The sequence below is a fragment of the Gigantopelta aegis genome, chromosome 12 (assembly GCF_016097555.1).
Source record: "Gigantopelta aegis isolate Gae_Host chromosome 12, Gae_host_genome, whole genome shotgun sequence".
NCBI lineage: Eukaryota > Metazoa > Mollusca > Gastropoda > Neomphalida > Peltospiridae > Gigantopelta > Gigantopelta aegis.
The window spans coordinates 21,647,949-21,792,127 of NC_054710.1; the positions used below are offsets into that span (position 1 = coordinate 21,647,949).

The 144,179-nt window shown below is 37.2% G+C and overlaps 3 protein-coding genes and 1 long non-coding RNA gene across 5 annotated transcripts in view; 3 read left to right on the top strand and 1 right to left on the bottom strand.

Annotated features, from left to right (window-relative positions):
- The first annotated feature begins 13,005 nt into the window (after window positions 1-13,005).
- Window positions 13,006-29,512, top strand: LOC121386550 (demethylmenaquinone methyltransferase-like). Its single transcript, XM_041517489.1, has 6 exons — window positions 13,006-13,360; window positions 19,831-19,995; window positions 20,315-20,533; window positions 27,379-27,510; window positions 28,289-28,503; window positions 29,133-29,512. The coding sequence occupies exons 2-6, from the start codon at window positions 19,876-19,878 to the stop codon at window positions 29,281-29,283; spliced, it is 837 nt and encodes a 278-aa protein (XP_041373423.1). The 5' UTR covers window positions 13,006-13,360; window positions 19,831-19,875; the 3' UTR covers window positions 29,284-29,512.
- An 8,215-nt stretch (window positions 29,513-37,727) lies between these two features.
- LOC121386955 lies at window positions 37,728-67,155 on the top strand. Its single transcript, XM_041518011.1, has 3 exons — window positions 37,728-38,500; window positions 63,174-63,317; window positions 64,055-67,155. Exons 1-3 carry the CDS (start codon window positions 38,248-38,250, stop codon window positions 64,255-64,257), a joined length of 600 nt encoding a protein of 199 aa, XP_041373945.1. The 5' UTR covers window positions 37,728-38,247; the 3' UTR covers window positions 64,258-67,155.
- Window positions 67,156-78,678: 11,523 nt separating this feature from the next.
- Window positions 78,679-118,423, bottom strand: LOC121386569 (omega-amidase NIT2-like). Its single transcript, XM_041517517.1, has 9 exons — window positions 118,353-118,423; window positions 112,992-113,110; window positions 109,060-109,180; window positions 105,657-105,745; window positions 100,148-100,241; window positions 97,581-97,655; window positions 90,331-90,508; window positions 87,286-87,341; window positions 78,679-80,441 (listed from the first exon to the last, which is right to left on the bottom strand). The coding sequence occupies exons 1-9, from the start codon at window positions 118,357-118,359 to the stop codon at window positions 80,359-80,361; spliced, it is 822 nt and encodes a 273-aa protein (XP_041373451.1). The 5' UTR covers window positions 118,360-118,423; the 3' UTR covers window positions 78,679-80,358.
- Window positions 118,424-143,482: 25,059 nt separating this feature from the next.
- The window catches only part of LOC121385757, a 34,327-nt gene continuing 33,630 nt past the window's right edge, over window positions 143,483-144,179 (top strand). The window contains exon 1 of one of the 2 annotated variants that reach the window (XR_005959579.1): window positions 143,483-143,538. This is a non-coding gene — a long non-coding RNA (uncharacterized LOC121385757). The remainder of the gene's footprint in view (window positions 143,539-144,179) is intronic. The other variant, XR_005959580.1, reaches the window with a different exon arrangement.

The following is a 144,179-nucleotide window of genomic DNA, read 5'->3' on the forward strand; positions in this document are numbered from 1 at the left end:
ACATTGATTTATTAATCAGCGACTATTGGATGTCAAACATTTGTTAATTTTGACATATAATCTTAGATATAATCTTACATTTTTCTACTAGTAGCAAGGGATATTTTATATGCACCATCCCACAGACAGGATAGCACATACCACGGCTTTTGATATACCAGTCGTGGTGCACTAGATAGAGCGAGAAATAGCCCAAGGGGCCCACCGACGGGGATCGATCCCAGACCAACCACGCATCAAGCGAGCGCTTTACCACTGGTTACGTCCCGCCCCTTTATTTATGAACGTACCATTGGTATGCTGTGTACTATATCTGCTTAATTAAAGGGACAAAGCCTAGTTTCAACCCATGAAAAGTAATACTAAATTTAGTTAATTTACAAACATTTGGATAAAGTTACAACTGAGTGAAACCTGAGTCTGTGACTTTGAAATGGTGTACCCTCTAAAAATAGACTAAAACTCGACTGTTACTTCTCAGACGCACCAGTGGCGTAGGCAGGATTTTATATTGGGGGGGGGGGGGGGTGCCACCTGTGTAGTGGGATATAACACAGAACCTTTTTAATGTTATTAATAAGCGAAAAGGTAAAAATTTCCCGGGATTGGGGGCGGGCGGGGGGGCATGCCCCCTGCCCCCCCCCCCCCCCCTCCGGCTACGCCACTGAGACGCACGTGCTTTTTTAAAAGTATGAGAAATGCATTTTGTGATATTAAAAACACTAGGATGACCAAAAGCAATTCGAATGTACGGAAATGGATTATCAAAAATATAAAATCTAAGTACAGTATGATTTCAGTTATGAAAAACGGGTCTAATTGTTTAAAAACTAGGGTATGTTCCTTTAATAGTTCATTAATACTAACTCATGCACAGTTAATAAATGGACTATCCCGAGTTTGTTGCCTAACAGAGCCTTTGGATGACTAAAATTACACATTAACGACATCTTCTTGTTCACAATATCAGTGTCTGTATAAGCAGGGTGTTCCAATAATTAACGTTGGCAGTTAACGTACGAAAACAATTTAGACGGCAACTGAACGTTGTCCATCTATTTCAGCCATTCGCAGACTTTTATTTTGTCTGTCTTAATCATGAAGAACAACCAACCGAAAAGACGTCTTAATTCGAAGTGCTGCATGCTCCGCCCATTTGAGAGAGTGAACCAATGAAATGCCGTCTAAATAGGTTAGAAGGCATTAAGGCGTCAGACATATGGCTAAGGATCACACAGATATTGAAAGACGAAACCCGCTGTTGCCACTTCATGGGCTACTCTTTTCGATTAGCAGCAAGGGATCTTTTATATGCACTATCCCACAGACAGGGTAGTACATACCACGGACTTTGATATACCAGTCGTGGTGCACTAGCTGGACTATTCTAAACAAGAAAATATATTCGATATGTAATTTTAGTTGTCAAAAAGACTGTTAGTCGGACACACCTTGCAATGACTGCAAATCCTGGATAGTGCCTTTAAACGTGCTGTATCAGACATGCATAATGGCGGATTCCCTCCAAAAATATTTATTAACTTTTGCTTTGAGTTTTGTTTTTGTTTTTGTTTAACGACACCACTAGAGCACATTGATGTATTAATCATCGGCTATTGGATGTCAAACATTTGGTAATTCTGACTCGTAGTCAATAAAGGAAACCCGCTACATTTACTTAATGCAGCAAGGGATCTTTTTTTGCTTTGAGATGACAATATTTATACCTCAAACTAGATGACCATAAAAAATTAAAAGGAAATAATTTAATTTACAAACAGAAACAATTATGTGATAATAAATGAATCTCGTGAAAATTAACGCGAATCTTTTCACACGGCGTGCAAGTAGATTAATACAACTTCGATATTCCTGAGTGTAGCATGCGACATTTCTGGCATCTTCGCAAGCGGGTATCATTCCATGTTACCATTCCCGTATTGCCTACTGCATAATGGTAGCTTGACTTGCGAAGATGATTTTCTAGCTGCAGTGAGGATCGTGTTATTCTCCCCGGGAAAATATATTCTAAGACAAAATCCCTTTGAGCTGGGTCATGCCCCCCCCCCCCCCCCCACCACCACCACCACCACCACTCCAATATAAAATCCTGTCTACCCCACTGCTGGTTATTCAAAGATTATGCGTGAGATCGTCAATAAAAGTAAAAATAGTCAAATGTGACACTTGTAATAAAAATAAGTATATTTAAATTATCTTTCTCCTAACAGGAATCACCTCGACAAGGATACTCACACAATCGTGGCTGTTCGATTTGGCAGATATCCGGATCCTAAAAAAAAGGGGGCGTGGTCATCATCGACATTTGAACATGTATTTTATACAAGTTCAAATGTTTGCTTTACTTTTTTCAACTTCAGTGTTTTTACTTGAACTGTATTATTGAAGTCACAACTCATTACTAAAGTGCGTGTGTGTTGAGTTACGAGAAACTAGGTTAAGTTTAACAATACCACTAGGTGGGGCTGGGGGTTGGTGGGGGCTACCTTGGTAGCTGTAACATAAAATAAACATAAATTGTTTCCTCTCTGGGACTACATGTCAGTTTGACATAGTATACCATGCATATAAACCAAACGATAACAGAATGACAATATTTCAGAATAAATAAGAATTTGGTACATTTCGCTATATATAGAACTTTGGTTGTTGAAAGTTGTCTGTGAAGCGTTATTAAAATACAAAGTTAAAGCAATATCCAGAACACATTGTCCCTGATCCGCGAAGTGTAAAGTGGTTTACATCGGTACATCTCACTGTGGGTGTTGCGACGGATTTCCTATATACATGGAGCCGATGTATATAGAAAATAAAAAAGATTTTTTTTTAAATAATGTAGCTGGGGTAATAAATAGAATAACAAACTCGGTACCAATTATTATAAAATGTATGTCCATCGTGAATTAATTTTGACTCGGGACATAAATTTGATAAATAACTGGTAACTCGTTTATTATTCTCTATATATTCCTTCTCTTACTTTGGCAGTTTTTCTGAAGCAAGCCCAGAAGAGATCGCTGAGTTCTGCAAGAAGATCACCACGATGAAAAACGAGAACACCTTAAAGGAGTACTTTGAGCAGTGTGAGAAGACGCGACTCAAAGTGGGCCAGGCGACCACCATCTTCGCTCGCAAGTAGACGTCAGTAATGTGACATCATCATCGCATAAGCAGACGTCAGCAGTGTTACGTCATCATCGCGCAAAACCACAACACCAGTTTCCTTATTACACACGCATTTAGAGAGAAAAGTTAAACTTTGTTTTTGTTTAACGACACCACTAGAGCACATTAATTTATTGATCATCGGCTATTGGATGTCAAACATTTGGTATTTTTTTTACATATAGTCATAAAGAGAAAACCCACTACATTTTTTTTCGATTTGTGGCAAGGCAGAACAGCACATACTACAGCCTTTGGTATACCAGTCGTGGTGCACTGACAACAGAAATGGCCCAATAGGTCCACCGACGGGGATCGATCCTAAACATTTATAGAGAAACTCAACGCTTTCATTATAATGATGATTACCATGCTTGTACAAATATTACATGTTTTGCATCCAGTTCCAAATGTGGAATGTTTATATGTCATAAAGTGTATTTTATCTTATCTTAACATCATACCTGTCAACTCTCACGCATTTAGCGTTAGTCTCCCGCATTTATAGCAAACATCACGCTCTCACGCAACGTTACTATAATCTCACATTTGAGCCTTGCGGAGCACTCACTCAGGGTTTGGAGTCGGTATCTGGATTAAAAACCCCATGCCTCGACTGGGATCCGAACCCAGTACCTACCAGCCTGTAGACCGATGGCCTGCCACGACGCCACCGAGGCCGGTGATCAGGGTATATTTACAATTTGTTATTTGTAATTTTCATTTTCTATTTTTGTAAAAGGGGGGCGGGATATAGCCCAGTGGATTAAGCATTCGCTTGATGTGAGGTAAGTCTGGGATCAATCCCTGTCGGTGGACCCATTGGGTTATTTCTCGTTCCAGCCAGTGCTCCACAACTGGTGTAACAAAAGCCATGGTATGTACTATCCTGTCTGTGGGATGGTGCATATAAAAGATCCCTTCCTGTCTGACGCCATATAGCCAGAAATAAAAATGTGTTGAGTGCATCGTTAAATAAAACATTTCCTTCCTTCCTTTATTTTTGTGAAAATATACCGGGTATGTGAATAACCTTACTGTATGTTTCCTATCCGTGCTAGGAATAGTTGTAGGAAAATGAGACACTTAAGAATTTAATAGGCTGTATTTTAGAGTACCTTAACCACCAACAGTACAAGATCAACCACTGAGGGTACTTTTTCCTTAGACCGGCCTCGGTGGCGTCGTGGTAGGCCATCGGTCTACAGGCTGGTAGGTACTGGGTTCGGATCCCAGTCGAGGCATGGGATTTTTAATCCAGATACCGACTCCAAACCCTGAGTGAGTGCTCCGCAAGGCTCAATGGGTAAGTGTAAACCACTTGCACCGACCAGTGATCCATAACTGGTTCAACAAAGGCCATGGTTTGTGCTATCCTGCCTGTGGGAAGCGCAAGTAAAAAATCCCTTGATGCTAATCGAAAAGAGTAGCCCATGTAGTGGCGACAGCGGGTTTCCTCTCAAAATCTGTGTGGTCCTTAAGAATATGTCTGACGCCATATAACCGTAAATAAAATGTGTTGAGTGCGTCGTTAAATAAAACATTTCTTTCTTTCATATAACAATTGAAGAATACGTCATTTTAATTTTAAAAAAGACATTTACCACAAAGACCGAATTGTGTTATTCTTTACGTAATCAAAACTAGCTTCATTGTGCTCCTGAGAATAGTATCAACATAAATCATGATATACAGAGAATAATACATGAGTGGCCTTTGGATACCATTTATCTCACAACGAGTTGTTTTAAAATGTATCTACGAGCGAAAGCGAGTTTGATACGTTTCTAAACAACGAATTGTGAGATATATGCTATCTAACGGACACGAATGTATTATTCTATTTCTTACATATCCTCAAAAAACATGTTTCAAGCAGATTTTAACATATTTTTCGACTAAAAGTTATTTACAGCCGTTGCACTTGTAGCTGACTTACGCGTCACAGACACATGATTGTCAGGTTAACTAAACGTCACAGTCCATCGTTTAGGTTTTGATTGGATGTATGGCAATGGTGACCTGGTCATCACCTAGGAGCAGCCAGCCAGTTAATACGCGTGCGTGTGTTAACCCTGAGCAACCAACAATAACACGTGGTGTTCTCACCAACAGGTGTGCAAGAAAATTGTATCTACTACTAGGCAATATTACCAGTGATTGACAATGAAATGGCTAAGGGGCCGTCCATAATTTTCAACATTTTCACGAGCGTACAAACCGTACGCGGGGGGGGGGGGGGGGGGGGGGGGGGGATTAAGGGGTCAGCGTACACTTTTTTTGAAAATGAATAATGTCGATCAACATTTTTCATTTGGGGATATACACTTTTGGGGGGGGGGGAGGGAGGGTGTCAAAAGTGTACGGTTTGTACGCTCGTGAAAATGTTGAAAATAAATTAAAATGTCAGCAAAAACCCACAAAAAAGAAAAAAAGAACACACCCCCCCCCCCCTCCCCCCCAAACCCCCCCCCCCCCACCACCAAAAACTCCCAGGAACAACAAATACTACAATACCTCCCGCTAGGAAGGTGGAAAACAACATTCAGGGTTCATACACTTAAAGGAAGTCAACATTCCAGGCTTTTTCAAGCACTTTCCAGGTCAACTTTACCAAAATTCCAGGACCTTACCGAGTTTCCACAGGTCGTTAAACACGCAAGTGCCAACCATCTTTGTGGGTTTACAATAGATTCATTAACTTAACACGCTCCCTGAACTTGCTAAATACCCAGCGGCAAAAAGTGACAAACTTTCTTTTCCAATATGGCGATGCTGTCGCTTGGATCTCGTGGCCGCGTGATCCTCGCATCGCAAGATAAAAAACAACAACAAACATTCACACGTCAACTGAGCCGGTAAACATCGATTAGCCGGACGATTGGCATTTGATTGTGCCGCGGAAATGAAACAAATAATTTAATTACATGTTAAATAAAGTAAATAAAGCCTCCGTTTTAGGCGTTTATATTTTATTTGACATCAAATTATCATTTTCAAGGGTTTTCCAGACCGCAAGATGATTTTCAAGGGTATTCAAGCACTGGAATACATTAGTTTATTTTTAAGGATTTTCAAGGGTTTTCCAGGCGCGTACAAACCCTGAACATTAGTTTGATACACTATTGAGTGATGCTTTTGTTATGCAAATAGCCGTAGTTATTCATAGGAGAAAGAACCTGCATTTAAAACATAGAGAGATTTTTGTAAAATGGAAATAGGTCGACTTCGTTCATTTTAGATGATGAATTGTATAAGAAGTATGTCTGGTTTTGGGTTTATTTTTATGCGTATGTAACCTAAACAAGTACTGAATGGGAATTAAACGTAACATTTGCAAAAAACAACTTAGGGTCTAAACAATTGAACAGGACTATATAGAGGTAAAATAATACAATTCCGTGACCAATTTACAGGGACATAGGTTTGAAAGTGTTTTTTTATATCTTCAAAGCCTTCTGATTAAAAGTAGCGGGGGTGACCCTCTGAAAAGTGTGGGCTAACTCCGCCAGGTGGAAAAACACAAGATGGCCGCCAAAATTATCAAAACGTTTTTTTCAGCTTCTGCTTGTATGTTTGGCGATCAAACGGGAATATGCACCTGGTTCCCTAAGTGCCTACCTTTATCACTAGTAATCATTAGCTTTATTTATAACATCCTCACACTCACCCTCACTTTAATATATTGTAGACTATTTTGGGGACAGTTTGAAAATAACTTTTGACATTGTCATCCCATGTATTATACAAACGTTTCGATAAGACAATACCTTCTCAGTGTTTATGACGAATTCTTTCACTGGGATTGTTTAGAATGTTTTTAACTGTATGTTAACAGAAATCTCACATTATAATTCCCTGCTCCCCAGGTCCACCTCAAGATTTTATTTAGTAGGCTAGACTTATAGTATAGGTCATAAATGTATTACAGAGCATGTTCTAATATATGTCCCCGTCAACACAATAAAGATCTGTATCTATTAAGTTGGGCGCGAGACGTAGCCCAGTGGTAAAGCGTTTGCTTGATGTGCGGTCGGTCTAGGATCGTTCCCCCTCGGTTGACACATAAACCTATTTCTCGTTCCAGCCAGTGCTCCGTAACTGGTGTTACAAAGGCCGTGGTGTGTACTCTATCCTGTTTGTGGGATGGTGCATATAAACGATCCCTTGCTGCTAATAGAAACGATTAGCCATAAAGTGGCGACAGCGGGTTTCCTCTCTCAATATCTGTGTGGTCCTTAACCATATGTCTGATGTCATATAATTGTAAATAAAATGTGTTGGATGCGTCGTTAAATAAAATATTTCCTTCATTCCTCTTAAATTGGAGGGGGGGGGGGGGATTTAGCTCAGTCGGTTGAGTGCTTGCTTGAGGTACTTGCATCACAGGATTGAAGCACCTCGATGGATCCATTTAGCTAACTAGGTTTTTTCTCGTTCCAACCAATGCATCACAACTGGTCAAAGGCCGTGGTATGTGCTTTTCTGTCTGTGACCTGACCTAATAAAAATAGGTGTCATATTTATCGACCACCTTAAATAATTGTCGTAATCCCCAGGTCCTATCCCATCGTGATGGTCCTTTCCATTATGCACGGGTTCTATTTAAGAACCACTTCCATGCAAACCCTGTGATTGTCGGTTTGTTTAAATTTCGGAAAAATTGCTGCTTTGATACATCCAAACTAAACACTGGTTCACCATATTTTACATTTGAAAACTATCTCCAAAACAATATTCCATCCATACAATTCAATTCCATAGAATAAAATTTTCGCTTTTTAAAAATGCACGTGTTCCACCTTCCCAGTAAAATATCTGAAAGGCTTTGAATCACGATTTCGTGTTATGCCGGTTAGCGCGTCACGGGGTTACGTGACTTAGGTCTTGGAGTCGACAGGCGTTTTGGCAAGCGATGGGGAAAACGCGACTTTTTATTGCGAATATATTAAAAACGGGTAAAAAAAAAAAAAGATACCATACAATAGTGAATTACGTTTTTGATAAACGTGGACCTTTAAACCAATATTCATAAATTGAGAAGGTTGACCTTTACATGGAATTGCCCATTACACGATCTACGCACAAAATTAATTCCCAACGAAGGTATGACAGAGTCGTAAAGGTTTACAGCCATCCCTCGCTGCCACGTGCCTTGTATACAGAGGAATTATGCTTTTATTAATGGTGAGTTATCTATAACACAGAAACTTGGAATAATTACCTTCATACCCACAGGCAATAAACCCAAACGTTTTCTAATTAACTGGCGTCTCATTTCACTCTTAAATATTGTTTATAAATTAGCACCAGCCTGCATATGAGAAAGACTAAAAGGGGTACTCCATATTCTCATAATGAAGATCAAACTGGGTTTATGTCAAATAGATACATCGGTGACAATCTAAGAATCCTGTATGATATTTTGTATTATACTAAATCCCAAAATATTCCAGGAATGTTTCTAAGAGTAGATTTTGAAAAGGCATTTGATACGATTTCTTGGTAATTTATACATAAAACTCTTGATTTCTTTGGATTTGGAGAAGATATTAAACGATGGATTTTTGTGTTCTATAAAAATATTAAATCCAGTGTTATAGTCAACGGAAATGTATCATCGTCCTTTAACATTTACAGAGGATGCAGGCAAGGAGACCCATTATCTCCGTATATATTCCTCCTCTGTGTAGAAATTCTTGCAGAGCTTATTCGTAAATATAAGAATATTAAAAGCATTTCAATAAACAGAAAAGAATATCTTATTTCACAATACGCTGATGATACAGATTTTATACTTAATGGTAGCAGAACATCTTTTGAAGAAACTATAGCAACTTTAAATAGATTTGCGAATTTATGAGGACTAAAAATAAATTATGATAAATCTGAAGTTATTTAGATTGGTTCCCAAAAGAATAGTTCAGTAAGATATTTACAACATTTAAATCTAAAATGGAATCCTCCAACTTTTAAAGCACTTGGAATTATCTTTAGTACTGATATTTCTGAAAGAACTAAACTTAAATATAACTCGATAAACTGTTTAAAATTAAACAAAACACTCCCACGACCACACACACACATATACAAACACGCACGCACACAAACACATACACACATACATACATATACACATACACATAAACACACACACACATACACACACAAACACACACACACATACACACACACATACACACACACGCACACACACACACAAGCACACACGCACACGCACACACACAAGCTCAAGCACTCACACACACACACACACTCGCCCCGCACACACATATTCAACACACTCATAAACACACCCAGGTACGGAAATGTACGTTTATTGTCCTTCCATTATATATAAACAAGAGTGCAGTCCTCCCCCCCCCCCCACACACACACACACACTCCCACCCCACCTCCCCGTTATAGATATCTATATACATGTACATGCATTACTATATGCCCAGTTGAAAGCAGGAGAGAAAAACTGTCACTTCTATCTTCCTGGAGATAATTGTATTACATACACTGTGGTTTTACATAAGTATATATAAATATTTTCATATACTTATCATTTGTGACATCCAATAGCCGATGTGTATTTTTGTGCTGTAGTGTTGTTAAACATTCATTCATTCATTCATTGTATTACAAAGCCCCAATTCTATTAATCACTGTCCCCAAATCCCCTAGAAATGTTTGGTCAGTTAAAAAGTTTGTTTTGTTTAACGACACCACTAGAGCACATTGATTTATCAATCATCGGCTATTGGATGTCAACTATTTGGTAATTTTGACATATTATCTTTGAAAGGAAACCCGCTAAAAAAAATTCCGTTAGTAGCAAGGGATCTTTTATATGCACCATCCCACAGACAGGTGAGCACATACCACGGCGTTTGACATACCAGTCATGGTGCACTGGCTGGAACGAGAAATAGCCCATTGGGCATACTGACCGCGCATCAAGCCGTCTGCGCATCAAGCGAGCGCTTTACCACTGGTCTACGTCCGCCCCTTAAAACCAGTAGGAAAAAAAAAGTCACTTTATCTTCCTGGAGAAAACTGTATTACAATGTACTAAGTCCCAATTCTGTTATTCACTGTCTCCCGAGTTCCTCTAGATATGTTTGGTCAGGTGACTTCCCCGCACTGTGCGAGTCGCAACACGTTCAGGTGCTGACACCAAAATGACCCCTGGCCGCCTGCAGATACCGGCCGTGTTTGTCTGCAACCGTACAATGCAACACAATGCTACACAATGCTACACTACACTACAGTCAGCGGGACCTAGTCCTTATTGTAACCTTTTGATGCATTGGTCAAGCGGAAATTTCCTCTCAGTCGAGACAAACGGACAATTAGGCAGTGGCGTAGCGAGGGTGGGGATACGGGGTCCATACCATACGGGGTCCATACCCCACCCCTCCCCATCAAACCATTTTGTTTGTTTTTACTGCATTAAATTTTATAAAATCATATATATAATACATACGTACACACACACACACACACACACACACACACACACACACACACACACACACACACACACACACACACACATATATATATATATATATATATATATATATATATATATACGTATACATACATGTGTGTATATATACACATACATATACATAGTGTGGGTAGACCCCCCCCCCCCTCCCATATGCAAAATCCTAGCTACGCCCACGCACATAAGCTTTTTTCATGTGTATGATGTGCGCGCATAATTTTTCAGGTTTCACACCACCATTAATTACTCCATGCAGTTCAATACAATTTCTATGTCAGAATATATTCTGTGAAAAATACACTATCGAGAGGGTCATGTGACTATTAATTTTAGGGAGTGCTCTCAACTGACAACTCCCGTGTAAAACAATCTGATTGAATTCAGTGCAGCTGAATTTAATCAGATTACGTGTAAAAAAAAAAAAAAAAAAAAAAAAAAAAAAAAAAAAAAAAATTCTAAAACGGACTATATTTAGTGGTGATGTGGTGCATTCAGGGTTGTTGATCAGTGCCCCGACGGGCGAGACGTAGACCAGTGGTAAAGCTCTCGCTTGATGCGCGGTCGGTGTAGGATCGATCCCCGTCTCTGGGCTCATTTGGGTTATTTCTCGTTCTAGCCAATGCTCAACAACTGAAAAGGCCATGGTATGTACTATCCCGTTTATGGGATGTGCTGATAATCGGAAAGTTAAAATTTAAGTTTATTTAACAACATCACTAGAGCACTTTCATTTATTAATCATCAGCTAAATATGTCAAACATTTGGTAATTTTGACATACAGTCTTAGAGAGGAAACCCGCTACTTTTTTCCATTAGTAGCAAGGGATCTTTTATATGCACCATCCCACAGACAGCCTAGCACATATCACGGTCTTGGTGCACTGGCTGGGACATGAAATAGCCGAAATGGACCACCGACGGGGATCGATATCAGACCGACCGCGCATCATGAGAGCGCTTTACCACTGGGCTACGTCTCGCCCTTTGCTAATGGGAAAGAGTAGGCCTAGGCCATTGTGTGATGGCAGCAGGTTTTCTTTCATCTGGGTGGACCGACGCTATATAAGCGTAATAATAAAACAAAAGTATTGCACACCGCTAAACACACACACACACACACACACACACACACACACACACAGACACGCGTACGCACACGCAGACAGACATACTCCCCCCAAAAAACAAAACAAAAACAAAACCCACAAGAAAAAACAACAACCCCCCCCCCAAAAAAAAAACCCTCAACGACAACAACAAAAATAAACAAATAAACAAACAAAAAACAAAACCCTATGATATGTATGAGCATCCATTAACAGTGATAATGATCCCTTTTTGCATTTCAAAAAAACGTAGCGGGTTTTCTCTAATGGCTATGTTATGTGGATAGCCAGCCCCCCCCCCCCCCCCTCCCCCATTAGCCGAAGGTATGTATATATACACGGCCGTTTACAGCCACATCTGTGTTAAGTGACAAATTGCGTCTGTTGAGGTTGTATTCATGGAATTCATCTTTGTACGCAATATTTTGCGCGATGTGTGTACGGTAATCGAGTGGACATGAGCGCAAAAAAGATCTTTGATAAGTGCAGGTTGAAAATGAAAATTATTCTACGCGTCAGGCGTGCGCTTTACTATTGGCTACGTCCCGCCCCATGCGAAAAAGGTTTTGTGTATATATTTGTTGGAATATGTAATAGGAAATGTTTTATTTAACGATGCACGATATTGAGAGAGGAAACCCGCTGTCGCCACTTCATGGGCTACTCTTTTCGATTAGCATAAACAGGATAGCACATACCACGGCCTTTGGTGTAACAGTCGTGGTGCACTGGCTGGAGCGAGATATAGCCCAATGGGCCCACTGATGGGGATCGATCCCAAACCGACCGCGCATCAAGCGAGCGCTTTACCACTGGGCTACATATCGCCCGGCCATGTAATAGGTCAATTATTTTATGATCTGCCTTAAAATTTGGTATGGTGGCAATAACACTTGGTTGTTGTTTGTTGTTGTTAATCGATGATTAATAAATCAATATACTCTAATGATGTCGTTAAACAAAACTAAAATTTCTCGAAACAATCGATAATACAGGGGAAATGCTGTTCATTATGTTGTGTGTGGTGTGTTTATGTCTCGTATATGTCGTGTGTGTGTGTGATATGATCGACTTTTCCCATTACAATACATTAACTATACCCCCACCCGTGGAAAAATCCTACAGGTTATCCTGACACCTTCACCTATCGACATTAAGCACGCTCGTCGGGTGTGAACTGTCATGCTTTCATGTACAAGCGGCCGCCAGAGATAACAGAAGGCACTCGTTCAGCATAACAATGACTAAGCATGTTGCTTCATGTTTTACGATCTTTGGCCTTGAAGTGTGAGAGGAAAAAAAGGAAGAAGAAACGAACAAAACCTCCAACCACACATCAGCTACCACCCGGATCGACTGGCCTTGAACATAAAAGCCATCTCTGGTCTACGTTCAGTCAGCCGCTTCTGCTAAACTGTGTTTTGACTGGTTCCCGAAGGAGTCATTTGGTTTAATGTGTAGCGTGAAAAACCAATGAGCAGGTATTAATCGAGAAACTGGTTGGACTAGCATTTAGTTATCAGTCGCGACACGTCCGTGCAGCAGGTAAGTCTCTATTTCTCTCTGTGTATCTCTGCCTCTGTTTCTCTCTGTCTCTCTGTCTGTGTATGTGTCTCTCTCTCTCTCTGTCTGTCTCTGTCTGTCTGTCTCTCTCTGTCTGTCTCTGTCTGTCTGTCTCTCTCTCTCTCTCTAAGAGAGAGAGAGAGAGAGAGAGAGAGAGAGAGAGAGAGAGAGAGAGAGAGAGAGAGAGAGAGAGACGATTAATTGAATTGTTTTAAATGATTTGTCAAACATTGTTTAAATTTATTTTATTTATTTATTTACTATTGTTATTTATTGTGCTTGAAACATGATTGGGGTACCTGTAAAAAGAACTACTAAAATTGTGTGCGGAACTAGGGTAGTCATAGACGGCACCCGCTATCTCTGAAATGAGCAGCTTGACCAAATTACCTCCAAGAAATTACGCAACAGTTTCTATTTGGCTATAATCCCACGGGACAGTGGCTCTTGCCAGCGCGGGCGATCACCCCACCCCATTCCACCCCACCCCACCTCACTCCTCCTCACCCCTCCTCACCCATTCCGTCCTGTCCTGGACAAAGGAGCGGGCAAGAGCCGACACCTGCGCCCAAGACAGGCGTGCGCTACAACACCTGTTCTGAATGTGCAAATTAAACCCTATGTCCTGACATGTCCTATGGTTTCTCTCTTTTGTTTGACAGATGGAACCAACCTACAATAACCCTGTGAATAGAATCTATCTAATTAGCTAGCATATTTATAAATACATCTGTCAGAATGTATTTGACATTGACAGCCACAATCAACGGGTGTTTTTATTTAAATTGTTTTTATTCATAACCAGACAATAATACACCCCACGCACGTGTACGGGGCAACTGCGTGATGCATGTGCAAACTTTGAAATGTGTTTCGGTGTGTTAATAAACAGACCTGAACGTTTTTTACTAGGATGTGTGTGGTCAAAACGTATGTTCGGTCTAATAGTTGATATTAACATTAATATTTCAGGTTCCCCTACTTTTTTGAAAGAAAAAGAAAGAAGTGTTTTATTTAACGACGCACTCAACACGTTTTATTTACGGTTATATGGCGTCAGACATATGGTTAAGGACCGCACAGATTTTGAGAGGAAACCTGCTGTCGCCACTACATGAGCTACTCTTCCGATTGGCAGCAAGGGATCTTTTATTTGCGCTTCCCATAGGCAGGATAGCACAAACCATGGCCTTTGTTGAACCAGTTATGGATCACTGGTCGGTGCAAGTGGTTTACACCTACCCATTGAGCCTTGCGGAGCACTCACTCAGGGTTTGGAGTCGGTATCTGGATTAAAAATCCCATGCCTCGACTGGGATCCGAACCCAGTACCTACCAGCCTGTAGACCGATGGCCTGCCACGACGCCACTGAGGCCGGTCCCTACTTTTTTAAAGAGTATATATAAAGACGACGTATGCATATACTAATCACCAATACTAGGCCTGACAATAAAATAAAAATAAATAAACGACAAGGTTTGAAATTAATAAATAAAGAACGCACAGCAATAGTTACAGTTACAGTTTGTTTTGTTTAACGACACCACTGGAGCACAATGATTTATTAACCATCGGCTATTGGATGTCAAACATTTGTTAATTCTGACATTTAGTCTTAGAGAGAAAACTCGCTGCATTTACCCATTAGTAGCAAGGACTTTTTTTATATGCACCGTCCCACAGACAGGATAACACATACGTCGGCTTTTCATATACCATTCGTGGTGCACTGGCTAGAACGAGAAATAGTCCAATGGGTCACCAACGGGGATCGATCCTAGACCGACCGCGCATCAAGCGAATGCTTTACCACTACAACTCAGCAACTGATACTTAATTACACATCTCAAAGAACCATTCAGAGTGAAAATTTACCACCAACTTAGGACATAAAATGAAATTTAACCTTGTGCAAATATTAGAACGATCAGAAAAACGTTTAATATACAGCCACTAATATTTTATGCAGAAAAATATATATGTAATTACAGTCGTTAAAACGTCTCTGTCGATAACATCTTAAATATTGCAGCAAACTCAGGAATGTCCCTTTAAAAACTATAATTATTAAAATATATATATTATTATTAATTATGATTCAAATTAACATATTAATTTTTATATGAACGAAATTTTATTTTTGAAGGATTCGTGGCACTCATATGAGTCTAAACATATTTAGACATATTATTGTACAGTAATTCTTCCTTCGTCCGACTGTCAAAGAGAACAGGATTCTGTAGCATCACTGGCCAATGCAGTCGTAGAAATCACTATATTAAAACGCAATGACCTATGAAAACCTCGGCATGAAAACAAAATTTAAGGGCGTGATCATTTAGTTCATCTAACTTAGATTATGGAGAGCGAGTTAAATGGTTGTTAATTAAAGATGGCGACTCGACTGGGACAGTGGTCCAAATCGGAGGTCTGTGCAATAATTTGTTTTATGAATGGCCGTTGTCACTAGAGATGAGACATGGGTTCACCATTACACCCCAGAGATTTGAAAAAATAATGGTGGGGACTGCATTGAAACATAACGTGATGAGCGTATTTGTTATAATTTGACAGATATGTGCAGAAGATATATCTTATAAACTTACTTTTGGACTGACCCTCGTATTTCTCAAAATGGGTATTGCGATGTTCCCTGAAAAGTGGACAATGACATAAGCAATGTCCTGCATCTTCAGTAGGATCATTAGGATGTCCACAGACATCTAGGATCATCTTTAATATATGTTGTAAGACTGCAAGTCTGCCAGCTTCATAAGTATTAATTAGACGCTGTATAATGACTGTATCCATCTTCATATGTGCGTCTTTCTGTTTATTCTTGTAATAGCTTTAAGATTTGATACTTCTTTTGACATTCTTTAATACATTGTGGCATAATTGTTTTTGGAAACGATCATTTGCCACATGTTCCAGTAGATTGTAAATATCACTAAAGAGCAAAGGTTACATATTCGTATAATAATGCAGAAAGTACTCTGAGCAAGTACTATTCATCATTAAACACCCGGGCGGGGCGTAGCCCAGTGGTAAAGCGTTCGCGCGATGCGCGGTCGGTCTAGAATCAATCCCCGTCGGTGGACCCATTGGGCTATTTCTCGTTCCAGCCAGTGCTCCACAACTGGTGTAACAAAGGCCGTGGTATGTACTATCCTGTCTGTGGGATGGTGCATATAAAAGATCCCCAGCTGCTAATCAAAAAGGAGTAGCCCATGAAGTGGCAACAGTGGGTTTCCTCCCTCAATATGTGTGTGGTCCTTAACCATATGTCCGATGCCATATAACCGTAAATAAAATGTACTTAGTGCGTCGTTAAATAAAATATTTCCTTCCTTCCTTCATTAAACACCACAAAGCCTGAAGTGACAATTTGTGTATGCATATTTTTAGCATAGGTTTTTGCCGTTCAACAGTTTGATGACAGTGACCCAAAAAGTCCACTCTCAGTCTATGCATCTATTGTTCCAGCAAGTTCTCAATGAACTGCTATTGTTTTGCATTCGTGTTCATTTTAAGGTCAATATGATTTGCAGTAACATTGCAGTAATGTCATATATCAATTTATTCGTATACAAAACATAGGAAGGAAGGAAGGAAAATGTTTTATTTAACGACGCACTCAACACATTTTTATTTACGGTTTTATGGCGTCAAACATATGGTTAAGGACCACACAGATATTGGGAGAGGGAACCCTCTATCGCCACTTCATGGGCTTTTATTTTCCATTGGCAGCAAGGATCTTTTATATGCACCATCACACAGACAGGATAGTACATACCACGGCCTTTGATACGCCAGTCTTGGTGCAATGTCTTTAAAACATAGGAATAGCCACCAATATTATTAATATATCCCAATTAAAAGCCAATATTTTGCGTTTCCTCTTTCAGTAGGTTAATGGCGGCCATCTTGAATATTTTGTAATATTCCATAGGTCAGGTCAGGTCATAGAGCTTTACGTGCACATACAGAACAAGCTGTTGTAGTGTACGCCTATCCTGGGCGCAAGAGTTGGCCTCGGCCGGCTCCTCCGTCCAGGACAGGAAAGGTGGGGGGGGGGGGACCGCCTGTACTGGCAGGTGCAAGGGAGCACCAGCAGCCCGACCAAGGTCGGTAGCAGGCGGGGGTGGGGGTGATGGTGCTATGGAATTTTGAATGGCGCAAAGTATTATGCCAAAGAGAAAAAGTGCGCAAATTTAGTTGAGGAAGTAGACCTCTTTCACATTCCACTGCGCATGTGCCCATTGTGGGGTAACTTGAGGACGCAAACCGCGAACTCACGCGAGATCTCGCAAAAATAGACATGTGAACAAGTTGGGGGGCATAGACAATGGGAGGCCACGCAATAGGAATGTGAATATCTCCATGATTAATTATTCTATCAGTAGGGAACCCGAAAATTCTGTCGACATCCACAACAAGACTTATTGGAGACATTATTGCTTATCACGAAATACAAAATATTTGGTTATTAACGCCCGACAAACCATCGGTTCGGATTCGTACGCAATAAATATCAGATATAGGCTGAAATAATATTAATGTGTGCGCGCGTGTATGTATGCAGATATTTATTGTATTTAACATGCTTTAAATATTTATAAAGCATTATACAGATAAATACATTCAATGATACATATAAAATTTATACATATGAAAATTAAATGATACATATGAAATTTGAGCTATGGTATATAAAACATTAGAATCAGGCCCGTAGGAACGATATCTGGAGTTGGGGGAGGGGAGGTGGCACAATCTGTAGTGGAGGGACACGGTCTAGTTGGTGGGGGGGGGGGGGGGGGGGGGGGGGGGGGGGCAAAAGCCATATTTTAAACCGGGTTTATAAAAGTTGGGCTATAGTCCTCCCTCGGACGTCTCGGTTGCTACCGACACGAGAATGGTCAGAAATGTAACTGTATTGCATATACAGCTATTTATATTCGAAGCAAGATTATTTAACCTAAGAAAGATGTAAGTTTTATTTATAACAGATTAGACTAGCCGACAGCTTGATAATACAACTACAAACTCAGGATGGTCTCTTTATTATAAACTCACGAGGGTTTATTATGCGCAGTCATAAGATAACAGTCATAAGGTATTTCGTTTGAATGTTTGAAACAAACATATTAAGTACCATATCAGGCCCGTAGCCGGGGTGGGGGGGGGGGGGGGGGGGGGGTCGGTGTATCGGACAATCCCCCCACGCAGGATTGAGAGTTCCGCTCAAACGCAAAAAAAAAATCTAAAATCTAAAATCTAAAAGTTCTTGTCCCCAAATGACCGGGATAACGTAGCGAGAACGTCTGTCCGAGGTTCCATTTGCTAAAAGTACGATCCTCGTCAGTGGGTCCGTTTGATTATTTCCCGCCCCAACCAATGATCCATCAAAGGACGTCGTGTATGCTATCCTGTTTGTGGGATGTGAGAAGTATGCTATGTATCATTTATTATACATACATTGGTACGACTGAAAACAAACGGTTTCTTGTCGTGGCTCTGTGACCAGGCTATTTTTACATACATACCACAACTTAATGCAACTTGTTAACGTATATTTCGCAACAAAAGTTCGTGTATTATTCTCGAGTGTAACCGGCGTCGTCTCATTGTTTGGCAAGGGGTTCTATAGATATAAAAAATCTGGGACACGCACACACACACACACACACACACACACACACACACACCCGCCCAGTCTACGGCTCCGACTTTGATGAGTTCCGTTTACATGAAATTTCCGATGTAAACTTTAGTAGACCGTTTTTCGCAGCCATTTTAACATCTTATACGAAATATGTAGGTTAGTCGCTAGAGATTCACTCACGACGCTCATGACAACTGTCGATCATGCCCCCCAATTTGTATATAGCCTTGATACCGTCCAATTCGGCAAGGGACGGTACTCTTCGCGCACATGCGCAATGGGAATGTGAAAGAGGTCTATTGGGCGCAATTTTGAACGGTCGGTCAAAAAGAAAGTTCCAGAGCTAGTATAGGTTTTGACATTAGTGAATCAACAGTAGCTCGAATATTCCATAGAATCAGAGTAAAATTTATATTCATCACATGAAACGTAGGATTGAGCATAAGTAAAAAAAAATTAAAAGCTTAGGTAGAAGCAAAACAGTTATTTTTTTGAATTTCGTAAGCGTTTGACAACCATATTAGCAGTCATCTTGAATTTAATTTAATTTTTGCTAATAAAACTTTTAAAAATTAGTATGTATCAATTCTCAAATGCATGAAACATATGGACAGCTATTAATATTATGAATGCAACTCAGTTAGCAGCCTACCATATCGTTGTGTAATGGTTGAACAGCCATTGTCACCATTGTCACGTATTGTTGTTTCAGTTGGCAGTACTTCACCCAGAGGACAGAGAGAAAACACATGTAACCATGGTAACGTATTGTTGTTTCAGTTGGCAGTACTTCACCCAGAGCCCAGAGAGAAAACACCCATAACCATGAGTACGTACACGGACTATGACGAAGCGTCAAAGACATACGACGTTTGCAGACGAGCCACCAACATGGACCTCCTTGTTGCCATGACGACGCATCTCACGGGAAAACCTTTGAAGAAGGTAAGGTGGATGTAAACTGTACTCGAAAACGGGATGGACAGGAGACGAAAGGGATATATATATACACACACATACAGAGAGAGAGAGAGAGAGAGAGAGAGAGAGAGAGAGAGAGAGAGAGAGAGAGAGAGAGAGAGAGAGAGAGAGAGAGAGATTGTGAAAGACAGTCACATGAACATAGAGAGAGAGAGAGAGAGAGAGAGAGAGAGGGGGGGTCAGACTGAGAGAGAGAAGGGTGGGTGGGGACAAAGAAAAGGGGTGGGGAACAGACAGACAGAGAAATAGGGGAAGAGATGACTGACTATCTCTCTTGTTGTAGCTGTCTGTGCTAGACGCTGGGTGTGGCACGGGGAACTACGCCCTGGGGCTGCTCGATGCTGGTGCCGGTCACGTGACGATGATGGACGGCTCGGATGGCATGCTTCAAACCGCTCGCAAGAAGACGGTCAACTACCAAAACAACACCGATTATCGGCTGGGGAAACTGCCGCAGATTCCGTTTCCAGACGACAGCTTTGACGTCGTCATGTTCAACCAGGTACACCACAATATATTATGTTTTACTAACAATGTGCTTGTAAATGTTTTACAGTTTTAAATGTTTGGAGTGTTCATAAGCATACGGGCTCCCATTTTGGTAAGGGGGCAGGCTGGCTTTTGCCCGAATTAAATAAAAATGCCCGAATCTTCATAACAACATTTAGTCATATTAGCATTACTACCAAACAGCTATATAGGGTTGCAAACGAAGCTCTACGCATTTGTACATGGATTACAACTACTTTTCAGGATAGAATGAGGGAAATACATGGTAAAAAGGTCTCAGGTTAGCAATTCTTCTTCTTCAACAATACAGCCCCGTCGGTAGGCCTATCGGGCTATTTCTTGTTCCAGTTAGTGTCCCACGACTGGTATATCAAAGGCTGTATTATGTGCTATCCTGTCTGTGAGATGGTGCATATGAAAGATCCCTTGCTACTAATGGAAAAATGTAGCGGGTTTCCTCTCTAAAACTGTCAGAATTACCAAATGGTTGACATCCAAATGCCGATGATTAATAAATCAATGTGATCTAGTGGCGTCGTTAAACAAAAACAAAACAAAACAAAATCATCAACAATACAAGGATCGAGGTGTGAGGACGGGGGAGGACACAGACGATTTTGTCTTCAGTTGCGTTAAAAAGGCAGTATCGAAGCAGCATAATGACCAAATATATCATCTATTCATGTTTTTGTTTTTGTGATATGTAAAGATTATGCCTTGAATTGCATGCTCACCGAACAAATACATCGAAATAATTTCAGTTTACTACAAATGTATACATTTATATTATTGCAAAATGCATTAAGGGTGCGGGGCAATCTAACACATGACGTCACACTTGAGAAACTGACTTGCCTTTCCATATTTACAAAGAAATGTCTGTTACGTGTAACAACAGCTATTTGACTGTACAGATACGATATTGGATTATGGTAACAGTGTTTGTCGTTAAGAAATACAGTCACATAGGAAGGTGTCAAAAACTGTGTGTGTGGGAGGGGAGGGGGGGGGGGGGTCACACACGCATAATAATAAACCATCTCTGCTGCTACTGGATCAAGAAAAGTGTGGGAGACACCCCTTGCCACACCACGGCCTTTGGTGTACCAGTCGTGGTGCACTGGCTGGAGCGAGAAATAGCCCAAGGGGCCCACCGACGGGGATCGATCCCAGACCATCCACGCATCAAGCGAGCGCTTTACCACTGGTTACATCCCGCCCCTTTATTTATGAACGTACCATTGGTATGCTGTGTACTATATCTGCTTAATTAAAGGGACAAACCCTAGTTTCAAACCCATGAAAAGTAATACTAAATTTAGTTAATTTACAAACATTTGGATAAAGTTACAACTGAGTGAAACCTGAGTCTGTGACTTTGAAATGGTGTACCCTCTAAAAATAGACTAAAGCTCGACTCAATAACTGTTACTTCTCAGACGCACATGCTTTTTTTAAAATATGAGAAGTGCATTTTGTGATATTAAAAATACCAGGATGACTAAAAGCACTTCGAATGTACGGAAATGGATTATCTAAAAAACTGAAATCTAAATAAAATATGATTTCAGGTATCAAAAACGGCTCTAATAGTCAAACATATGCCTTAGATTTTAAAAAGTGTATGTTCCTTTAATAATTCATTAATACTAACTCATGTACTGTTATTAAATGGACTATCCCGAGTTTGTTGCCTAACAGAGCCTTTTGGATGACTAGAATTACACATTAAAGACATTTTCTTGTTCACAATATCAGTGTCTGTATAACCAGTGTGTTTGTTGACGTCCTAATGTTTGGAGCGGCCCAAACCGGATTTTACCTTCCAATAACAATTTAGACGGCAACTAAACGTTGTCCAACCATTTCAGCCGTTCTGAACTGAACTGAACTGAACTTTATTTACACGCAGGCCGTAGTCTACGGCATATGAGGATATATATATACATACAGCAGTTAATATAATTGTAACAAGATGGTGGGTGTACATAAATGTACATAAATACAAAAAATACACAGAATATCAGCCAGAGGATTTGAAAGTATTCATAATTAGATTACAAAATATAGAAAGTTTTCTAAGGACACCAGCTTTCTTAGAGTTGAATAATTTATAAAATGTATATATATTTGGTTTAAACTGACAGAAAGATGGTAAGTAGCGCTTTCTTTCATTCTTAAAAAACAAACACGTAAATATATAATAAAACTCATCTCCGATATCGTAATTATTACACAATGGACATATTCTATTTTGTAGTGGTACATTTTTCCATCTGCCCGTTTCAATTGGAAGATTATGGTTTGATAATCTGAAGCGTAATAATGGACACCAATGTTTTCTCTCTATAATTGTGATGTATGTCTCAAATTCAACATTATTTTAAAATAATTTATAATTTGAAGCTTTGGATGAGTTATCAATATAAGTATACCATGATTGTAAGTATTAATCCGTAAGCTTTGTATTAATATACGTTTTCAACATGGAAGCACTAGTAATAGCATTGCATTGTGATAACCATATATATGTACAGCCAATATCATCTAAAGCAGATTTAACATACATAATCCATTTGTGATTATAAAAGTTATTATTAACATCATTCAGTAATAATGTGTACACCAATAATGACAACGTGGACTGTTTTCCAGTAATTAGTCGATACCAGAAAATGATCATTCTTATTTTTACGGTAATATATACCGGGTAACGTCCAAGTTCTCCATATAATATATACAGTGGTGTAGGTTTTCTTACAGGTAATAACAATTTTATAAACTGTTTACATAATTTTTCAGTTAATGACAAATTTTCAAAACCCCATATTTCGCTGCCATATAATAGGACTGGTAAAACCATGCAGTCAAATAATTTTAGTTGGCACTGGATAGAAATATTATGACATCTGCCTTGTCGTAAAATAAAAAAACATAGCCTTGTGTGCTTGTGTATATAACATGTTTCTTGCCTTAGTAAATCTATTCGATTTGTGAAATATAATACCAAGATATTTATACCTTTCTACGTTATCAAACTTTGATTTTCCAAGGTAAAACACCTTTTTGTAATCTTTCTTGTTCCCACTAAAGATTAAGACCTTTGTCTTGTTACAATTATTTACTGATAGTTTCCATTTCGTGCAATACGAATCAAATATATTCAGAGAGTTTTGCATATCTTGGTAATTATCTGCAAGGAGTACAGTATCATCAGCATAGAGTAAAACAAAAAGAACAATTGACGTATGGATTAAAGAATCACTGAATAATTCGCCTATGCCTATACCATGGCAGTCATTCATTTTAAATGTATCTTCAATATCATTAAGAAACAAAGAAAATAACAAAGGGGATACATTGTCACCTTGTTTTACACCAACACAGCAGGGAAAATAATCTGTCATAGAATTATGTGCACTGACACAAGATTTGATATTCTGGTACATATTATAAATTACTTGAAAACATTTACCATTTATACCATTTTTAAGTAATTTATCCCAAAGTCCAATTTTCCAAACTTAATCAAAAGCTTTGTTAAAATCTATAAAAGTACAAAAAAAGTGTTTTCTTTCGTGCTTTCATCAGTTCTATTAATCCATATAGTGTAAAAACATGATCATTTGTTGAATAATCTTTCCTGAATCCTGCTTGAACTTCAGATAATATAGCATTCGTTTCTAGATACACTTTTAGTCTATTATTTAACACGGCAGTAAACAGTTTTCCAAGACAACTGAGTAGTGTAATAGGTCTATAATTTTCAGGATTATCTTTATCTCCACTTTATAAATTGGCTTGATTATACCAACTAACCATGAGTCAGGGAAGATACCGTTTTCAAATACTAAATTAAAAAGTTTGACATATACAGGAATCATACAGTCAATAGTTTGCTTAATATATTCATTATGTTGTCGAGACCCGAAGCTTTGTTATTCTTAAGTTTTTTAACAACTGTCATTATTTCTTCTTGTAATATAGGGCTATCTAAGATACAGTTACTTTCTAGATCTTTAATAAAGTCTGGTTCGAGAGTTGTGTCAACATTGCTGTTTACTTCTTTAAAGTATTGATAAAGTGTTTTTGATGGTGGCAAATTACACTTTGTTTTTCTTTTAAAAGTTTTCAAAAAGCTCGCGTGTCGTGACGGTTGAGATCTATGAGTTTCTGTTCTGTTTTCCAGTTGTGTCTTCTTAAATGTTTTAATATTACATTCTTCTATCGTTTACTGGCATTTAAAAGACGTTGTTTGTTCGCAGACTTTTATTTTGTCTGTCTTAAAGGAAGGGACAATTAGGGCATTTGGCCTGGTATGCATATTCAACGATATATAATGCACATTATTGCTTAACAAGTATAATCGTATAGTTAATTAATAAAACGGTTAAATGTGACGGCTATTATATATAGCGGGCGCAGCCATTTTGTACCATCTCAGTGAGTACGCCCTCTGGCGAGCTGGTAGTTACGTAATACTTAACGCGTAACGTCAGGAATGAGCCTTAGAACTAGAGAAACACAATCTACCTGGTTTTTGCGAGATGATAAATAGTCATACATTGCAATGTTCTGTAATAATACACATCCCAGTAAGCCAGCAATAAGTATATCCAGCACTATATATATATTATTTTTCAATACAAAATAAAATATCATTGTCAAAGTGGCTACACAACAAGTCGAAAGAATTAACAATGTTTTGTCCATGCATTAACCTACGTACTTAAATGATACACGGAGAGTTTTCTTTGTTAATTGGTCTATGCTGTTAGTTGCTTCTACCTGTGATTCCTGATTGGCAGATGTGTATTTGATTGGTAACCAGACGAGCCAATTAATTGACGCTGTCTAGACACACAAATACATACCGGTATTGTGGAATATTATCTGTCGCCCCTGAAATGGTAATGGACATAGTTTATTACTGTAAATAGTTCTGTAAGACTATTGATTAAGTAGACTTTTCCATCTAAAACCACAGAACTGACCAATTACGTAGTCCCAAAGAAAAGAAAATCAATAGGCCTAATAGTGTACATTTTTCCTTTGGATTATTTAACAGAGAAAAATACTATAACCCCAGTTTGTTCCGTTAATGCAACTTGAAATATATTTAGTTAAATAGTTTATTATATTATTACGTCATTTATGCTGTTTAACAAGTCAGGTTGATCAAAGAGAAGCGCCTTGTCGAAAATTACATACAGGAGATGGTCAGGAGCTGACGTCACTTCGCCCCAAGCTATCCCACCGGACGTCACAAAAACGAAACAAAATGGCTGTCCCCAAGTTAGCAGGAATAATCTCTTTTGTTTTATTAACTCTAAAATTATGCATTTTTCATTTGCTAAAGTATCAGTATGTGTTGGTGGTCCGGGAATGCATCTTTCCAAAATATAAGGCTCTTGTTTGAGTTGACCCTACCTTTAATCATGAAGAACAACCAACCGAAAAGCCGTCTTAATTCGAAGTGCTGCATGCTTCGCCCATTTGAGAGAGTGAACCAATGAAATGCCGTCTAAATAGGTTAGAAGGCTTTAAGACGTTTCTTCAGAAATGAGAATTTCCGAAGAAACGTCTTAATGCCTTCTAACCTATACTATGAAATAAAATGGAAAATGACTGCTACAAACATAAGCACACGACCGCAAACACATTGGACTTACAGCCACCGGTATTCTAAAGAAAGAAATGTTGTACTTAACGACGCACTCAAAACATTTTATATACGGTTATATGGCGTAAGACATATGGCTAAGGATCACACAGATATTGAAAGACGAAACCCTCTGTCGCCACTTCATGGGCTACTCTTTTCGATTAGCAGCAAGGGATCTTTTATATGCACTATCCCACAGACAAGGTCGTGGTGCACTAGCTGGACTATTCTAAACAAGAAAATATATTCGATATGTAATTTTAGTTGTCAAAAAGACTGTTAGTCGGACACACCTTGCAATGACTGCAAATCCTGGATAGTGCCTTTAAACGTGCTGTATCAGACATGCATAATGGCGGATTCCCTCCAAAAATATTTATTAACTTTTGCTTTGAGTTTTGTTTTTGTTTTTGTTTAACGACACCACTAGAGCACATTGATGTATTAATCATCGGCTATTGGATGTCAAACATTTGGTAATTCTGACTCGTAGTCAATAAAGGAAACCCGCTACATTTACTTAATGCAGCAAGGGATCTTTTTTTGCTTTGAGATGACAATATTTATACCTCAAACTAGATGACCATAAAAAATTAAAAGGAAATAATTTAATTTACAAACAGAAACAATTATGTGATAATAAATGAATCTAGTGAAAATTAACGCGAATCTTTTCACATGGCGTGCAAGTAGATTAATACAACTTCGATATTCCTGAGTGTAGCATGCGACGTTTCTGGCATCTTCGCAAGCGGGTATCATTCCATGTTACCATTCCCGTATTGCCTACTGCATAATGGTAGCTTGACTTGCGAAGATGATTTTCTAGCTGCAGTGAGGGTCGAGTTATTCTCCCCGGGAAAATATATTCTAAGACAAAATCCCTTTGAGCTGGGTCATGCCTCCCAATCAAACCTTTTTTAAAAACTGTATTAAATTTTATAAAATCATACATACATACATACATACATACATACAAAAAAAAGTGTGCCCCCCCCCCCCCCCCCCCACCACCACCACCACCACTCCAATATAAAATCCTGTCTACCCCACTGCTGGTTATTCAAAGATTATGCGAAAGATCTGTTAATAAATGTAATAAATAGTCAAATGTGACACTTGTAATAAAAATAATGTAGGGCCTATATTTAAAGTATTCTTTCTCCTCACAGGTTCTACATCACCTTGACGACAAGGATAAACACAACAATCGTTTCCCGGCTGTTCGAGAAGCTTTGGCAGAAGCCATCCGGGTCCTTAAAAAAGGGGGCGTGGTCATCATCGACATAAGCACTTATGAGCAGGTGTGTATAGACATGATTTTATACAAGTTCAAATGCTTCATTGCTTTACTTTTTTCAACTTCAGTTGTTTTTACTTGAACTTGAACCATTATTATTGAAGTCGCAACTCATTACTGAAGAAATATGCTTACAACTACAATTTGAAAATTATAAATTGAGTTATGAGAAACTATTTAAAGTTAAAGTTTGTTAAGTTTAACAATACCACTAGAGCACCTTGGTGTATTAATCATCGGCTATTGGATGTCAAACATTTGGTAATTTTGACATAGTCTTAGAGCGGAAAACCGCTACATTTTGCCTTTGGTAGCAAGGAGTCTTTTATATGCACCTGTCTGTGGGATGGTGCATATAAAACATCCATTGCTACTAATGTAAAAATTTAGCGGGTTTCCTCTCTGGGACTACATGTCAAAATTACCAAATGTTTGACATCCAATAACCGATGGTTAAAAAATCAATGTGCTATAGTGATGTTGTTAAACAAAACGAACTTTAACTTTCGCTATACAATATTTGAGAATAAATACGGATTTTGGTACATCTCGCTATACAATATTTCAGAATAAATAAGAATTTGGTACATTTCGCTATACAATATTTCAGCATAAATACGGATTTTGGTACATTTCGCTATACAATATCTCAGAATAAATACGGATTTTGGTACATATCGCCATTCAATATTTCAGAATAAATACGGATTTTGGTACATATCTCTATACAATATTTCAGAATAAATACGGATTTTGGTACATCTCACTGTACAATATTTCAGAATAAATACGGATTTTGGTACATCTCACTGTTGGGTATTGCTGACGGATTTCTGAAGCGCACACCGCCATTGTCCCTGATCCGCGAAGTACTCCAAGATGGCGGGTGCAGTGACGTACAGCTGTACGTGCAGTTGGAACGCGTCATGATGGATTACGCCATGTACTCCAACATTGTGGGGGCGCTCGATCCTTCCTGGCAAAGGACAGACTCAAGGTGACGAGCTTATAGGTCAAACAAGAAAGAAAAGAAACATCAAGAAAAAAACACGTCTTTCTCTCCGTCTTCCTTCCTTCCTTTGTTTGTTAGTCTGCGCCCCCCCCCCCCTCTCTCTCTCTCTCTCTCTCTCTCTCTATTTGCATATATGAAAAAATCATTTGAACATGTATGCATGTTTTGTTTGTGCTGTGGTGTGTGTGTGGTGTAGGAGGTGGGGTGGGGGTTGGTGGGGGACCTTGCTGCAACATAAATCATATAATGTGTGATAGCTAGTATAACCATGATATAACCAAACGATACCGAAGAATGACAGAATATATAGAACTTTGGTTGTTGAAAGTTGTCTGTGAAGCGTTATTAAAATACAAAGTTAAATAATATCCAGAACAGTGTAATGTGGTTTACATCGTTTCTATATACATGGACGTGTAGCCGATGTATATAGAAAATAAAGCAGTTTTTTTTTTAAATAATGTAGCTGGGGTAATAAATAGAAAAATAAACTCGGTACCAGTTATTATAAAATGTATGTCCATGGGGAATTAATTTTGACTCGGGACATAAATTTTATAATAACTGGTAACTCGTTTATTATTCTCTATATATTCCTTCTCTTTCTTTGGCAGTTTTTCTGAAGCAAGCCCAGAAGAGATCGCTGAGTTCTGCAAGAAGATCACCACAATGAAAAACGAGAACACCTTAAAGGAGTACTTTGAGCAGTGTGAGAAGACGCGACTCAAAGTAGGTCAGGCGACCACCATCTTCGCTCGCAAGTAGATGTCAGTAATGTGACGTCATCATCGCGAAGCAGACGTCAGCAGTGTTACGTCATCATCGCGCAAAACCACAGCACTAGTTTCCTTATTACACACGCATTTGGAGAGAAAAGTTAAAGTTTGTTTTTGTTTAACAACACCACTAGAGCACATTGATTTATTGATCATCGGCTATTGGATGTCAAACATTTGGTATTTTTTGACATATAGTCTTAAAGAGGAAACCCACTACATTTTTTCCATTTGTGGCAAGGCAGAACAGCACATACTACAGCCTTTGGTATACCATTCGTGGTGCACTGACATCAGAAATAGCCCAGTGGGTCCACCGACGGGGATCGATCCTAAACATTTATAGAGAAACTCAACGCTTTCATTATAATGATCATTACCATGCTTGTACAAATATTACATGTTTTGCATCCAGTTCCAAATGTGGAATGTTTATATGTCATAAAGTGTATTTTATCTTATCTTAACATCATACCTGTCAACTCTCACGCATTTGGTGTTAGTCTCCCGCATTTATAGCAAACATCACGCTCTCACGCAACGTTACTATAATCTCACATTATTTTCTAAAAATAAAAATATTTTATAATCGTGATTTATATTTTAGAGCTGAATGGAAAACTTGCACTCGCTCGATTTTTTTTTAAAGAGATTTCCATTTTGGACTTAAACAAACAACAACAAAAAACTTCGCCCTGGACCCAACCAAGAGCCTGCAATCGCTGGACCCTGATTTCTAATTTTCTCTCGACTAAGGATTGTCACAGATTGACAGCATTGTAACATGCAGAGTTATATTCATGTGTATACCATTCATCTTTCGCCAGGACAGGGATTGAAATTGACTGAAGTGCCTGTTGGATAATCAGTCCGGCAACCTACAAATTTTTCCCGGCCCGAAGCAAATTCTGCCGGACAAAACACGATTAACTACAACGTCAAATAATTGCTGGCTCGACCGGGGGGGGGGGGGGGGGGGGGGGGGGGGGGGGGGGGGGGTATGTATCTCCTGGCCTGTTTTGATGTTGTAGTGATATTTGATATTTGAACAAGCATATTGATGTTGTAGGGCTATTTGGAAAAGTATATGCCAAGTAAAGTAAATGCATTTAATTGTGCTCGGTTGTTAGCATATCTGATTGTAGTCATGTCTTACTGTGGTGATGTGTGGAACATCCTAACTAAATAATTTCATTGGTCACCTGGTGCTCAAATTTGTACTTTTTTCTTTTTTTTATCATGACATATTTATAGGATATCAAACGAGCTTCCGTTTCGTATCATGTTTATGTCCCGATTGAAATAATTTTCATTTGTCACAGTCTTTAGCGAATGATACTGAAAATTATTTCACGAGGGATATAAACATGATACGAAATGGTAGCGAGTTTAATATCCTATTTATTACTCATAATCGATCTTAATTTATATCGAGCAACTGTATTGTTGACGTTCCTGTAAGGTTGTAGTGCGTCAATCGATGACGTCATCGTGTGACGTCGAAGTGTTACGTCCCATCTGGCGTTCTAATTTCACTTTGATATGTACCAAAATATTTTAACCATATGGGTAATACGTTTGGTATATCCCTAGCAAACCTTCAGTAGTATATATTATACCTGAATTTTCTAGGCTGCCTCATTTATTTAATTTTTTACTAGTTTAATTTTTAAATAGTTTACAGACTGGGTCAACTGGTGAAAGCTTGCAAGCTGTGTGTAACAAATGTCAAAGTGTGTTTTGTTTAACGACACCACTAGATCACTGTTGATTAATTAATCATCGGCTATTTTAGTGAAATGTTTCGTAATTCAAACAGTCTTCAGAGGAAACACACTAAAAAAAATTCCATTATTGCATTTCCCCACAGACATGACAGCACATACCACAGCCTTTGACACAAACGCGTGTGTGTATGTATTTCCCCACAGTCATGACAGCACATACCACAGCCTTTGACACAAACACACGTGTGTGTCTGTGTGTGTGTGTCTGTGTGTGTGTAAGTGTGTGTGCGTGCGTGCGTGTCTGTGTGTGCGTGCGCGTGCGTGTATGGTTATATATATATATATATATATATATATATATATATATATATATATATATATATATACGAGGTGTGGCAAAATAGAAATGAGACTAATCGTTTAGCTTGGGCACTACCCACTATATGATCAAACTGCTTTTATGCTTTTTATTACGGTCTTTCCTGGTTCCAAGAAGTGCTCAAGTGCTTGTTTCGGATAAATATTAATTGTGTTACGTTCATTTTGATAAGACGTGTGTCATCGCCGTTTTCAGAAAATGAGTGAAAGAAATTTGGAACAGCGCATTAACATTAAATGTTTAGCTAAATCTAACAAAACTGCAACTGAAACATACAGTATGTTAAAAAATGTTTATGGTGATCAGACAATGTCTCGAGCTCGGGTAATTCAGTGGCATAAAATATTTTTGGATGGTCGAGAAGATGTGCACGATGACCAAAAATCAGGTCGACCAAAAACCACCAAAACTGATGAAAACATTAAAAAAGTTCAAAAGCTAGTTCGTAGTGATCGCCGTTTAACAATGCTTAGCATGAACAAAGAACTGATTCGGAAGATTTGTCCATGAGAAAGGTGTGTGCAAAGATGGTGCCAAAACTTCTGACGGATGAACAAAAACAGAAAAGAGTGGACATTTGCACTGATCTTCTTGAGCGAATTGGACAAGAGGCAAACCTTCTAGACAGTGGTAGCACAGGGGATGTCATGGATCATGGGTGTTCCAGTATGACCCGGAAACTAAACGACAAAGCCTCCAGTGGACAACGATAACATGTCCTCGACCGAAAAAAGCAAGAATGTCTCGTTCCAAAGTTAATTGTGTTTTTTTACATTAAAGGTATTGTGTACCATGAATATCTTCCACCAGGGCAAACGGTCAACCAGCACTTTTACAGAGATGTTCTAGGACGTTTAAGGGGAAAGGTTCGTCGAAAAAGACCAAATCTCTGGTCCAAAAAGTGGATTCTTCATCACAACAATGCTCCTTCTCATTCGGCGCTATCGGTGAAACAGTTTTTGGCAAAGAAGCAAATCACAACAATGAAACACCCACCCTATTTTTCTGTTCCCAAAACTGAAATGTTTCATGAAAGGAACCCATTTTGACAATGTGGAAGCCATAAAGAGACGTACGACAGAACAGTTACAGGGCATCCCAGAAGAGGATTTCCAAAAATATTTTGCTGCATGGAAGAAAAGCATGGGGATTATTTTGAAGGAGATAATCTTTGATTTCTTCAGTTTTTAAAAAATAAATGATTTATTGACATAGTCTCGTTTCGTTTTTGCCATACCTTGTGTGTGTGTGTATATATATATATATATATATATATATATATATATATATATATATATATATATATATATACATACCCCTGGTTGCATTCAATTCCATAGAGCCACACCCAAAACTTTATTTCTGGCAGAAACACTGATAACGGACACAGGGCAATACACAAAATCGGAATATATAAATAGCAGTTTGTTAATTTATTTATATTAATCAATAACATCATTGTTGTGAAGTCGTGACTAAATATATTGTGTTCGGTATATATCACTTGATATACTACTGTTGAGTTTTCGCTGTGCATTTTATTTATGAAGGAAATAAATATACTTTCAAGCAGCTGATGCTTTCTTGCGTCATTGTTTTTTGCTTTATATACTAATCAAAATTATGTCTCACCGTGTTTTGGGGTTGGTTTTTTTGCTGTTGTACAGTTGTTATACAGTATACACCAGAGATTGAAACCAGTGCAAGGTACCCCCCAAAATGGAACTGCGATTTTCAGCAAAACTAGGCGTTGGAAACGGTGGTGGTGAGGTTTTGCAGGGGGCACAATATGAACTCGCATTTAATAAATGCCCCCCCCCCCCCCCCCGTTGCTGCCATCTTCCGACGCCTATGAAAAGTAAAGGTTACTTTTAAAAGCAATTAATCTCTTAAATGATGTGTGACACCTCCCCCCCCCACCCCCCACCCCGATTTCTTGCAGGTAGATTGGTGTATTGCCTAGAAATTGATTTGGTACACTGGAAACGTAAATCGGATTTTTGCCAGACGAATGAGCACTCGTATGCTTTAATATTGAACAATTTACTAGAGTTATGTCCCTTATACTTTTTCAAATTAAAGTTTGTTTTTGTTTAACGACACCACTAGAACACATTAATTTATTATTCATCGGCTATGGTTGGAACGTTATAAGAGCACTGTAATGGGAACAACCAAACATTGAAAATCGTTAGAAACGTTTCCAAAACGGTTCTGAAACGTTTTGAGACGCTGATGGGAACACATCTTTAAAATGTTGACCGATAAGCACATGCGTTTCCTGGTTTCAAATGGTGTATGATGTAGACATTATTGAGGACCATATACAAAGTACGTCTGGGTCAGCAGTAGGGCCTCCACGAGTCCAAAACTCATTGGACTCGACCCAGACTAGATGATAATCAGACCAAGGAATAAAGTAAAATAGCATTATGCATCCTAATTATTGCAACCCTGAACATGGATACCATAGCATACCCCACTGTATTGCATTTCACACATTCGACGTTTGTTTTCCTCCATATCTCATAGCCCTGTAATGTAACCGGCGGTAAGCAATTTGGTGAATTGGCAGAATTCGCCGTACAAGGGACCAGAACTGGAGGCAAACAAGCGTACACTTCGGTAGATATTCAGAGGTCCACATACCACACTACTCTTTTTTTTTATCACCATATCTGTATTTATTACAGTATGTCACATGTAACGAAGTCCATGTAGGCCTACGAAATGCCATTTTTGTAAAGAAAATACAATCTTCGTATGACGGAATTAGATATCATCATTAAGTAGTAGTAGATCCCTGAACAGATAGTTTTCATTTATACGTATTTGAAACAAATATGCTTATAAATGTTAAACAGCGATTCTGTTCGCACATTTATCAAGTTAAAGTATATTCAGAGGAATGTACACTGATTTACACAAGGACAATTGTTATTATAAATGATTATAATTAAAATTAGTGGATAGCATTTTTCTTATCGGTTTGACCTGTACACATTTATACAGTAATTATTTTAAATTATATATTCTGCAGTTGTTGTTTGTTTATTTGTTTCTGAAATTAAGTTGTACAGAAGTAGCCTATATTGCAATTTTGTCACGTTTAGATAACCGTAACCACTGTTGTAGCATTTATCAAAATATCGGCGGGATTAGCCCACAGAAAAAGAGAGTACCAAAACAACAACCGACGACACTGATATACGCTACGTAACATTCAAACCTCCTGTCCCGAGTCAGACCCCTGGTCATAGCAGAGACTTTACTCGTGAGAGGCGTGTTCGAAACCCCAGTAGTACACGAGCACGTAAAACTAGTTGCCCATTGCCTAGCCCGAGTACTCTGACTGTAAGAGAGCTAGATGGACATTATGTCCAAATGTTCGTCTAGCACTCTTACAGTCCGAGTACTCGGGCTACCCATTGCCCAGTAACATCCAGTTACACGATTCATTAACCACTCACATTAACATCTACATTTGGAATATTTTTTAATATAATATACACCAGGGCCCAACTTCACTAAACATTGTAAGCCTAGTTTTGCACGTAAACGTAAATCTACTTATATAGTTAGAAGTACACACATTTCATTTCATTTTGTCCTTAAAATGCTCCATCTTCCGTAATGATGTAATTTTCTTCGTGGAATAGATTCCAAACACTTGTAAATACATGCCCGGTATAAATGCTAGTCGCATATGTAAACTTGCGATGTTTTGTGTAATTGGCCCCAGGACATTACTCGATGTCGTAAAATATCGATGTCGATCAACCGTTTGCTCATGAATATTCAGTAGACGCTCAGTAATTGACGACTCTCAGTGTCTACGATTTAATTTCTCACAATATATTGAGGGGGCTGACTGAGATCGAGGGCGCAAAGCAAAGTTTCTAGGAGTGTTTGGGGGGGGGGGGGGGGGGGGTATGCTCCCTCATAAAATTTTTACTACCAATAATATTTTTCATTCAGAATTATTGGGGGGAGAGCCCCCAACCCCCCTGCTCCGCCGTGCCTATCTCTCTCTCTCTCTCTCTCTCTCTCTCTCTCTCTCTCTCTCTCTCTCTCTCTCTCTCTTATATATATATATATATCGGAGATGGGGTAATCATAATCAGTAATCGTAATCGATTACATGTTTTCGTGTAATCGCAATCGTAATCGATTACATTGTTTGAGAATGTCATGTAATCGCAATCGTAATCGATTACATTGCTAATGCAATTGTAATAAGCGATTACATTTATGATTACTCATAATTATTTACTAAACTTAGATGTGTTTAGCATCCAGTAGCAGTGCCTATAGTTAGAAGCAGTACTGGTCAGTCAGTAGAACTGATCTCCCATTGTCTACTACTCTCATCTGAATTCAACTAAGAAACGCTTGACAATATTTCGTTATGTCACAGGTGTGAAAGTCCACCAATGGTACCGTGGCAAACTTTCTTTTCTTTTGTTAGTGGTTACGACTGCAGACAGGCAGCCAGCCAGTCGTATCAAGCTTGATTCCATGGGCAGTTATCCTCACCCTGTCGCAGACACAACCACAAATAACGTAACTAATTAAGAAAACACCCAGTTGAAAGTAGTCTATCACGATAAACCTTGGTTTATTTTCCTTTAAAATAGCTTAAAATATTAATACGTCTGATAACAATTCCCGAAAGCTGATTTTAATAGATGTTTTACGAAATGCTTTGCTTCTAATGATATCAAAATAAACACACCCAGACCAAGGTACTTGTAATTTTCACCGATACAATTGGATCCTTATAATATGGCACAAAGCAAACATGACTGCAAATCGATTCATTAATAATAGTCATTTTTAGAGTGTCAACAATTAAATGCAATGAGCAACTTGTGCACATGTATATGTATGCAGATATCAATTTAATTATTTATTTACTTGTTTGTTCTTTTCTTTCGTTCTTTATTTCTTCATTTATAGATTTAAAAAAAAAAATTCAAAAATTAAATTTGTGGATGGTATTAAATGGTATACGTTCTACAAACAATAAAAAACCAAACAAGTAACAGTGATCAGACAGTTTGCAATTACTAATTATAGCTTATTTCAATAATATAATAAAATATATATGTTATGCATTGATACAATAATTATACCTATGGTTATGGATACCTTTTCGTCAATAATCCAAATTTAAGAATAATAAATCTGGTTTTGGAAACTGATCCCCTCCCTGCAGTATACATACGTTTATAAAAGTTTGAAATAATGTAATAAATAATTCGAAATTATCCATTATGTCTTTCAGTGAATGAAATCGGTATGGTTGTAAAATAAAGTGCATAACTTCATGGTGGTAACATCATTTCATTATTTGTGTAGATTTGTGAAAATGTAATCATGATTGTAATCATGATTGCTAGACAATGTATTCGCAATCGTAATCGATTACTTTCAATTATCTTGTAATTGTGACATCCTAAAGTAATCGTAAATGATTACTTTTGTCAAATCGCCCCATCTTTGATATATATATATATATATATATATATATAGTCAGTGTTTCTGCCAGAAATAATTTTTGGGATATGGCGCTATGTTATTGAATGCAACCACAGTCAACAGGGGCTATGAGGGGCCTCCTCCACAAAGAAAATGGGTTACATTTAGGGTTAGGCTTAAGAAAATAATACAATAATGATAAGAGTCATTAATTTTGTAAAAATGTTAACTTAAAAAAAAAAAAAATTGGGTATGACGCCATACCCATTTTACCCTCTGGCAGAAACCCTGAAGTGACATAACTGACTGACTTATTGTATGTGTTTGGTGTGGCATGTCTGCGTACGTATGTAAGCTCCGCCGTATATATATACAGGCACGGCGGAGCTTACATACGTACGCCACTAAAATCCAGCACTCTACCAACTGAGCTAATAGGGAAATTCCCACCAGGCACTTTATACCAACGCTACTACATATATTTGTATATATGTAAGTATTTCCCATTAACATAAATGTACTGACAGGATGTGTAGCTTTACGGACCCATTGTGACATTGTCAGGCTATCGAGTTTTAGCCAATTTCGATTAGTTAATTACTTTCTGAACAAGAGCTACACATTTTATCAAGTTAAATTTAAATTGCCAATTTGATAAAGTATTTTTTGGTCTAAAACAAGAACTATCCTGCCCTCCTCACATATTATTTGAAAAGCACATAAATGTATTTGATTAGCGATACAGCAGCTGATCCGGAAACGAACAGGTTATAAAAATATTTGGCGCGTAGGTGTAGGTGTAACTCTTGCGGCTTGGGAGTTATAGTTTTCCCATGTGACGAAACAAGGGCGGGGAGCATTTTGTCACAGTTTTCACAAACACAATTCTACTTTGAGTACATCACCACAGACAGTACAGCGGAGACACATTGTGAAATTGTTGATAATAACTCGCACAAAAGGCGGAAGGATTTAACTTAAACGTTTTGACCTGAATCAGGAAGTCAAAATAGTTTGTGTGTTGCTGATACTAAAATCATAACGTCAACACTGACCCCAGTCACAGTGCAGTTGCTTTAGTCTTAACAGCACTTCGTTGTTTGTTTTATATGCCTGTTTCAAGTGTTTGTATAGGGGATGTGATTCCCAAAGTATATGACTGCAACGTGTGCATAAACTAAAAGTAAATGCTAAGAATTTTATTGTAGTGAAATTGTGTAAGATAATATTTTTGCGACTATAGTCCGTTTCAGAAAACGGGACAAACCGTGTTGACATCAAGTTAAAAGTGCGCTTCAGAAAATTTCGACCCATCTATTTTGCATAATTTAAATATTTTGATACCTCATTTCCATTTGAGATACAGATGGCGTCGTGTGTTGTGATTGTTGCCATAATTTGTGTTCTTTTTACCACTGTTGCAACCATTGTTGCGTTTGCAACACCCAACTGGTTGGCATTTCGTGGAACAAACGACCTTCAACTTTGTGGTTGTCTAACTTGTGACTGTGGACTGTGGCTGCGATGTGTTTCATCGGATAGGAATATATTAAAAGGCAATCTCGACAACTGTGATTGGTTTTTCACAAATGACTTCTACATTGAACGAGCACTGCCAGGTTTGTATGTTACTTATAAAGTTAAAATTTGTTCTGTTTAGTGACACCACTAGAGCACATTGATATATTACAGTTTACTCGCTGCTCCATTTAAGCGGGGCTGCCCGACCCGCTATTCCATTTTGCCGCCCTCCTTTTACGACAGTTACCATAATTAATTATAATTTAACAGTATTTTTAACAGCCTCTATTTTGTCCAATATCTGTATCCATTTGTATGTTTGGTTGCTAGTCACTTCGTACCATCGTCATTTTGTACCTAATTTGGTCGTTTCGTACCTTGGTCATTTCGTACCATTGCAAAAAGTCATTTCGTACCATGGTCATTTTGTACCATTGCAAAAAGTCATTTCGTACCTTGGTTATTTCGTACCATAACTGAAAGCATATCATACCATGGTATAACAATTTATAACAATCACCCCGGTAATGTCTTTTACAAAATAACATTAAATTACAAATTTGTGGGATATTTTATCAGCAAAAATTATTGCCACTTTATATAAACATTAGCAATTGGCTAATTTGGCAATCAGTAAGGTAGTTAATGTTTTAATGGCTGTTATTGTTTATTTCTTAAACAAATAAGATACAAATACGCAAGTTTGAAAAGAAGACCTAATAAATAAATAATATTTTGTTGGTCCATTATATTGTTTTGTTGTTTTTGTTTAATTATCTGGAGCCATTTCACACAAAATCGAAGTTGGCAGTTAGTAGTAAATACAATATACGGCTCTTGTCAGGTAAAATGGAAATAACGGTTGACAGGTATTATGGGTATCAATAACGATATGTTGCACAATAACGTGTTCTGGTTTTCAAACTGTCAAAATAAAATTTTAAAACAAAACCCACTGCTTTTATGCTATAGTCAATTCGTTTTCTATATACTGGAATAAAATGACTGGGGTACGAAATGACTTTTCACAATGGTATGAAATGACTTGGGTACGAAATGACTTTTTGCAATGGTATGAAATGACCAAGGTACGAAATGACTAGGGTACAAAATGACCAGGTAGCATGGTACGAAATGGATGGTACGATATGACTTGGGTATGAAGTGACTATGATTTGTATGTTTAATACACACAATAAAAGTTATATTTTATGTAGGCAATGAAAACCTTTTATTTTTTTACGGATTCGACAATCTCCGATTGAAAAAACCCCTCTTATTTGGCACCAAATTTGTCACGTGGTCAGAATGGTCATTCTGTCCTTTGTTTCCACTAACTTTCATTTGATATTTTGTCCTCAGTTGCAGATATAATTGGTTGTAACTGATGGTTTTTACTTTCTGTTATTCTGTTTATTCAGCAGTTCTTTATAAAATATTGTAAACTTTTCATTTTGGGGGGGATATGAACGCTTATAAAAACAACGGAAGTGGTAGTGTTTATCATTAAAATCAATTATCTTGAGTGCCAAATAATATATATACACCGCCTTTACAAAAACAATACGAAATATTTTATCACAGCGATCAATTCATTCGATGAAGATGGAAATAACAAAAATGTATCTGACATTAGGAGATCACTTTACAAACATCTTTATTGTTTTCGTATATCTTGAAATCTTTATTAAAAATAATAATATTAAAACTTTGATCAGTCCAGTAAAACTGGAACTGCCCGTGAATGTCAGACCGATATCATCTTCGGTTCAATTAAAAGAGTCTTTTTATAATCCTTTTTGCACTTTTTTGTAGGCAAAATAAGGAGTATGTCTTTTCTCAAAGTCTACCAACACACACCAATATGGTAACCAAACTACTCCCCCCCCCCCCCCCCCCCCCCCCCCCCTTTTTTTTTTTTTTTCGCTTTGCTTTTCGTTTTTTTTTTTTTTTTTGAAGGGTGTGGTGCCGAGCGGCCGCCCTCCTTTAATTTCCACCCATCGAGAACACTGTATTAATCATCAGCATTTGCAGGGCTTGAAATAGTGGCTTGCAAAAAGCAGTCCCATTTTTTAGACCTAGAATTATCGCCAATTATCGAAAACCGTATTATTTTACTTCCTGGTATTTTGTAATGTCTGTGCATGTTCGATCGTTGACACGACAACAACTTCTTGTTAAGGAAAAAAGAAAGAAAGAAATGTTTTATTTAACGATGCACTCAACACATTTTATTTACGGTTATATGGCGTCAGACATATGGTTAAGGACCACACAGATTTTGAGAGGAAACCCGCTGTCGCCACTACATGGGCTACTCTTTCCAATTAGCAGCAAGGGATCTTTTATTTGCGCTTCCCACAGGCTGGATAGCACAAACCATGGCCTTTGTTGAACCAGTTATGGATCACTGGTCGGTGTAAGTGGTTTACACCTACCCATTGAGCCTTGCGGAGCACTCACTCAAGGTTTGGAGTCGGTATTTGGATTAAAAATCCCATGCCTCGACTGAGATCTGAACCCAGTACCTACCAGCCTGTTGACCGATGGCCTAACCATGACGCCACTGAGGCCAGTCTTCTTGTTAAGGAAGTACACTTAAAACAAATTTCCTTTAAAATGCGAAAAAAGGTAAGAATAAGTGTTATGCACAATGAAACTTATTATTACTGTTAATTTGTGCCCTGGAATCTTACTGAATGCAATGCAAATGCATGCCTAAACAGCAACAGGTGCACGATGGAATGCATACAACCAAACAAGTCTGCTAGCACTGCCGATTGAGTAATGACCGGTCACTTCTGAATAGCCGCTTTCAGGTCACGTGACTGTTTTCGCGGGGAAAAGTCAATTTTGTATTGTTGCCATTACGTTGATAACGCCATAGTACGGTTTTCGATAATGCTTTTAAAATGACGTTTTCTTACCACCGGTGCAATTCTTGATGGAACAGGATTTAGCGAGTACAGTAGGTTATACATTTTGGTTTGTGTGTCCATTTGTTGCACTATTTCGGTTGAGAAACTATTGAAACATGGAGCCACAAGTCTTAAATAACTATATATATCTATAGGGTAATGTAACCATTTTTGGACAGAAAGAACAACACTTCCTATACATGTCCATGCATTCAGACTACCAGCTCGATCTCTATATGTTAACTTTGCTATCTAGAAGCTAGATGGCACCTACATCTATTTTTTTTAGCCATTTAGGCCCCATATAACAAATTTAGGAGCCTTGTTTATAATAACCATATATTGTGCGTGTTTGTGTAATATATATATATATATATATATCAGTGAAGCTTCTCTAAACTGGACATGCATGGCAGGGTTCGCACTGGGTCAGCAGAACATTTTGAACAAATTATCTATTAAACTTACAGAAACCCAGTTATTTTGTAACAAAATTATCTATTAAACTTAGAGAAACCCAGTTATTTTGTAACAAATTATCTATTAAACTTAGAGAAACCCAGTTATTTTGTAACAAAATATCTATTAAACTTAGAGAAACCCAGTTATTTTGTAACAAAATATCTATTAAACTTAGAGAAACCCAGTTATTTTATAACAAAATTATCTATTAAACTTAGAGAAACCCAGTTATTTTATAACAAAATTATCTATTAAACTTACAGAAACCCAGTTATTTTGTAACAAATTATCTACTAAACTTACAGAAACCCAGTTATTTTGTAACAAATTATGTATTAAACTTACAGAAACCCAGTTATTTTATAACAAAATTATCTATTAAACTTAGAGAAACCCAGTTAATTTATCACAAAATGATCTATTAAACTTACAGAAACCCAGTTATTTTGTAACAAATTATCTATTAAACTTACAGAAACCCAGTTATTTTGTAACAAATTATCAATTAATACCTTTAATTATTTCGCCAAATTATCTATTAAACTTACAGAAACCCAGTTATTTTGTAACAAATTATCTATTAAACTTACAGAAACCCAGTTATTTTGTAGCAAAATATCTATTAAACTTACAGAAACCCAGTTATTTTATCACAAAATTATCTATTAAACTTACAGAAACCCAGTTATTTTGTTACAAAATATCTATTAAACTTACAGAAACCCAGTTATTTTGTAACAAATTATCTATTAAACTTACAGAAACCCAGTTATTTTGTAACAAATTATCAATTAATACCTGAAATTATTTCGCCAAATTATCTATTAAACTTACAGAAACCCAGTTATTTTGTAACAAAATATCTATTAAACTTACAGAAACCCAGTTATTTTGTAACAAAATATCAATTAATACCTGAAATTATTTCGCTAAATTATCTATTAAACTTACAGAAACCCAGTTATTTTGTAACAAAATATCTATGAAACTTACAGAAACCCAGTTATTTTGTAACAAAATATCTATTAAACTTACAGAAACCCAGTTATTTTGTAACAAAATATCAATTAATACCTGAAATTATTTCGCCAAATTATCTATTAAACTTACAGAAACCCAGTTAGTTTGTAACAAAATATCTATTAATACTTGAAATTATTTCACCAAATTATCTATTAAACTTACAGAAACCCAGTTATTTTGTAACAAAATATATATTAAACTTACAGAAACCCAGTTATTTTGTAACAAAATATCTATGAAACTTACAGAAACCCAGTTATTTTGTAACAAAATATCAATTAATACCTGAAATTATTTCGCCAAATTATCTATTAAACTTACAGAAACCCAGTTATTTTGTAACAAATTATCTATTAATACCTGAAATTATTTTGCCAAATTATCTATTAAACTTACAGAAACCCAGTTATTTTGTAACAAATTATCTATTAAACTTACAGAAACCCAGTTATTTTGTAACAAATTATCTATTAAACTTACAGAAACCCAGTTATTTTGTAACAAATTATCAATTAATACCTGAAATTATTTCGCCAAATTATCTATTAAACTTACAGAAACCCAGTTATTTTGTAACAAAATATCTATGAAACTTACAGAAACCCAGTTATTTTGTAACAAAATATCAATTAATACCTGAAATTATTTCGCCAAATTATCTATTAAACTTACAGAAACCGAGTTATTTTGTAACAAATTATCTATTAATACCTGAAATTATTTTGCCAAATTATCTATTAAACTTACAGAAACCCAGTTATTTTATCACAAAATTATCTATTAAACTTACAGAAACCCAGTTATTTTGTTACAAAATATCTATTAAACTTACAGAAACCCAGTTATTTTGTAACAAATTATCTATTAAACTTACAGAAACCCAGTTATTTTGTAACAAATTATCAATTAATACCTGAAATTATTTCGCCAAATTATCTATTAAACTTACAGAAACCCAGTTATTTTGTAACAAAATATCTATTAAACTTACAGAAACCCAGTTATTTTGTAACAAAATATCAATTAATACCTGAAATTATTTCGCTAAATTATCTATTAAACTTACAGAAACCCAGTTATTTTGTAACAAAATATCTATGAAACTTACAGAAACCCAGTTATTTTGTAACAAAATATCTATTAAACTTACAGAAACCCAGTTATTTTGTAACAAAATATCAATTAATACCTGAAATTATTTCGCCAAATTATCTATTAAACTTACAGAAACCCAGTTAGTTTGTAACAAAATATCTATTAATACTTGAAATTATTTCACCAAATTATCTATTAAACTTACAGAAACCCAGTTATTTTGTAACAAAATATATATTAAACTTACAGAAACCCAGTTATTTTGTAACAAAATATCTATGAAACTTACAGAAACCCAGTTATTTTGTAACAAAATATCAATTAATACCTGAAATTATTTCGCCAAATTATCTATTAAACTTACAGAAACCCAGTTATTTTGTAACAAATTATCTATTAATACCTGAAATTATTTTGCCAAATTATCTATTAAACTTACAGAAACCCAGTTATTTTGTAACAAATTATCTATTAAACTTACAGAAACCCAGTTATTTTGTAACAAATTATCAATTAATACCTGAAATTATTTCGCCAAATTATCTATTAAACTTACAGAAACCCAGTTATTTTGTAACAAAATATCTATGAAACTTACAGAAACCCAGTTATTTTGTAACAAAATATCAATTAATACCTGAAATTATTTCGCCAAATTATCTATTAAACTTACAGAAACCCAGTTAGTTTGTAACAAAATATCTATGAAACTTACAGAAACCCAGTTATTTTGTAACAAAATATCAATTAATACCTGAAATTATTTCGCCAAATTATCTATTAAACTTACAGAAACCCAGTTATTTTGTAACAAATTATCTATTAATACCTGAAATTATTTTGCCAAATTATCTATTAAACTTACAGAAACCCAGTTATTTTGTAACAAAATATCTATTAAACTTACAGAAACCCAGTTATTTGTAACAAAATATCTATTAAACTTACAGAAACCAGTTATTTTGTAACAAAATATCAATTAATACCTGAAATTATTTCGCCAAATTATCTATTAAACTTACAGAAACCCAGTTATTTTGTAACAAAATATCTATGAAACTTACAGAAACCCAGTTATTTTGTAACAAATTATCTATTAAACTTACAGAAACCCAGTTATTTTGTAACAAATTATCAATTAATACCTGAAATTATTTCGCCAAATTATCTATTAAACTTACAGAAACCCAGTTATTTTGTAACAAAATATCTATGAAACTTACAGAAACCCAGTTATTTTGTAACAAAATATCTATGAAACTTACAGAAACCCAGTTATTTTGTAACAAAATATCAATTAATACCTGAAATTATTTCGCCAAATTATCTATTAAACTTACAGAAACCGAGTTATTTTGTAACAAATTATCTATTAATACCTGAAATTATTTTGCCAAATTATCTATTAAACTTACAGAAACCCAGTTATTTTATCACAAAATTATCTATTAAACTTACAGAAACCCAGTTATTTTATCACAAAATTATCTATTAAACTTACAGAAACCCAGTTATTTTGTTACAAAATATCTATTAAACTTACAGAAACCCAGTTATTTTGTAACAAATTATCTATTAAACTTACAGAAACCCAGTTATTTTGTAACAAATTATCAATTAATACCTGAAATTATTTCGCCAAATTATCTATTAAACTTACAGAAACCCAGTTATTTTGTAACAAAATATCTATTAAACTTACAGAAACCCAGTTATTTTGTAACAAAATATCAATTAATACCTGAAATTATTTCGCTAAATTATCTATTAAACTTACAGAAACCCAGTTATTTTGTAACAAAATATCTATGAAACTTACAGAAACCCAGTTATTTTGTAACAAAATATCTATTAAACTTACAGAAACCCAGTTATTTTGTAACAAAATATCAATTAATACCTGAAATTATTTCGCCAAATTATCTATTAAACTTACAGAAACCCAGTTAGTTTGTAACAAAATATCTATTAATACTTGAAATTATTTCACCAAATTATCTATTAAACTTACAGAAACCCAGTTATTTTGTAACAAAATATATATTAAACTTACAGAAACCCAGTTATTTTGTAACAAAATATCTATGAAACTTACAGAAACCCAGTTATTTTGTAACAAAATATCAATTAATACCTGAAATTATTTCGCCAAATTATCTATTAAACTTACAGAAACCCAGTTATTTTGTAACAAATTATCTATTAATACCTGAAATTATTTTGCCAAATTATCTATTAAACTTACAGAAACCCAGTTATTTTGTAACAAATTATCTATTAAACTTACAGAAACCCAGTTATTTTGTAACAAATTATCTATTAAACTTACAGAAACCCAGTTATTTTGTAACAAATTATCAATTAATACCTGAAATTATTTCGCCAAATTATCTATTAAACTTACAGAAACCCAGTTATTTTGTAACAAAATATCTATGAAACTTACAGAAACCCAGTTATTTTGTAACAAAATATCAATTAATACCTGGAATTATTTCGCCAAATTATCTATTAAACTTACAGAAACCCAGTTAGTTTGTAACAAAATATCTATGAAACTTACAGAAACCCAGTTATTTTGTAACAAAATATCAATTAATACCTGAAATTATTTCGCCAAATTATCTATTAAACTTACAGAAACCCAGTTATTTTGTAACAAATTATCTATTAATACCTGAAATTATTTTGCCAAATTATCTATTAAACTTACAGAAACCCAGTTATTTTGTAACAAAATATCTATTAAACTTACAGAAACCCAGTTATTTTGTAACAAAATATCTATTAAACTTACAGAAACCAGTTATTTTGTAACAAAATATCAATTAATACCTGAAATTATTTCGCCAAATTATCTATTAAACTTACAGAAACCCAGTTATTTTGTAACAAAATATCTATGAAACTTACAGAAACCCAGTTATTTTGTAACAAATTATCTATTAAACTTACAGAAACCCAGTTATTTTGTAACAAATTATCAATTAATACCTGAAATTATTTCGCCAAATTATCTATTAAACTTACAGAAACCCAGTTATTTTGTAACAAAATATCTATGAAACTTACAGAAACCCAGTTATTTTGTAACAAAATATCTATGAAACTTACAGAAACCCAGTTATTTTGTAACAAAATATCAATTAATACCTGAAATTATTTCGCCAAATTATCTATTAAACTTACAGAAACCGAGTTATTTTGTAACAAATTATCTATTAATACCTGAAATTATTTTGCCAAATTATCTATTAAACTTACAGAAACCCAGTTATTTTGTAACAAAATATCTATTAAACTTACAGAAACCCAGTTATTTTGTAACAAAATATCAATTAATACCTGAAATTATTTCGCCAAATTATCTATTAAACTTACAGAAACCCAGTTATTTTGTAACAAAATATCTATGAAACTTACAGAAACCCAGTTATTTTGTAACAAATTATCAATTAATATTTGAAATTATTTTGCCCAATTAAAATAAAATTCACCAATTGTTTTTAAAATTTGCAATAGAGGTATTTCGCATTCCTATTGTGCATGCGCGCGAAGAGTAACGTCCCTTGACAAAATAGACTGAAACTATTTGTCTATTTACAAATTGGGGGGCATGACAGACAGGTTGTTATGGGTGACTTGAGTAGCTTCGTAGGAGACTTTTAAACTTTGGCAACTAACATGTACATATTTCGAATTAGATGGTATAATGGCCGTAGAAAACGGTCCGCTGAAATTTACAGCGGAATGGTTCAAATTAAAGGGACATTCCTGAGTTTGCTGCATTGTAAGATGTTTCCGACTAATAAAATATTTCTACGATTAAATTTACATATTAAATATATTTTCTTGTTTAGAATACCAGTGTCTGTATATTCAATGTGTTTCTGATCGTCTTAATATTTGTAAGAAGCCCAGACTGGATTTTGTCTTCAAATAACTTCGTACATAAGAAAAAACTATATTTTAGGAAATAAGATGAAATTTAACATAGTACAAATATTAGAACGATCAGAAACACATTTAATATACAGCCACTGATATTTTATGCAGAAAAATATATTTGATATGTAAAATTTTACAATCGTTAAAAAGTCTCTGTTAGTCGATAACATCTTAAAAATTGCAGCAAACTCGGGAATGTCCCTTTAAAAAGCAGTGCAACAACTTGGACAAAGTCTCTGCGACTCGTACCCGAGGGTTTTGATAACGCCAGATTAAAAGACTATCTCGTAAAAAGTATAAACAAAACAGCTGACAGATTCCATAGGTTATGGCATCGACAGGTTATGGCATCGATCGATATATATATTTGAGAGAGAGAGAGAGAGAGAGAGAGAGAGAGAGAGAGAGAGAGAGAGACACACACACACACACACACATACAGAGAGAGAGAGTACACACACACACACACACATATATATATACACAGTCAAACCTGTCTTAAGCGGCCACACAAACGTGGCCGATTAAGACAGGTGGCCGCTGAGTACAGATTGCCACATATATAGTCTTTAAAACATTTGTTGTCGTTTCTTGTTTTACTGTCTGTACTGCTAATTAACGGATTTGTGCTTCATAGTTGACTATAAATCAACTTTTGACATGTTGTCTCCTTCAGAAATAATGCAAATAGAATATATTAAATTAACCATTCTCCACAATTTTGTTTTCTTTTTCCATTTAATTATTTAATTCCGACTTCATGCGATGTATTGTTATAGTAAGTGAATCTACAAATGTCAAGCGTAGCCTGCCCAGAGGCAATTAGATGCATGTCAGATTCATACTTCCTTAATTGATACACAGTGGAGATGTCGGGACTGAATGGGTACTAGTATTCCTGAAGGTGTGAAGATCAGTTATTTGCTGCACCTTATCGCTGTTGTTAAAATATCCCTTTTATATAAGAGTAAAACTTTACTGTGGCTGCTTAATGCAGGTATTTTAGCGATTTGGGATCCGATTTAGGTGGCCGCTGGCCGCGTTAGACAGGTGACCGCTTATTACAGGTGCATTTACATTATAAATCGTTTGGGAGGAAAAAAGTGGCCGCTTAAGGCAGGTGACCGCTGAGTACAGGTGGCCGCTAGGACAGGTTTGACTGTGTATATATATATATATATATATATATATATATATATATATATATATATATATTATCAGGTGTTTTGTTGCATTTTTCTTAGTGTCTATCTAATTGGGAAAAGTTAAAAAAAGGAATTGATTTTATGCTGTTACATGTATATCCATAAAGTGGGAATTTAAAAAAAGGGGGATTTGAGGGGAGGGGGGGTTTGAAGGTAGGTGCCGTTCTGTTTACCCATACACACATTTTTATACAGTGTCAACATGAACGCATTGGGTATTATACAAAATATATTTATTTTCTTTACTGTTAATGTGTTTTCCACAATATCTAAGTATATAAAATACTAGACGGACCTGTGTAGGAGTCATCACTCTATATATATTCATATATCATCATTATTATTATTATTATTATTATTTGCGTGGCTAATTTATAAACATAGGGGCTGAATAAGCATGGGGTCTGGAAAATTTTCTAAAATCAATTAAAAGTAGGGTGCGGAATTAGCGTAGGGTGTAGAAATTAACAAAAAAAGAAAAATAAGAGTAGCGTGCAGAATTGGCATAGAGTCTGAAAATTTAGCTAAATTGTAAAAATTGACTAGTAATGAAAACAGAATACAACAATAGTAACATCTTGAAAGTATGTGTGTGTGTGTGTGATATAGTCTGTCCCATCCTCCTATAAAAAAAATTGTTTTGTTTTTTTGTAAATTGTTTCAGTTTGGTTTGACGTAAAAAAAAAAAGTGTTTTGAAAATAACAAAAATATGCTATTGTGTGTAATTTAGAAAACAAGCGGCTCAGAAATAAATAACTTGTAGTAGATTCCATGGTAACTGGTTGATTCGCCCTTATTACTAGTTCACCCGAGTCGTTTTGAGCAGTGTCGATTCGTACCTTTAACCGAGTCATTTCGCCCCATGTTTCAGTTCGTCCTAATTTTTAGTTTGTTAATAAAGTACATTTATTCATTGATTTATTCTATATCCATTGAGTTTTACAAGCCATAGGATTTCAACTTTCATGGGAAACACTTTCTGGGTTCCGTGCCCTGAGATGATGGGAACCCATTGGAAGCTGTTTTTAGATTCCATGAAAACAAGTTATGGGAACCCATTTCTTATACCATAATGCAATGGATTGTTAAAATGCTGTGCAGATTGGGTAATATGTTTGCACCATCACCGAGATACACCGAGTCACGGCGAATGCCGAATGCAAGATACATCGATCTGTTTGCATTACGGCCAGTTCTGGGCTGAAAAAGTTGAGTCCGCCCAACCTACCGATTATCCAACGCACAAACCCATGGAAAGAGACACGTTTTCAAACTCAATATTTTCGACACAGTTGCTAATCCCCCTCAAAACTTCGGGCATCGATATATCCACACCTGTTTGCTCCATGTTACACTGAACACTGTTGGAACAGAAAGCACATGACTTGCTCAAGTCGGTGAGACATTTCTGGTGGAACAATATCAGAGTTTACTGTTAAAACATTTAAGACTAAGTTAGAATCGGTACTAGCCAAAGTTCTAAAGTGATGGTAATAAAACATATTTTGTTACATGGCAGGAAAGAGTAAATTTCAAATTCAGCATGATTCATACAGTAAATTGATCCAACGCTGTTGTTCACCTGGCGAAGCGCATTGCAAATTGTGTTTTAAAAATATCGACGTTTCAAATATTGCTGAGGCAGCTCTTAAAAGTCACAAGTAATCAGCAAAACATAAAAATACAATGAAAAATGTGACCACCTCGAAGTCTGTGTTTCAGTTTGCTAAATCTTCAGAGAAGTGGATTGGGATAATCATATTTATGATAAAGACGACCCATACATTTAAGTGTGGATTGTAAAAAATATTCTTGAAAAGGTCATGGAAAATGTCTTGGAACAGTTGTGGAAAGTCATGGAATTTGGTTTGTGATAAAGTGTATGAACCATGTACATGTAAATAATGGTTTTATAACAAATTGAAATTCAAACAATAGAAAGACAGTGGATTAAATTCATTGTTTTATAATCGATCCTTGAAGCAAACTAGAAATATGTTTGTTATGGATATCCAAGCTGTCACTTGATCTTTAATTGCTTGATTGTTACTTGCCAACCTACCCAGTCATGTACAACAGTTATTATACATAGATCTATAATGGCTAACCTGGGCATGTGTATTGTACTGGCTATGTTCGCAGTCAGGGAATTGGGCTGAATGCATGTCCAGTTAAGCTTAAAGCATGCTGTACTGGGTTAATTGTTAGTGGTTAGAGAGAAAAGGGTGTAGTGGTCTTAGTGTGTGGGAAGAGGCGGGGGGGGGGGGGGGGGGGGGGGGGGAGGGCATAGACTGATGGGGGCACAATTAAACCAGATTTTTTTGGGTTTATTTATATGGAGTAGAACGGAAACAATTGTGAGACAGCAGGACATATAATTTGGCATGCACAATTTTGTTGTTCATCTGTCGGATATATGCAAAACCAATATCAACAATTGGCCAGTTAATTTGGTGTGTATTGAATTGGCTAATGAAATGAATTTTTACCATTTTCGGAGTAAAATCACGATCATGATGTCCTCTGCTGGGTGGAATTATTTTCTTAAACACACAGCAAGAAGCTGGGTGGAATTATTTTCTTAAACACACAGCAAGAAGCTGGGTGGAATTATTTTCTTAAACACACAGCAAGAAGCAATGGGAAAAAGCAAGCATTCCAAGGAATTTTTATTTGTTTTTCAGTTCTGTCTGGTGCAAATGAAGTTGGGTTCTATTAGGATAAGAAAAACCTTACCCACACTTCGTTTGTATCTATTTCTTACAAATATACTACTCAAAAGAATTTAAGGGTCAGACGATATTTTGGACATTATTTTCTGAATGTCAATTATATTAGCTAGACCATAATGTCACGCATGGTATTGTTCCATTTTGACGAAAGTGGGTCTAAGCAACCCATAAATGAATTAAAATCCACTGTCATTGACACTGTCGACTAGTTCTAATGGCGAAAACATGCTTACATTTGCACGTAAATTAGGGCGAAAGCGAAAGGTCTGCTAAGTTCCCATAACTTGCTTTTTCACAAAGCGCTTCATTTGCACGCTTTGCATGTGTATTCCATGTTCCCAATGCTGAATTTCCGTATAATTGGAGCTTGCGTTCGTGTACGGTGCACACTCCAAATTCGACAATGGTACGACGTTAACTGACTATCGAAGATCGAGGAAGGGCTATTGCTTGGCTTCAGGATGGCAATACGCAAAGAAATGTTGCTCTGAGACTTGGTGTCAGTCAGATTGTCGTTGGCCGACTGTGGCAACGGTACCAAGCAACGAATTCTGTTCGAAATCGTCCACGTTCGGGAAGACCCCGAAGCACTACAATAGAGAGGACCGCTACTAAAATTGCTGAAAGGGTTGACTTGGATTTCACTCCATCATGGTTCAGTTGAGGTGATGCGATAGCTAGAATTGGTTTCCAACAATTAATGTAATTTTTATTTATTATCAATTTTTAGAGAAATAAGGTCCTTAAATCTGTGACAGTATGCCTTTAAAAGACTATATAAGAAAGTTATATCACCACATGGAATGACATAATCAGTAATCATGAGACTGGTTATACAACCCCGGGCTGCAAGGATAATGAGAGGATGCATTCTGAATGTAATGAGTGTCAACAGTACACATTGTACCTGTTACACGTAACTTAAATTACCTGTATGGTTTACCTGTACAGTCTACCTGGACATCACTTAACGATGTACTGTGTATAATCACGATGCTCATCAGGCTGCGATGTTGACATAGGGCGGGGTTGGGATTACGCATGTTCATAGTTCTTGTGTTTACATGTAACTTGGGCACACATGTAGACTAAAGTGACAGCCTGTACACTCCAGGGAATATTTTGTTCAGTATCGTGTCATGATTCGCTACGCACGTTTCAGAGATTGATACACAATCTTGAAACATTTTAATGAAGATTTTTAAAACAAAATGTTCCCTGCACTCCCAACACATGCATACACAGAGCTCATACTGAAAATATGTATGTATTATTGTTCATGTAACATTCGAGATCACTACACAATTTAAAAACATTTAAAACCATGGGTGCTAATCAATTTTCAATTGACTAGAAATTAATATCACTAATCAAGATTTTGCAAAACAAAATGTTCGCTGAACTGAACAATTTGTTACATGTAAATCTATGTACGTACATGTATTTAGATAAAATGTTTTGTCAGATTGTGTTGATGAAAATACTTACGCAGGTCATGGAAATGCCTTGAACATTATGGAATTTTGTTGATAGCAAAGTGTTAAACCTTGCTCTGGGTGGTAGCATGCTTGAATCTTATTAAAGGCGCAGACCCTAGTTTCATCCCAAGAAAATGGAAAATTTGGTTAATCTGCAAACCAGTACGTAACACTTCTGGATAATTAAGTTTTATGTACATGTACAACAGAGTGAATGAATGTTTAATGATATATCCCAGCACAAAAATAGAGATAACTAAAGTCTGTTATATTTAAATGGGGAAAATTATGTCTAAAATAGATTACAGCTTGGCTTGATTTCCATTATATCTCGGAGGTATATATGTACATGGATTTAAAAAAAAATGATCAGATGAAAAATGAATTTCGGGGTTTTACATAAACCAGGATAACCAAAAACATTTCAGATGTACAATGAAATTCAAGTACATTGCCAAAAGCAGCTCTATAATAGTGAAAAATATGTCAACTGTAGTCTTTAAAAGTAGCTAGGGTCTCTCACTTAACAGTAAAAAACATATATATATGGAAATAAAATTAACTGAATCCATGAGCTATACATACATGTACATGAATGTATATATATGGTAACTGTCCCCAATACAGCTTTATGAGTTAATGTAGGATTTTGCAAAGAACTGCATTGTGACAGGATAAAGCTGGCTGACTGCTGTGTTATTAATGTATATATAGAGAGCTTGCATACCAAGCCAGACAGGGGCCATGCAGGAAGATGTAAATCCTGTTGAACAGGTTGATTGTGTTGAAGAGTAACATCACACAGTCTTGTTCAATGACTCAGTTGTACGTGTCTTGTTTGTTCTTAAGTTAAAGGGACTATATTGAGTCTGCAGTCATATATTGTAGGATGTTTCTGACTATAATATATTTATATTATAACAATCTGACAAATGTTTTGTTTAAAACAATTACTATATAGCCACCTCAGAAGCTAAGGCCCTCTGTTAGGATTATGTATTACAGTACAGAGCTCTGATAATCAACTCTAGTGCAAACCAAAAAGTCACTACTATAGCCGGTGTAGTAGCCCAAACTATACCCGGGGTATAAACTGGACTAGCCCAGAATATACCTCTTTACAGGTGTAATAGCCCAAAATATACCCCCGCCAAACTATACCAGGGGTATAAACTGGACTAGCCCAGAATATACCTCTTTACAGGTGTAATAGCCCAAAATATACCCCCCCCCCCAAAAAAAAAAAAAAAATATATACCAGGGGTATAAACTGGACTAGCCCAGAATATACCTCTTTACAGGTGTAATAGCCCAAAATATACCCCCCTCCAAACTATACCCGGGGTATGAACTGGACTAGCCCAGAATATACCTCTTTACAGGTGTAATAGCCCAAAATATACCCCCCTCCAAACTATACCTGGGGTATGAACTGGACTAGCCCAGAATATACCTCTTTACAGGTGTAATAGCCCAAAATATACCCCCCTCCAAACTATACCCGGGGTATGAACTGGACTAGCCCAGAATATACCTCTTTACAGGTGTAATAGCCCAAAATATACCCCCCTCCAAACTATACCTGGGGTATGAACTGGACTAGCCCAGAATATACCTCTTTACAGGTGTAATAGCCCAAAATATACCCACACCAAACTATACCAGGGGTATAAACTGAACTAGCCCTGAATATACCCCTGGGTAGAGAATATCTTCTAAAATGACTAATCTGTGATAGTTTTAATTTTATGAAAGCAATAGTTGCTTTTCTTTTAGAGCGTTTAGTAATAAAAAATGAGGGGTAGGGGTATAAAACAGGCTAGCCCACTTTAACCCCAGGTATAGTATAGATATTAAAAACACTAAGATTGAAGGTTGGGGGTAGGATATTCATATTTACCAAATGGACTTAAATGCTGCATTTAACAACTTTTTTTTCACTAGCCATCGGGCATGGCAGTAGTAGTTATTTACAAGCCCAACAATGAATATCACTAGCTATGGGAGTGGGGCTACCATAATCTAGAAGCCCTGATGAAATTTAGTTACATTTTCAAGTTTAGAATACCGCTCTCTATTTCCAATGTGTTGGCGGTCATATATGCTAATGTTTGAGGCAGTTGTTTTTCAGTTTATTTTATAATATAGTTTTTCATAGTACAAAATTATTTTTTAGATAAAATCTGGTTCTATCGTGCATTATGATGACGACAAACATGTTGCGAATTTCAGGAACAGTTGGCAAATTTTATTTTGATTTGGCGAACAAATTTCATATACTAATTGATATTTTGTTGAAAAATAACGGTGGATTTTGCATATTTAAAGCTAATTTGGCGAATGGTTTTGCTTACCCAGAGCTAGCCCTGTGTTGTTTAAATAATGAGAATATAGACACCTTATTCATTTTCTAACTTATTAAGTGAGATACAACCCCTGCAATTAAGAAAATGACCATGGCAAAAACAAATGCTGTGGGAAAAAGTGTCCACAGCATTTTCCACGGCAATTATAACGTTAACATGTTTCAAAAGAATTTTTTTTCTTCTAAATCTGGATAGTAAGTAAATCTGTTTGTTAATTGTTTTGTTTACCAAAGTGACCTAACATTTAACACTTGGCACCAAAAACTTATATTTTGTCAAAATAAATGACAGAGAAAAGTGTATTAAACTATTGGCAAATATGTATATATCTCTATATATGTACATGTGTATTTACATCTCATCATCAGGCTGACCATAACACTTCAAGTGACTTGTAGATGTGTATGTTGAACATTTTACTGAAAATAAAACAAGCATCTTGCACCATATGGTGCCATTGTTTCTGCCAGAAAGAAATTTTTGGATATGGCGCTTATAGAATTGAATGCAACCACAGTCAATGGAGTATGTATTGCCTCCCCCAGAAAGAAAATGGGTTAAGTTTAGGGTATTGATAAGAGTAATTAATTTTGTCAAATGGTTAACTTTAAAAACAATCGGCAAATCTTTTGGGTATGGCGCATTTTACCCTCTGGTAGAAACCCTGCCATATAAGCCATGGTTCAACAATGAATAAGCTGCCTTTCCCTGTAATAATAACGATGCAGTTACTGTTTTATTGTTTACTTGTAATCTGTTTTCAGTTCACTTAGTATATTTTATGTTTAACAATAATGAAAAAATAATGAAAAAAATACATCTTGAAAACAAATTATGATATATTCTACGGTGAAAAAAATGCTGTGGAGAATGAAAAACTCGACGGCAATGTCCACATCATGGGTAACTGCAGGGGTTTGATTTCCAGTATGGTCGCAGACGGCCATCATTGATTTGGCCCTCGGGTGGAGTTAATTATAGCCGGAACTTTAGCGAGGTACGTGGGTGCTAAATGTTTTCTAAATTTGGTCCCAAAGACTTAACATCCACTTTGAAACTTAGGTCCCTGAAAAATGGTCACGAGACTGCCAAATATATGACCCCACTAATACTCACATGGTTTTATATATAACACCTACATGTATGACTCCGATTATCAGCACCATTCCCTACCATACTCCAAAGGCTATGTTGTTTTTTATTCCCAATTGTGGAGTAAAACAAATTCTGAATCTAAATGATTCCACATTTTAAAAATTAAATAAAGACAAATTTTAAAAACTATATGTAACACTTGACAATCACCCATTAACATTTCATAATGCAAAATAGATACAGTAAAACCTCTCGAAACAGGACCCTCTGTAAACCGGTCTTCCCCCATAACTGGACATTTTGCATGATCCTTTTTTAAAATTCAGTACAGAAATTAACCTGTCTAAAACGGATATTGGATATTTTACTTGGTCCCGAGGGTATAGTATGCACACATCTTTTAAATTCTAACATACATGTAGCTGAACAGTATAGGTTTTTGAAAATGAAGCTGAAAATTCCCAATTTTAAACTAAAACCCTGGTTCAGTATATGGTACTATTTAGAATAGTTCCCCTAAACTAAATTAAGTGAGCACTTAATCAATCCCCACAGTTCTTTTCACGTGGGAAAAAAAAGAGTTTGTTTTTGTTTAACGACACCACTAGAGTACATTGATTTTCACATGGAGATCTGTTATTAAAGTTTGTTTAACGACACCACTAGAGTACATTGATTTTCACATGGAGATCTGTTATTAAAGTTTGTTTAACGACACCACTAGAGTACATTGATTTTAACATGGAGATCTGTTATTAAAGTTTGTTTAACGACACCACTAGAGTACATTGATTTTCACATGGAGATCTGTTATTAAAGTTTGTTTTAACAACACCACTAGAGTACATTGATTTTCACATGGAGATCTGTTATTAAAGTTTGTTTAACGACACCACTCGAGTACATTGATTTTAACATGGAGATCTGTTATTAAAGTTTGTTTAACGACACCACTCGAGTACATTGATTTTCACATGGAGATCTGTTATTAAAGTTTGTTTAACGACACCACTCGAGTAGATTGATTTTCACATGGAGATCTGTTATTAAAGTTTGTTTTAACGACACCACTAGAGTACATTGATTTTCACATGGAGATCTGTTATTAAAGTTTGTTTAACGACACCACTAGAGTACATTGATTTTCACATGGAGATCTGTTATTAAAGTTTGTTTTAACGACACCACTAGAGTACATTGATTTTCACATGGAGATCTGTTATTAAAGTTTGTTTAACGACACCACTAGAGTACATTGATTTTAACATGGAGATCTGTTATTAAAGTTTGTTTAACGACACCACTCGAGTACATTGATTTTCACATGGAGATCTGTTATTAAAGTTTGTTTAACGACACCACTCGAGTAGATTGATTTTCACATGGAGATCTGTTATTAAAGTTTGTTTAACGACACCACTCGAGTACATTGATTTTCACATGGAGATCTGTTATTAAAGTTTGTTTAACGACACCACTCGAGTACATTGATTTTCACATGGAGATCTGTTATTAAAGTTTGTTTTAACGACACCACTCGAGTACATTGATTTTCACATGGAGATCTGTTATTAAAGTTTGTTTTAACGACACCACTCGAGTACATTGATTTTCACATGGAGATCTGTTATTAAAGTTTGTTTAACGACACCACTCGAGTACATTGATTTTCACATGGAGATCTGTTATTAAAGTTTGTTTTAACGACACCACTAGAGTACATTGATTTTCACATGGAGATCTGTTATTAAAGTTTGTTTAACGACACCACTAGAGTACATTGATTTTCACATGGAGATCTGTTATTAAAGTTTGTTTAACGACACCACTCGAGTACATTGATTTTCACATGGAGATCTGTTATTAAAGTTTGTTTAACGACACCACTCGAGTAGATTGATTTTCACATGGAGATCTGTTATTAAAGTTTGTTTAACGACACCACTCGAGTACATTGATTTTCACATGGAGATCTGTTATTAAAGTTTGTTTAACGACACCACTCGAGTACATTGATTTTCACATGGAGATCTGTTATTAAAGTTTGTTTTAACGACACCACTCGAGTACATTGATTTTCACATGGAGATCTGTTATTAAAGTTTGTTTAACGACACCACTCGAGTACATTGATTTTCACATGGAGATCTGTTATTAAAGTTTGTTTTAACGACACCACTCGAGTACATTGATTTTCACATGGAGATCTGTTATTAAAGTTTGTTTTAACGACACCACTCGAGTACATTGATTTTGACATGGAGATCTGTTATTAAAGTTTGTTTTAACGACACCACTCGAGTACATTGATTTTCACATGGAGATCTGTTATTAAAGTTTGTTTAACGACACCACTAGAGTACATTGATTTTCACATGGAGATCTGTTATTAAAGTTTGTTTAACGACACCACTAGAGAACATTGATTTTCACATGGAGATCTGTTATTAAAGTTTGTTTTAACGACACCACTCGAGTACATTGATTTTCACATGGAGATCTGTTATTAAAGTTTGTTTTAACGACACCACTCGAGAACATTGATTTTAACATGGAGATCTATTATTAAAGTTTGTTTAACGACACCACTAGAGTACATTGATTTTAACATGGAGATCTGTTATTAAAGTTTGTTTAACGACACCACTAGAGAACATTGATTTTCACATGGAGATCTGTTATTAAAGTTTGTTTAACGACACCACTAGAGTACATTGATTTTCACATGGAGATCTGTTATTAAAGTTTGTTTAAAGACACCACTAGAGAACATTGATTTTAACATGGAGATCTGTTATTAAAGTTTGTTTAACGACATCACTAGAGTGAGTACATTGATTTTAACATGGAGATCTGTTATTAAAGTTTGTTTTAACGACACCACTAGAGTACATTGATTTATTATTCAGCTATTGGATGTCAATCATTTGGTAATTTTGTCATCAAGACTTGGATAGGAAACCCACTACTTTTTTTTCATTAGTAGCAAAGTATTGTTTGTATTCAGACTGTTGAGGAAACTTAGGTAAATCAATCCTAGAAAATGACCCAAAATAGCTAGTGGCTAAAAGTCCTGGAAGTTTATGAACCCTGTATATATGCACTATCCCACAGATGGGATACAGGCCTCTAAAAATTCTGAGAACCATTGTTTCGTTCACACGCATGTTTAATCCTATCTTATTTTAAGTGCGCGCAAAATTTTGAAAACCATTTACTTGAATATAACAGGTTACGCCAAAAGGAAATGAGTTACCTGGATTTATTTGTGCGTAACCAACAAATGGGTCACACAGATGTTTAATTCTCAGAGGCCTGGGATAGCACATACCACAGCCTTTGATACCAATCATGGTGCACTATACATGTAGCTAGAATGATAAGTAGCCTAGTCTAAGTGGGCCCACCGACAGGGATCGATCCCAGACCAACCACACATCAAGCGTGCATTTTACCACTGACCTACATTGGCCCCTCTCTGGTATTAAAGGGCGAGACGTAAAGAGTTTGCTTGATGTGCGGTCGGTCTAGGATCGATTCCCGTCGGTGGGCCCATTGGGCTAGTTCTTGTTCCAGCCAGTGCTCCACAACTGATGTAACAAAGGCCATGGTATGTACTATCCTGTCTTTGGGATGGTGCATATAAAAGATGAAGTGGCGACAGCGGGTTTCCTCTCTCAGTATCTGTGTGGTCCGTAACCATAATTATGTCTGATGCCATATGACCGTAAATAAAATGTGTTGAGTGCGTCATTCCTTCCTTCCCACAGACAGGATAGCTGGCCGGGCTACATGTACATCTGCCCCTCTATGGTATTAAAGGAAGGACAGTGTTTTTTAAAAATATGCTTAGTACTTCAAGAGTTGTACGTGTGCTGGATGCGTAAAGCAGCCTGACAAACCTGAGTCTGTCCGACACTGTCACTTTTACTAGTTTTAACTTTTCAAAGCTGACATTCTTCAGAGGGTTGAGGGCCTCGGCAGTCTTTTGATGTTGTCTCCCTGAACTGACATTGCCATGGCAACTTGCCTCACTGGACTGGTATCTCCAGCAGACCTTTGTCATTGCCGTGGTAATTAACAGCAGACGGGCTGGGTATGTCTGTGTTTTTGTCAGTCCCGGTTTTTCTCTTCTTCTTCTGTTGTTGCACATAATTAATGACACAGTAAACTGATGTGTGCGTGACTGCATGGCCACGGTGGTGTAGTGGTTAAGCCATCAGACTTGAGGCTGGTAGGTACTGGGTTCGCACCCTGGCCAGGCTTCCTGCCAGAAAATAATTTGAACCAGAACATATTAAAAACAAAACAGATCATAAATGCCCGTAATTACCTGGTGGTTATGCATGGGTTTGAAAGCTTTTGAAATTGGACACTACATTCCATGTGCTTTGACAATGTTTTAAACAGTAGTTCTCTTATAGTATAATCTTTTTAAAAATGTATAAAAATGTACGATTATAATTTCCAAAATTTTACTAGGGTACATTATTGTACCGTTTGTTCCCTCTGGCAGAACTGCCAGTACTAACTCCATTGAGAGCATGTTTAACGACTCGATTGGTAGGTGTACGGCCACTATATACACCGAACAGTCTCTCACCAACTACAATATAAACCCACTGTCTTGGGCAGGAAGCCCAGATAGCTGAGGTGTGTGCCCAGGACAGCGTGCTTGAACCTTAATTGGATAATAAGTTAAAATGAATTAATGCTGTGCTGTAATGTATGTATGTGCATGTAGAGTTATAAGCTAGGTTCCTGATGTTGATAATGTTAACATTTTCTAATAAAATTGATAATCATCACCAATGTATACTGCAGATGTGATTTTACAGCATTTTATTTGACTTGATCACTTTTGTTTTCTTTTCTCTTTTCTGCATATAATGTGTTGTACAAAGTAGGCTGGAGGTGATCTGACCTTTATTTCTGTATTTTACAAGTAAAGAGTTAAAAGTTCAGCTTTTGGTGGTAAAAGGTCACTTGAGTTTGTTTTTAAATTGGTTTCACATCTACATATATATGTAAGCAATGTATAAAAAGTGTGTTCGTTTGTTTAATGACACCACTAGAGCACACAGATTTATTAATCATTGGCTGTTGGATATATCAAACATTTGGTAATTTTGATGTACATGTATATTCTTAGAAACGAAACCCACTACATTTTTCACTAGTATATCAAGGGATCTTTTATATGCACAATCACATACCATGGCCTTTAATTGATGTACCAGTCGTGGTGTACTGGCAGGAACGAGAAGCAATGTATCAATGCACACACCCAGTTTTTATAGCTAGCTGTCTGCAAGATGGAATGAAAATGTAAACTGTTACCTCAAATGAATGATAGCAACATTACCAGAGGCAGATCTAGGGTGGGTGGGGTGGTGGGGGCCTGGGCCCCCCTAAATTTTGTGATAGTCATTTCTACAGGGAACTCCTTTTTTCATACTATAGAATTTACTACAAATTATTTATTTCTGAGCAGATTGTTTTCTAAATTGCACACAAAAATAGTATTGTTTTGTTATTTCTAAAACACTTTATTTTCTTACATCAAAGTAAACTGAAAATATTTTTTAAAAGAATCCATTTTCATGTACTTTGACATACATGCATTTTAAACAACAGTTCTCTTACTTTCTTAATTGTAAAAACGTATCCATTAATTTCCAAGATTTTAGAGTACCATATATATGTGAGTTTACCCTTTGTACCCTCTGGCAGAAACCCTGCTTAATTTACTCATGTTGGGCTATACATACATGTACATGTACTGTAAACAACAACAACCCTGAAATGTGTTATTATATTTAATATTTTATTTTGCAAACTGGTTCAAGGCAGTACTAGGCCTGTTGTCTCTGTGCTGTATGTTATATTTATTTTGCAGACTGGTTCAAGGCGGTGCAAGGCCTGTTGTCTCTGTGCTGTATGTTATATTTATTTTGCAAACTGGTTCAAGGCAGTACTAGGCCTGTTGTCTCTGTGCTGTATGTTATATTTATTTTGCAGACTGGTTCAAGGCAGTACTAGGCCTGTTGTCTCTGTGCTGTATGTTATATTTATTTTGCAGACTGGTTCAAGGCGGTGCAAGGCCTGTTGTCTCTGTGCTGTATGTTATATTTATTTTGCAAACTGGTTCAAGGCAGTACTAGGCCTGTTGTCTCTGTGCTGTATGTTATATTTATTTTGCAGACTGGTTCAAGGCGGTGCAAGGCCTGTTGTCTCTGTGCTGTATGTTATATTTATTTTGCAGACTGGTTCAAGGCAGTACTAGGCCTGTTGTCTCTGTGCTGTATGTTATATTTATTTTGCAGACTGGTTCAAGGCAGTACTAGGCCTGTTGTCTCTGTGCTGTATGTTATATTTATTTTGCAGACTGGTTCAAGGCAGTACTAGGCCTGTTGTCTCTGTGCTGTATGTTATATTTATTTTGCAGACTGGTTCAAGGCGGTGCAAGGCCTGTTGTCATGCGCTGTGGCCAGCAGCCTGCTGTCTCTCCTGATTGGCCTGTTCTCTCTGTGCTGTATGTGTAAAACATGCAACCCACACCAGGCGGCGGGAGCCTTCATCAACTTGACATGTGAGTATTATAAGATATTAAACAAGCTTCCATTTCATATCATGTTTTGTGACTGGAGTGAAATAATGTTCAATTATTGCAAGTCTTAGTCAGTGAAAATGAAAACAGTTTCATAAAGGATATAAACATCTATGAATGACTGACGAATTTCAAATTATCTTTTTGGTGAATTAGTATTGAAATATGTTTGCCACATTCAACTTTAATTTGCATTTGGTAAGCAAGAGCTTAACTCCGATGTATAATACAGTGAAAGCTGTGTAAACCGGATCCTGAACAAACTGGGATTCTGTCAAAACCAGTTATGTTTCATGGTCCTGAATTTTGTTTAAAATCTAATTTACCAGATCCTATCTAAATTCGATAAATATTAGGTGCCCATGTGATCTGGTTAAGACGGGTTTCGCTGTACAAAAATCTATCAATTCTAAAAAAGATGTCACTAATACATGTATATTTTTGTGTGTTCTAAACACGATGCCACTAATATATTTTTGTGTTGTGTTCTCCAGTCTTACTGTTGGCGGTTGCGGTGTGTGTGTTCTAAATAAGATGTCACTGATATATATTTGTGTTGTATTCTCCAGTCTTACTGTTAGCGGTTGCGGTGTGTGTGTTCTAAATAAGATGCCATTAATATATTTTTGTGTTGTATTCTCCAGTCTTACTGTTGGCGGTTGCGGTGTGCGTGTTCTAAATAAGATGTCACTAATATATATTTGTGTTGTATTCTCCAGTCTTACTGTTGGCGGTTGCGGTGTGTGTGTTCGGCGCCAAGGCACACATTGACCACCAGGTCGAGGTGGTTGTCAAGGACAACGTCATTGAACCTTTGTTTGGTTGGAGCTTCTGGACCGCGGTTGCTGCGGCAACCCTGGCGCTGTTGTCCAGCATCCTGTACTTCTGTGTGGGGCGGTCCAACGAATACCAGTACAATTAAGTTAATTAATAATTAAGATGGAGGACGCTAAACAAGCACAAAGTCAGCTAGGTACAGGTACATGTAACTGTGGGAATGGTAACTGCAGGGAATGTTTTCTTTAAAACAATGTCACGGTTCAATGTCTAGTCACTTGGTAGAGTGTTCGTCTGAGGTGCTGGGGTCCTACAATTGAACTACCTTGGTGGACCCATTCTCTAATTTACTTTTTATCCATGCCAATGAATGCCCCACGATTTGACAAACCATCTATGGGTGGCTGGTTGACTTAACCATCTATGTGTGGCTGGTCGACTTCGACAAACCATCTATGTGTGGCTGGTCGACTTCGACAAACCATCTATGTGTGGCTGGTTGACTTCGACAAACCATCTATTTGTGGCTGGTTGACTTTGACAAACCATCTATGGGTGGCTAGTCGACTTTGACAAACCATCTATGGGTGGCTAGTTGACTTTGACAAACCATCTATGAGTGGCTAGTCGACTTCGACAAACCATCTATGGGTGGCTAGTCGACTTTGACAAACCATCTATGGGTGGCTAGTCGACTTTGACAAACCATCTATGGGTGGCTAGTCGACTTTGACAAACCATCTATGGGTGGCTAGTCGACTTTGACAAACCATCTATTTGTGGCTAGTCGACTTTGACAAACCATCTATGGGTGGCTAGTCGACTTTGACAAACCATCTATTTGTGGCTAGTCGACTTTGACAAACCATCTATAGGTGGCTAGTCGACTTTGACAAACCATCTATGGGTGGCTAGTTGACTTTGACAAACCATCTACATGTATGTGTGGATAGTCGACTTTGACAAACCTACTATTAGTGGCTAGTTGACTTTGACAAACCATCTATTAGTGGCTAGTCGACTTTGACAAACCATCTATTTGTGGCTAGTCGACTTTGACAAACCATCTATAGGTGGCTAGTCGACTTTGACAAACCATCTATAGGTGGCTAGTTGACTTTGACAAACCATCTACATGTATGTGTGGATAGTCGACTTTGACAAACCTACTATTAGTGGCTAGTTGACTTTGACAAACCATCTATTAGTGGCTAGTCGACTTTGACAAACCATCTATGGGTGGCTGGTTGACTTTGTTGTTGTGTAGTGTACTGTATTCACGGCTTCAGCTTAAGGCATATCACGTGTATAAACTGGACTCTTGTAATATGTCTTTTCTCAGGGTTGATATTTTTTTCTTCTTTTTTTAATATTCTGTAAAACATAAAATATTAATTGGTGAAAAATGAATATCTAAAGAGCCCGTAATAGCTGATACTGGTGATTTTGTTTTGACAAACTGCTAATTGATGGGGAAGAGGGTTGTATTCGTATCTGATAACACTATTAATCAAGGGAGAATTGTGTGCATGTACTTAACATTTTTACTTAAATATGCTTTTTTTTAAAGTTGACTATTACAGTGTCCTACTCCAATACACTATGAAAAGCAAATTTTAACTAGTTATATTTAATTAATAATATTGTTGACATAATAAATTTCAGTCTTCATCAGGAAGGCCAGTGATCACTCCCACCCCTCTTTACACCTGTTTGTTTTAGGAGAGTGGCACCTTGGTTGCATTGCAATAAAATATTTTACTAAATTTTGTTTAAAATTTCACGTGACTGTTCACCAAACACCATTTCATGGGAGTGATCTTAAGCTTGCCTTAATTCTGCTCATGGTGAAGTCTGAATTTTATTTGGTTATGTAAGTTCATAAGTTCAAATATGCCAGATTTATGCTGTTTGGTTTAAAATTATTATGTGTGCAGGGATATATTTTTTCAGCCATTTTTTTTTTCAATTTTTTTTCCCCATAAAATAATGTTTACAGAATTTTTTTAATGTTTAATGTTTACAGAAGTAAACATAATTTGATGTGAATTGCTGAAACAAATAACCTATTTTAGTGTGGTATAAAGATTTTCAGCAGTTTGTAGATCATTTTAATTTTTATTTTCCAATAATGTAAGTAGTTCTGATATGGTGTACTGGTAAAATAGATATATGTACATATATTTCAATAGATGTACTTTCTAGTCCATTATTATTAGAATATTATAGCTGATAATATCACCTGTGTTTTATTTATTGTCCTGATGTCTTTGATGATACCTGTACATGGTCTGTCCTTAAACACAAAGGTATTAATTGTACCATGGTCGCAGCAAGGGTTATGTAATATACAAAATAACACAGCACATACTGTGGAAAAAGTACATATATATACATACTTACGTATTTACGTACATACGTACGTACGTATGTATGTATGTACATGTGTGTGTGTGTGTGTGTATAAATCATATCATGAACAAACTAGAATCCTGTCAAAACCGGCCAAGATTATATGATTATATATACATGGGTTGTGTTTTACAATTGAGAAAAATATAAAGAGTTCTATAACAAAATACGACATTGTGGTTTTGCTGCAATTTGACTTAGCTTAAATTACAGGAAGCACAGTTTTTAACATCCTGTCCAATGAGCATAGATTGCATTTTGATGGAAACTTTATTGTAGTGTTATTGAGTATTATATTCACCTCTACAAAATCTGGAAATTGGTGTATATCACGTTTTAAAGAGGATCTATTCATATACCGTCTGTTAAAAAGGTTCTTAAAGCCATGACAAAAACAAGTTCTGTTTAACAATGGACTAAGTAGCCATCCCGGGAACCTAATATTTATCTGGTGTTTAGGGGGTCATGTTTTAAAATTGAAAAAAATCAGGACCATGCATGAAACTTGGCTGGTTTTGACAGGATTCTGGTTTGTTCAGGGTCAGATTTAGACAGGTTTCAATACATATACATATGTGTATATATATATATACTCAACAACAAAAGTTTAGCTAATGTTAAAAGAAATGGCATAGCATTTATAAATTAACCTATTTTTATGAATTAGTATTCATGTCTGATGTTTACCATTTACAAACAACACAAACTCATCAACCTTTGCATTAACACAACAGGAGAACATGGTTTTATTTTAAGTTTATTCAACCATGGCAAATTTAGACGTCATAAGAGATATTTGCTAAACTTTCGTTGTTGAGTATATATATATATATATATATATATATATGTATATAGATATATATATACACACACACACACAGACACACACTGACCCTTTGTTTAAATGGTTGTTACGGTCATGACAAAAACAGATTCTGTTTAACAATGGACCAAGTACATGTACATGAATATATATATATACAGTTCACAAATCACCAATCAATTCAGCTTATCTGGCTAGCTGGAACAGGTTTCCAGTCTGGTTTCCTGATTGCATGTTTGAATAGCATGACGGTCAGACCAAGTGAAGTTTGAAAATAGTTGATGGACCAATGGCTGAGGGTCTTAAAGAGAGCTGTAGGGTACCTACCACTGAGCTGATTTTTTCAGTCACGGTTGTTACAGACTTAAGGAACTGTAAAGTTGTTTGTGTGTTTTTTCTCCCACCCTTTATGCTGACAATGTTTTTTTTTTTTTTTAAATGGAGATAATACAAATACATTGAAAACCCTTTAGACTGGACCCCCTTAGAGAGGTACTGGTTTTGAGAAGTTTCACTGTAGTAAGCCTCTAGCCTCATATTAAATAATTTTGTCCGTTTTGAGGGACATCATTCGGTTTGAGATACTTCATGTAGAACCCTCAGTTGTTGGTTTGCTATTTACTAAAATTACTGTCCATAAACAGTCAAATGGTCCAGAAACCATCTATAGTCTGTCCCACAAGGAACACCTTTTTTCATATTATGAAATTTACTTCTAAATTGCACACCAATTTGTTTAGTTTTTTTTGTTATTTCCCAAACACTTTTACTTTTCTTCTTACCGTATGTCAAATGAAACTGAAATTATTTACAAAAAACATTTTGACAGAATGATTGGACGGACTATAGTCAGTGAAACCATTTTTATAGAATGATGGGACGGACTATAGTTGGTAACCTTTGTCTAGTTGACTTTGTCGCTGCTTTGTATACTGTATAAAAAATTGTGTATGTAGATTTTCTGTGTATTTTTGAAGCCTGTCAGGTGCTGTGTATTTTTGTATAATACTTTCATATTTTTGTACAGATATTTGTGCTTCTTGGAACATTTTTGATATAATATTTGATATGTATTTTATATGTATTTTATAATAATATGTATCTTTTTGTCTTTGATTTTTTTTCCCTTTGGGTACACTATATTGAAATAAATATTTTTCAAAAATATTACCATGGATATTTAAAAACAAATACATATGTTAATATGAATATTTTAAAGAGATTAATATGAATATTTTGAAAAATATTGATATGAATATTTTAACAAATAGTCTATATGAATATTTTAAAAATTAGTCAATATACATTTTTGAATATTTATATGAATATGAATATTTTGAAAAATACTTAAATCAGTACTTTGAAAAATATAATATTTTGAAAAAAAAATTTAATGAATATTTTTTAAACATATAAAGATTTTGAGAGAAACAAATAATTGTGTATGAATATATTCAGAATGTTGATTAATTAGTAAGTCATGTGTGAGTTGGTCAGCTTATTTTTAACAACTTTTTCGTTGTGCTGTAAATTTAACAACTACAACATTGTATTGTTAAGAACTGTTGGTAAAGAATGTCATGTTTTGAAAACAAAGTAATCAAGAAGTCTTTTAATAAAAACAATTGATTGGGCAGTGTGAAATATTTGGTATAACATACAATGCAGACCATACATGTATAATGCAAGTTACCATATGTTACATATAAATTACAGTCTGTATCACACATGTTTAACATTGGTATCGTTGGCCTGTAGAACCGATATGTTAAGTGGGGTGGGGTTATACAGTGAAACCTCTCAAAACTGGAATTGCCTCAAAACTGGATGTTCTTCATGGTCTGTTTTCAAATATCAGTACAAAACATAATCTCGCTAAACCAGATCCCCTAAAAACCAGACTTTTTACTTGGTCCATGGGTGTCCGGTTTAGAGGAGTTTCACTCTATAATAGTAGGACAAACATAAATGGATTGTGGTATAAATGTCAAACCCCACCCTCACCCCCCACATCCCAACTCTGGTTCACAAGAGCCTGTATCATTATCAGGTACTTAACACATGCTCTTATTTATCACTCCCCCCTGAATTCTGCGGCAAACATTTTAAAATTCCGCGGTAAAATTCGACATATTTTTCAGTAAAATTTGATGAATTCTGCAGCAAATTCTGTTTCTATTTATTACTGCTTGGAAAGTAAACGCTAATAAAATTCCATGTTTAATGTTACAATTCACAAACATTGAACATTTTGCGGTGTTTAAGACAAATTCCACGGCCTAAAATTATGAATTCTGCACGTGTTTCTGCGCAAAAAATGATTTTCTGCAGACAAACAAATATTTTGCACGATGGTGCAAATTCTGCAAATTTTTCCGCGTCTGCAGAATCGCGGAATTCAGGAGGGACTGATTTATGTGTTTCTTCTAATAATTTTAATGGCAATTTGACTGCAGTGCAATTAATTAAACAAATACAGGGTACTCTGCTCTAGATGAGATTATTTTGTATTGTTTCCCACCGATACTTGAACAAAACTAACATATATCAGTCTAGATACATGTACCAGTACAAGGCTGAACAAACCAATATTTAACAAATGTGTGTAAATAAATCACCTGTGGAACAGGTGCGTGTGCAGAATCAGGGATGGGGGGAGGTCTGCTGATAATCGGAAATAGAACAATGATTTTAAAATCATTATTTTTACCATCATTATGTGGAAATCCAGGACTCCATATTTATAAACTGTTATTAAATGTATTGGGTAGGGAGCACTACACTGTGGTGAGCAAATTTTATAGAAGGATCGAGTAATCTTTTCTTGGGAAATACATTGTCAAAAAACGAAAATTGGCATGATCAGGGTGTGTGTGTGTGTGTGTTTGACCCCAAAAATCAGATGCACACGTGCCTGTGGAAGGTGTGGCATATGTAACATCACCTGAGAATATGAAGTTTGGAGTTTTAACTTACACTGTAGTTTACTAAGTATACAGTTTGAAAATTGGTGTGTTATTTTGTGCAGTTAGCAACTAGTCATTTCTAGTCCAAGGATAAAATTTGATATGCCAATAATTAATGATATTATTTTACTATCGTTATTAGGGACAACCGTGACTCCATATTTATAAAATATTAAATTTTTAAATTTTGTAGCGTTCATAGGGACTGTTATTATGTTATTGTAGTTGTAGCTGTTGAAAAAGGTAGACTCAGTCTTTATATTAAATTTGCATTGTTGTAATTGTCTTCTGGAGTGGTTTATCTGTTCATGGCAAAAGAAGTTAATTGTGGCGAACATTTGGCAGACATAAAATTTAAAACTTTCAGTTTGATTGATACATTGGTAGAACACCCACCTGAGGTACGATGGGTCGTGGAATCGATTCCCCCATCCGAACTAGCGGCCCACTAGGAGGTTTAATCCGATGGCCCAAATACCCCAGGTGTGCACGCTACTGAGCTGTATCCCCCACCCCCCCACCCCCCATGGGCTTTGGTCTATCTTCTGATTTAAGTAAACATTGACTGAACATTTTTATTTTCATTGAATTTAAAGTCTTCCCTTTAGGTTTCCATGTAGATATTCCTTTCTCTCTTTTTTTTTCATTCACCTATTTCATTCTATTGTATTTTTTATTGAATTCACCAATACTCAATGATGTGTGATGTTTGTTTACTGGGCCTGTGCTCCATCAGTTTTGAGTCTTTTTAACTTGCAGTTAAAATTTTGTTGACAGTTCAACATCATAGTGACATCATTCCGTTCATATACTCAACAAAATGAATTAAGGACCAATAGACACGATGTATTTTCTACATTTCTCTTTGCCTACATGTATGGTACAAAATAAGAAAACCCCACCGCATAGGCTACATTATTTTTGAGTGCATCACTGGTCAAAATTTACTAAAAGACTTAGAAATCAGCTGTGATCAGGAAGGAAATGTTTTATTTAACGACACACTCAACACATTTTATTTACGGTTATATGGCGTCAGACATATGGTTAAGGAACACACAGAGATTGAGGTAGAAAACCTGTTGTCGCCACTTCATGGGCTACTGTTTTCGATTAGCAGCAAGAGATCTTTTATATGCATCATCCCACAGGCAGGATAACACATACCACAGCCTTTGATATACCAGTCATGGTGAACTGGCTGGAGAAATAGCCCAATGGGCCCACCGACGGGGATTGATCCCAGATCGACTGCGCATCAAGCGGACACTTTACGACTAGGCTACGTCCCATCTGAAAACAAAGCTCAACCCCAACATATTTACATCAAAACTATCATCTAAATTGAAGGAGCAATTACAGTTGGGCAACTTCTCCCACAATAATGCATTAATAGATTATGGATTTTTAACATTGATCATCACCACAAGCAGAGTCCAACTAATTAATTTTCGATTATAATCAAACACTGAATCATTTCTAACTTTACCACCGGGTCATATGTGACATGGTGTTTTAAATTTGAGCCTCAAGTTTTAAATAAAATTTGTTGAGCTCTGGCCAAGTTGTATATACATGTAACTAACATATATGTAGACCATATGCATACATGTAGGGCATCTTCTAAATTTAGTTTACAAACCATGTTTCATTGCATTGAACATTATTCATGTTATTACACCTTTAGATATAATATATCATGATAATCATATTAATGTAATTTTTACATGGGACTAAGAGGTGCTATTGAAACTGACACCGATTTGAAGTACCAGTATATTGTATCATATATTTACTGCTTTTATTTTTATTTAAAAACCCCAAAAGTAAACACTACTTGTACATGTATTTGTACTGTATAGATAAATGCAATACATTGTATATCTGTATGTCAAACTAAATTTAATTTCAGTTACCAGTGTGGTAATTTAATTGATATAAACATGTATATTTAGAAAATATTGTTTAAAAAAGGAGAAAATTATGTAGATATTAGTTATATAATGATGCCTACATATTTTGGAATAATGTCATTCAAGATAGAAATATTTTTAAAATAGTCAAATTTCAATTAATTGTTTGTTTTTGAAGGCTCAAGTAAATAATTAAATTCCAGTTGTGAACATTTTAAGTGTTTATATGTGTAAATTATTTGGATAGAATATGTATATTTAACAGAAATAGACAGTTTAATTTTTTTTTTTAATTAATGGATGAAAAAATAATCATGGGTCAGCATTTCATTAGCATAATTAACCGATTTTATTATTGATTTAATTAACTTTGTTTATTTAATTAAGTTGAAAGTTGGTTACAGTATTTTCTGTTTGGTTAATAAACTTTTTTTCTTAATAAAAATCTTAATTTACAATAATGGCCTAGTTAAAAAAAAAAACCCATTGCATTTTGTAGTACATACATGTAGAGGTATATCCACCTATATTGCAATCAACTGCCCTTAGTTTCATTGTACTTGAGTAAGTGTAAAATGTATCTCCTCATCATGTATATATCCATATAAACATGTATATCATTTTTATATTTGGTGAAAGTGGCTGATTTACAGTGTATTTAATTTGTCATGGCTCTCTCTCCTACTGATCATTGTAATAGACCTTTGGGGTTAAGGTGAATTCTAATTACACAGGATTCAATGGAAATCCTGGAAAATCATTGATTTACAAAATTCAGTAAAAAGTTTGTCTGGTCATGGAAAGTTATGGGAAGAAACCACAATAATAATAAAAAATAAAACTGGTTGATAATCATGGTGATTTGTAAAATTCAGTATCATTTTCCAGGTCTGGAAACTAATACAAATTGTCTGGTTATGTTATGGGAAAAACACCCAATGATAATAATTAATAAAACTGGTTGATATTAGTTTGTAAATACATTGTACCATTTAAAATAACACGCGATTTGTCAATTTCGACCACAACTTTGAAATTTACTGAATAACAAAGAAACACAAATGTTATTTAATTTTAATTTATTTAATTTGAATCCCAGTACTTTTAAAAATTATGAATGTCTTGTGAAAATTTTAGGCTTGTTTCAGAGTCTGTTTAACAAGTATATATATATGTTAAAATATTTTAATCTCTTTTATTTGATGTATTATTATTATTATGTTATTGTAATGCGCGCAGAAAAAAATCCAACCTTGGAAGGTGAAGAAATGTGCCTTCAAAACCTTGCGTACATTCTAAAGTCAGGTAATTTAGTTACAGTAGAATCTCATTGGGTCGAATACACAGCTACGCTCGAACTAAAAATGAAGTCCTGAGTTACACTTACACAATTTTGACTGATTTTTAGGTCGAACACTTCCTCGAGCACCGACAGGGTTCGAGTCAATGGGATCCAACTGTATATAAAAGTATATGAAAATAGTGTTATTCAGAACCTGGGGCCCATTTCACTAAACATTTTAAGTTTACGTCTGCGACTGGCGGTTATACCAGTCATACGTATATGCGTGTTTGGCATCCTTTTCACTAAGAAAATTACAACATTAACGAAAACTAAACATTTTAAGCACAAAAGAATGTGAAATATTTGAACTTAAAACTGTACGAGTGGTACTAATAGTAGTAACAAGAATTGAGATTTAGTCGTAGATTCACATTTACATGTGAAACCAGGCTTTTGTGAAATGGCCGCAAAGGCGTTAAAATAAAGTTTTCAGTTAATGTAGTACTAGAGAGATGACCCCTCGCAGTTTTGTACATGTATGTATATATTATATATATTTTAATTTAATTAGAGACAGTGTTATATTTTCAATATTGTAATAAAGGGGAAAGCAGTAAACCAATTTGTGTTTTTTGTTTTTACAACTGTTAATTTTTACATGTGGAAATTACTCCTGAAATTTTAATACACCCGTCTATGATGGGTCATATTATATGGCGTTGTTTGTCCGTCCATCTTGTCCGTTAACGTTTTCTTGTCCAAATCATATCTTGCATACAGGACCATCAAACCTCACATGCAGAAACAACTTGAGATGGCAGTGTCGCGTACTATTACTAGGTCACTGTGACCTACTTTTCACGGTCTACTGCACATAACAGTAAATCCTTGTTGGGGCCGTTCCATGAACTGCACAGCCAACATATGCACTTAAGATGATCTTAGCGCTAAGATCGCTTTGTGGAATGGAGCCCAGGCTCCATATTCATAAACGTACTCAAGTCCATGTATAATACTTATCTATGTGCTTTAAGTATGTATTAAGGTATCATACATGGGCTTAAGTACGTTTATGAATACAGAGCCTGGATCATATCTTGCATACAGATGTATACAGGACCATGAAACCTGACATGTAGGAACAACTTGGAATAGCGGTGTATCACTGTGATACAAATAAATTGAATCATAGCCATATATTCATTAATATCTGTGGTTTTCCATCAAAGTCCCGACGGGCGTATCGGGTACCTCACTGGTACTTTGAAAGAAAGAAAGAAGTGTTTTATTTAACGACGCACTCAACAAATTTTATTTACGGTTATATGGCGTCAGACATATGGTTGAGGACTACACAGATTTTTTTAGAGGAAACCCGCTGTTGCCACAGGCTACTCTTTTACAACAGGCAGCAAGGGATCTTTTATTTACACTTCCCACAGGCAGGATAGCACAAAACATGGCCTTTGTTGAACCAGTTATGGATCACTGGTTGGTGCAAGTGGTTTACACCTACCCATTGAGCCTTACGGAGCACTCACTCAGGGTTTGGAGTCGGTATCTGGATTAAAAATGCAATGCCTCGACTGGGATCCGAACCCAGTACCTACCAGCCTGTAGACCGATGGCCTGCCACGCCGCCGGTCACTGGTACTTTGTTTCATTAGTAGCAAAGGGTCTTTTGTGTGCACTTTCACACATTTAATTTTAACCGTTTGATCTGCTAATGTTTGCAACAGATGTACATTTAGTAAGCATTAACTGAAGTGGAATTTATATGGTGTAAACTATTTGGAACATTTTTATATCCCCTTCTCCCACCATAAAACAGACCACTCCCTCTAAAATTATGTAATATTTTTAGTACCCCCACCCAAACTTCTTTCTTTGTCTTGTCATTGACCAATATTTATTGAATTTTCTCTTTGCATATGTTTGGTAATAAATACTAGTTTAAGATGGACAATAATTTCTCAAAGAACGAAATAGCAATGACCGACTGCATTTTAATTTATAATGAATCTTTTATATGCACTTTCCCCACAGATAGGACAGTACATACCACAGCCTTTAATTTACAAGTCTTGGGGAACTAGTCGGGATGGAAAACACCCAATGAGAATGGGTCTACTGAGGTACTTTGGTCCTATGATGCAAGCACCTTGGGCATCCTTTAGACAAAAACTGTACTAAACACGTCCTTTTAATGTCATGTAATTGGTGTGACAGTACCTTTAGTAGATCAAAATTCATTAATGTGGTTATTAGGTTAGGACGTTCATTTGAGGTGTTATAAATAAATATAAAAGATGTTAAGACACCAAATAGCCATAATTTAAAATGTGATGAGGTGCCCTTAAACCAACATCCCTTTCCTTTCACCAGGGTCCTTAACCATACATGTATGTCCGACGCCATATAACCATAAGGGGCAGTGGTAAAGCGCTTGCTTTATTCACGGTTGGTTTAGGATCAATATCCGTTGGGCTATTTCTCGTTCCAGCCAGTGCACCACATCTGGTGTAACAAAGGCTGTGGTATGTACTATCCTATCTGTAGGATGGTATATCTAAAAGATCCCTTGCTGCTAATCGAAAAGAGTAGCCCATGAAGAGGTGACAGCAAGTTTTCTCTCTATATATCTGTTGTCCGTAACCATATAACCGTAAATAAAAATGTGTCGAGTGCGTCCTTACACAAAACATTTCCTTCTTTCCATATAACCGTAAATAAAATGTATTTAGAGCATTGTTAAATAAAACATTTCCTTCCTTTCACTAGAAGAATAGTGAATTGTTCTGCACCATTTTTTAAAATGAAAACCAAATTATAGCTCTTTACAGATCTTCGGTATGCAAGAAAGTTACATTGTAGAAGTGGCAAACCCTATTTTGTCATTCTGTAACAAAAGTAGATGCCACTAGAGCACATTGATTAATTAATCATCAGCTATTGGATGTCAAACATTTGATAATTCCTACTCGTGGTCATCAGAGAAAACCTACATTTTTCCTAATGCAGCAAAGGATCTTTTATATGCACCTTCTCAGACAGTAAAGCACATACCATGGCCTTTGACCAGTTGTAGTGCACGGGTAGGAACGAGAGAACACCCAATCTCAAACGAATGGATCCACCGAGGTGGTTCGATCCTGCAGCACAAGCACCTCAAGTGAGCACTCAACCCACTAAGCTAAATTGCGCTCCTTTCTGTAACAAAGAAAACAACAAAATCAGTCTTTTACCAACAGTTTATATATTTCTGATTATCAAATCTGACAAGCAGTAACTAAAATTTTACAAAATCAACTCCTCTTGCTTGACATAAATCAACCTCTACTGAGGACATTTGAACCACAGACTATTGCTGTGAGACGTTGCACTGCCACTCCATGCCCATAAGAACATTTGCATTTTTTCCGTACTACATGTATATACACACACACACACACGTTTAAACCAAAACTAACTCATATAATTGTCATTCCCACGGGTCTAGCTACATCGTAGGCTATGATATCACTAAAACACAAACCATGGTGAGATCATTTTTCCTAATGCAGCAAGGAATCTTTTATATGCACTTTTCCACAGACAAGATAGCACATACCACAGTTTAAGAAAACAAAAAGTCAACCTACCCTACAGGTACAGAATTTTTGGGATTATACATCCCTGAAATGGTTCCCTCGAAAAACAAGTCATTCAATCTTTTCTCTTCCATCAGAGCTTCTAGAATATTTATAAAAATCCACTAACCATGGGATCAGTGATTTTCAGTATTTACTAGCCATGATTAAAAATTCACTAGCCTTACTTCAATACAATTTTACTAATAGGAATAATCAGATACATGTATGTCAGCCAAAGAGGAAAGTAGACGTTAAAAGCCCTTACATTTGGTTAGGTGGGTGGAGCAGGATAGTGATATTTACAAAACAGACTTAAATACAGCATTTGACAACTCCCCCCACCTAGTCGTCGGGCATGATGATAGTAGTTATTTACTAGCCCAACAGTGAATATCACTAGCCATAGGGGTGGGGCTAGCATAATCTGGAAGCCATGCTACCATGTATTTGTACCCACCTCCACAGCATGTCATTTCTTCATGTATTAATATACAGAGGAAAAAAAAGGCATTTCATGTTTGTCTCGCTTTGTCTGTGATAATTTTTGAAAACAAGAATTCTGTGGAATTAAATGCCTCGCTTACCACAAACATATCTTATGTTGCCAACAGTAATTCTTTTTGACATGCACTATGTTAATTAAACATCCACCAGTGCAACTACACAGCAAGTTTCATTGATATAGGATTCAGGGCTTCTAGGTTATATGGTAGCTCCACTCCAATGGCTAGTGATATTCAATGTTAGGCTAGTAAAAAAACTACTATTGTCATGCCTGACGGCTAGTGAAAAACATTTCTCAACTGTTGCAGTTTAAGTCACTTATGTCTTATTTTGTAAATATGAATATGAATATCCTGCCCCCACCCCCACTTCCCAATGTTTGTGTTTTTAAGCGACATATCTGATTATTACTATTATTTAGTAAAATTGTATTAACTTAAAAGTGAAGTGAATTATTAATTGTGGCTAGTAAATTTTTACAATCACTGACCCCATGGCTAGTGGATTTTATAATCACTGACCCCATGGCTAGTGGATTTTATAAAAAATCTAGAAGCCCTGCTGAATGCAACTTGTTACTTAAAAGTTACTGTGTGTAAGTAAGAAATAGGGATGTGTTACAAAGCTAAAGCTAAGAGCCAGGACAAATGTAACAACAATAGTATTTTTTTTATCTGCCACTAATAACCGTTATATTAGTAAGTATTTGATGATGAAACGCAATTATACTTCAAGAGTAATTAATGAAGCTAAACACAAATTAAAGTATTTTAATTAATTTTTAAAAAATTAAAATATATACTCTTCAAAAATAGTAGAGGAACTCCAATAACAATTTACAACTGCCAAAATTGTAAGGTATATTAGCTGTGAGGAATGGTTATATGATAATAGTGAATTAATTGGGCAAACATTACAACCGGTAGTTCAGTATTACAGTAGGTTTTATGACCACCAAAGTTCTTGAAGGATGATTGGGGTCAGAAGTGAAATTTGAAAGTTAAGACGTTTTTTTAATCAGTAAATCGCAAATTCAAACAATAAAAATTACTAAAAACAAAACAATAACAACTGTATGATCAACAGAATGAAAAAGATTGACAGAAATAATGTTCCAGTGTTTAGACCTTCCTGGAAATTGTCAAAATCGGGAATGACACCCCATGCACATGTACGGGGCAATTGCGTGATGCATGTGCAAACTATGGAATGGGTTTGGGTGTGTTGATAAACAGACCTGAACATTCTTTACTAGGATGTCTGTGGTCAAAACGTACGTTCGGTCTAATAGTTGATATTAACATTAATATTTTAGATTCTCCTACTCTTTTTTGAAGAGTATATATATATATATATTGTTTTAATTTCACATGCATTGTGATGAACATCAGAGATGCAACTATAAACCAAGTTCCATCATATCGTATTGTTTGTGAGAATGGAACTCATAGCTAAACTTCAAAATTGGGCTAAATGCAAAAGTTGATGCCATTACCATCACTGCTGTCGCTGTTTATCTCGTCTTTTTATTTCATAAATCAAACATAATATAATCATTTAATATGTAATAAATTTTGATGAAAATACATAGAGGATTCAACACAAGTACTTTTTAATATAGAAAATATCAACCGAGTCCATGTTAATCGGTATTTGTCAAGGCTCTGTTGAGACAAATACTGATTAACTAGACGAGGGTTGATATTTTACATATTAAAAAACACGAGTAGTGAATTCTGTTTATCCTATAACACTTCTAAAATAACATCTTAATCTGATTTTTGGTAAATCACAGTACTATTAAGTCGTCTCCTTCAGTAATATGATGGCATCACAATTAGCACAAATTAGTTTGACGTTTCAACTACATCTTATAACAAGGTTACGCTCAGATATACAGGTCTTGTTGGCTTATAAACAAACAACCCATTCACAGCAACACATTATTACCTAGAGACCTTGCGTACCATTATTAACCGGGTTAACACACTAAATTATCACATGGGTTTATAAGATGGATATCATGGGTAAGTTACAGGACAAATGGTGGTATGCAACCTGAAGTGGTGAAAACTTAATGATGGCATGCAACCTTATTCTGGATCTTCTTAGCTGGCTTAGAGTCCCTTGTATTTAACCCAAGCTATCTTAACCTGAATTGTAGGAGGGGGGAGGGGGGACCACACAGTCTATAAGCCATGTTATGGGGCTACTAGAATATATATAAGGTGGTAGGGGATGTGAGCTTAGCCATAATTTTATACTGGGGGGAGGCACCCCCCAGTCCATAAGCCATGATGTAGGGTAACTAGAATATATACATACGGTGGTAGGGGATGTGAGATTGGGTGTACCATGCACCCCTCTGGTTATGGGTGTACCATGCACCCCTCTGGTTATGGGTGTACCATGCACCCCCTTGTTATGGGTGTACCATGCACCCCTCTGGTTATGGGTGTACCATGCACCCCTCTGGTTACGGGTGTACCATGCACCCCTCTGGTTACGAGATGAGTGTACCATTCACCCCTCTGGTTACGAGATGAGTGTATCATACACCCCTCTGGTTATGAGATGAGTGTACCATACACCCCTCTGGTTATGCCATTGATTTTGTTGTTGATAAAAAACCAAAAACATTACATCATGTGATCCATGCAAATTGCTACAAAATGGGGTTAAGATGTTGACAGAAGTAAAATGCTAGAAAACTAAGATGGACTTGTGTATAAGTCATTACGTTTCTGTCGAGAGACTGGTATGTGCTCTCTCACCTCTGACATGTAGCCCAGATCTGAAAATATAAACACCAATAGTAAAAGTAAAGTTTGTTTTATTTAACGACGCCACTAGAGCACATTGATTTTTTATCTTATCATCGGCTATAGGACGTCAAACATATCATCATTCTGACACTGTTTTTTAGAGGAAACCCGCTGTCGCCACATACATGTGGCCTCAGACTAGAGTTATGCACCCATTTGGTTGTCCAAAATACGGAAATTAATGCGAGAAAATATAGTTTTCTTGTGATGTGATTAATGGCTGGGGAGCTGCTTAGTATACTGGATTGTTACACTGGGTTTGACTGGTAAGAGGATGCAGTTAGTGAATATGTGCACTTGGTTTACACTGAATACTGCATAATGTCCCCCAGAGCACATTGAAGTCATGCAAATTTTTTGTAAAATGCAGAGAAATGGGTGTGATTCTGTCCCTTGGCCCACGTGTGTTTATTTACACTGATATAACGCGGAAAAGAGCTGGACAACAGATGTCGTCCTTTCAATGTGTGAACAGTGTTCAATGGGCCCAGGCAGGTAATTTTTCCCGTGAAATGCTAATGGCCTGGTGAAATTAATAAAAGTGCTACAGCCACTGGGGCTACATGAGAATACATAGTGAAATTAATTGTGGTCTGAGGCCTGATATAGTAGGATGTTTGACACAGGGTGACACACTTTGATACCTAATTGTGAGGTAACTATGACAGTTACAGCACTCAAAATTTACATGCTAATTGTCCAGATAGGTGGAAATCTGAAACTAATCAGTTTGGGTGATGAATATTTTATTTTGTTTAATTAAATTAAATTTTATTATATTTATATTTTCAAAATTTGTAATTTCACAAATTATGACATGATTCAGCCTGCATTGTACCCCTATCAGGTCATAGGTCATTCTTTTCAATCAGATTGTATCCCTACACCCTATGAGAGCCTCACTTTGAAGGTTAAGGTCAAATAAGTCAATATGGAGGATTTCTTCAGTGATGTTTGACACAGGGTGACACACTTTGATACCTAATTGTGAGGTAACTATAACAGTTACAGCACTCAAAATGTACATGATAATTGTGCAGATAGGTGGAAATCTGAAAGTTATCAGTTTGGGTGATGAATAGTTTATTTCTTTAAATTAAATTAAATTTTATTATATTTATATTTTGAAATTTGTAATTTCACAAATTATAACATGATTTGACCTGCATTGTACCCGTATCAGGTCATAGGTCATTCTTTTCAATCAGAATGTATCCCCACACCCTGTGAGAGCCTCACTTTGAGTATTAAGGCTAATTGAATAAGTCAAAAAGGAGGCTTTTTTTCAAAAATACCAGAGGGTAATTTTTTCAAAATGTGATCCTGGGCCAAATGGTGAATATATAATATGGAATGGGCCTCCCAGACCAAATGGATATGGTGCTATTAGTTCAAATCACCAATCACAGACCAGTATCGTACAGTAAATGCTCACAGATTAAGTTTCATGGTCTTTAATAAGGAGATGGACATAGATGGCAGTGACATCAGTCACCTGTGCCATAACCGTCTTTGTATGTTTAAAGATCACTTATCTGCTGAGCCACATGCAATTAACAGCTCGCTCATACAATGTGTGAACAGGGATGTCTGTCAGGGACATGGATAATACCCTCCCTGCCTCTTGCATCTCAGAATGCATAACATATAAGAATGTAAAACAATAACAAAGTTTAATTTAAAGAAATATTTTATGTCATAAAATCAAATATAAATATCACATATAAATATCACATGATACATTTATTCAAAAGCATACATTTATTCACATTACTATTTTTTATTGTTTAAAGTCAATCTTCAATGTCTAGGGTTCATGTCCACAGCAGAAATGCTATCATGCAAACTGATAGTTCCTATATTATATGTATCACTTGAAAGTTTGTGACAAAAATTACTTTGAGTAACTGTGGTCACAAGAGTTGTCTGTTCTTTGACTGTCAATATCTAATAATCCTTTCTTGTAGTCAGCTTGTTGATCTCTGTGCAAATGTTTATATCGTAAGTGATCTCTAATTTTACTTCCTTGCTGGACTAAGTGCCTTTTAACCACCTGTGGATTGTTTGGATATCTTTTTTGATAGTCAGACTCTTTGTCCATCTGACGCAGTGAAAGCCTCACCCGAGCTGACAGTTCGATGCCACAGTACTTGCACTTTTCTATCATCGATGTTCCCGGGGCGTTGTTCAGCCTGTGGATGGTGGATGCAGCTCTCCCAGTCATCGTTCGTGAATAGTTCACATTCTTAGGTAAGGAAACACTGAGAGAACGGTTCGCAGCCTCACATTTCTGTGTGTCTGTATACAGTTTCATTTGCTCTACAGCTGAAATACTTAGTTTAATCTTCAGCAGTTCCAGTACTAACGTTTTGTCATTTTCATTCATATTCAGCTCTGTGATTCTGTGTGTACCCAGGAACATGGATCGGTGCCACCAGTTGTTCGTTATTCCTCCACTGCAGACGACCGAGTACCGCGAACACTTTGAACAGTCACCACCATAGCACGAAAGTGTCGATTGCATGACCTTTGGTAAGTTTCGTTTCAGTACACCAATATTACCAGTGTGTAGTTTCATCAGTTCTTTAAGAATTAAACTGCACCTTGCTTTCATATCCTGGCTGAATACCTTCTGTGCTTCACGCTTTTGTTCACGGGTGGACCCAGTAAACATGTCGGGACTGAAGTTAGCTTTGTAACACTTACGAAACTGACTCTGACCTAAGTGGGTTGGATCAGCTAGCCGCTGCACTTTCCACATTGGATGTAGAAGTTTCAAAGCACTATCAACTCCAGCAGATGATCTGGAATCTCCATCTGTTGTGACGTATTTTATGAGAATACTTTGTAGAGCCAAGTCTGTTCCGATATCTTTTCCCATCTCGTATTCCGACAGCGGAGCAAATGGCGGCAAGTTTGCTGTGCAGTCAGGATGACCACCGGGACACGTCACATGAATACCTTTGTTTCTTAACCAGGCTCCGGTCCAACAAAGTTTATTCTGGAAGCAGGCACTTACAATGAATTTTCTTTCAGTCATTGTTTCACACGCAAGTCCTATAGCTTGTGATGCATTCTGGCCCGGTTTCTTCCGACTTGTTATTTGTCGTGGAGTTGTATCTCCCATCCATGGCTATGTTAATTTCATCATGTTCATTTCCACGTTTCATGTTAATGTCTTTCAGTAGCTCAACTTTTTGTGCCATATCTTTTTCATTTAGATCTGTTACAGCCGTTGATACCTTGTATGATGTTCTCTGCATGCTGCTCCGACACGGTGGTGGAATGTCCATGCCTGCCAATAGCACTCTCGCTAACGTATTGCCGACGGGAGTATCTTGGAGACCGATAGCAAGACCCACATTAGTTTTTGCTGCATTTGGGCCAGGCTTATTTGTCTTCACCTCATTGTACAATTTGCTTTCAGGAGCAGTGAAGTCACAATTCACACAGTGTAATGTGACTTTCCAACAAAGACCCCACTTAACCTCTTTTAATATTTGCATTTCAGGCTCGTCGCACTCAGGGGAAGCTGTTGAGTGGTATCTGAAAGCTGCATTCCATGCATCTACCATTCTGTCATTGTCCATTATTCTCATGCCTTGTTTGTCTTTACACCGTTGTTCTTCTTTCATTTCAGACGCAGTACATGTACTCGTAATGGGACGTAGCAGGCGGACTGGCTGTGACGCACATTCGCAATCTGGAGTGGATATGGTGGCTGAAGTGGAACTCGACTTCATGACCAAGGCAAACTCGTCTATATTCATCCGGACTACTGGTCGCAACTTCTCAGTGTGAGATTCTGGACTTGCATGTTCATGCAGCAGAGTTGCACCCTTATTCCAAGGTGCATGTCCCTTCTTGAACTGTGTCTTTCATCTTGTATTGCCTTCCATGGATGTGACTCGTAGTGTATAAAACAGTGAAATACTTATTGTGGTATGCATGTCCACCCTTATATATATATCAGTTCATGTGTGATGTCACTTTCAGTTCTGATGCATTAAAACATTTCAATGCAGTGGCAGTTGACAGCTTTTTTTTGTTCACTGTGTATTCGGTACTGCATCTTTGCAGGCTGGTGCCGTCCTCTGCATTCAGGTGTGACCTGTTACGGTGTGCAGACACCTTGCTAATTACCCTCACCAGAATGACACTCGAGCAGTCCTAATTTGTAATTGGCATATGTTGACTGTGCAGTATCCAAAATTTTACAGTTTTAAAGATTAATTTTTTTTTTAAAAGAGAACTTTGTGGGAATTTTTTTTTTGAAAATGTATCAATTTAAATTAAATAGATTTTTTTTTTGAAAAAATCATATTCCTGCCAACTGCTATATTTCAATTGCAGAGAACACAATAAGGAGCAAGTTTCTTTTTGTTGTTCAGAAAAATGTCTGTAACTTTTAAAGTTATTGCATAATTACTAGTCCACTATTGGGAATAATTTGACGCAGATTGCCGCACAGGCAGTCCCCCATTTCACAGGCTCCAATAGCCATATTTGGTATCAAATATTCTTTTTATTGCCTGTATGCAACTTGACATATGTATTTAAATGCCATATGTGAGTTTGAGTGTCATGGTGAAAACAATTTTGGTCTGATAGGCCTCAGACTAGAGTTATCCACCCATTTGGTTGTCCAAAATACGGAAACTAATGCGAGAAAATATAGTTTTCTTGTGATGTGATTAATGGCTGGGGAGCTGCTTAGTATACTGGATTGTTACACTGGGTTTGACAGGTAAGAGGATGCAGTTAGTGAATATGTGCACTTGGTTTACACTGGATACTGCATAATGTCCCCCAGAGCACATTGAAGTCATGCAAAATTTGTGTAAAATGCAGAGAAATGGGTGTGATTCGGTCCCTTGGCCCACTTATGTTTATTTACATTGATACAACGCGGAAAAGAGCTGGACAACAGATGTCGTCCTTTCGAGTGTTCAATGGGCCCAGGCAGGTAATGTTTCCCGTGAAATGCTAATGGCCTGGTGAAATTAATAAAAGTGCTACAGCCACTGGGGCTACATGAGAATACACAGTGAAATTAATTGTGGTCTGAGGCCATGTAGGCTACTCTTTTTATGACAGGCAGCAAGGGATCTTTTATTTGCACTTCCCTCAGGCAGGATAGCACAAACCATGGCCTTTGTTGAACCAGTTATGGATCACTGGTCGGTGCAAGTGGTTTACACCTACCCATTGAGCCTTGCGGAGCACTCACTCAGGGTTTGGAGTCGGTATCTGGATTAAAAATCCCATACCTCGACTGGGATCCGAACCCAGTACCTACCAGCCTGTAGACCGATGGCCTAACCACGGCGCCACCGAGACCGGCCAACACCAATAGAGCACACTGATTAATTAATCATTGGCTATTGGATGTCAAACACTTGATCATTTTGACTCGCAGTCACATCCGAGGACACCAGGGCTAGCTCTGGGTAATTAGCAAATTTCACCAAATTATCTCAAAAATGGAAAACCTAAAGCTATTTCCCAACAAAATATCAATTATCACACAATTGGTTTTCGTCAAATTAAAATAACATTCACCAATGGTTCTTAAAATTTGCAATTGGTGAATTTGGTGAATGGCAGTAATAAACTCTGGATTGTATATTAGTATAAACTGATTTTACGGCTATACAATTTTATATTGTAATTAGTTTCCGGCATACTTCATAATTCACCCGAATCATTTTGTATACCTTCAGCATAATACCAAATGTTTTTTAAAAATTTCAAATCACTGGAATGATTTTGCAAGTAAGGTTTTGATTGGTCGAATGAAAGGTCAACTGGACATGAGCTCCAATGGGGTGCTGTTAGATCCACAGGTAATAGTAATTAACTGGTGTACAAGTAGCTAATTTTAATAAGATTGCTACGTACATTTTCCATTAGCAACACAGTATCTTTTATATACACTTTCCAACAGACAGGACAGCACAGTTATAAAACAGCAACCAGAGAATGGGTTCACCAAGAAGAAGTTCAATCCTTGACCCAAGCCTCTCAAGCAAATGCTCTACTGGTATGACTATACCAAATAAAATCCCACAGGCGACCATGTTAACGTTTGTGTTTAAAAACACTATATGCAATACATCAACCAAACTATGACCCATAAATATCAGTACTACATCCCCTACCTCAAAGTATAAATGGTACCTTTCATGGCTCATTTTCAGTATAATCAGATGTTTTTACAACATCCCTAGTTTCGCATGTAATTTGAGTACTTTTTTTTTACAGGTACCCCATACATGTTCCAAACACAAGGTTACTTAACACAGTGGTACTAGATGAAATAAAATTGCATACATTTTTAGCCCAGATGAAACTAATTTTTTTTTACAACCCACACATTCACATTTATAACCAATCACAGGACTTTATTTGGTTTAGTGCTACCTCAGATCATGTCCCTTTTAAAGGCATATTGTCACAGACCACTGACCTATTTAATGGTCTAACAAAGTATTACCCTGAACAAATATAATTTGATTTGTCCCTAAATGTACTTAATTCTTCATAACCATACTCCATTTATTAATGACATTTTGTAAAAATTATTGAATTATGGCAATGGTCCATAATTCAAAAACTAAAATTGCCGAGCTAGATGACATGGATTTCACTCCATCATGGTTCAGTTAAGGTGATGCGATAGCTAGATTGGGTTTCCAACAATTAACATAATTTTTATTTATTATCTATTTTTAGAGAAATAAGGTCCTTAAATCTGTGACTATACCTTTAAAGGAAAGGAAGAAACAGGGAAAAAGAAATAAAAATACAAACCTATATCTGCATATACAATTGTTTCTTTGTGGTCTGTCGTGGCAATGACCTCACCCCTTTAAAATAAGATTTTAAATTTTGTATTTCAACTTTTGCTTAAAATGTAGACCAGCTTAAAATATATGAAATTTGCGGTCAATGTCTACACGCAAATCGGGATTTTGTTATACACGGGTCATGTTTTATAGTATAGTATTCAGTGTCGAACCTAGTAGGAGTGGGATGGGGCAATGCACCCACCCACACCCAAAACCAAACACCAAAATGTGTCATTCTGCCCCTCCCCCCCCCCCCCCCCCCCCCAATTTAATTTTAGGCCAAGTAAAAACCAGGGACAATGCTTATAAAACATTTAAGAGTCCAGACTTAATCTCTAATGACGCCACACGCATACAAGTTGTATTTTTAAGTTGCACCCCTCCCTGATACTGTAGTCACCTGTTGTAAATGTTGCACCCTCCCTGATACTGTAGTCACCCTTTGTAAATGTTGCACCCTCCCTGAATACTATAGTTACTTTTTGTAACCCATTCCCTGAATAGTGTAGTTGCCCTGTTTAAACACTGTACCGCTTCCTGAAACCTTTGTAAATATTGCACACTCTCCCCAAATACAGTAGATGTCCTTTTAAAAACATTGCCTGCACCCGTCCCCTGTAGCTGTTTTATCTCTTTAAAAACACTGCCTGCACCCGTCCCCTGTAGCTGTTTTATCTCTTTAAAAACACTGCCTGCACCCGTCCCCTGTAGCGGTTTTATCTCTTTAAAAACACTGCCTGCACCCGTCTCCTGTAGCTGTTTCATCTCTTTAAAAACATTGCCTGCACCCGTCCCCTGTAGCTGTTTCATCTCTTTAAAACATTGAGTGCACCCGTCCCCTGTAGCTGTTTCATCTCTTTAAAAACACTGCCTGCACCCGTCCCTTGTAGCTGTTTCATCTCTTTAAAAACATTGCCTGCACCCGTCCCCTGTAGCTGTTTCATCTCTTTAAAAACATTGCCTGCACCCGTCCCCTGTAGCTGTTTCATCTCTTTAAAATCTTTGCCTGCACCCGTCCCCTGTAGCTGTTTAATCTCTTTAAAAACATTGCCTGCACCCGTCCCCTGTAGCTGTTTTATCTCTTTAAAAACACTGCCTGCACCCGTCCCCTGTAGCTGTTTTATCTCTTTAAAAACACTGCCTGCACCCGTCCCCTGTAGCGGTTTTATCTCTTTAAAAACACTGCCTGCACCCGTCTCCTGTAGCTGTTTCATCTCTTTAAAAACATTGCCTGCACCCGTCCCCTGTAGCCGTTTCATCTCTTTAAAAACATTGCCTGCACCCGTCCCCTGTAGCTGTTTCATCTCTTTAAAGCATTGCCTGCACCCGTCCCCTGTAGCTGTTTCATCTCTTTAAAAACACTGCCTGCACCCGTCCCCTGTAGCTGTTTCATCTCTTTAAAGCATTGCCTGCACCCGTCCCCTGTAGCTGTTTCATCTCTTTAAAAACACTGCCTGCACCCGTCCCTTGTAGCTGTTTCATCTCTTTAAAAACATTGCCTGCACCCGTCCCCTGTAGCCGTTTCATCTCTTTAAAAACATTGCCTGCACCCGTCCCCTGTAGCTGTTTCATCTCTTTAAAATCTTTGCCTGCACCCGTCCCCTGTAGCTGTTTAATCTCTTTAAAAACATTGCCTGCACCCGTCCCCTGTAGCCGTTTCATCTCTTTAAAAACAATGCCTGCACCCGTCCCCTGTAGTTGTTTCATCTCTTTAAAACATTGCCTGCACCCATCCCCTGTAGCGGTTTCATCTCTTTAAAATCATTGCCTGCACCCATCCCCTGTAGCTGTTTCATCTCTTTAAAAACAATGCCTGCACCCGTCCCCTGTAGCTGTTTCATCTCTTTAAAGCATTGTCTGCACCCGTCCCCTGTAGCCGTTTCATCTCTTTAAAAACACTGCCTGCACCCGTCCCCTGTAGCTGTTTCATCTCTTTAAAGCATTGCCTGCACCCGTCCCCTGTAGCTGTTTCATCTCTTTAAAGCATTGCCTGCACCCGTCCCCTGTAGCTGTTTCATCTCTTTAAAAACACTGCCTGCACCCGTCCCTTGTAGCTGTTTCATCTCTTTAAAAACATTGCCTGCACCCGTCCCCTGTAGCCGTTTCATCTCTTTAAAAACATTGCCTGCACCCGTCCCCTGTAGCTGTTTCATCTCTTTAAAATCTTTGCCTGCACCCGTCCCCTGTAGCTGTTTAATCTCTTTAAAAACATTGCCTGCACCCGTCCCCTGTAGCCGTTTCATCTCTTTAAAAACAATGCCTGCACCCGTCCCCTGTAGCTGTTTCATCTCTTTAAAACATTGCCTGCACCCATCCCCTGTAGCGGTTTCATCTCTTTAAAATCATTGCCTGCACCCATCCCCTGTAGCTGTTTCATCTCTTTAAAAACAATGCCTGCACCTGTCCCCTGTAGCTGTTTCATCTCTTTAAAGCATTGTCTGCACCCGTCCCCTGTAGCCGTTTCATCTCTTTAAAAACACTGCCTGCACCCGTCCCCTGTAGCTGTTTCATCTCTTTAAAGCATTGCCTGCACCCGTCCCCTGTAGCTGTTTCATCTCTTTAAAAACACTGCCTGCACCCGTCCCCTGTAGCTGTTTCATCTCTTTAAAGCATTGCCTGCACCCGTCCCCTGTAGCTGTTTCATCTCTTTAAAGCATTGCCTGCACCCGTCCCCTGTAGCTGTTTCATCTCTTTAAAGCATTGCCTGCACCCGTCCCCTGTAGCTGTTTCATCTCTTTAAAACAATGCCTGCACCCGTCCCCTGTAGCTGTTTCATCTCTTTAAAAACATTGCCTGCACCCGTCCCCTGTAGCTGTTTCATCTCTTTAAAATCATTGCCTGCACCCGTCCCCTGTAGCTGTTTCATCTCTTTAAAGCATTGCCTGCACCCATCCCCTGTAGTGGTTTCATCTCTTTAAAAACATTGCCTGCACCATCCCCTGTAGCTGTTTCATCTCTTTAAAAACACTGCCTGCACCCGTCCCCTGTAGCTGTTTCATCTCTTTACCATGGATTAACGACCGTGCTGTGACCCCAGACTACGTAAGAGGCTGTATCATCACGTGCCGGTGACACTGTGGCGACGTATAGCTGGTTGTCGAGGGCGCGACTTCGCTGTAGCAACTCCCAGTGGGCGGGGCCCGTCGTCATATTGAAGGCACCAGGAAAGATTAATAGACTACAGCCTGTAATGAAAAAAAGTTAAAAGTTAGTTATGTTTAATGACAGCACACTGATATATTAATCATTGGCTATTGGATTTGGTAATTCTGACAGAAAGAAAACCCGCTATATTTTTCCATTAGTAGCAAGGGATCTTTTATATGCATCATCCCACAGACAGGAAAGCACATACCACAATCTGAGAATGAGAAAAAAACCAATCAGTGATTTGGATCCACTGAGGTGGCTCGATCCTGCGACACAAGCATGTCTGTTGTAATAAATTAATTTAACAGTGGTATATACTACCTCATTCAGTGACCTGAAAACAAACCCCAACTATGATTTACTCATGCTAATTTTCCAAATCCCATCAGACTTTGTGACCCTGGCAAAATCTCCCAGATAAATCAGTGATGAGTACATGTAAGTAGTTGAATATTACCGTGAATCATCCAGTCTGCTTCAGAGAAACAAAAACCATAATTAAGAGAAAGTTCCGATGCACCCACACTACAACCAAGGATCCAATCTATCATCTGGAGAGATACCAAGAGACAACCATTTTCAGGATAAGAACCAGCCATCTCAGATCCCATATGCAGGGGTGGAAAAATACCATTGCCCGACTCCCGTGTACAGTAATATTTCATAGTCGGGCAACAAATATTGGTAAGCCAGCTTGCCCACGGGCAAGTAAGGAATATTTTTATTATTATTTTTTTTTTTTTTCAATACTTACCTTAAGCTAGGGAAAGTTCTGTGGCTCACCTGTATTTATGTCTTAAAATACTTTTAACCAGTAAAGTGAATAACTTACTCAACAAAATAAGGTACGATCGATAACGGGTTTTAATTAGTTACGTGCAACCACCTATCAGTAGTGTTAGAGTAGTCTCCCTTGTGGAAATTTATTTTTATCGTGGCATAGAAACCCATAACAAGTTTTTTGGCAGCCGGCGGCAAATCGACTTAAAAAAGAAAAGGGACCTTGGTAAATGAGACAATATTAGCGAAGAATAAAAAATATAATGACGATAAGCAGGAACGTAAATTCGTACCAAGTGGAAGGAACAGTTTCCGTGGGTTACGATCACGAGACTAACGTCATGACATGTTCTGTTTGCTGACAATGCTGTAAATTCCTGAGTGTTAATGCAAAAAATCTGCAAATTAATTGAGCTGATGTTCGTAATGAGCCCATGCACAGCTATATGTGAGAAAATGTTCTCCATTATGAACTTAGTCAAGACGAACCACAGGACTGTTCTAAACCAAGAGACACTTGAAAACACTGACAGTCATGACACATAGAACCAAGACATTGAGAGATTTCTGCCCTAGAGCTGCTGTACGGGAGTGGATTCAAAGTGCCCAGGGTACACGCCATATCCTGTCTTTAAACTCTGATACGGCTGAAGGTGGACCAGAAATTTTAACAAAACCAGTGGATTAAAGTAAACAAATAAAGATCATGCAAATCAGAAAGGTTTCTATGTATATATATATATATGTTATTCATTTAAAAAATTCAACATTCATCACATAAAAATATGGACAAGTATTCTACAAATCAGGGCAAGTACATTTATAAAATAATTTTCCACCCCTGATATGTACCGCCTGAAACTGGCAGACACTGATGAATGTCCATGTCAAACAGGACCACAGTCCCCAGAGCATATCCTGCAATTCTGCCCCCTCTACGATGAAGCCAGGATAAACCACTGGCCGAATGGAGCAACACTGGCTGTCAAGCTTTGGTGTTCCAAACAAGACTTGACAGAGGCAGCGTTTTTTATCAAAACAACCGGACTCCAAATCTAAAGCATGATCAACTATAGCTGAACGCAGAAGAAGAAGAATATTAACGTGAACATAGTAGCACAGTTTTTGTGTAGGGGTAGAATGAAGTTCTGTGGTTAAGCGTTCACCGGATGCACGGTCCGTCTAGGATCGATCCCCATTGGTGAACCCATTGGGCTATTTCTTGTTTCAGCCAGTGCTCCACAACTGGTGTAAGAAAGGCTGAGGTACGTACATACGTACATGTACTATCCTGCTGCATATAAAAAATTCTTTGCTGCTAATTGGAAAGTTAAAGTTTGACCAGTTGTGGTTCACTGCTTGGAAAGAGAAAAAAAACCTATCAGCTGAATGGACCCATCGAGGTGGTTCGATCTTGCAATGCAAGCACCTCAAGCAAGTACGCAACCGACTGAGCTAAATCCCGCCCCATAATTGGAAAGAGTAGCTAGCCCAGGTGCCTGTACAGGTACAACAAGGCCACGTGCCTGTACAGGTACAAGCCCACGTGCCTGTACAGGTACAACAAGCCCACGTGCCTGTACAGGTACAACAAGGCCCCATGCATTACTGTCGGTTTCCTATCAACCACATTCATATTGTGATCGGTTTTAGTTTTTTGAGAACAACCAGTGGTATTTGCAATGCACATCTACAATCAAAATAATGTATGTATATAAATTTAGCGATTTGAGGTTGGGTGTAAATGGGAGTTTTAAAACACCAACAGTGCATATTGATTCTCTAATCATAGGCTACTGGATGTCAAATATTTGGTTATTGTGTCTTAACATATATAGTCAGATAAAACCTACATGTACTATACTTTACCATTAGCAAAAAAGGGACTTTAATAATGTTCTTTCCCAACTTTGCTTGAATGCCATTAAGTCAGACAACATAATTTTTTCGATGTGTAATGTTTTTGTATAGTTAGCATTAAAATTAGTTAAAATAATTGTCTCCTCCAACTGAATCATAATCAGAGTAAACATATATTTCTGCTGACATGTGTTAACAGCGATGACAGCCACTTGGAGCCTATGATTGACGTAAAATCAGTGTTTTCCTGTGAAATTCAATGTGCTCTAGTGGTGTCTTTAAACAAAACAAACTTTAACTTATCCATTAGTCCCCCTCCACCCCCCAATTAAAACAACACAATTTTACCATAATATATATCTTAAAACAATTCCTAACAGCAGATCTATTACCAATCTTGGGTAATTTATAATAAATACTGTTAAGATATTTTATTATTCCTTTATTGTTTGTATTTGTACAGAATGGATTTTATTTTGAACAAATTCTAAAATATTTACATGCACCTTCTGTTTATTGTATACTATTAACCTTAATGGCATTTGTGTTTACTATGGTAATTAAACAGGTACTACATGGATTGGTTTGGGTTTTTTCCCCCGTTTCAGTATATCGTCACCAAGAGAGTCCCACACTTATTCTGTTAACATTTGCAAGGAAGCCCCACACCAAAAGAACAAAAGTAAATTTGGACATTCATGGGTAAGACTTGTTTTATGCTCCTCTACTATCGCATTATGTTCAAGTGTTTGTGATCTTTGACCAGCCCTTTGATATTCTTAAAATTTTCCACTTAATGGTTTCTGCCAGAGGGTACCGAGGGTAAAATTATGTACCCTAAAACCTTGGAAATTAATGGATATATTTTTTAAATGTTTAGATAAATGATAGTAAAAGAACTGCTGTTTACAATTGGTCATGTGTTTGAAATGTAATGTCCTAACCCTGATTTCAAAACATTTCAAACCCATAACCATTTAGATGAGGCGCTTAATCTGTTTTGTTTTTATAACCTACCCTAAATATGATTTTCTTTTGGAGACAGTAGTTTTGTTTTTCCTCATTATTTTATACCCAAAACCATAGGCATTTTTCTTCTTCCGCATGTCATGTTATATGTAGCTTTGTCAAACTTTCTAATAAAAATCAAATAACATCGTCAAAGTTAAATACATTGTTTACTAATTTTCTTAATGTACTGCTATACTTTTAATTTTATAATTTGGTTAGTCACACTGATTTTGTTTCCCGTTAAAAAAATGTTTTCCTGAAATTAAATTAAACTTTAAATTAATACAACAATATGTAATTAAGTTACAGACAATATACTTATTTAAATGGATGTGAAATACTTAACATGGTTTTTTTTATATTTCAGCAACTGAAGCAATGGTTGTGGAGTCATTGATTAGATGTCAAAAATGAGATTCTGAAGACAAACTATTAAACAAATTACATTGCATCTTGATACTGAGAACAGAATGATAGAAATAATAGAACAGTTTCAACTGACATATGAAAGAAAAACTGGGGCAGGGGGTGAAATTGCTGCTGAAAATGAAACACTTTCAACAATTTCATTTAATACAATATTTATTGTTTTTTGTGTTTGACATATTGCTACTAAAGAGTAATTCAGACTTGCAAGACTTGGGATTCAGTTTGACACTACCCATCAAATGATAATCTTTAATTGCTCAATTGACTGTACAAGTTTCGAGGATTTGAATAAATATATTTACCGATACGAGACTGCATGGCAATTAATATGTAAAGACCCTCTCTTTGAGAGAAAAAAGAAAATGTTAGGAAGTATTCTCATAATAAATACTAAACAAAGTGTGCGAACAGCAATCTGTGGTTTAGTTTCATGTTATGTGTTTTTTTTTACATACAATTTTTTAATAAAATTTTTATTTTGTATAATTATTATTTTCTGTAGGGATATAATAGTCTTATAATATTTAGTACTATTTCTTATCTGCATATGCCTCTAGAACAGATAAATCTTTGTGAGTACATTCTGTGCTGACAGTAGAATAACTAATGGGGGGGGGGGGGGAGTGGTAAGACTGGGTTGTAGGGGTCAGAAGCTTGAACTTCGATTCTCAATTCTCAATATTTTACAGGCTGTCCAGCGATCCTACTTTTTCGTACTTTTTGGTCTTTGTCCTATTTTTCCTACTTTTTCTTCAAAATACCCAGTTTTACTTACTTTTTTGTTTGACAATGCCATTAATTGCTGTTAAAGTGTGCATATTCCTTGTGTTATTATAGAAGTCAACAGTTATGGGAATTATTTTTATTTCTCTTGGCAACAAGATATATCTCCCAATTTGTGGCGCCATACAATCTATACATATTAAGATTACCCACCCTCAAAGCCAACATATTTTCCAAAGATTAACATGATCATAATGTACAATGTGTATGTATGACTTCAGAATCTGTAATACATTATGGAAAACTTAAATTAATCATGTTAACTCTGTTTTACTGTGCATCAGCATATGCATGTAAATATGAATATTGATTAATATAGTGTACAGTACTTTGAAATAACTGTATAACATGACCGTTACAAAAGATTTATATTATTTTTGATAGAACACAAAATACATGTAGAAACTGAGGAACACATAAGAAAGTGTTTTCTCAATATGAGCATGAATAATGTCGCTACATACTGTTTCAGTCCTACGTTTTCCTACTTTTGTCCTACATTTTCTGTATCTTCATTCCTAATTGTGTCCTACTTTTTCTTAAGGGTGTGCTGAACAGCCTGACTATAAAGAGGGGATGGGGCACCCAAATGTAAACAGCCCTAATAGGTTTTGTCAGAATGAAGACGGGGCCAATATGTTATTATGCATAACTGGAGGGCATATCGGGATTCCATTATAAATAGCCGAACAACAACAAAAATTCAGATGAAAAAGAAGAACAAAAAAGAAGAAGAAAGAAACAAGACATTTTAATTTATCAGTCCTGACAAAAAAAGTTAGCATAGGATGTTTTAAATGTTCTTTTGGCTGCATTCGACGTTCGTCACTTCCGTGTTCTTGTGCTTCGATTTACTGAAGTAAAAATGGTTTCATTGATTTAAATCACATTATCATTGTAAATGTACCCGGTAGTGAAATACTTGAATGTCTTCTCTTGTCAGCTTTTTAATTAAACGACAATATTTCTAAATAAATTAAGGCAAAAAATTAATCGGCAGATCGGTTGATTTTGCTATCGACCTATGCGAATTGGCAGCCATTATTGAAAGTTTCTCTAACCTTGCATCACGTGTGACGGGGGGGGGGGGGGGGGAACAAAAAAGCATGGTTAACCCGTCATAGAGAGGGGTCAACTGGCAATGCCGTGGAGTAAATAATTCTGCACAGCACTTTTTTGCCTTAGACTATATTCATGTTTTTTTCAATGGCATGTTGTTGTTTTTTTGCCGTGGACGTTTGCTTAATCGCCCAGTGGTAAAGCGCTCGCTCGATGCGCGGTCGGTTTGGGATCATTCCCCGTCAATGGACCCATTGGGCCATTTCTTGTTCCATCCAGTGCACCACGAATGGTATATCAAAGGCCGTGGTATGTACTACCCTGTCTGCGGGATGGTGCATATAAAAGATACCTTACTGCTAATTGAAAAGAGTAGCCCATGAAGTGGCGACAGCGGGTTTCCTCTCTCAATATCTGTGTGGTCCTTAACCATATGTCTGACGCCATATAACCGTAAATAAAATGTGTTGAATGTGTCATTAAATAAATCATTTCTTTCTTTCTTTCTTGTAGGAATATGGCCTGGGTTTTTTTAAATAGCAGGCTAAAAGAAATATGACCTGCTAAGAAGAAACAATTTACCTGCATGAAACATGTTGAGTGGAGGGTTTGGCATAGATAGAGTGCATACATTTAGGAATTCTGCATTGTGGAAGTAAAATATAACAAAGTATGTTTTGTTTAACGACACCACTAGAGCACATTGATTTATTAATCATTGGCTATTGGTTGTCACACATTTGACAATTCAGACATAGTCTTGGAGAGAAAACCCACTACATTTTTCTATTAGTAGCAAGGGATCTTTTAAATGCACCATCCTACGAACAGAATAGCCCATACATACCACGGCCTTTGATATATCAGTCGTGATGTAACTAGCTGAGATGAGAAATAGCCCAATGGGCCCACCGACTTTGATCAATCCTAGACTGACCACGCATCAAGCGAACACTTTACCACTGGGCTACGTCCTGCCCCTTAAAATATAACTGAATGATGAGCCAATAGCATGGGAGATAACCGTTCATATATATCTGTCTCAAGAAAAATGGCCTGCGATTTTTGGGGTGCTTGTAGCAGATGCATTTTTATTTCACCTGCTGTAGGTGTAAAATGCAGACTGCTTTCTGTAGGCCAGTATTACAATCCCTGCCTATAAAGAGGTGGTATCGAGTACACTACCTTTTTGAGAATAGCTCTGTGACATCTCAGGAAATCGAATATCATAACATATACCAATGCCAATCTTGCCAAAATCTGCAATGAATAATGAAATAAGAAATAATACATATTAAATAAACAGATAAAGATTATATATATATATATATATATATATATATATATATATATATAAGGGCGACTAAGAATTTTACAAAGGTAGTCTGTTTGGGGACCATCGATTTTATTTTTGTTGTCAGTATTGTTTTACGCAGTGCTCTTCAAAGCGAGTAAAACACTCACTATGGCAGCTAAAAAATAAAATCACATTCGCCAGTTGGCGACTGTCCAATAATTTTACTTTAATCTGTAAACAAAACTGGACATCTGAAAACACAGTGGACCAGTAGCAATTTATCTTCCATAAAACATGTTTTCTATCGGTAGTTTTTTGAAAAATAAAAGTTTGAGACAAGTTAATCGGACTATGAATAACGATTATCCAGTATTCAAGAGTAAACACGGTGACGTTAAGGTAGGAAATACTTCGTTATGTTATATCCCTTAACCTGAATTTCAAGCGTTTGGACATAATTCGGCCCCAGTTCAGTTTTGGACCAATTAATTAAGTCGGTCCTGTCCCATTTAGAGCCATGTTTTATTTATGTATTAAAATGAGATCATTGTCGAGTCACTGTCAGGGTTTCTGCCAGAGGGTAAAATGGGTATGGCGCCATACCCAAATTATAATTTTTTTAAGTTAAAATTTTGACAAAATTAACGATTCTTATCATTATTGTATGGTTTTCTTAACCCTAACCCAAAATGTAACCCATTTTCTTTGTTGGGGAGGCCCCCCCTTTACCCCCTGTTGACTGTGACTGCATTCAATTTCATTGCGCCATGCCCAAAAATTTCTTTCTGGCAGAAACACTGACTGTGTCTTTACTTGTCTGTTTGAAACTTAAATGTTAATTATTTTAAATGTTGACTTATATAGTGTTATGCTGTGCTCCAAATGTCTCGTGCTTATTGTGATAACGGGTCCCTCCACGATAACGAAGTCTCCAGTTGTGAATGTCCAGTTGTTAATGTCGTTTCAATCAGGTTGGAAGTCATTTTCACCAGTGCAGGATGAAAACATGTTTCTATTTTAATGACTCGACTTTAGACGGCTTTAAAGACACAACTATTTATAAAACAGTATTTATGGATTTACAAGGCTGTATGTGACAAAAATAAATATTATTTAAACCAAAAGTAAGGTAGCCGATTGGTAACTACTAGTAACACGTTGAAGCCTGGTAGATATTATCGCAATGCTTTTATTTAACTTTTGAGTACTGCAATTTAAATGCCTATCTTAGCAGTGCCATTAAAATAGTAATTCGCTTAATTTCGTTTAATACAATTATTGGGGACGGAATTTGATAATGATAGTTAATAGTCGTTCACTGTTTTAGTGGAACCGGACACAAACAGCAACTTGTAATTACTATTTAACTAGGAATTACCCCTTCACGGGTTCATTCGAATGCGGTCCTAATAACAATTACGGCATTAGTAATGTGCCATAAAATGGCAGATGAATCGATTTAATTACAAGTAAATATTAGCTGGTTACTAAATATAAGTGGCTGGCGACTAAAATATTATACTTTACTGGCCAGGGAAGAGTAAATTTGAACTTGCTTTGTAGAGCACTGTTATGTTTAAGCGATTTACATGAAATAAGAACAGATCAGACCTAAAGTGACACCAGGACTTACAGGATGACATAACCGTCCCAATATTACTGTAATAAACAATAAGTACGTTTTTATGCTTTGTAATATGATACATCATATATTTTGATAAAATGTTGTTGTTTTTTGTCACAGATTTAATTTTTCTTTCAATATTTATTTTATTAATAGCCTACTACTGTAGCATTTACAATATCCATATTAAACGCACACATGTGCTTGCTTCGTCTATAGGACAGCCGCTCTCTAAGAAATCCTTAACTGGAAATGTCACCCCCTCTTGAATTGGCATTTTTAATTTATTATTTCATCCCTTTTGCATCGCCACAAAGAGGACTGCCACCCAGACTAGTTTCTATACTAAAGCATGTGCAGTTCTACCTTTATTCTCTTTGTACTACATATGTTTTTTGTTTTTTTGTTTTTTTACTTCAGACAATGCAAGTCAAGCTGCATACCTTGCTTGTTCTAGCATTTTGTCTTCACCCCTGTATTAAAAATGAGATTTAATATGTATAATGTAATGGTAATTTGTAAAGAAACATTTTTATTTATATTGGATTTTTTTCTTCTCAAAAAGTGTTATTTGAGTTGTTATGACAGACAGATAGATAAAATAAATAAATATACAAATAAATTAATAATACTTACAGTCTATTTTGTTTTTATTATTATGTACCCTCAAATTATTTTGAGACAAAAAACTTGAATTATTATAATACAAATGAAATTTTGTAAAATACATATACGTTGTTTATCAATGGCACTTGGTAGGGATCACTATATACATTGTACATGTATCTTTAGTGTATACTTATAACACTTAAATATTTCACTTCAACTCACCGGTCTGAAAAGACGTCAGTTGGTTTCCACTGGACAACACTTCAGACTCCTTGAACGTCATCTTGCCTGGTACATCGATATCAAACAAGTGCACCTCAAATACAGAAGAAAGAGGAAATGTTTTATTTAACGGCACATTCAACACATTTTATTTACGGTTATATGGCTTAATTCAGACATATGGTTAAGGACCACACATATTAAGAGAGAAAACCCGCTGTCGTCACTTCATGGGCTACTCTTTTCGATTAGCAGCAAGGGTTCTTTTATATGCACCATCCCACAGACAGGGTAGTACATACATGTACCACAGCCGTTGATATACCAGTTGTGGTGCACTGGCTGGAACGAGAAATACATGTAGCCCAATGGGCCCACCAACGGGGATCGATCCTAGACTGACCGCGTGCTGTACGACTGGGTTACGTCCTGCCGCTTGCCCTCAAATACAAACCATATACTTGAATATACAGTGAAACCTGTCGGAACCAGATCACGATGGGGCCTCATTAATATTTATGTTTTAGACAGGTGTTAGAATTTAAAAAATCTGACACCATACGAAACATGGCTGGTTTGTTCGGGGTCTGTTTCAGACATATTTCTCTGTCTATATATTATCAGACTATTTGTTTAACAACATCTCAGCACATTATAAGCTGCAAGACTGATCACATTACAGTGAGGGTGAACGTGGCCACAGATTTACATGTATTCACCAAGACTGATCACATTACAGTGAGGGTGAACGTGGCCACAGATTTACATGTATTCACCAAGACTGATCACATTACAGTGAGGGTGAACGTGGCCACAGATTTACATGTATTCACCAAGACTGATCACATTACAGTGAGTGTGAACGTGGCCACAGATGTACATGTACTCACCAAGACTGATCACATTACAGTGAGTGTGAAGTTAGCCACAGATGTACATGTATTCACCAAGACTGATCCCATTACAGTGAGTGTGAACGTGCATGCCACAGATGTACATGTACTCACCAAGACTGATCACATTACAGTGAGTGTGAAGTTAGCCACAGATTTACATGTATTCACCAAGACTGATCACATTACAGTGAGTGTGAACGTGGCCACAGATGTACATGTACTCACCAAGACTGATCAGTGAGTGTGAACGTGGCCACAGATTTACATGTATTCACCAAGACTGATCACATTACAGTGAGTGTGAACGTGGCCACAGATGTACATGTACTCACCAAGACTGATCACATTACAGTGAGTGTGAACGTGGCCACAGATTTACATGTATTCACCAAGACTGATCACATTACAGTGAGTGTGAACGTGCATGCCACAGATTTACATGTATTCACCAAGACTGATCACATTACAGTGAGTGTGAACGTGGCCACAGATGTACATGTATTCACCAAGACTGATCACATTACAGTGAGTGTGAACGTGGCCACAGATTTACATGTATTCACCAAGACTGATCACATTACAGTGAGTGTGAACGTGCATGCCACAGATTTACATGTATTCACCAAGACTGATCACATTACAGTGAGTGTGAACGTGCATGCCACAGATTTACATGTATTCACCAAGACTGATCACATTACAGTGAGTGTGAACGTGGCCACAGATGTACATGTATTCACCAAGACTGATCACATTACAGTGAGTGTGAACTTGGCCACAGATTTACATGTATTCACCAAATTGAATTTTAAAATCTTTTTGGTCGAGCCTCATCAAACCCTGTACTATCTATATCTATTTCATATACATGTATTCACCAAATTGAATTTTTAAATCTTGTTGGTCGAGCCTCATCAAACCCTGTACTATCTGTATCTATTTGGTCGAGCCTCATCAAACACTGTACTATCTGTATCTATTTGGTCGAGCCTCATCAAACCCTGTACTATCTGTATCTATTTGGTCGAGCCTCATCAAACCCTGTACTATATATATCTGTATCTATTTGGTCGAGCCTCATCAAACCCTGTACTATCTGTATCTATTTGGTCGAGCCCCATCAAACCCTGTACTATCTGTATCTATTTGGTCGAGCCTCATCAAACCCTGTACTATCTATATCTATATCTATTTTTAAGTCTTGTTGGTCGAGCCTCATCAAACCCTGTACTATCTATATCTATTTTTAAATCTTGTTGGTCGAGCCTCATCAAACCCTGTACTATCTGTATCTATTTGGTGGAGCCCCATCAAACCCTGTACTATCTGTATCTATTTGGTGGAGCCCCATCAAACCCTGTACTATCTGTATCTATTTGGTGGAGCCCCATCAAACCCTGTACTATCTGTATCTATTTGGTGGAGCCCCATCAAACCCTGTACTATCTGTATCTATATTTGGTGGAGCCCCATCAAACCCTGTACTATCTGTATCTATATTTGGTGGAGCCCCATCAAACCCTGTACTATCTGTATCTATATTTGGTGGAGCCCCATCAAACCCTGTACTATCTGTATCTATTTGGTGGAGCCACATCAAACCCTGTACTATCTGTATCTATTTGGTGGAGCCCCATCAAACCCTGTACTATCTGTATCTATTTGGTGGAGCCCCATCAAACCCTGTACTATCTGTATCTATTTGGTGGAGCCCCATCAAACCCTGTACTATCTGTATCTATATTTGGTGGAGCCCCATCAAACCCTGTACTATCTGTATCTATTTGGTGGAGCCCCATCAAACCCTGTACTATCTGTATCTATATTTGGTGGAGCCCCATCAAACCCTGTACTATCTGTATCTATTTGGTGGAGCCACATCAAACCCTGTACTATCTGTATCTATTTGGTGGAGCCCCATCAAACCCTGTACTATCTGTATCTATTTGGTGGAGCCCCATCAAACCCTGTACTATCTGTATCTATTTGGTGGAGCCCCATCAAACCCTGTACTATCTGTATCTATTTGGTGGAGCCACATCAAACCCTGTACTATCTGTATCTATTTGGTGGAGCCCCATCAAACCCTGTACTATCTGTATCTATTTGGTGGAGCCCCATCAAACCCTGTACTATCTGTATCTATTTGGTGGAGCCACATCAAACCCTGTACTATCTGTATCTATTTGGTGGAGACCCATCAAACCCTGTACTATCTGTATCTATTTGGTGGAGCCACATCAAACCCTGTACTATCTGTATCTATTTCATATACATGTATGGTAAAACCTGAGGTTGTATGCAGTAGCCTAAACACAAACTAGTACATGTTTATACACCATGAAGAAGTTAAAGTTTGGTTTAAAGGAATGCTAAAGCAAGGCTTTTGGACTGGTATGCACATTCAACAATATATAATGCACATTATTGCTTAATATCAACAAGTATAATCTGATAGTTAATTAATAAAATGGTTAAATGTGACGGCTATTATATATTACGGGTGCAGCCATTTTGTACCATCCCAGTGAATACGCCCTCTGGCGAGCCGGTGGTTATGTAATACTTAATGTGTCATGTCAGGAATTAGTCTTAGAACTGAAGAAACAAAATGTAGCCAGCAAAAACCCCCACCACTGTCAGTGTCGAAATAACTGTATTATGTTTCATCCATACAATAACCCACATACTGACATGATAATCGGAGTGTTTTCTTAGGTCTTTTCTTTCCGTGGTCTGCATATGTGATTCCTTATTGACAGGTGTATAAGGCATGGTATCCACTCATGGTAAGTGATTACCACCGTCTAGACACACATACAGAAATACTTATCAGTTTTTTAAGATCACAGGGTACTGTGGGATAACCTATCGCCCCTACAATGTTAATGGACATTATCAGCAGTTCTGCTTTATTACTGTAAATAATTCTGTAAAACCCTTGATTAAGTACTTTCCCATCTATAATAACGAAACTGACCAATTATGTAGTCCCAAAGAAAAGAAAATTATCACTTGGGCATCGTGAATGGTCGTTTTTGCTCCAACGTAATCTACCAATAGGCCTAATAATATGCATTTTTCTTTGGATTTTTCCAGAGAGAAAAATACTATATAACTCCATTTCGTTCTGCTGATGCAAATTGAAATATATTTAGTTAAATAGTTTATTATATTATCAAGTCATTTATGTTGTTTTACAAGTCTGGTTGATTAAAGCGAAGTGCCTTGTCCTAAATTACTGCTTTTGTTTACAGTGCATACAGGACGTCATTTCACCCTAAGCTATAGTACTGGACGCCACGAAAACAAAACAAAATGGCTGCCCCCATTTAGCAGGAATAATCACGTTTTTGTATTAACTCTAAAATTACGCGCTTTTTTTTCATTTCTTAAAGTGTCAGTATGTGTTAGTGGTCCGGGTATGCATCTTTCCAACACATAAGGCTCATGTTGGAGTTGTCTGCCTTTAACAATATCACTAGAGCACATATTGATTAATTACCAAATGTTTCACATCCAATAGTCAATGATTAATAAATCAATGTGCTCTAGTGGTGTAGTTAAACAAAACTAATTTTTCTTCTTTTAAATGACTATTAAAATGTATACCGAATATATACACCACTAGAGGACATTGATTAATTAATCATCGGCTAATGGATGTTAAACATTTGGTAGTTCTGACACATAATGATCAGAGGAAACCTGCTACATTTTTCCTAATGCAGCAAGGGATCTTTTATATGCACTTTCTCACAGACAGAAAAGCACATACACGGTCTTTGACTAGTTGCGGTGCACTGGTTAGCATGAGGAAAAAACCAAATCAGTTCAATGTATCCACTCAAGTGGTTTGATCCTGCCACGAAAACACCTCAAGCGAGCACTCAACCGACTGAGGTAAATCCCGCCCCCTCTCACAAAACATAAATGCCAAAAGCTAAAGCAAATGGAATATTGGTCAACATAAAGGTAAACCTACCATCAAGATCTGCATGAACCTAGGACACAAGTCAGGTCAGGTCAGGTCAAAGGGTTTTATAGAAGGAAGGAAATGTTTTATTTAACGATGCACTCAACACATTTTATTTACAGTTATATGGCGTCGGACATATGGTTATGAACGACACAGATAGTGAGAAAGGAAACCTGCTGTCGCCACTTCATGGGCTACTCTTTTTGATTAGCAGCAAGGGATCTTTTATATGCACTATCCCATAGACAGGATAGCAGTTTACTAGCCGACCTAGATCCCAGACGATGATAGTTATTGTTACACACGGAAGACATGAGGAAGAGGGTGGGATTTAGCAGTCGGTTGAGTGCTGGCTTGAGGTGCTTACGTCGTAGGATCGATCCACCTCGGTGGATCCATGCAACTGATTAGGATTTTTTTCTCGTTCTAACCAGTGCACCACAACGGGACTAAGACCATGGTATGTGCTTTTCTATCTGTGGGATGGTGCATATAAAAGATCCCTTGCTGCATTACGTGCCAGAATTACCAAATGCTTGACATCCAATAGCCGAAGATTAATGAATGAATGTGCTCCAGTGGTGTCGTTAAACAATAGAAACTTTAACATGATGAGGAAGAAGTACATACAAACCTTGCGGTGTGTTGCTATGAGACGCCCGTCTGGACCAAACACCGGACACGTGTTGAAGATTTTACCATTCTCTTCTTCAGGGTACGACCCTGTCAATGAAACAACTACAATTAATGCACACTCAAACACACAGACACAGAGAGAGTACATTTAATGTGAGCTCAATCTGATTAAAATTAGCTAGTTTTTGTAAAGTGGTGTATATACTATTTGGCATCCAAGATAAATGATTTTAATAATGAACACTACCACTTCTGTTAAGCGGTGATATCCCCCCCCCCCCCCAAATATTTTAAAATCTGCAATTGAGGGTAAAATATCAGACATGAGTTAGTGGACATAAAAGACAGAATGACTGCTCTGATCATGTTACAAATTTGGCGCCAAATAAGTCAGGTTTTTTTCAGTCGAGATTGCCGAAACGATAAAAATAAAATGTTTTCATTGCTAAAAATAAAATGTAACTGTTATAGTGTGTATCAAACATACAAATGGATACTGGTATAGGATACAACAGAGGCTGTTAAAAAATAGTGTTAAATTGCGTTACGGTAACCGCTGTAAGCTACTGAAGTCTTTCGTAAGTTGTTTTCGTACACAACACGGCTTGTTTCCTTTTATGTCCAGTGTGCAGACTGATTGATGTTTTTCTGTGTGAAAAAAAGTGTGCATTTCGAAACAGCGGAGCTGGGTACTGTAAATTATAACAGGATGCCGAAAAATAAAGAAGAGTGCAGAAAAACAAATGGGGCTACCAAACGTGAAAAGCGAGGAGGCAAACTGCAGTGAGAAGGTATATTGTACAACACAGGGTACACGCATGACTAAATATAGTTCCATCGCGTAGTACTAATTAAACGCCCATTAATTCCAACAAGGATCCAAACGTCCGTGTTAAATATTGGCAGATAATGTTCATACACATTTATACATTTTGCCGTCAGTGACGATCTTTACCTATGACAGTAATTTTTATCCGGCAGCACAAAAGTGCCACCGGTGATGCCCCCAAACGACAGCAGTTTTATGTCACTGACAGCAATTGCTGTCGTTAAGTTCGAGCCCTGTTTTATATTGAAATTAGTTTCTGGCATACTTTGTAAATCACCCCAATCATTTCATATACCCTCGGCATAATCCCAAATGTTTTCAAATTCTTTTCAAATCACTGGCATGATTTTGCAAGTAAGGTTTTGACTGGTCGAATGAAAGGTCAACTGGACATGAGCTCCAACGCAGGGATTTACCTTGTTTTTCTGAAATGGGGGTCCATTGGACTCACCTCTTCTTTTCTGGGGGTCCCAACCTGAAAACAAAGGGTCCCAAAACCACACAAATGACAGAGAGCTGCAGACAACAAATCACGTGTACACTATATGTGTTTCATTAAAGTAAATTTAACAAGCTGTGTTGTTGTTTTTCCTTTCGGGAAATCAATGTCGGTATTCAATGTTTATTTTTCAAAATCAACATTTCACTTTGATCTGTATAATTATTTGAACCATTTCCTGCAAGCTAAATGACACTCACAATACCATGCATTGTTTATGAATCGTGCTACTTGTTTGTTAATGCAAATCAGAACATTTAACCAATTTGTTTTATTCGCCCGGGAATTTCCAATTGTGTTCGGCCTGTTGACGAGAAGTTCCGAATGATCGCAAATCCGCGATCTCTTTCCGGAAATTACCAACTTTACACGATTAAGCGCAGCAAAGGATAAAGACGCAGTGTTCCCAGAGATTAAAACGTTTTGTTTTCGATATGGGGAATCCCCATTTGAATACGCAGTTTATAGGTAGAAAAGAAATAGTGTGTTACACAGAATGATCGATCTTTGAGAGTGGACAGGGTTACTGAAAATGTCAGATATTTTATGCGTCCCACGGGACGCAGTATCTCTATTTTTGCGGGTCCAGTTAAGTTTTAGTGCGTCCTATACGCAAGTTTTGTGCGTCCGGTAAATCCCTGCAACGGGGTTCTGTAATTAACCAGTGGAGCTAATTTTAATTAGATTGCTAGTCAGCTCCAAACATATGGTTATGTCGACACTTAAATCAGTTATAGATACATGGAGAGAGTAAGAGTGAGAGTGAGAGTGAGAGTGAGAGAGAGAGAGAGAGAGAGAGAGAGAGAGAGAGAGAGAGAGAGAGAGAGAGAGAGAGAGGGAGAGAGAGAGAGGAGAGAGAGAGAGAGAGAGAGAGAGAGAGAGAGAGAGAGAGAGAGAGAGAGAGAGAGAGAGAGAGAGAGAGAGAGCAAAAATTCCAAACTCATGAGCTAATGACATTCTCCACCATGTGCAAATATTGCTGTTGTAAACATATTGACCAATGTTTTTGTTCACACATCACACATAAAAATACCGTAATTTAAGCCATTATTGATCAAAAGCAGTTAAATATTTTTGCTGCTATATTAATATTTTTATTATCAACATGGTTCAACATAACCAAGTTAATAAAAATAATATGACGCATGAGTTAAGAATTTGTCACACACAGCATTTTGGTTTTTTAATTGCCTTGAGTGAAACAGCCCACTGACGACAATTTTAAGCCTGCCACTGGCAATTTTTTAAACAGTCACCTTTGCAGCAAATAAATATGACTGAACGGTTATACTGTTGCATGTAGACATATTTCCAATCTAATTAAAATTAGCTCCACTATTACATGTGGCTCTAACAGCAGCCCATTGGAGCTCATGTCCAGCTGACCTTTCATTCGACCAATCAAAACCTTACTTGCAAAATCATGCCAGTGATTTGAAAACAATTTGAAAACATTCGGGTTTATGCTGAGGGTATACGAAATGATTCGGGTGAATTTCGAAATATGTCGGAAACTAATTTCAATATAAAATTTGTTTCAAGATGAAAAAAAAAACGTGATGGTATAGCCATAAAATCTGTTTATACTAGTATACAATCCAGAGTTTATTACTGCACATTCCCCCCCCCCCCCCCCCCCCTGTTTTTTCAATGTTAAAATAGACCAACAAGTTCGCCAATTGCATAGTCTCGAAAGATACTTTTAGAATTTGTATGCTCCTGAATAACGTTATAAAAGGCGAAGTGTAATTGGTTGATATTTAAATTATTTATAGATGAAATGTCACCTGGACATGGTAGTCACCGCAATGCTGTTAGATCTACTGGTGAGACCACTAGAGCTAATTTTAATCAGATTGACATATTTCAAATGTACAAATGTTAAATACTGGCAGACAAAGTACACCAGATATATTTATTTTGCTATTGTTGAGGAGTTTTACAGACAGCAGTGATTTTTATCCAGTGGCACAAAATTGCCGCAGGTGACGTTCCCTACCCACAGTAAATCATACCTCAGTGACGCCAATTACCATCGGTGCCGTCGTTAAGTTCGAGCTCTGTACTACATACCTCCTACTAAAAATATTTTGTTTTCTTTGGCAGCTTTTGACAACACTTGAGAAGTTTCCCCCGGGATCTTCTCAGAATATTCCTTGAAATACTTCGTGCCATATGGAGAATTAAAACACTCCTAAAAAATATTAAAATAAATTTTTTATTGCAAAGGTAGCTCTAGGAAACCATTCAAGGGATGTATGTTGAGAATTTTAAAAAAGAAAAGAAGCCAAGTCTTGAACACCTCCCCTCATACCCCGCCCACCCAAGGAAACCTGTCAGGTCAGTCAAATATTATTTCAGATTAATACAGGTACATTATGGTGTTTATGTTTAAGGGCCATTCCATGGTACATGTACATGTATTTGGTCCATGGGTGTGGAAATTTCAAAAATGATCTATTAAACTAAGTCTTTATTATAACTTAAAGTTAACACCCTTAAGCACATACAAATATACTTTTATTGCCAATTTACTTATAATTTATGGGTTTTAATGACGGTTTTATTTGAAGAAAAAAAAAATTGTAAGACAGGACGCGACATTTGTTTTTTGGTAATATTTCATTACTGTCATGTCAAATTAAAAAATTAGGTACATGTATTAGGACATCACATCTAAAATATACTACATATGAAAATACTACTTTGCCTTCTTTCACATCATAATTAGTATATTAAGTTATTTTTCAAAATATATACTCGCGGAAAAAAGTTCCTGTGCACCAAATAATTGCATATAGAGTATAATTTACTTGAAATTTGGTCATAAAAAATTCAGTAAATAAACGTGTACCGGTAACCACTTCCTTCCATATCCCAGCAGTGCCCAGTCAATTGCACGAGCTATACATGCTTTGTGATAAGTTGCATTACTAGCATTCTTGGTCATGTGCTCCTCTTTGATGTCATTTTTCTTATCACTGGACTCTAAAACTACTGTATGGATTCTCATCACTCAGAAAAAACTTTTGTTGGCATCTGATCGTCGTCAGTGTGATGTCACGTCTCCAAGAAAATTAACTTCTTCGAAAGATGGGCATGATTGCAGTTAGAATGGCACAAACATTGTTGCTGTCATTTTGGTATTCATTGGTATTCATCAGAAAACTATGCAGTGTCTGCGGAGATGTTCTCGACAGTTTAGAAATACTAGGGATCTTCCATGTTTAGTGAGTCGACACATGACGTCACATTAACCAATCATCAATATCAAGCGGGTACACATGTGGAATCATTTGGAAATGACAAGTTTAACATCCCAATACATCCCTGTGTTAAGGCCAATCAGTGGAAGAACTTTACGCAACCGATTAGGTGATCACAACGTACGACCATGACATGACGTCAATACATTGTTCTGTTGTATCGTCACTGACGGCGCACCAAGCATTGTGTAGACCATATTTCAGGTTCAGAAGACAGGAGGGGATCGCTGTACTTTTGACAGATAAATAGTACATGTACATCTATGTAAAACACAATATTTTAAAATTTTATAAATATATGTTTCACTGAAATTTTAATGATGCACAGGAACTTTTTTCCGTGAGTATATAATGTCATGTCCTGGCTGATTTGACATATATAAAAGTTAGTTTTATTTAAAAACTATTTTTCGGAAATAAAAATCCTTTTTAATCCTCCTCCTTCTCAATGTTCCAAGTATGACTGGTTGTATTAAATGATTAAAATAACCACCTCAAACTTTGAGCCAGGACTTGACATTGAGCCAGGATGTGGCATTCAAGATGGCAGGTTAAACTCAGTAAAAATTTAAAATGTATTAAATCTCTCTATATAAAGAAACCGGACTTGGTGGCCTCATGGCAGGCCATCGGTCTACAGGCTGGTAGGTACTGGGTCGTTGAGATTTTTGCTATTGTCAACCATCAACAGAAAGAAGAAACTGTTCAAAAACTATAATTTCTTTACTGACTGGGGTTCATATTTTGAATTCAAATTAAATCAGATGATCATAAAAATATCAGCAAAAGGCAAAATATAATATATTTTAATTCTAAAACATATGATAAATTACAAACAAGAATTCTTCAGAATTAAACTTATTCAGTGTCATTGATAGTGCATCTGTAGATATCCATCTCAATGCATGTTTAAAATGTTTAAATAAAACATTTAAAAAAAATCAAACTTAAAAAAATTAAATTAAAATTTTAAAATAATAAAGTTGAAAAACAAATTTTGACGTGCATTGAGGAGAACATTCATAGATAGAACTATAAATGAAGCTTTACTGATGCAGGACATGTAATTTATGAGAAATGAACCTACATTTGTACAATCAATTAATATTGAGCTAAATGCAAAAGTTGATGCCGCAGCCAACGAAAAAGTAATATCTAGATACTTCATCTTTTTAGTTTGTACATGTATTGTACCAGACTTAACAACATCAGGATAAGCAATCTTGTTGACAACTGGTATGGTTACTGGTTATAAAAATATATTATATGAATACTGTATAAGAACGTTTTTTTTGCACAACGACAGTTCAATTAATTAGGATTTTATGCACTTATTTTGATGATAAAAAAACTTAAAACAAGTAAATATCATTGGTTTCATAAACTAACAGTGTTTCATTAGTAGTATTTGATATACATATCATTTATTAGTTGTATTGGAATTGGACAAAAAGTCACTTCCTGGCTCGTATACTGAAATTTTTAAAAGTAAATGTTACATCATAGAGAATATTTTTTAGTAAAATGCTACATGGCATTTAGAAATAGACTGGATATTGTGTTAAACAGTGTATTTTCACAAGCAAACATTCTACCAGGAAAGCAGAGTTTTGGAATTGACCGTAGTTTTAAAAAAGTCATGTCCATTTTCGTCACGTCCTGGCACATTTTTCTTTTCACTTTATAAGGCCTGACATGCTTATACTACTACATGTATATGTAAATTGTAATGAGCCTGGCTTAAATCATTACCATGGAATGGCCCTTAAACATAAAGTTGAAACCAGAAAAAAACTATTTTAAAAAATCAAACAAGAGTACCGGTGAGGTACATGATACATCCATCAAAAGTAGATCATGGTGACCTATAGTTATGGTACACAACACATTGCCATTCCAAATTATATTTGCATGCAAAGTTTGATGTTCCTATAAGAGTTAATTATGACGATATGGCCCAGACAAGGGTCTCATTTACCGTAATGGGCAGTAATTAATGCATGTACAATGTAGGTCTCGGTGACCTAGTTATAGAAGGCGACATACCGCTATCCCAAGTTGTACATGCATGCAAGGTTTGATGACCCTAAATGAATTGATAAAAAAGATATCCAGAAAGTAAAGATTTACCAACGGAAGATCATACAAACGGATGCAAAGACAGACACCACACCATAAAATGTCCCGCAAAAGTTTACAGTGTGTTGTCTTTAATGACACTATTAGAGGACACTGATTTATCTATCATATTGGCTATTGGGTGTCAAACATTTGGCATTTTGACATTAGTCTTAGAGAGGAAAATGGTAAATTTTTTCCATTTGTAGCAGGATCTTTTTTTTATTCACCATCTCACAGACTGAATAGCACATACATGTACCACACCGTTTGATATACCAGTTGTGGTACACTGGCTGGAACGAGAAATAGCCCAATGGGTCCACCAAGGGGGGATCAATCTTAGACTGACCACACGTCAGGCGAACACTTTACCACTGGGCTAAGTCCTGTCACTGTGAAAGGGTGAAACCATGCAATGGGTTTGTGTTGAAAAGTAAAAAAACAAAACACATCTCGATCCTCCCTCCGCCCCACCAAGGAAAGCTGTTGGGTCAGTGAAATGTTATTTCAGTTTCATACAAAGGGTTTATGTTTAAACATTTATAAAGTTTAAACCTGGAAAAGAAAAGAAAAGAAAAGAAAAGAAGGCAGATTGGTATATCTTCCTGGCAAACTCACTGGCAATGCCACCAGCTGTGCTCCCGATTTGGCAGCCTCCGTAATAAACTTCACAGCACGACTGAGGTTGTCTCCCTTTGATGTTCCCACCAGCATCTGAATCAATGCAAGTTTAAATTCTGAAATAAAGAAAACGTTTTAACATTAAAAACCCCCACAAAAACCAAACAGATTAATAAAGAAAACAAAACTCCAACAAATTATTATACATTGTAGTAGCTCAACTGAATCAAAAAAAAGAAGAAAGAAATGTTTTATTTAACGACACACTCAACCCATTTTATTTACGATTATATGGCGTCAGACATATGGTTAAGTACAGATATTGAGAGAGGAAACCCGCTGTCGCCACTTCATGGGCTACTCTTTTCGATTAGCAGCAAGGGATCTTTTATATACACCATCCTACAGACAGGGTAGTATATACCATGGCCTTTGATATACCAGTCGTAGTGCACTGGCTGGAACTAAAAATAGCACAATGGGGCCACCAATGGGGATTGATCACACACCGACCGTGCATCGAGCGAGTGCTGTATCACTGGGCTATGTCCTGCCCCAAACTGAATCAATGCAAGATTAAATTCTGAAATTAGAAGAAACACCCCCCTACAAAAAACACCCCCCCCCCCCCCCCCCCAACCCAGAAATCAAGAAACATTAAAACCCCGGATCTGGGGGTGGGGGGGTGGGGGGCAGCGCGGTAGGGGGCAGGGACATTATTCAAATGTGTTACATACTATACTATACAAGTGGTTTCAGGCTCATAGGAAATGGGTGTTTGCTTCTGCAACTCGCCCCTGCCCCCACCGTGACACACACAACAATCCTGAGAATTGAAAATTTGCATAAGCCATTTTTGGGTTATGCAAAAACAAATTCAGGTAACGGGTTAAGTGGGTCATGATATGTAATCCCCCAGAGCTATGCCCCGAAACATGCTTTTTTAATCAATTATTTCACTTTCGTGATTTGGCTTAAAATATTAAAACAAAATTTTATTTGCTAATATTTAATGCTGCCCTATTGTAAGCTGCCATGTCTATATTATTATTATAACATTAAACTGTCCTGAAAACGCGTCTCTTCGCTTTTTCATTACGAACATATGTGGATCCCTTTTAAACCTCGGCTCATTTGCCTTTTACAATTCTGTGACACCTCTCCCCTTTACAAATGTCTAGATGCACTCCTGCTATCAAACATATTAGTTTAAAAGTTATATTTGATGGGCTGTACAATGTTTTACTTTCATCTTTTTCAAATTCTCTACAATTTAGAAATAAAAGATATATCCATACACAAATGACAGCCTGCTCAACTGACTATTATTTTGATAGGGGTGAAAGTTGTCTAGACAAAAAAACCCACACCCAAAATACACCCAAACGTAACACAACTAATAAACTTGGTATTGACGTTTTTTATTCAGATCCTTTTTGCAGTATATCTATTACATGTACGTTGTTGGAAAACAAAAATTGAAATCACCATATTTGTTTTTTTTGGTAAAGTGCACATCGACTTGTACAAATATAGGGAATTGGCCCATAATATAGTGTATTAACTACATAGGTTAACATTGTCGTCTATAAGATTTTATTTGGTACAGTAAGTTTGTTTTATTTAACGACGCCACTAGAGCACATTGATTTTTTATCTTATCATCGGCTATTGGACGTCAAACATATGGTCATTCTGACACTGTTTTTTAGAGGAAACCCGCTGTCGCCACATAGGCTACTCTTTTACGACAGGCAGCAAGGGATCTTTTATTTGCGCTTCCCACAGGCAGGATAGCACAAACCATGGCCTTTGTTGAACCAGTTATGGATCACTGGTCGGTGCAAGTGGTTTACACCTACCCATTGAACCTTGCGGAGCACTCACTCAGGGTTTGGAGTCGGTATCTGGATTAAAAATCCCATGCCTCGACTGGGATCCGAGCCCAGTACCTACCAGCCTGTAGACCGATGGCCTAACCACGACGCCGGTTTGGTACAGTACAACCATGTGTTGGTATACCGGAAACGGTGGTTTCCAAACTTTATCAAGTTTATTCTTTCTTTCTTTTAAAAGTTATAAGTTTGTTTTGTTTAACTACTGTACTAGAGCACATAATAATAATGTTTCTGCCAGAAAGAAATTTTTGGGTATGGCGCTATGGAATTGAATGCAACCAGTCAACAGGGGGTATGGGGGGCCTCCCCCACAAAGAAAATGGGTTACATTTAGTGTTAGGGTTAAGAAAATCATACAATAATCATAATTGTCATTAATTCTGTAAAAATGTTAACTTAAAAAAAACTAATTGGGTATGGCTCTGGCTGAAACCCTTACACTGATTTATTAGCAGCAAGGGATCTTTTATATGCACCATCCCACAGACAGGATAGTACATACCACGGCCTTTGTTAAACCAGTTGTGGAGCACTGGTTGGAACGAGAAATAACCCAATGGGTCCACACAAACGGAGATCGATCCTAGACCGACTGCGCATCAAGCGAATGGTTTACCACTGGGCTATGTCCCGCCCCTGTTATCCAATTAAAAACATGCATCTCCGCAGCTACCCGGTGCTGCCTGCAGGTGACCAATGAAATGGTTCCGATAGCAGGTGGATGGGTTAATTGGCGGTGGTCACTCGCACACAAGAAGCTCTCCATTCGAACAGGAACGTTCTTCAAGAAATCCAACATGATGCTGGAGGAAGTCTTGACATTCACGTACTGGTGGCTGATTGGGACACCACTCATCACCATCCAACATCAACTTGGCTTTTCGGGGAACACCGATGTGGACTGGGTTTTGTTTTGCCGTGGTGAAGTCTGCGAAATCAGTTTAACTCGAAAAAGCGAGAAGATTGGCGGTCCAGGCATTGTAGTTAAAATTAATGAGTCCAAGTTTACCAAAAGGAAGTATCATCATGGGCACAGTATAAAGGGTAGAATGTACCCATAAAATAAAATAAAATAAAAAGAGAAGAAAACAGCGCAAAGCTAAACCCCCCAGAAAATAACACAAAGTTCCTAAATTAAAATAAAATAAAACAAAAAATCACTCGACCCTATATCTTCCTAAAACAAAATAAAACTGAAAACCCTAACCAATTGACATTAACCCTAACCCTAATAAACTAAAACAGAAAATAATGCAAAGTGTCTAAATTAAAATAAAAAATGACTGGAGCCAATTTTTTAAACATAATATTGGAGATTTATAATTATTTGGGGTTGGGGGGTGGGTGGGGTGCTAGCCCCCCAAGCTCCCCCCTTCTTTCTGACAGTGTTCGAGATTAACAGTATCCCAATATCCCGGGGATACCAGAATTTAATTTTGGATACCAGACTTCAAGAACCCAGTATCCCACTGGGATACCATATAATACTAAATACTAAAGAAGTGCGAATTAGTTATATAATAAATTAGTTACCGACTTTTCGGAACATCTTGGATGTATTCATTGGTATCGGGCATCCGTGAAGTAACTCTGTCAGTTTAAGTAGTAAGCGAAAATTGCCGAATGCTTAAGACATGAGAGTTATCTCCCGTATTTTCATGTTAAGGTCGTACGGCCTAGAATGTTTTTCATTGAACGCCAAGTTTCATAAAAGTTATCTGGTATATATTAGATCTATTTTAACACAACAAGTTAAAATCCTTCTTAGAAAATGATCATATGATCATATCATCATCTCATTGCCATTTGACATCTACGTCAGTGGCTTACAACCACCTCGTACCTATTGTAAATTTTCACAGTAATTTACGATGATAGTAAGCTGCGCCACGTCGTGGAACGGGCTGGCGATCGTAGAAAAAAATTTAAGGTCGTGATGGTAGGTATTTACGGCGATAGTAGTGCTAAGATAGCTTTGTGGAACGAAGCCCAGGGCCCCGTTCCACGAAAGAATTGTAGCTAAGGTTAATTGTAGTGACTTATGGTGGATTTTACAACTGGCACCGTAAACTTTACAGGCGTTCCATAAAGCAACCTTATGGTAGTCGTAAGTGCCCCTTTAATGATTAAAATATTCTAAAGTTATGAAGAAGCACGAATTATTTAAATAATGAATTGGTTACCGACTTTTCGGAACATCTATGATGTATTCAATGGTATCGGACATCCATGAAGTAACTGTCCGTTCATTTGCTAAGCGATAATTGCCGAATGCATAAGACATGAGACATTGAGAGTTATCTCCCGTATTTTCATAAAAGTTATTTGGTATGTATCTATTTTAACACAATAAGTTAGTATCCTTCTTAGAAAATGATCAAATCATCATCTCATTGCCATTTGACGTCTACGTCAATGGCTTACAACTGTCTCGTACCTATTGTAAATTTTCACAGTAATTTACCACGATAGTAAGCTGCGCCATGTCGTGGAACGGGCTGGCGATCGGAGAAAAAAATTAAAAATTAAGGCCGCGATCGTAGGTATTTACGGCGATAGTAGTGCTACGATCGCTTCGTGGAACGAGGCCTATTGTCTGAACCAAATTGTTAACAACTACGAAAAATTACTCTCCTACCTTTAATTGCCGTTAGATTTCCTCCAAAGTTTGTCCAGACACAAATCTTGAAAAAATCCATTACAATGACACAGATTCCACATACCAGATGCTAACCATGTCATCTATATCGACTTCACTGAGAGCGCATAGGGAAAAAAGCATGTAATTTTGTATCAGCTGCCATTTTGACTTTTTATGGAATATTCTTCAAGAGGGTTGAAAGAATAGGACTTAATCTAACAACATCATAACATGTTATGATATAAAAGCAAACGTGATGACGTCATATTTAAAAAAAAAAATTGTTATTATTATTATTATTATTTTAATGATAGCACTAGAGATCATCGATTTCATATTAATTGTGTCACATACTTTGGAGGCTTTCACCCCTCTTGAAGAGTATTCCATAAACAAACAACATGGCAGACCTGAGAAAACTGCATGTATTTTTCCCTAGATGCAATCTCAGCAAAGACAATATCGGCGACATCGTTGCAGTCTCGTATGTGGAATCTGTATATTTGTAGTGGTTTTTTTGCGATTTGTGTCTGGACAAACTTTGGAGGAAATCTAACGGCAATTAAAGGTAGGAGAGTAATTTTTTGTAGTTGTTAACAATTTGGTTCGGACAATGTGTCAGTAGCCTGAGTAGGTGATTACAAGAGTAAATACGGTAACAGGAATAACCAATCCGCACGACACCTGCGCAACCTTCTACACGAAATGACATTTCGTTGTAAAAGTGTACAGACCAAGATCAGCATGCTATACGCCAGTTTAACATAATGTGTAACCCTGTAGCTTTTTAATAACATGGAATTAACAGTTATAACTTACTTGACATTTTTACGTGGACATATTAGATTCCTCAAGCCGGTGTTGTATGACATTCGGCCCGACGTGATATGCGACGCGAAAGTTTAACTGCGCATGCGCGAAGTATGCAGGACAAATCTTATGACAAATGGACTGCCGTGACATTGTTGCCCGTTTGTGAATACTAGCTGTTACTATGATCATTATTATAGATCAAATTTTTACTCCCAGTTAGAAGTCTAACATTTCTGCCATCTTTTAACTACATTATAGGTGTGACACGTCGTGAAAACCTACCTGTGCTCGACTATGGGCCAGGTACGACTGAGCAGTGTCACACTCATAACATAGAGCGATCGTACTACAATATAACCATCGCTCAAAATATGGATATACTGACAGATTTGGCAGAAGCAATGGGCGAGACGCATATTTTTTCTAAGACCAGCATATAAGTGAACAGAACTAGTTACACTGTGAAACAATATATTTCTAGACTCACTGATATTTATTTATTAATTGGTTGATGAGTATTTCAGCCAAATGATATCAATGACTCTGAGATTGGGATGATTTATAACCTTGTCAATGGTAGTGTGAAGAATGTAGATCCTAACCAAATGGCACAGAGTGTGGATCAAAATCCAGGCTGAAAATACAATGGGATAGATTCCAGGTTCTGCAATTAATCACACGGACTGTCACGGGGATTCTATAATACCCGTAACTGAATAAAACACGATTATCAAAATATCTCTCCTAACTGTATATCTATTAGATCTCTCTGTAACAGGCGGTTAAACCCTAGTATGGCTCGTCTAGGTATGATCAGAGATACGATCTTATATAAAGTATATATTATTATATTACGTTTAGTTCACTAGAAAACACAACAAAAACACAATACACTTTGGAATCTGTATTAACCTACGCTGACAAATGTACAGCCGTAGTAGTTAATTAATAACAACAATAATAACAACCCAGAACTGATCACTTAATTAGTTAATCTCTAGGTGTCTAGGTTACACAATATGCGAATCACTTCACCGTGACACAACACCCACACGTGTGATAATTGAGAAACGCTTCTAGGAGAAGTTAATTAATAAAGGAATTACCACTCTATTCCTAACTGGTTAATTTTTAATTAACCCTTACTACTCGTTCAGTAACGTGTGATAATTGAGAAACGCTTCCAGGGGAACTTAATTAATAAAGGAATTACAGCTCTATTCCTAACGGGTTAATTTTTAATTAACCCTTACTACTCGTTCAGTAACGTGTGATAATTGAGAAACGCTTCCAGGGGAACTTAATTAATAAAGGAATTACAGCTCTATTCCTAACGGGTTAATTTTTAATTAACCCTTACTACTCGTTCAGTAACGTGTGATAATTGAGAAACGCTTCCAGGGGAACTTAATTAATCAAGGAATTACAGCTCTATTCCTAACGGGTTAATTTTTAATTAACCCTTACTACTCGTTCAATAACCTTGTAACACAGAATTAATACTGGTACCTATCACAATAAAGACAATAACCTACAGTTTACCTAGGTCCTCTAGGATGACTGGCTAAGCTTTATATTACCAAATACTCGTATAATGTTAGAACAATAAGTCCACGATTTACTTCGTCAGATGACCGAAGACACTGTCTAAAGAATATTGGTATAATACAGTATTAAAATATTTAAAGTCACACCAATCACATCAAGGTTATACACAGAGCAGAAAATATATAATTACCAAAGTCCCGTCTGAACTAATATAGATCGTTCAGTGGACGACGTCCGTGATCCCCTGGAGCCTTCCTAGTTCTCCTCGATATCTCCAAAACACTAGCTATTTATTATAAATCAGAATATCGCCTGGGGGTACAAGGCGGCACCGAATCTTATCATCTGATATCCCACCTCTCCCAGAGTCGGTATTTTCTCTCTGATCGTCAGTCTGGCTGTCGCCAACCGCGAGCAATCTCCTGGCCATAAACAGCACTACCGGAGATATTACGTAACTACAAGCCACATGGCCTCCACACCTGCTCTGGGTGTGTATTAGGCGTACCGATCGAGGACCGTCGCGCAGGAGTATTACGTAACAAGTTGCCCACCTGGCTAAGTGCAATGAACTGCACACGGCCTTCTAAAACAATTAATAACGCCAAAGGCGAAAAGAAAATTAAGAGCATGTACCGTCACACGGACCAAGGGTCATAACTCTTTGTTTTTCGAGGCAAAGCCCAGGCCAAGCTACTAAGTGATATAGGCTATCATTTAGTAACTTGTATTGATGTGTAGTAGGACAGTTATAATTTAAAAGCTAAATTGAATTATGTCACTTGGCCCATGTTTTCATCATTTTATAAGGTGATTCAATACTCTGGCTTCATATAATAGCAACAACTGACTGTGCTCTTGTTTGTTTAGTCTTTTGTAATACATACTAAAACAGTTTACACACATGTAAAATGGTATTTGCATTTTGCACACTTCCAAATATACCAAAGAAAATGATACAGATGGTAAGACCTCATACAAATCTTTTCAATGTCATAAAATAATCAGTGAAATACCCCTTTTTACCAGTACTTTTGCTACAAAAATGTGTATGAGATGCCTACCAAAGTTGTCGCTTAAATGCAGCAGAACGCAGGAAATGGCATCTAGAATTCAAAAACTTTCCGGGTGTGTGTGTGTGTGTGTGGGGGGGGGGGGGGGGGGGGGGGGGGGGGGGGGGGGGGGGGGGGGGTGGGGGTGGGGGGGGGGGGGGGGGGGGGTGGGGGGGGGGGGGGTGGGGGGGGGGGGGGGGGGACATGTCACCTGACCCCTCTAGCACTCCGTCGCTTCGCTCGGGTCGACATTCGTCTCCCCAATATTAATTTGCTTCCAACGCCTCTGCATTTATAATATTTATTATACCTTTTTTTCATTTTCGTAAGAAAAGCGTCCATTGTTTGGCAACTCTTGGCTGCACGTTTTTTGCTTCGCTCTCTTTGCTCAGGTCGTTCCATGTTAGTCGTAGTTTATGAGTCGACAAAGTAACCACGCCTTATAATATCATTCGTGTAACACATGCACCATTTTAGACCAAAATATATTTACGAAAATTTCCGAACGCTGAAATTAATATTTGAGCTTCTACAGAGACAAGCCAAATAATATCAGAGTGCGGGCTTCCAATAATGGTTTAATACAGCCATCTGTTAGGGTAAACGTTGAAGTTACATTCTCTGGTTACCATATTATAACATCATGTACAAATGTGAAATACAAGCTCATATGCACTTTTAAAAAAGTCGTGTGTGTTCGCTATGAACGGATATCGTCAAACGTATACGCTTGATTCGTCGCCTGTGCCGCCATAGCTCGGCAAAGCACAAACGACAGCCTGTTGTCAGTTGCAGTTAACACGTGCGTTTGCCGATTTCAAATTGTAGGGTTCGTCTCAAAAAATTAAAAGAGAAATCTTGCGCTGTACGAAGAACGTTCGGTTGACGATACGGTACTAGAGTCTTTAGTTAAAACCGGTTTGATCTTGACAACGTATTATCGACAGTCGTACCTTCCTATTTCAGAATTGATATTTTATAAAGTGTTAGTAGAACTTTCAAAGTTTAGTTTGTATACTAGTAACACATTAATCATGTATATATTTTAAAAATAAAATATACTAAAGTAGACAATGAACGTTTTCACTTCTTAATTTTACGTGTTAAAATCGACAAATTCAAATAAATATTATTTCGTTTGGAAAGGGTAAAGTTGTGTGTGTGTGTGTGTGTGTGTGTGTGTGTGTGTGTGTGTGTATGTATGTATGTATGTATGTGTGTGTGTGTGTGTGTGTGTGTTTAACGACATCAAAGATAAGGCATATTGATTTAACAATCATCCGACCCCATACAACCGTAAATAAAATGTGTTGAGTGCGTCGTTAACTAAAACATATCCTATCCTTCCTTCCATCTGCTGTTGCATGTCTAACATTTGGTAATTTTGACATATAATCTTAGAGAGGAATCGGGTGCATGTGCAGGGGGAGGGTATTGGAGGTCGAAACCCTTACTTGCTCAAGCTTAAAAAAAATAAAAAATGTATTTTTTGGGGAGCATGGCCCCATATAAACTTCGCTCAACACAGTCTATAACCCCAACCCCGCTGAAATCCCTGCACACGCGCCTTGGAAACCCGCTACATTTTTTTTTTTTTTAGCAAGGGATCGTTTATATGTACCATCCCACAGACAGGATATCACATACCATGGTCTTTTTGTTTACCCGCCGATGGAGATCGATCCTAGACTGACCGCGCATTTCCAAAAAACCCACCTTTTTAGGTCTAAGTAGGCTAATGAATAAAAATAACATAGTCTTGAAAAATGTTACGTAAATCGAACACAGTAGCCTCTTCCTCTACCCCTAGAGCGTTACGTAATTAGTAACACCCCCTTACATGTAACGCGTATGCCAACAGCTGGCCACTATCAAAATGTCAAGGCAAATCCCCCACTCACCGACCCCTGGAAAGGCGTTGTACCATACCTCTATGGATATAAATATGTTTTGGAGATATGAGACGACCCCTCAATCAAGACAGTTAAATTTGTTCAAAAATTGCGAAATCTCACGTGATCTCTTGTTGGGGAATTCTATGCTTGTGATAAGCCAATGAAAACCGATATCGGTACGAGCCCGTCAAAAGTGTCCCACTTTCAAAATATTGGCTTTGGTGCATACTGGCTATGCACCAAACGTAACTGGATTTTCTGTTCTATATGCTTAAATAATAAAAATATTCCATGGAATGTAGTTTTAAAATACTTATAATAAGAAATAAAAAGCATTATATATTTTTGGGCGGAACTCCAATTCTCGCGGGGGTGGGGTGTGTGGTGTGTGTGTGTGTGTGGGGGGTGCGTTCGCATATATATATATATGTTAGTAATGGGATACATTATTCAACTGGCAGATACATTATTGAGCAGCCGGCTCCTCCGTCCAGGACAGGAAAGGGTTGGGATGGGTGGAAGAGGGGACCGCCCGCATTGGCAGGTGCAAGGGAGCTCCAACAGCCCGACCGGAATCGGTAGTGGACGCGAATGGTTTTTGGTGATATGGAATTTGGAATGTATCGAAGGATCAGATTAAGCCAAAGAAAAAGGGGTGCGCAATTTTGAATGAAGGACATTTGACGCGTTTTGGAACGGTCCGCCGAAATGGAAAGGAGAGAGCTACATGCATGTTTAAACTTAGTATGTCGAGAGTACCTCGTAACAATACTGGAACCTATAAGTTGTTTTTGAGATGTCTCCCTTGGTTGCCCACAGAAGCCCTTAAAAGGCTTAGGGCCTTATTTCTACGGGAGGCAAATGCCGGTAAGCTCCCGCTGTTAAATGTTTGGCAGAATAAGAATAATCTTATTCTTGAATAAGAATAATTTATTTGCATAACACCCATATATGGACAGAGCAAAAACAACAACATATTAGACATTTTTCTCTCATCCTCAGGTATATGGAACAGAGCTATCCCATGAAAGAAAGCCATGTAAGAAATTTCTATCTTACATGGGATATCACGCGCTTGCGTTTAACACGTCATTAGACACAGTTTTTAATTAATGTTTCGTTATTAAAACCTTCATTTTAAAAGCTAACTTGTTAATTTGTAGTGTTAAATACTATTTAACACGAGCCGTACCACTGTAGTGTTTGCACTATCGTATTTACCATGTTTTTTTCATGTGTTAAATAGTATTGTTTATTTATGATAAAATGGTCAAATAAAAAGGTTAATTGTTCAGCCATCTTTGTCTGTTCGTGTAAAATAACGGTTTATTTACCGAATGGATGAGAGAAAAAAGACTCCATCATATGTGGTCATGTGGGATAGAAAAAGTAGGCTTGCCGAGGAGTCCCATGGTCAAAATTTTCACCACCGAGGGTGTACTTTTTCTATCCCACATGACCGCATATGATGGAGTCTTATAATCTACAGTAACAGTAAGTTGAATAACATAAATCAGGGGCGGCACAGTGTAAAAAATAGTGGTACGGCTCGTGTTTGCCAGATTCGCCTTTCAAATTACTTGTAAGGACATTTTCACAGTTATAACAAATATAACCCCCCCCCCCCCCCCACACACACACACACACAAGTGGTACAGCCATGGCCGTACCGGCCGTACCGTCTGCGCCGCCCCTGTAAATATACTGTCAGACCTTCGTTTTTGACGGGCGCGGGCGCGAGCGCTATCACGCCCGTGAACCCCTGTCAACTCAATTGGACGGGCGCGAAATATTAACGCGCCCCTAAATTTAACAAATCACGCTTGTATTTATTTTTATTTTTATTTTTTTTTAACTGCTATTTTAATTCTTTATTGAATCCAACCCACAACGCCACAAACCGTTCCATTCTCTTCACAATGAACTTCCTAGAATATGTTTTTATAAATTGAAACACGATTGGTTGGTTATCTTTACAAAGAGCCAATCAGTTAGGAGTTCACTTATTATTAAGATCTCGTCGGTTTCAATTTGAGTGAACCCCTGTCAACTCAATTGGACGGGCGCGAAATATTAACGCGCCCCTAAATTTAACAAATCACGCTTGTATTTATTTTTATTTTTATTTTTTTTTAACTGCTATTTTAATTCTTTATTGAATCCAACCCACAACGCCACAAACCGTTCCATTCTCTTCACAATGAACTTCCTAGAATATGTTTTTATAAATTGAAACACGATTGGTTGGTTATCTTTACAAAGAGCCAATCAGTTAGGAGTTCACTTATTATTAAGATCTCGTCGGTTTCAATTTTGTTTAATTTTGTACAATGCAGGTAATGATCGCGAAATGTATTTGACACTATCGTCGTTTTGATGACGTACAGAAAAAAAAAAATGTGTGTATATGATGTGTATAATGTTTATACATGTTGATATCACAGTAAACGCGTACACCAACAAAAAAACCCCAACTAATTTAGTAAAGCAGGTTTTGCTTTCGTTAATAGCATAGCGAGGTACTAATCTCGATTGAGATTCAAAACTTCTACTGGCGTCGTTTGAATCTCGACGGCGAGTAAATAAATCAGCACTGGAAATTTTACAGGACGGATTCTAACACTAATATCGAACGTTCGTAAAAATCCAAACACCTGTTGTCGGCAAATATATGTTCCTCCAACATGACCATTTTTTACATTCCTGACAATGTCAAGATTAGTAAATTTCCAAGCTTTTAATCCTTCTGACGTTCAAAGTGACTCCATTAACATGTATAATTCAAAATGTAACTAAAACTTAGTTTTTGAAAAATACATGGGTCACACCCAACTAAGTTTCAATTACATTTTGATACATGTATTATACATGTTAATTTTTTTTTTTCCATTATTGATGTTTATATGTATTTATAGCAATGGGGGGGGGGATGTAGGGGTGGGTGGTGTAGCAGAGGATGTTGGGTGTAACCCATGTATTTTTAAAAACTAAGTTTCAATTACATTTTGATACATGTATTATACATGTTAATATTTTTATTTGTATTATTGGTGTCTGATAATATCTATTTCTTTGTTCCATGAAAAACACATTTTTAGCTTTGTTCATATCTATGCGCGCGCGTGCGCGCGCACACACACACACACACACACACACACACACACACACACACACACACACACACACACACACACACACACAATATAATATATAAAAATGTAATAAAAATGTGTGCTTTTAATTGTATATATTTCCACTATGTGATAGTCCAACTACTAATAAATGACTATATATATTTTTGTTTTGTTTTTTCCAGTTATTTATATAAATTTATTTAATGTTTAGCATTAATACAAAGTGACTCATATAAGAAGCAAGTCAAAACATACAATTTCACTAGAAAAAATGGACCGCCAATAAAGGTGGAATGTACACAATAATAATAACAAATATAGGTTGGACTATACCAATTAAAATCCCATTGGTGACAGTGTTAAGATATTGGCCTAAAACTACTATACACAACGTATCAACCAAAATATGAACCATAGATATGAATACTACAACACCTCACCCAAAGTAGTGACCGAGTTAAATGGCACCTTTCATGGCTCATTTTCGAGATAACAGGATGTTGTTACAAGCCCCGTCAATTCCGCACAAAATGGTAGTGCTTAGTTTTACAGGCACCCCGTGTATGTTTCAAGCACAAGTGTGCCTGACACACTGGTAATGCACAAAATAAAATTGCATGCATTTATTACCTACATAAAACTGTACTTGATGCAAGCAACCACTGTCACATTTATCACCAATGGCAGGACTCACGGCTTTAACTCCTCCATTAAAAGTTCGGGTCACTTCGAACTTTGACCCAGCCGAGATGCTATTTGGTGGAGTACTACCTATAGGATGATATTCAGCATTTAAAAAAAAAATGGAGTCACTTTGAACGTCATAAGGATTAAAAGCTTGGAAATTTACTAATCTTGACATTGTCAAGTATGTAAAAACGATCATGTTGGAGGAACATATATTTGCCGACAACAGGTGTTTGGATTTTTACGAACGTTCGATATTAGTGTTAGAATCCGTCCTGTAAAATTTCCAGTGCTGATTTATTTACTCGCCGTCGAGATTCAAACGACGCCAGTAGAAGTTTTGAATCTCAATCGAGATTAAGGCCTAACTATAATCACTATAATGGCTATAGAACGGTGTCAAATGCACTAAACTAATGTGAATTATTTACAGTAATGTGTAAAACGTTTAAGGCTGTAAGATATAACATATCAATTTAAAGGCACTAAACCGGGATCCCAGAGAGGTTTAATTAGCATTGCGAGTATAAAAGGTCTGAGGCCTGGAATATGTAGGTGTGGGCTGTGGGACCCACAAACGGCCATTCTTAAGTGTCATCTCCTGTACCAATCCAAGGGGCCGCCCCTCAAAAATACCCCAAATTTTAAGCTTAATTAGCATGGTTGAGTACACCAATCAAACCTACACCAAAATGTTCTCTGTTGATGTACTAATTAAGATACACCATTCTTAAGTGTCAGCTCCTGTACTTAGTCCACTTAAGAACGCCCCTAATTAGCACTAATTAGAAGTTTAATTAGCATGGTTGAGTACATCAACGAAACTGATGCCAAAATATTCTTTAGGGTACCCTGACTAAGGATCAGTGATTCTTAAGTGTCAAAACCTGTACCGAATCCACTTAAGAACGGGTCAAAGGTCAAAATCCACCCAATTTCAGGTTAATTAGCACGATCGAGTACATCAACGAAACTAACGTTAACATTTTCTCTGTTGATGTACTAATTAAGATCTACCATTCTTAAGTGTCATCTCCTGTACTTAGTCCACTTAAGAACGCCCCTAATTAGCACTAATTAGAAGTTTAATTAGCATGGTTGGGTACATCAACGAAACTGATGCCAAAATATTCTTTAGGGTACCCTGACTAAGGATCAGTGATTCTTAAGTGTCAACACCTGTACTGAATCCACTTAAGAACGGGTCAAAGGTAAAAATCCATCCAATTTCAGGTTTAATTAGCACGATCGAGTACATCAACGAAACTAACGTAAACATTTTCTCTGTTGATGTACAAATTAAGATCTACCATTCTTAAGTGTCAGCTCCTGTACTTAGTCCACTAAGACTACCACTAATTAGCGCTAATTAGAAGATTAATTAGCATGACTGAGTACATCAACGAAACTGATGCCAAAATATTCCTTAGGGTACCCCCACTAAGGATCAATGATTTTTAAATATCAACCCCTGTACTGAATTCACTTAAGATCAAAGATAACAATTTGCCCAATATCAGGTTTATTAGCATTCACGAGTACATCAAAACATTATTATGTTCTCTATTGGTATGGTAAACAAGATCCATCATTCTTAATATCAACTCCTGTAGTTAGTCCACTTTAAATGCAATGACCGTGAAATGAAAATGTATGATTAATATAACTAAATAGTTTTCTATTTGATTGTAATATTATATGAACATGATAATATGACTATTTCCACATTTGGCGTAGTCAGGATTTTATATTGGTTGGTCAACCACATTGCTTTTGAGACTCTCAATAGAGAAGGAAGGAAGCACACATTTTATTTACGGTCGGACATAATCATGGTTACGGATTACACAGATATTGAGACAGGAAACCCGCTGCCGCCACTCCATGGGCTACTGCACCATTCAAGAGACATGATATTACATACCACGGCCTTTGTTACATCAGTTGTGGGACACTGGCTGGAATGAAACATAGCGCAACGACGGGGATCGATCGTGCATCAGACGAGTACTGTATCACTGAGCTACGACCCGGCTCCATGTTAATAGGGTGACAGACAAACATAAACGAAGTAGGGCGAGATCGCCGTAAATTCCATATACTGCTGGGCGAAATCGCCGTACTATATATATCTAACTAAAGAGGAATTTTATTATTTAAAATGTTTATATTACTAACATTAATTACCTTATAAACTCATTGTGTGGATGTTTATATATATTTATTATTATTTTTTTCTGTTTACTCCGCCATTGTTGGTCGAGATTGCCGACACGTTTTCCTTCCGTGTTCTATCGTTTGCATTTAAATCTTATCATTTACTGCATGAAATGATACGAACAATGTTCAATTCAAATGTGATGTGTCCTTTTTTTTCTGTGTTTGCCTGTTAAAGTGTTAGCTAGTGTTTGTATTCTGCCGATCGAAGCTTTATTAATTTGTTACATTAATATGTTCTCAAACAATAAGTAAGTGTACAATGAAATGGTACACAAAACGTCGGCGATCTCGCCCAACCTTGCTGATATGGAGTAAACTGAACAAAAGCAATGACAGAAAAAACAAAAGCTTGGGAATAAAGAACAGTATCAAACCCAAAACATTAATTAAATATTATTATAATAACCAATTTATTGTACTAAACAGTGACATTCCCGTCTGCTTATATGTATATAGAGTACGGCGATTTCGCCCAGCAGTATATGGAATTTACGGCTATCTCGCCCGTGGCGAGATCACCCGGGCGAGATCGACCGGTGGCGAAATCGCCGGACTCCACATAAATAATATAGTTGGGGGGAAAAAGATGTGTGCTTGGGCAGAGTATAATCCCCCTTCTCTTACATAAACGATATGTAACGATCATTCATGTAGTTTTCTATGTTTATACAAGAACATTCTACAGTGGTCACAATTTAAACGCTTGGTGATGCTATTAATATATAATTATATAAATAATATAACAAAAATAATTCCCCTTTTAAGAATGGATATTAGAAAACATAAGCCACACCTGGATAGGCCAGTAGTATAATACAGGCCACACCTGGATAGGCCAGTAATATAATACACGATACTGTTGACAAAAAAGAAATATCAGTTTTTAATTAAAATTACTTTTTTGAAATCCAACAGTTAAAGCTCCTATATCCGGTTTCCATGTTACAATGTCGAATGCTAATGCAAAATAAAAACACAACTGCACCTTTATTGCACTCGTCCGTCATCGCTGTCAACGGATATCGTCAAAAACCTACTACTCAATTCGCAAGACGTAAAAGTGCAGTTATGCCTGCATTTTGATTTCGTAATCGATGTTACATAGTAACCGGATATAGCAACTTTAACAAGGACTACAACACAAAACAACGTCCGGCACAATCTACACTGGTCAACAGCACAAGCTTCAAACATATCCTCGAACAACATAGGTAACTGCTATCCAATAGTCTTCCAACGTATGCCGTCCATTATTGTAAGACTGCGCCACTTTTACCTTCGAGTGTTTGGTGGATTTTCTCTGCGTGGTCCTGCCGTCGCTGAAACCTCCAAAAGTTGCTGCTCCCCACAAAATACTATATCCAAATAATTACATGTACTACCATTTTATAAATGTCTTTATTGCAAAAACTAATAAGGGACCGTCCATAATTTTCAACATTTTCACAAGTGTACAAAGCGTACACTTTTGACCACCCCCCACCCTTAAAAGTGTACATCCCCAAATGAAAAATGTTGACCGACATTTTTCATTTCAAAAAAACGTGTACGCTGGCCCCTTAACCCCTACCCCCCCCTCCCCCCTCCCGTGTACGGTTTGTACGCTCGTGAAAATGTTGAAATTTATGGACGGCCCCTAAGGGTGGCCCATGACTTGAGAGACTACTGAAGAAAAATAAAAATATGTTGCATGTTCCAAAGCTATGTACTAGTATACATGTGTGGTGTTTTGGCATGATGTGAATAAAATGTCATTTCCATTATCAAATTATAAAGAGTAAAATACATGTTAACATATAACGCCCTATTTATACCATGCACATATTAGACGTAGTAAAATATTAGCCTATGTTCAGTGGTTCGGATCAATGAACCTTCGGACTACTAAACCTACGGACTATTGAACCTTCGGACTACTGAACCTTCAGACCATTGAACCTTCGGACTATACAGCGGTTCCCTCACTTTGCATCTCTTTACAATAACCATAACTGGGTACATGACGTTTCCGTTTTAAGAATGCAGGAAAAATTCCAATGCAAAATTGCTATTGAAATGGGTTTTTTGTTTGTTTGAACATTACTAATGCACCTGGATGTGTTTTAAGAAAATCTTGTGATTACAAAATAGTACCTTTTACGAAATGTGGATTTCGAGTGAAATTACGGTAAGATATGCTATATTTATTGTGTACGAAGCCAAAACAAGGGTGCGAAAAGTGACTGTCGTCGACCTTAGTAGAGGAACACTTTTGGGGTGCCAGTATAAAAAAAAGCCTCGCGGCAATAACAATTAGGAGATAACCATACTATACGGAGAGTTTAGATTTGCGGGTGTTATTGTCTGGTTGATCCCGCAAATGTCATTTTTGACCGAAAGCGTTAGATATTGAGGTTAAAAATTAAACATTTGCGGGCATCAAATAGGCAATAACACCTGTAAATCTAAAAAAATCCACACCCTTATGTCCATTGTAAACTGAATCGTTTTTCTACGGAACTAGCTGTATATTTGGTATTTCTTTAAAATGACAATCTAACTGTTGTCCCTTGAACCGTTAACTTCGCTTGTTCCGATTGCTTGTGACGTCACTTTCTAATGAGGTCATTAGCTTTCTGGGTGCTATTTTCAGGTGATTCCCCCCCCCCCCCCCGATTATAATTAACCAATCACGGTACAGAACACACACACACCATCAGTTTTCAATGGTTTGTATTTACATTGTTTATATATAGTTTAATTTACTTCAATAAATAACATTGGTAGGTATACAATGTATTGGATGGGTCACAGATTACTGGTGGCCAAACATTATTTAGTGAAACGTTGCAGAAAATGGAAAGACGAGAATTGTTGATCCGTTTCTTTTATTTTCATACGATGGCAGTGCTCTGTTATAGATTTTGTAGGAACATAAGTAGGCCCTATATGATATTTGAAATAACTGGAATCTCTCTAAAATACAGTGTATGAACGGAACTGTATAGTTTGTGGAAGATGTGATTATGTATAACGATGGTCAGTCACTTACTATTATCAAGACGTTTCACGGGTTAAACTGTTATTGTTATTATTAATTTTATGAGCTATAGCGAAATGATCGATGCTATATTGCTAATTCTGAGATAAATGAACAGTTGCAATTAATTTAGTTCCGTGGATCATGGTTCGGCATACTATTTAAAATCGGAGGGGAGGGGATATCAGTGGAACTATGTCTGAACTGAAGAGAAAGCATCTGGGTGGTTGTGGCTAGGTTATGTTGACTTTATATGGACTTAAGATTTGTGAAAACCGCTCATATGTTATGTCCATAGTTTAGGTGCAGAACTATTTTAAAGTACACCGTTTTATTGACTGTGAATATATCTTCATTTACCACAGTGTTTCTTTTTTCAACTTCATTGACAATCTGATTAAAATTAGCTCTACTGGGTGTACCAATAGATCTAACAGCATTGCGTGGATTCCCATGTCCAGGTGACATTCCATCTATAAATAACAATTTAAATATTGACCAATTACACTTCGCCTTTTATAGCGTTATTCGGGAGCATACAAATTCTAAAAATATCGGGCGAGACTATTTATGCAATAGGCGAACTTGTTGGTCTATTTCAACATTGAAAAAACAGGACAAAAAGTGCAGTAATAAACTCTGGATTGTATACTAGTATAAACAGATTTTATGGCTATACCATCACGGTTTTTTGTTTTGTCTTGAAACGAATTATTAAAAATAAAATTTTATATTGCAATTAGTTTCCGGCATACTTCGTAATTCACCCGAAATGGCATAATCCCGAATGTTTTCATTTCATTTCAACTTATTTTCGTGCTTATATCCAATGAAGGTTCAAGCACGCTGTCCTGGACACACATCGCAACTATCTGGGCTGTCTGTCCAGGACAGTGGGTTAGTTGTTAATTGTTAGTGGTTAGTGAGAGAGAAGAGGGTGTAGTGGCCTTACACCTACCCACCGAGTCGTTAAAACTCGCTCTGGGTGGGAGCCGGTACCGGGCTGTGAACCCTTTACCTACCAGCCTTTTGTCCGATGGCTTAACCACGACGCCACCGAGGCCGGCGTTTTCAAATCCTTTTCAAATCACTGGCATGATTTTGCAAGTCAGGTTTTGATTGGTCGAATGAAAGGTCAACTGGACATGAGCTCCAACGGGCTGCTGTTTGATCCACATGTAATAGTGGAGCTAATTTTAATTAGATTACTTCATTGACTTATTGTTTGCAGGTTGGTGGTTTTTCATTCTCCAAAATTCATCTGTCCCACTGGCGGAGGAAGCAGAGGTGGGGAACAAGGGGGCAAGTGCCCCCATTTTGTGGGAGCAGCAATGTTTTGTTTATATATATATATATATATATGTATGTGTGTGTGTGTGTGTGTGTGTGTGCGCGTGCGTGTGTGTGCCCTACATTTTGGCACCTTCCTACGCCCGTGTTCCGTGTATCAAATACGTTAAATAATATGATCAGCTCTATATACTGTAGCGTGGTAGGCCTGTGGCAAAATTAACTATGACCTAAAACAAATTGGTAGACAAGGGTATTTTTGCTGTAACACTATTACAAAAACCATCTCTACATATTGCAAGACGTTAAAAATGTGTGTCGCTCTGCATAATTGTTTTATATTGATTTGATGACGTCATTATGTAAACAACTACCATCGATATCCCCAACTGCGTTCTGCCAACGACAAAAACATTAATACGATACTTGAAAAAGAATATTATATTTTCAGTTGGGTACATGAAATGGAATATATTACAATCAGTTAACGAAAAGAAATGAAATAAAAAAAATCAACAACATGGATGTAAAACGAATCCATTCTAGTAAACATAAGCATAACATCATCCAGTAAACAGGAAAGCGTTTTTGTTTTGAACTGTTCTAGCACGTGCGTTTGGAAATATAACTTTGTCACGCCTGCGCGGTTCGTCATTTTAAATCTTTTTAAGCCACTACATGATAAAATATGTTTTTCAACTATGCACAGTGAACGAACACTTTGATTAATATTTTTGAAAGGAAAATTTCAATTTGTCAAGAGTAGTCAGTTTACCTCTTTTTCCCCCATGATCGCTGACAGCACCTGATGTCAATACAGACAGGCAATATGTCCATACCAGTTGATAGTGTGTAAAATATAAATTTTCTAATCAAGTGATTCTTAGTTAAAACAATTTATACACTCATAATTATTTGCAATTGTTCTGAATGTACTAGGTCTACTATTCACTACAGTAGGGTCACAAAATGCAGCATACCTTTTGGAAATTGAATATAATAATTGAATAAACATTCTAGCAATAGGGGGCACGAAAGTCTTTAAAATAAATGATTTGGCCTTGTTGATCTGGCACGTGTGAGGTCATGTGACACGCAATGTTAACTCCGCTTCCTCCATTTTAAGTCAATTTCTACAAGTCATGTGGACCCGATATCGATAATTTTAATGAATAAACAAAAACGACTTAGTAAAATTAATGGTTTTAGGAGGTTGTAAAGTGTTTTATTTAGATACTTGTCTGAACTTTATTGTTAATGAAAATGTTCCCGAACTGTGAAGAAAAATCTCACAAATGAACCGACAAGCTTGTCTGAGCCAGTCCGAGTGTGATGTACTAACAAAATGAGCAGATCAGTGTCTTCTCCAACCCTTGCAGTAACATTGCTTTTTGCACACTCTGTTGTTGCAGAGACGATCTGTAAGTCAGCATCTGCTTTTGCATAAAATATTGTGTATATATTTTCCACAGATCTGCCAAAGGCACAAATGAAACGTTGCTTGTTCTCTTTGGTAAAAAAATGCTCTTTTGTACACTTGAGCATCATATCAGTCACAAAATGAACAGAATTCGCTTTCTGTACCTTGGCACGCCTTAGATGGGTCATGTATTTTATTGATGGCCCTGGCATGTATCCGCCAATTAGGATAGTATTCAGTCGCTGAAGTAAGGAGCCTTCATCAATTACTAAATGTACGTTATTTTGTACTGACGGACTGAGAGTGTTACCATTGACAAGAACAAGTTTCCAAAACTCATTTGCCAGTGCTGCCTTATTTTATGTCATCAGAGATGGTATTGGCTGCTGTTATGAAAAGTTGCAAAAGAAGTTGCTGGTCGACTGATTGTGGCCTGCCATCCACGTTACAGACATGTTTTTCACCAACGTCTGGACTTACTTCTTCTTCAGGGTAATCTCTGCTGCTGTTTAGCTTTGAGAATTTCAAGACCGACTGTCTTTGCCTTGTTAACGTTGACAAATGAATTTTCAATAACAATGATTCTGAGGGTGGGTCAGCAAACTGATTTCTATCCCAAAGGTAGGATGTAATCACAATCATATCCTCTGTGTCCTTTGCCGTTTGTGTGGATCCCAACTCTATATGCTGATCGCTCGTAAGTCGCCGAGTTCCAGTGACTTCCTGCATGCGATTGTTTATATCAGCACATACTGGCATGGAAAGCAATCACTTTGCATGTTGCGATTCGGTTATCCCTGTCCCTTGAATGAGGCCACCTGCTGTTTAACACCGCGCATCAGGGTCTGTTCAATAGTAAAGTCTGGTGAAATTGCTTCGTCTCACGACTCGGGTGTCCATTTGTGAAACTGTTATCGACAGCCTGGTGGTTTTAACAAGTTTGGTCATCTGTTTTTCTCTTTCTAATAATTTCTGTAGGCATACTGTTATTTTTCTATTTCTACTAATTTCTATAGCCATGCTTTTATTTTTATCTTTCTACTAACATTCAATTACACAATTTATTAACCACACTGTATATTATTAAATACTTGTTACATTAATATCTACAGTTGGAATAATTTTTATATATACACCAGGACATTACTCGATGTCGTAAAATCTCGATGTCGATCAACCGTTTGCTCATGAATATTCAGTAGACTCTCACTAGCTGACGACTCTCAATGTCTACGATTTAGTCTCTCCCGTTCATTTGTAGAGGTTTTAGTTACGAACGCTTTCATATCATATTTTTGTGACGTGTTGTCTTTCGCACCGTATAACTGGAATCCTGCAAGTGATGCATCTGGATTGATGTAAAAGATGATTCCATCATCGCAGATCCCTCAGCATTTCCAACCTATAAAGATCGCCTGCTCTCAAATTTATATAAATATGTAATAATCCTTTGTTTTCTGCCACATGCAGCGGTCGACTTGTTCCTCTGTTTTGAGTTGAAAGGTGACACATCTTTGTCTTGTCTCCCGAAATACTTCATTATCTTATTCTCTTCTAACGCTGTCGAGAGTTCTGTCGGTGAAACACTCTCTACGAAATACGTTTGAGACAGCAATGGATACCGCACGTGCAGCATGGCATCTCCAAGAGCGTGGCGTCTGTTCTGAGGAGTTACCTCCCTTCCCTAACACCTGCACGTGCTCTCACTCCACGACATAACAAATTTCAAACACCGTCTCCTCGCTGGCTATCAGCTGATCTGACTATGACGTCAGCCAAACAATCCTGACGCAGATGAACAACATCACGTGACCTCAGAGGCGTTCCCTTTTTTTTCTAATATAGCTTAGATATTTTTCTTCGAGACCTTCTTTCTCGTAGATATGAGCTTGTTCCATAATGAAACAGGCATTATTTGACGTCATCGATGTCTCTAAATATGTCAATCAGTTATCTCCTAAAGTGCTGACGTCACAGATGCATACAATAGCCCAATGACATTGCTGTCATTCGTGGTGACGTCATCGAACGTTCGGGTTCTCGGAGGACATTCACATATTTAAGAAAATGTCAAGGATTCTTAGTCATCTTAGTGCGTTTTCAATTCCCTAATTTTTCCGGTAACAAGTAAGTTCAATGCCACGATATTGCCGCTTTAAAACAGGCCACATCAGTGCACGGCACAAATACCATATTTATTATATGAACTCTGACACTCACCGGTTCCATATCTCTGTGGCACAGCTGGCGCTCAGATCATTATCAAAGACTCGACCTAGTCCCTCGATACCATGACACCGTTAGACAACAACACTGAGAAAATACCGATGCGTTCACTCACAGTAACTGATACGTTAAGAGCGTCTAACTAACATTAGAGTGATTATACAAATTGGAGTTCGCTACTTACATCTGACATTATAGGGCACACATTTATGTTTCATTGTGCTTATGAACGTTAATAATTAGTTTTAACAAAAACCATTCAGGTTTTTTTAATTGATAGATTTAATATGATGTAGTATACAATAAACATAATACCAACCCCCCTCCCAACCCCCCCCCCCCCAAATGAAAAAACCCCCAAACAAAACATGGATTTTACATTAAGTAACATTCAGGGTCAGATCCAGGATTTTGTTGAGGGGTGGGGAGCGGAGATGGGGAGGGTTTTCAGAATTAAAAAATGGACAAGATTGAGTTTCCGAAACAAAACGAAATCTGTCGAGGATTCGAGGGCATGCTTCCAGATTCGAGGGCATGCTTCCAGAGCGGGAGGGGTGTTACGGGAACTATGTGACCACCATTGGGTCTGTCGAGGATTCGAAGGCATGCTTCCAGAGCGGGAGGGGTGTTACGGGAACTATGTGACCACCACTGGGTCTGTCGAGGATTCGAGGGCATGCTTCCAGAGCGGGGGGAGGGGTGTTACGGGAACTATGTGACCACCACTGGGTCTGTCGAGGATTCGAGGGCATGCTTCCAGAGCGGGGGGAGGGGTGTTACGGGAACTATGTGACCACCACTGGGTCTGTCGAGGATTCGAGGGCATGCTTCCAGAGCGGGAGGGGTGTTACGGGAACTATGTGACCACCACTGGGTCTGTCGAGGATTCGAAGGCATGCTTCCAGAGCGGGAGGGGTGTTACGGGAACTATGTGACCACCACTGGGTCTGTCGAGGATTCGAAGGCACGCTTCCAGAGCGGGAGGGGTGTTACGGGAACAATGTGACCACCACTGGGTCTGTCGAGGATTCGAGGGCATGCTTCCAGAGCGGGGGGAGGGGTGTTACGGGAACTATGTGACCACCACTGGGTCTGTCGAGGATTCGAGGGCATGCTTCCAGAGCGGGGGGAGGGGTGTTACGGGAACTATGTGACCACCACTGGGTCTGTCGAGGATTCGAGGGCATGCTTCCAGAGCGGGAGGGGTGTTACGGGAACTATGTGACCACCACTGGGTCTGTCAATGATGATCTCTCTACCCTATGTTCTATGAATATTCTATCAATATTACTGCGATATCAGCTCTACTGGTAGCGCTAAACCATATAACATCAGGCTGGAACAAAGTTCCAGGTGCACCCATTTTTGATAGACCAGTTAATATCAGCAGACTTAAATGAATGCAATTTTATTTGATCGTGTGCCACGGTGTCAACTGTCTAGTAGCCTTGTGTATGAAAAGCGTGTGGCTACCTGTAAAATTATAGGGAACGCCTTTCTTCATACTATGAAATTTACCATAAGTTATTTACTTCCGAGCCGATTGATTTGTAAATTGCAAACACAAATAGTATATATATTTTTTGTTATTTTCAAAACACTTTTACTTTTCTTCTTATGTCAAACCAAATTGACATTATTACAACAGAAACGTTTGTGTAATATTGCATTATTCGTTAATTTTCGTATTTAGGCCCTGGCCTTAAATTAGAAAAAAAAACATATTATTAGTCAGATTTGGCAAATCTCGAATGTATGTGCAGCCCCGGTAACATTTACTAATAAAACGCATACAAGTTACAAGCAACGTATCAACACAGTCAGGCAGTACACCGACAAAAGAAAAAGTATGGCACCTTACATTTAATCTACCTGCAAAAACATGTGTGTGTGTGTTTATTGACACCACTATAGCACACTGATTTATTAATCAATGGCTACTGGATGTTAAATTACTGATAATTTTGACCTGTAGTCATAGTGGAAACTTGCTATATTTTTCTATTAGCAGCAAAGGATCTTGTATATCCACATGTCCGTGGATAACACAGCACATACCAGTTGTGGGGCATTGACTGTGGGATGACGGTGATCCAATCAGAGGATATGTCACAAAGGGTGTTTGATCTTACAATTAAAAAAGCCAGGCAATTCCGATTCCGACTGAGCTAGACCCCACCTCTCTCAAGCAATGAACACGACATTCATGTACAATACTTAGTACGAGTTTTCAGATATACATGTAGACCCATACAAATTCACGCAGCATTGATCAGTTCCACCCAACCATTTAGTTTGCAGATTATCTGCCAATGCTAGATCCAGCAAATATCTTATGCTAGGTATATACAGGGTTTCATGAAGTGTCTAAATTAACAGGAATATCATTTATTTTTGATATCATTGTTTCTTCTAATTTCCATTCATGTGACATCAATTTACCCCCCCCCCCCCCCCCCCCCCCCCCATCTATTCTAAACAGTCCTGACATCGACCTACGATTAGATCAACATTACAAATCTGGACAATACAAATACATTTTGTACAGAATATCACGTGTGTTACCCATAAAGTCACGCGTGTTACATTGCGTGCCACGTGTGTTACCACGGTTTGTGGCAAAGGTAATGATTTATAATTCATCTCTTGTGTAAGAAGCCTTCACCAGACGCCAACAGAGAATGCAGCTTGACATCAAATTTTCTCACAGCTTTGTGCACGAAATAAATCTTGTACTGTAAAAGTAACACGTGATATGTGTACCACCACCCCTGAAAAAGGCACAGTATGACTGAAATATGTAACGGTTTAAATGGATTCTTTGGCTAGACACAACACTTATCATCCTAGGTTTAATATAGAAGCAGTTGTTGCCAATAACATGAAATGGTGGCCATCTTTGAATTCTGTAACACCCTCACTCACCTTGCCATTTTGATAACAACTGCTTGGTATAGCAGGGGCGTGCGCAGGAAATTTTGCAGGGAGTGTGTGTGTGGGGGGAGGGTCGAGGTGTCTGGCGAAGCCCGTGGCGGGGGTCTTGGGGCCCTTCCCCCGAAAATTTTGAAAAATTGACCCCCTCTAGGGCTATTCTGAGGTGTTTTCTGCTGATCCCCAAACCCCCCACCCCCTGCACACGCGCCTGTATAGACAACTTATTTATTAAAAAAAAAAAAAAAAAAAAGAAGAAGACCAAACCAGACAGATTTGGCTAATTTGTTAGTATTATTTAGCATTAATTAATCATACCCACAAACTCTATAAACACGGCTCAAAGAAGGAACAGTGTCTTTTATTTCGATCGCTTGTTGCCAAAATAACCCGTTTACAGAAAGCAAAGACATGCATTTCATCTTTCTATGCCATGAGCTTTCTAAAAGAAATTGTGACAAATCCCCTCGGGGGGGGGGGGGGGGGGGGGGGGGGGGGGGGGGAGAGGATTACACCCTCCCAGCTGACGGTCTATAGAAGGTTCCGCGATATGTGCTAAAAATAGCAATATTACCCATACCTCTGTGTGGCCGGCCATGGTGGAAGGCAAACAATAGCGTTTTATTGTTGTATACAAATACGAGCTTCTCAGTTTAAGATTTATTTTTAATATTATTTTTTTACTGTTAGTAGACACTGCATTATTTTGATAACATGCAGGATTATTTTCATACACTGGATAAGACGGCAAAAAGCAGATATGGAAACAACTGGATATATTGGGAAGCAGGATTCGTACACTACAAAATCGCCGGTAGAAAATGGCTTCAGGACCCCCATTTCCATCCATCATTTACGTATGCAGATCTGATAAATTACCTGATTTTTAGCCAAGCCCTTCTTATACGCTGAAGGACTTTCAGAATTATAAAAGTTTGGATGCATATGACCGTTTTGTGTGTGGTTGGGTGAGGAATGTTGGTGTTTACATCCATGATTCAGTCCATGTGATACGTGCAAGGGTGATGCATTCACAACGGCTTAATAACACTAGCGTGGATTATTTTCGATAAAGCTGGTAAAGGTCTTTGTGCCCATTGTAATTGTAAAGCAGGACTTGGCGAATCATTTTCTTATGTGGCATCCACGTTATTTTATATTGAAGCCAGTGTAAGGTTAAGGGAAAGCAGCACTGTGAAACAGGAACCAGCTTACTGAATGTTGCCTTCATCACGAACTTCTGTTGACTATGCACCACTTAAAAACATTAACTTCACTACATCAAGAACTTAAAAAAAAAAACCCATCTGGTGAGCAAGAAAAAAGTATCAACTGCTGTCCAGTCATTTGACACACGTTTTAATATGGAAAATGAAAAATCCTGAGAGTACTTTGGTCAAAGACTGTACCAGAACTGCCGACTGATCCATCAATTCTGGTGCTACACTTGATAAATCAGATGAAGATCCAGCACTATATTGTATTTGCGATGATTCAATGATCGCATGCGATTCAGGAGACTGTCCCCACAAGCCATTTGAATGGTTTCATTTTTCTTGTATGAAATTAAAGAAAGCGGTATTGTATTGGCTATAGGAAGGGAGTGGCAGTGAAGAAAGTGAAATGTATTAATAAAACTAAAAGAAAATAACTTTTCAAATAGAAACTACTGTACACATTTACAGGTATTTAGTATCACTGGTGATGGATTTATGAACATTGAATTTAATTATAAAACTATGTGAACTATACATGTACTTATTATAAATTATGACAAACTCACCAAAGAACTCACCAAAACACACGTCTGCAGTTTTCTTATCAATACTAATTGATATGAAACCCAAGCTGCACTGATGAGCCCTGGGAGGGCGAAACGTGTACAGTGTCAAAAAATGGGGGGGGGGGGGGGGGGGGGGGGGGGGGGGGGGGGGGGTGGTGGTGGGGGGGGGGGGGGGGGGGGGGGGGGGGGGGGGGGGGGGGGGGGGGGGGGGGGGGCGGATTACAGGCCTCAATATTGCAAGTTAAATTCAGTTATGATGATTATAATTTAACAACACTTTTTTAGTGATTAGTTATTTTGTCAGCACCTATATAGGTGTCATTACTTTGTTACATAGGGTCTGGGACGTAATCCAGTGGTAAACTGCTTGTCTGGTGTGGGATCGATCCCTGTCTGTGGGCACATTGGGCTATTCCGTTTTCCAACCAGTGCACCACAGCTGGTATATCAAAGGATGTGGTATGTACTACCCTGACTCTGGGATGGTGCATATAAAATATTCCTTGCCAGTGATAGAAATAAGCAGTGTTTCACTAGTTCACAGGACAAGTACATCTAGAAATATACTTGTCCACCAATATTGTCACCTGTCCAAATAACTGGTTTGTTTTATTCAAGTACATGGACATTGGTTTTGATTGTTCGAAATGAAGATGCACTGAACAATACACAGAGGTACATTTTATCCCCCTCCCCCCTCCCCGAGTAGATTTACACTTGTCAGGATAAACGGATAAGTGTTGATTTTATATTTTTCTTGCTACTTAAAACAAGTAGTGGGTTTTCTTTCTAAGACTATTTGTAAAAATTAACAAATGTTTGACATCCAATAGCTGGTGATTAATAAACAATATGCTCTAGTGGTGTATTTTGAATGGTGTTTATTAAATGACTAATGAAATTTTTACTTTTTGGTGGAGGACATAGGTTTTTTTTTTTTTTTTAAACTTCCAAAACTGGGCAGCACATACCACTCATGGTAATCAATTTGTTTTAAATTTTTTTGCGCACAAGTACTAGGTAGAACACAGGCGACCAATATTTCTTACACCATTACCTAGTTCATTAACATGTTTCGCCCCTCCCCGGGCTCACCAGTGCAACTAGGGTTATTCACTAATCAATGCCTGAAAATTACCAATATTCTCAACAGTGATAGTAATAAACTGCAAACATGTTTGGAGGATTATTTTTGTTAATATATAGAGTTCTTTTTGGAGATAATTATTTTTCAAGTGAATCTGTTTTGAATGTATTTTTTCCCAGGGTATTCAGATGCTAATTATAAATGTCCTAATAAAACATATTTACAGGTGTGTGATAGCATTTCCATTCTTCAGTCAAATGGAACAACTGATGGGTACATATTTGTAACGGCACAACACACACACAATTTTATCAAAAACTGGGTTTGAACGGTCAGTTTTTGTTATAAGATAATCAATAGGACATGTCCTAGGTCGGATCGGTTTGTAGCTGAAACTTGCGCCAAAATGAAAAGTTTGGGCTAAAGCCTCCTTCGTCTTTCACTTTTTTCTTTAGTTTCTTCACCCTGGTGCGTGATAATACTAGGAAGCCCCCCCCCCCCCCCCCCCAAAAAAAAAAAAAAAACACTTAAAATAATTAATTAAATTAAAAAAAAAAAATATCCTTTATTGTGTCTCCCGTAGCGGGCATTACAACTGACAATGCCGCAAGTAGTCGGCATTATGTTGGTTCAGGACGAATGAAATCTAACAAAAAGATTCGACAAGTAGGCCTAGCTATTATTAGATGTCGATGCCTTCCAACATAGCCGACCGCTATGGATCGTGGGTAATCTAGAATGACGCGTAACCCTCTATATAGGTTACTCTATCATGGTGTCACGTACTGTAGTCTGTAAATGGACTAACCAACGTCACTGTGGTCACATTAGTTAATGACGTCATATCTATCCTGCATTTTGAAGATAAGTGTTAAACGTGAAGCGTCTTATTTTTGTAGGGTAAGTTTAATTAATCATTGAAATAGTAAAGATACTAAGGCAGTGGCGGATACAGAAAATCCGTTTGGGGGTGGGGAGGCAATGAAATGAGGCGGAATGCCAAGGGAACTTTGGGGGAAGTTTAAAAGGGGATGAAAATTAATATACAGTGCTATCCGGTGTATCGGCGAACCTAAGCATTCAAGAACCATTTTCTATGTGATCACTGTGAAATACTTCATAAAATGTGACTCTCACCAATGAAGCAGTGCATAATCTGAAATACACTACAAATTGTTTTATGTCTGTAGTAAATAAACATTTTAAAATGGTGCATAAATATAGGCACCCCCTTGTATCCAAAACGATTTGCATGTCCGGTGATTCGGCGCAGTAGATGTGGATCGTTGACCCCGCTATTTATAGACCGCCCATGACCACACTTTGTAGCACATACACGCTATACTACTGTCCCATAATTATTTTAGTACTTTTTTGTTTTGTCTTGTTAAAAATATTACTATGAAAATTAACGATCACACATGACTCATCTCATGATCAGTTTCGGAATCGTTTTCTTGAGTGGCACAGTACCTACATGTTCAGTGTCATGCATGGCTAAGATGCCTACATGGATTTTATTTTTCTCGGGTAGATTGTGC

Coding starts and splice junctions, on each gene's coding strand:
- LOC121386569 (XM_041517517.1), bottom strand. Junction 109,181..112,991: donor CACAGCTGGTGGCATTGCCA/GTGAGTTTGCCA, acceptor AATATTTTTTAG/GAGTGTTTTAATTCTCCATA. Junction 97,656..100,147: donor ACTGACGTCTTTTCAGACCG/GTGAGTTGAAGT, acceptor TATTCATTGCAG/ATTTTGGCAAGATTGGCATT.
- LOC121386955 (XM_041518011.1), top strand. CDS start 38,248: ATGGCGTCGTGTGTTGTGATTGTTGCCATAATTTGTGTTCTTTTTACC. Junction 38,501..63,173: donor CATTGAACGAGCACTGCCAG/GTTTGTATGTTA, acceptor TTTATTTTGCAG/ACTGGTTCAAGGCGGTGCAA. Junction 63,318..64,054: donor AGCCTTCATCAACTTGACAT/GTGAGTATTATA, acceptor TGTATTCTCCAG/TCTTACTGTTGGCGGTTGCG.
- LOC121386550 (XM_041517489.1), top strand. CDS start 19,876: ATGAGTACGTACACGGACTATGACGAAGCGTCAAAGACATACGACGTT. Junction 19,996..20,314: donor CGGGAAAACCTTTGAAGAAG/GTAAGGTGGATG, acceptor CTCTTGTTGTAG/CTGTCTGTGCTAGACGCTGG. Junction 27,511..28,288: donor ACATAAGCACTTATGAGCAG/GTGTGTATAGAC, acceptor ACAATATTTCAG/AATAAATACGGATTTTGGTA.